This window comes from Ursus maritimus, unplaced genomic scaffold, assembly GCF_017311325.1.
Source record: "Ursus maritimus isolate PB19 unplaced genomic scaffold, ASM1731132v1 scaffold_13, whole genome shotgun sequence".
In the NCBI taxonomy this organism is placed as follows: Eukaryota; Metazoa; Chordata; class Mammalia; order Carnivora; family Ursidae; genus Ursus; species Ursus maritimus.
This window is the reverse complement of record NW_024423675.1, coordinates 57,648,674-57,792,852: the sequence shown is the minus strand read 5'-3', so window position 1 is coordinate 57,792,852 and position 144,179 is coordinate 57,648,674. Positions and strand designations below refer to the sequence as shown.

At 38.2% G+C, this 144,179-nt stretch overlaps 2 protein-coding genes, 1 non-coding gene and 1 pseudogene across 12 annotated transcripts in view; 3 read left to right on the top strand and 1 right to left on the bottom strand.

The window, feature by feature from the left end:
- IPCEF1 (interaction protein for cytohesin exchange factors 1) overlaps positions 1-43,310 on the top strand; it is a 175,333-nt gene extending 132,023 nt beyond the window's left edge. For all 10 annotated transcript variants that reach the window (XM_040627984.1, XM_040627978.1, XM_040627985.1 and 7 more), the window contains 4 exons: positions 414-502; positions 12,177-12,534; positions 29,205-29,398; positions 38,295-43,310. In XM_040627984.1, the coding sequence (XP_040483918.1) occupies positions 414-502; positions 12,177-12,534; positions 29,205-29,398; positions 38,295-38,501 (848 nt within the window). In that variant the 3' untranslated portion in view covers positions 38,502-43,310. The remainder of the gene's footprint in view (positions 1-413; positions 503-12,176; positions 12,535-29,204; positions 29,399-38,294) is intronic.
- LOC121102339 lies at positions 8,247-8,367 on the top strand (annotated as a pseudogene).
- Positions 18,915-19,018, top strand: LOC121102324. Its single transcript, XR_005834444.1, has one exon. It is a non-coding gene; the product is annotated as a U6 spliceosomal RNA (small nuclear RNA).
- A 40,956-nt stretch (positions 43,311-84,266) lies between the features above and the next one.
- On the bottom strand, positions 84,267-133,696 carry OPRM1 (opioid receptor mu 1). The gene is given in 7 exon segments (XM_008688566.2): positions 84,267-84,311; positions 87,068-87,588; positions 88,307-88,659; positions 133,020-133,446; positions 133,547-133,565; positions 133,567-133,662; positions 133,664-133,696. Coding segments are annotated over 7 exon segments (1,494 nt in total).
- Between the last annotated feature and the right edge of the window lie 10,483 nt (positions 133,697-144,179).

The following is a 144,179-nucleotide window of genomic DNA, read 5'->3' as shown; positions in this document are numbered from 1 at the left end:
TTGGCTCAGCCTGCACCCTAGACCTAGCTCTCATTACTCTGTGCTCACTGTGGATGGTTTACTTATCCTGCCATTTTCAGCTCCTTATGTCTCCTACGATCAAAATTAATCACTACTGATTTTATGATCCCTTAGCATATGACTCACACCTCTTTTGAGGAATTATTTTACTTTTCCTGAGCTATGGCTAGTCCCCTTCCAACATATTAGACCCTCATGGGGGCAGAGACCCTAATATGGCTCTTCTTTTTTTCCCCTCTTATGTAATCCCCTTGCACCAGGTAGCTCAGTAGATGAGTCCTTTCTGAATTGGATTGGAATTGCAGTAGCCAGATGGAGCAAAACCTCTGCTCATGCATTATGGAATGAGTGATGACAGTGTTGAAACATTAAGCATTTTCATTTTTGTATAGAATGCTACAGTGAGAGTGAACAGGAGGACCCTGAAATAGCTGCGGAGACACCACCCCCTCCATACTCCGCGGAGACTTTCTCTCCTTTGGTACGTACTGACCTCATTAGTCTATTGGTCATGATCAAGTGCACGGACGTCATTCCTTCCAGTGGCATAGAATCTACTTTGACCAATAAATTTTTAGAACGGGCTAAATTAAGGTACCTGCCAAGGAGCAAGTGCAGCTCTCAGATTTTGAGTCTTCTCCATAGCAACCCCCTGGTATGAAAAACTCGGTGTATTTGTGTGCGACCCGCCGATGTAGCACGCTGGCAGGAGTCACGGTAATGCAGAGGGCTTCTAGGTGATAGGCCAGTGCTTGCAGACATTTGTTTTATAATGTTTATGTATACCCTACTGGTCTTTAAAAAGAATTGAAAGTGCCTGTCCTGGGTGCCTGCATTCTAACAATGCAAAATGGGGGGGGGGAGAAGGGGAGGGGTAAAGGCAATAGATGAAGAGAAAGGTAGAGTCTGAAAGGTATTAGGAAGCCAGGAGTGGGGTTAGTGCATTCAATCTGCTCGTGGAATAATTCTTCCGTATATTCACTAGAGAGAAGTCCAAGTGTAAGTCTCAGCTTTGGAAGCATCCAGCGTAAGTTCAGTTTATTGATGGATGTTAAGACTGTGGCATGATTTAGATGCTCGTTGGCATTATAGTGATGGCCCCAGAAGGATTCCAAGCAAGGATCTTCGGGGAACCTTATTTATGGTTCTTCTACCTCCCATGTGTCAGGACTTACGTAGGTACTTTAAATATATAACCATTTACCTCCCCGCCCCCCAAATAACCCTGAAAAGTAGTAGTATTGAACCTGCATTTCACTGATTACTGAATGAGCTTCTCTTCATATTTATTGCCATTTGGATTTTCTGTTTTGTTTAGTGTCTGTTAAATCTTTAGCACATTTTTAGCTTTTTTACGATTATTATTTTGTATTTATAAAGTTTCTTTATTATCCTTTACATTAGCTCTTTGTCACTTAAAAGTAAGGCACATCTCCTTTTCTGTTTCATGGCTTTTACTTATTTAGACTGTTTCATATTTCTTTCTGTAGACAGTCGTTCTTGATATCAGACTGGCAGATGCATCCATTACTTCTGTTGTGGTTAGTGCCTTTGTTTCTGATTTTAAAAATGGTTTCCTCTTGCTAGGTCATGAGGAGGTAGATAAGGCTATCCTCATTTCATGATTTAGGAAACAGAAGTTCAGAGGTAGAATGGGCTGGCTACGCATGCCGTGAACAGGGAGCCTCAGAAGGGAACCGCAGTGTGTCTCACTCTACTGCATGTGTTCTTTCCACCCCACTACGGTACCTGTCCATCCGTGGACCCAAGTGACGAGAGGTTCTGATAGGTTACAGCAGCTCCTTCACCTACTGAACTTCTTTTGCCAGAATTTTCTATTTTGTGTGATGAAGTTTGCATCTTTGTCGTTTTGCCAGTTTCTGGGTTTAGGATATTAAATAGCATTTAAATGATGACTTCTACTGTTGTCACCTGCTGTCAATGGAGAATTGTGGTCCCTTTTCTAGTTTACTTGGCTAGCAACCAAGACCAGAAATAAATATTTGTTGACTGGGTATGTTTATCAAAATCTCTATGCAATAGGACTAGTCTATTAAATTAAGTAAGATACAAATAAAATTAAACTTTGAATATGGTAAAATTTAGACTGGTTTTTGAACTAGACTTACAATATAGCTGATCTTAATATATTCATAACTTGCCCTTAACGTAGTCTTTCTCCTCTTTTAAAATCAGTTTCTGAATTTAAAAAAGACTAAATAGATGTGCCTCGTTGGTTTAATAGAGAAACATGTATTTTTATTTAGTTTCTCTGTTTCTCTCTGTCTTTGTCTCTCTCTTCCCTTTCTATCTCTCTCTCTCTCTTTGTCTCTCTTTTCTTCTTCTCTGTCTGTCTTTCCCATTTTAACCTGTGACATAACAATGAATTCGTTGGTCCTCCGTCCTTCTTTTCCTGAAATTCTCTCTCCCTCCTACTGTCCCCCCCCCCGTGACTCTTATATGATTTATTTTGGTTCTAAAATACTGTGATTTTTAGTTTTATAGTGGCAACTAGTATCACAGATTACTAAGAGCATTGTCAGGCATCTAAAAACTGTACTTGAAAGTAAAAGCAACCAAATTGTCTTTTCAGATGAGGGATCATGGCTCAATTGCGTTATACAATGACAGTCTTACCTGACGTTAGAGTAGAAGCTCAGGGAATGCTTGTTTTAAAACAAACAAATGAAGGGATGCGTATGAGACCAGTAAGTTAGGTCACTGAACTAGGAGGATTCTTTAGAATTTTCTGAGTCATTAATCAAATGTTATTTTTTTGAAGTTCTAAGTTGAGCATTTTTCTGGAAGGCCATGAAGGCTAACTTTTTTTTTTTTTTTCTGAAGAAATATATTGGAAATAGATAAATGTTGAACAGTTAGGTTTTATTTTCCTTAGAAACAGAATATGTTCCTCCTGCTCACATATTTTGCAGGCAGATTTTGTTTGTGTTTCCTCTTGTTTCTGAAAAACAGACATGCAAGACACTTGGTTAAAATAACATTTAAGCTTTTTATTGAAACAGATGAAAATTGAAAAACTCATGCTTTTATCCAGAGAATGAATCAACTTAATGTTTTGGCTCAGTCTGGCATAGGCTAGCCACGACTGAGCTATAGAAGCCTAGGTGAAAAGTTTTTTTCTCCAAGTTCTTGCTTTTTTTTTTTTTTTTAAGATTGTATTTATTTATTTGACAGACAGAGAGAGACAGCCAGCGGGAGAGGGAACACAAGCAGGGGGAGTGGGAGAGGAAGAAGCAGGCTCCCAGCAGAGAAGCCTGATGTGGGGCTCGATCCCAGAACACTGGGATCACGCCCTGAGCCGAAGGCAGACGCTCATCGACTGCGCCACCCGGGCGCCCCTCTAAGTTCTTGCTTTAAAAAAATATATTTTGGGTAATGAACTTTCATTTTGGAATGATGATTCAAAAGTGTAAAATAATGCTATTCTGGAAAATTATCTCCCTAAAATTAGAATCTTGAATTAGAAATGTAATTCAATGTCCAGTCGTTCTAATCGCTGCAAACCGTAAGACGCCTGCCACAAACCAGTTTGGTGGCACCACCTTCCACAAGAGAATGAAGAACACTTCAGGGTCTTCTCTGAGTGAACAAGAGGTTTCTGTTTATGTTGCTGCTTCTTGAGAAGACTTCACAGGACGGAGAGTGGAAAAGACATCCATTGATTCACAGAGAAATTAGAAATGGGGGCCTTTTGACAAGCTTACTAAAAAGGCTTTAAATAGACGGGACCCTGTAGATTTCACTTGGGAAGGTTCTCTGTAGAAATCAGTATCCATGATTCCTTGAAACCCATAAAAGAGCAAAAAATTCACATTTCAAACTCAATAATAAGTTACAAAGTGATTTAAGAGCTTAACCATCATTAAAAATCGGTTACATGTGTTTTTTCTCTAGGTTTAATTACGAAAAAGCATTGTCTGGTAACTCAATCTATGTTTATAAGCTTATTCATTCATTTAACAAATTTTGTTGAGAACCACTTTTCTAAATATTTGGGACACATGAGTAAATAAAAAAGACAACAATTTATTTCTTCATGGAGTCAAACTTTTAGTTGAGGGAGACTGATAATAAATAATCAACAGACAAAGTCAATTATCTACCATGTAGTAGAAATAGAGTATGGGGAATATGGGGATACGAATATGGGGAGATGGGATTGTGGCTGTGAACAGAATGCAAGGAGAAGCCCGAGTGAGAGCTGAGCAAAACTCTTGAAAGGTGGTGTGAGAGACAGTCCAGTGGATGTTTGGGGAGGAGTTTTCTAAGCAAAGAGAACAGTTAGAGCCAAGATCTCCTTGGTGCATAGGTAGCAGTGCAAGGAGGTCGGTGTGGCTGAAGCAGGGTGAGTTAAGATGAGAATAGCAGGAAATGAGGTTGGAGGGTAGTGGTGGCCATACCATGCAGGGCCCCTGGGGCCCCTTAAGGACTTTGATATTTTGAGTTACTTAGGGAGCCTTTGGGAGTTTTGAGTAGAGGAGTGACATGATCAGTTTCCCTCTTAAAAGGACCACTCAGGCTACTGTGTGGGAGAGACCCTGGGAGGTGGGGGTTAAGATAGAAGCAAAGAAATCACAGGGAAGGTTGCAGTGATCTAGTGTGAGAGATGGTGGTGATGCAGGTCAGGGCATAATTGAAAAATGCAATGGGCAGATTTTTGGACTTGGTGAGAAGCTAGACCACCCAGTGGATTGATCAGATAAGAGAGAAACTGAGAGATAAATATTCATAACTCCAGCTTCAAACAGCTCCTGCAGATAATCTTAACATGATTGTCCTCATATTTTGATGCTTTTTAGAAGTACAATTCCTTTTATATCTAAATGATCAAAAAAATCATCTAAAGCAAACCAAAGGATCTGTAAATAAAAATAAACAAAGCCAACTGTGGCCCCTTGGTCAGTGGCAGAGGAGGAAGTAAAAAATGAAACACAGAAAAGGGTAAAATCAGTTTTAGAAATTCAAATTAATTTTGGTAGGACGAATCTCACACAGCCGTTTACTAAAGGTCACTTCTTTCAATACATGTACCATATACTAGAAATGCTCACAACTGAGATAGTTGTATGAAAAATTATCAGTGACTGCAAATACAAGCCAGATAAAGGTGGAAAGAAAATTCATCCTTGCAAGAGTTATTGCAAGCTCTATGGTTGAACATTTAACTGATTTCAAGACTTTTTCTTTTCTTTTTTGAAGACTTATTTATTTGAGAGAGGAAGAGAGAGAGAGAGAGAGAGGGAATGAGTGCCCTAGTTGGGGGAGGAGCAGGGGGAGAGGGAGAGAAGCAGACTCCCTGCTGAGCACAGAGGCCGATGCAGGGCACCATCTCACAACCCTGAGATCACAACCTGAGCCGAAATCAAGATTTGGCTGCTTAACCGACTGAGCCACCCAGGTGCGCCTGATTTCAAGATTTCTAAAATTAGCATTTACATCTTTGGCCCTTGTTTCAGCAGTTTATTTCAGACTCCTCCTCTGGCAGTGCATCACAAGGCATGGGGCTGCTCCCGACCCCTCATGCCTTCCGGTCCCACTGCCACTGCCCTAGTTGGGGTCTACAATGGCTCTTGCCCGGGTTATAGAAACAGCAGGTATTTTTCTTTCTCTGTCTCTAATATCTCTTTCTTAAAAAACACATCCAGATCAGTCTTCCCAAAGTCAGTTCTGACAGTATCGATTCACCTGCACAAGGCTTTCCAGTGACTCCACGGTGCTTATCAAATTAATTCCCGCCTTGTTGGTGTGGTTTGTAAGGTCCTTAGGGTTATTTCCAGCTGCCATTACAGTCTTGTTGCTGATTTCTCTTTTATCCACAGTCCAGTAAACTGCCTGCTGTTTCCCCAAAGCTTTCCAGACTTTCTTGCTCTGGTACTTGCATTGATAAAGTTTCTCCACTGGTAGGAACCACGTGCTCCCACTGCAGTTCTGCCATCTCCAGTTCAAATGTGACTTCCTCACTGAAGCTTCCCTGGTCCTCTAAATCAAGATAATCCTGCCCTCTTCTGAGCTCTTCGTGTTCCTATTTTTGTGGTGCGGGGGACAGAAACCTTTTTCATGTTGTTATCATTTGCCTTGTATTACAGATTTTTGTGTTTCTGGCTTATTTCCCTAATTATTAAATTCTTTTTTTTTAAAGAAAAGATTGATTTCTTTGAGAGAGAGAGAGCATGTGTGCAAGTAAGGGAAGAAGGAGAGAGAGACTCTCAAGCAGAATGCCCTCTGAGTTGGAGTCCATTGTGGGTCTCAATCCCACAACCCTGAGAGCATGATCTGAGCTGAAACCAAGAGTCAACCACTTAACCGACTGAGCCACCCAGGCGCCCCTCTAATTATGAAATTCTTAAAGTCAGAGGCAGTGTCCAATATCGTTTTCCTTACCCACAACATTTATGACTGTGCCTACCACAATTTGAAGTGAAATACATCTTTATTTAACGGACCGATAAATGGGCAAGTGGGTGATTGTAACTTCATCCATGTTCCCTGCCAATTTGTTGCTCTACTGTTATTTCGCCATGTGAATTAGAACATCACTACTTTACATTTGTCTAGTACTTTCACATGGCTTTGAGGAAGATGATTGCATTTGACTTTGACAAAAGTTCTGCATTTTTTACCAACGAGGAAGCCGAAGAGAAATAAATATAAATATCGCAAATATCCTTTGCAAGCTTAAGTTCACCGTTTACGAAGAATATTCTTTCATGTTATCCCACTTGCTCCTCTTGATAAATCAGAGTCAGGCAGGCAGCTAATACATTTTTTGTGCGTATCGACCATGTGCCAGGTTCTGTTGCAGATAAGGGAATGCCGAATTGAGATAGACAGTTTCTGTTCCCCAGAGCAGGCTGAGTTCTAAGTTGAGGAAGAGGCACAACACATTTGTAATTCAAACAAGTAGTCTCAAGTGCTGATAAATGCTGTGAAGAAGATGAACAGGGGTAGTGTGCTCGGGAGTGGCCGGGGTTGACGGTGGAGAGGATGTTCCTGAGACTGTCAGGGGAGAGCCTGCTGATACTTGAATTGACACCAAAATGCTCAGAAGGAAGCAGCCAGCTAGAAATCCACAGAGAGAACGTTTCTGGCGGAAGGAACGGGTGCTCAAGGGTTGGAGAGAAGGCCGCTGTGACTGGAAAGGAGAGGGAGGGGGAGGTGGAAGGAGAGGGACTGGCGGGGCAGATAGGGGTCCACGTAAGCCTTCTCAGCTATAATGAAGACTGTGGCTGCTTTTCTACTTGTGGTGGGCAGTTATTAGAGGATTTTCAGCAGGGAATATTGTGATCTATTTTATGTTTTAGAAATACTCTCAGGGAGCCTGGGTGGTTCAGTTGGTTAAGCATCTGCCGTCCGTTCAAGTCATGATCTCAGGGTCCTGTGATCGAGCCCCACATTGGGCTCCCTGCTCAGTGAATGGAGAGTCTGCTTCTCTCTCTCCTTTTGCCCCTCCCCCTCACTCGTGCTCACACTCTCTCTCTCAAATAAATAAAATTGTAAAAAAAAAAAGAAAAAAGAAGCACTCTAGTTATTCTTTGGAAGATGGGTTAGGATAGGGAGGGGTGGGTAATGGTGGCGGGAGGAAGTCAAAGGAATAGGACTTAGAGGTAAAGTGGCTTCTTCAAGGTCACTTGGATACAAGGGATTGCAGAGAGGAGCCCGTCCTCTGCCACCTCATTGCCCAAGGTCATACAGGAGGCCAGGGGCAGATGGGGGTGTGCTCTATAAGGTCTTTGGGTTTTTAGAGGAATGCTTCTACTAGCATGTGGTAGAAATACAGACAGTACTTCCTGGGTTTAGCAGCAATTGACTGGTTTGTTTTTATTAATGTGGTGAATAAAAGAGAGGAAAAGCCATACAGATACGTTCTTTTTATTTTTCTCATTTGGTTTTATTAGGTTTAGTCTTAAGTCATTCCTGTATTTTCTTTTTTTTAAATATACTTTGACTAATGTTGTTGAACATTTATATGCTGGCTCACTTCTTCTTAATGTTGGTGGCTATCTGAAACTTTTTCCCAAGTCAAATTTGTGTTTTCAAACAATTCAAAGAAAAAGCTAATCAACATTTGAACTAAGCTTCTTTGGTAAATAGAAATATCTTATGTAAGTGTTGAATCACCAAATTCTATACCTGAGACTAATATTACACTGTATGTTAACTAACAGGAATTTAAATTAAAAAATATGCATACAATGGAAAAAACCATACTCACTTTGGCAGCACATATAGGAAAACTGGAACGATACAGAGATGATTAGCATGGCCTCTGTGCAAAGATGACACACAAATCCGTGAAGAAAACGTGAAAAAGCAATATGGATTTTTAACTTAATCATATAGTCTCTTCATTGAAACTTAGATCTTGAGAATGTCTTTAAATTTTCTCATTAAAAAGTAAAATATTTAAAACCCAAATGTTCTGAAATGAATGAACCACCATGCAATTATTAACCTCTACTAGATAAAATAATAATTTTGTTGGAGATCAGGAGAACATTTTGTTGGAGTAGTGCGTTATCGTCAGTGACAGTCACTCCTAGATCCTGGGGTTGGGATAAATCATTTGTAGCAATTCCATAGAGAATTTCGCCGTGCTCCTCCATAAGAGACTGAACGACTCTGGGCTGTTTTTCTTCTAGGCTTTTGGATTGGCATTAATTTATTACCAACTATATATCAGGTGCAGATGTAAAAAAAATAGGCAAAAATAATTATTAAAAACAGCCTGTTCTCAAGTAGCTCACCAAAAAAAAAAAAAAAAGAACAAGTCTGTCAGCAGTCATACTATTAGTTGACAAATAAAATGACATTCCACCTAGTAGGATAGAAGGAAGCCTGGGAGCACCGTGCAGAGGTACCCATGCGGCCTTGAGCCCACTGAAGGCTTCCTGGAGGAGGCAGTCCTTGAACTGGTATTGAAAGATGGGCTTCAGTCTAGGAGAGACCGTCACTTCTCTCTACCTTCATTTGATTTGCAGGGAGAAGTTTTGTGAGTGTATTACACGGAGGTTCATAGAAGGCACTGAGCTAAGTGTTCTGTGTTCTGTGGATTTTGGTGGCTACACAGCGGTAGAAACAATGACCTGTGATTTAGCACTACAGTATCTATGAAGTGCATTTCCCTGTTCAGCCCTTCGTGATGGCGCTCCAGGATCGCTTGGACTCCTATTTTGCTAATCTCTCTTCTAATAAAAGCTCCCTCTGGCCTGATACACATCATCTTTTTTTCCCTCATTTTCTCTTTCCATCTCTCTAGTTCTTCCTTGTTTTTTCTTGCTCGCTCTTCTTTTTTCCATTTAAAAATCAAATTTCTAAGGGTGCCTGGTGGCTCAGTTGGTTAAGTCTGCCTTTGGCTCAGGTCATGATCCCAGGACACTGGGATGAGCCCCACATCAGACTCCCTGCTCAGCGGGGAACCTACTTTTCCCTCCGCCTCTGCCTGCCACTCCCCCTGCTTGTGCTCTCTCTCTCTGTCAGATAAATAAATAAAATCTGTAAAAAAAAATAAAAATCAAATTTCTAAATATTACACAGTGCAGTAGAGATGATGGATTGAAAACATGTGAATTGTGTTTGAGTAGTAAGTACCTCCAAAAGGAATATACTTCACAGAAATTTCTGATGCTCAATGAACATATCTTTCCTGGCCCATTAAACAGAGTTTTGGGGACCAGAAAGCTTATGGAAAATGCTACAGCAGCTATGTGCACAGGCTTTTGCTCAAATAGCCCATTTTGCTAATCAAATTACAGTAATATCAATAGGAACAACAGGAAAACCTTGCAGTTGGTCTCTTTTCAGAAAAGGAAGCTGGCCCCATCAAAGCCAAGTTTTACTAAAATAGCTCACAATGGGGGAACATGTCAAGACTGGGTCTGAATGGTATTTTTGTTAATATTTATTTCATAGATCATTCTAATGAGTAAACAAGTCTTGGCATTTATTTGGACAGCTTGGGGGCTGGGCATTATCTCCTTTAGATAACTAAGATTTTATTTAGTGAATTACAGATCCTTAATCTCTTAGTTGTTGAATGGTCTGAATGATTTGAGGCAACTGATTTGTAACTCACTGACACGTTCCTGAATGGAAAGTTTTCATGTCTGTACAGTATGTACAAACATATTATTAGTAAGATATATGATGAGCAAGTATCTTAACTGGATATTTTAATGTCATGCTTCTAAAAAGTGAATTTACTGGTTATTTGACAATGCATGTCTAGTATTCAGCAAATTGAGCATATGTTGGGTAAATACGGGCTTTTCCCATCAGAACTCAGAGTTTAGAACCTGCAAAATTCTTGGGAACATACTGGATGGAAACAAAATCAATCATTCTGAGTTAATTGCAATGATTCTGAGGTTGTGGGGAGAAAATCCTAGTTTGCTCTTTGGCGTCGTCCCACTAACAATTTCCTTCCTACTACTTCTTCGACTTTTGAATGCTTGAAATTGATGAAACTGAACCATAAAATGCCTTCTCTGTCTCATCTGCCATTGGAGATATAGGGTGACCCAGAGACACTCTTGTCTCTTTTGTCTAGATGTTTGGATTTTATTGACAAATAAAATTAAAAGTGAAGGATTAACATATAGTTGCCATTTTTTTTTTTTTGCTATGTAGGACATAAAAAAATACTTTAAAAAGACAAAAACTAACATCTATTATCACCATTTTCCAAAAGAAGGCATGTATTTTACCATCAAAATGAAACAAGGATAAAATCTCAGGATAAATGAAGTCCTTTCCAAGAGAGGGCGATTGGTGGTGTTGCATTGATGTTTTCTCCGTGGGCAGATGAACATTTTGCCAAGGACTCTTATTAATTCTTCCATTGTTTCTTAGGAACTGCTTTCAGAAGATCCTCTATCATCAAGCTGTTTCTCACAGTCTAGGAGCAATTGTTGGCTTCTCTTTATTGAGTTAAGAGCTTGCAAACGGATTCTTGTCTTTTTTTGGTGAAAGTTTATTGAAGGTTTTAAATTATTTAAGAACTAATGAGCTAACATGATTTCACCTGTGTAGTTACGAGCTATTGCTGTATGTGTGCTAAAGAATATGTAAATGATATTGGAAAACTGAAACGTATGTACTTTGTCCACATCCGTGGTCTCCACTCAGTTAATATTTTGCTTCCTGTCTGGCTTCAGCTTTTGTTTTCTTTCTCTTAATTACCTTTCTCAAAAGTTTTTGCTCAATCAGTGAGAACTCAGTGATCGATTACAATCTGCTTTTTGCTCAAAGTATCCTTCAGTATTTCAAAGAGTCCCCCAAAGAGACCTTTTACATTTCTAGAGAGCGTTGAAGGATAGGGTAAATCACATTAAGGAGACCTTTCAGATCCTAAAACAGAGAATTCAAAGTTATACAAATTGGTTTTGGGCAATGGCGTGATAGTTCTTGTTATATGAATATAAAGATACATTTTTCATTGGATTATTTTTTTAGAGTAGTTTAGATTTCTTTATATCTTTTTTAATAACACATTACAATACACAACTGAGCTCCGGGGCGTGTCATTTAAACCTGTGGATGTAGATCCCTAAGAAGTAGAATGGAATTTACATTTAAATGTAATCTTAACTTCATTCCTTGTGGCAACTAACGGAAGTACTGAATACAAACAGACCAATTCTCTCTCAGTGTATTTTATCAAGTCCTTTTAACAGTTTTATAATGAACTTTGCTGTGATCTGTTTAAGAATCTTCAAATTAAGTAATGAGGAAGCTTAAGAATTGTAATTTCCCCCATAGCAAATTGAACTCAAACAGAATAAAAAGGGGTTGTACTAATAATCCTCACATGAAGTATGAGAATTAAGGTCGTAGGCGAAGCCAATGCAGCTATTTCCCTATCACTGAGATATAAAGTTAAACATGGTGTCTTCAGCTGTTTGGGAAAAAAAGGGTTAAATGCAAGAACAAAAAGCAATTATTCTGAATTACAGTTGGTAAAACAAATGAAAAAAAAAAAGCGAACCCAAAGCTTGTGAATGGCTTTTAAAACGATTTGTTACTAATAATTTGTTTCTGAAACACTGGAGTACCTTTGTTGAAAATGGAAAATAGAGAATGCCAGTTTAATCGTGATTTATTTATTTTATTCTGTTTTGGTTTTATTTATGAAACAGGCTGCACAGCAGGCATCTTCCTCTTCACCCAAATCCTGTTCTTCCTCTTCCTCGGGAAGTACAATCAAGACACAGAGCAGTGTGGCCTCCTTATCTAGAGAGAGGCAGTCCTGGACTGACATGGTGCATAGTTCCGCCACTGCGGACGACGAGGGACAGTCTATAACTTTCGCCGTGCAGGTTCACTCACCTGCACCCTCAGAGGCAAACAGCTGCAGGGCTCTGGAAAACAGCCTTGCCACATCGGAAAGTGGATTTTTGAACTCTTTGTCTAGTGATGACACTTCTTCACTGACTAGCAACCTGGACCATCTTATTGTCCCAGACAAGCCCACTGGATCAAAGATGGCGGACAGAGGTAAACCAACAATTTGTTTACTCTTTCCTAAAGAATGAATATTTGCATGTGGATATAGAACTCTAGGTTTAATTTGTAAGAAGAATGTTGAATGTCATGAATGATGATTCAATAATTAAACAGTCAGGTGGGCTAAGCCTGAGGGCTGCTTCTGTAGAGTTTTTATGTGGAGGACTCCAGCTTCAAGGCCATTAATTACCCACCTAAGTGTCCCTGGCCACAGGCTTATAGTGATGAGACTTGTAATGTTCCACCAATCTGAGGAAAAGTTTGACTCCTTTTTGGTCCCATGTCTTATGCCCTGGAGCTCGTGGTGATTAGATCAAGATTTTGTAGGTTGATATCTTGTGGTTCCAAACAAATGGAGAGCAACCACCTTCCCTGGGCCACAACCACGGGAAAGGCCTAGATCCTCATTAGTTGGCTCCTGAAGCTGTCAGTGTGGTTAACAGGAAGATGGATGGTTTGCACGCACTTTGGAAGGCAGCACTAGAACTTTTTTTTTTTAAAGATTTTTTTATTTATTTATGTGACAGAGAGACAGCCAGCGAGAGAGGGAACACAGCAGGGGAGTGGGAGAGGAAGAAGCAGGCTCCCAGCCGAGGAGCCCGATGTGGGACTCGATCCCGAAACGCCAGGATCACGCCCTGAGCCAAAGGCAGACGCTTAACGACTGCGCTACCCAGGCGCCCCAGCACTAGAACTTTTAAACACGAAGGAGAGCACAGTGTCTGCTTTTGAAAAAAAACAACAAAATATTTTTAAGTCTTAGCAAAGGAAACAGTGAATGGAGTATAGAAACGTGAACTTTCTTAATAATCTGTGATAATTGGTCTTATCTTTTGTTCAGACAAACTTTTTTTAAGTATTAGTTTTCAGTCATGATGTGGCTTGGTGGATGGTCTGTACCTTATTTACTCGGGTATAAAAACAAGCCAACCTGATACAAGATCCTGAGCGACAAGACAATGCTGAGTTTGGTCTGTATTTTTTCAGGGTACTTTTGAAAGAAAGTTGACGGGGGCAGTTCTCATGATACCTTGCCAGAGTGGCCCGAAGACAGATGGCTGCTCTCCCCTCTCTCCGAGCCTGATAATCAGGGAAAGTTTATTTAAGGTCTCAAATTTTCAGATATACCCTATTAATTTAATATTTGGTGTCAGGGTTATTTGAGCCAAGGATCGTGACTATAGTCCAGTTGCGTGTGTGTGTGTACAGTATTTTGAAGTATGTAAATTTGAATGCTCAGGCTGGGAACTCACTCTCTAAGTCACCATGATTGTCATCACTCCCTATGGCCTTACCTGAAGATACTTCCCACGGTTGTGTTACCTGCCTGGCAACTGATGGCATTTTTGTTTAATACCCCTAATCTAGGCCAGTGGTCTACTTTACATTTAAAAAAGTAGACTGAAAAAAGTCATTGGCGAAATAACCTATGTCTAGAGGTGAAGGAAGTGGAATAGGGAGGAGAGTGGAAACAGCACCAGTGGGAATACAGGGGTCACAGGTGCGCTCTGACAGATGGAAAACCGGAGACAGGAGCCGGCCTTAGGTTTGAGACGTGCTGTCACGTAGAGGAAATATTGGGCGTAATCTGTGTCTCCTTGGAAGTGCAGAACTGATGCAGATGGTGAGGCTAGAAGCACAACCCAAAAGGAGGTGGTTTTAGATTCAGCATGAGAAACTTCTTGTAATGTTGAAAATGGTTCAAAATTGAATGGGCTTCTTGGAAAGTAATGCATTCCTTGTCACTGGAGGTGTTTCCTCATTCTGAGACAACCATTTTCATTGGGTATTAATTGCATATTGATTGTAATCTTTATTCTTTTTTTAAAAAAGTTTTTATTTATTTATTTTAGAGTGAGAGAGAGAGAGAGACACGAGCAGGGGGAGGGAGAGGGGCAGAGAGAGAGGGAGGACTCGATGCTGAGTGTGGAGCGAGACCTGGGGCTCCATCTCATCACCCCGAGATCGTGACCTGAGCCGAAACCGAAAAGTCAGACGCTCAACCAGCTGAGCCACTGAGACGCCCCACAATCTTTGTTCTTATGAAGACATACTGAAGAGAGCACTTAAGTATCTTGAGCTGGACGGCCTCTAACTTGATACTTGGAGGAGTCTTTCAGATACAGCGTTGTTTGAACTAAAGAAAATCATGAAAAGTACCACATCTATTCTTTTCCTGTGAAAAACTCTTAATCATTGGCCCATAAGTAGAACTAAAAAGTGTCATGTGCACACATACACACACATACACACACACCCCACCCCAGGATGAGGGGGGCTTTAAAAGCAAAACAGAGCATAAAATTCCATTTGCAATCTTTCCCGAGAGATGACCCTGCAGATTGAGATTTTCTTTAGGATGAATAAACTGCGAGTCATGGGAATACGTGTGTACCTCGTGTCCATGTCCAAGTGTCATTCTGGGGAGGCACGAGCTGCAGAGCTGGCTGGGGACCAGCATCTCTTTCAATCTAAGGGAGAACAAACCTAGTATTTAAAAATTTTAAGTTAAGTGCTGGGTGACCAACAAAATCTCTCTGCTTCTTCCAGCAGCTTGACATGAAGGTATTCCTCTCAGTAGAAAGGAAGAGAAAATAAAAGTCTTTTTCCCTCATTGATGTGTTGGCAGTTGCCATATGTTACAAAATTTTTGCTGATGATTTTCTCCTGCTGCTGAGGATTTGGTTAAATTCCCAGAAGAGTTAAACCACATAAAGTCATTGCTATGGAAACAGCAACCAGGTCTTTTCTTGCGTTTGAGATGATTTGCTGTTGAGTAATCAGACTGCATATTATACATTTTTTTTACATGTGTATGTTTGCGTGTTGGAGAGGAAGGTAGCTTTTCATTTCTCTGACTGCCAAAAATTATTTTTTAGCTGCCAATTAAAAAAAGAAAAGCTCTGACATTCCTGTGTCTGAAATATTGTTCAGGGTGTTTTTATGACAGGGATTGAAGTGTCAACATGGTCTAAGACAGGAGTTAGGATTTTAGGTTAAGTCCCAGTCTCAAGATGCATTTGCTAGAGAAAGAGGCTTTTCTCCTAGAAAAGATTCTTAAAGGTTAATAACTGAGTCCTGAAATAAGTAAGAAGCATGCGTTACAGCCTTCTTTTTATTTCGACGAGAGAAATGTTTTGCGGTTGTGCAATTAAAATTGTGCTTGCTAGAATTTTATACTGAATTTAAATAGCCTTTTAGACCTTTCTTCCCTGTGGTGTAAGCTAATAAAAAAATGCAGAGTGTTAATTGCATCCCATTGCCTTTCCACATTGGAAGTTACAGAGTTCCAGAGCTTTCCAGATTCTTCACTGAGTCTTTCCTCAAAGCACAGTGGGGAAAAAAGGTGATGGGGTTAGTGGAATATTCATTTCAGTTCAATTTTACCCTATATTGTTTCCTTCTGTGAGAGGTTATTTGGTCTGTTACTTATGCCTATGTGATGATAACTCCCATGTATGTCTCTATTTACATTATGCTGACAATGTGGAGACGATTTTATTTATGCTTACACCATGAACGGAGTGACCATACCCTGGATGCTAAAGAGCTGAATAACCACCAGTGACGCTAATACTCCATGTAAATAAATGGTCAAGGACAAGTCCAGTCAGAATCAATATGGGAACCATGTAGAAGAAAAAGAATTGTTAACGAAGAGCCAAGCATACTGGAAAATGCGTGACAGCTTAAGAATGTGACATAAATGAGCCGGATTTTAAGAGTTACAAAAATTGTAGGGGTGCCTGGGTGGCTCAGTCAGTTAAGTGTCGGCCTTCAGCTCAGGTCATGATCCCAGGGTCCTCGGATCAAGTCCCATGTCGGGTTGCTTGCTCAGTGGGGAGCCTGCTTCTCCCTCTGCCTGCTGCTCCCCCTGCTTGTTCTCACTCAATCTCTGTCTCTCTGACACATAAATAAAATCGTAAAAAAAAATTTACATAATCTGAGTGAAAATAGTATGGATGCTATATTATTTTAGCTAGCTAATTCAGATGCTGTTGTAGGAATTATTCAGCATGTCTCTTTAGGAAGCAAGAAGATAATAATAAAAAAAAAGTTAAATACTGAAGTCCATTCAATTTAATCTTATTTTTTTGAGTACCTAGCATGTACTCATGTACTCAGTCCTAACAGGAACACACTGATGAACAAGACACAACTTCTGGGCTAAAAAATGTTAAGATCTTTATGGGGAGGGTGGGAGGAATAAGACTCATTTAATGAAAGAAAGCAGAGTAAAGTAAGTGCCACACAAAGACAGAAGGTACTTGAGGGATTTAAAGGAGAGCAAGAACTCAAAGTACGGAAGATCACACCTAAGTAATCTGTGATCCTAGTGGGAAGATCTGCAGAGAGGGAAGCCATGGGAAGGAGGGATGGAAAAGAAATTTGGATAATGTTGAATTCTAGGCTAGTCATTAGTTTTATTTCAGTAGATAATGGATGACCGTTTCTCATCAGGGTGCTCATATAATCGATGATATACTTTTTTAAAATTATTGATCACAATTTATTTTAAAGTCATGAAAGGCCAGCAAGAGTCAGGCTGGACAAATACCTGAGATGCTATAGTTCAGAAAAATTATGTCGCTCTAGAATGTGGGGTTAGAAGCATATAAGGGGACAGAGGAAATCAGAAGAGTTAGGAAATTTTGTAATAGCTGGGGTGGCGGTGGAAAGAGGAAGCAAAGGAGAGACTGGGGGGATTCCATAGCATGCCTACCAAGGTGAGGACTGATCTTGGTCTTTGTACCTCTATTACTTAATTTAGTCTCTAGAAGATTTCCTAGTGATCCTATTTTTTGAACTATAATTTAAGAAGCGATCTCAAAATAGAAGTAAATATTTAGTGTTGGGAAAATCAGAATCTACAATTGTTGACCTCAATGGCATTGCTCTCAAGCATAGATGATCTACCGCCTTTTTTGTTTGCTCCATGCCCAGTGGTTAACGATCCCTAGAAGATGTTATGAAATAATGCTGATTAGATTACCTGCAAATTGGTGCAATATAACTAGTTCATTTTATTTATGATTATAAACATCTAAGTTATTTTTTAGTGAATATTCATTATGTGATGTGATTAAACAGATTCTTTCCCCAGTGACTTGTACTGCTACCTTTATGGTATCAAAATTCATATATATATATATATATATATTCATATATATATATATTCATATATATATATATATATAGGCTTATTTCTGCAATCTCTGTAGTCTTTCACTGATGTTTTATCTTCTATTTTGTCAGTACAGTAGTTAATTCTACTTTTATATCATGCTTTATTATTCTGTAGAGCATTACTCTCTTTGGCACTATCTTCAGGTAAATTTTTGGATTTGATTTTCAAGTTTAATTTTAAAAATCACATTTGGATTTTGATGAAAATTTTCTTGACTTTGTTTAGATTAATTTGGTGAGAACTGCTATCTTTAAAGCACTGAGTCATTTCATCTATGAACATAGTATATTTCTCCATCGCTGATGTGAAAATAGAAGGCTTTTTTTTTATCTTTGTCTTATACTAGTCACCCTACCTTATAGTTGGAAGTTGTTTTATTTCTAGATAAATTATCGTATCTTTATGATGACCATTTTAGCTTGTCCTCTCTAATATTTACGCTTCATTTCCTTTTCTTACTTGTGTGATCGCAATTTGCCTGAAGTTTTTTGCTTTTTTACTCTAAAAAATAGTCTTTGGCATTATTGGTTGCACATTATTTTTATTATACCGTTAATGAAATTCTGCTTTATCTTTTTTTAACTCTAGAAACTAGCAAAATCATTAAAGTTTTTTTTATTATGTTCAGTTAGCCAGCATATAGTACATCATTAGTTTTTGATGTAGTGGTCAACGATCCATTAGTTGTGTATAACACCCAGTGCTCATCACTACACGTGCCCTCCTGCTTTATCTTTATGAAATCTTTCATTTTACTTGGAATTATTTTGCTGGACCTTTGCTAGCTCCTTAAATTAATTGCCTCGTTGATTTACTTTCACATCTTTTTCCTAGTACATATGTGCGTGTTCTGCCTCTTGGACTAGAACTTGCAGTTTGTGTTACATAGTACTTTCATTGTTGGCCATTTGCAAGCCAGAAGTTTTAAGAGTAATTTAACTTTTTTTTTAATGATTTTTTATTATATTATGTTAGTCACCATACAGTACATCCCCGGTTTCCGATGTAAGCCTCGATGATTCATTAGTTGTGTATAACACCCAGTGCACCATGCAATACGTGCCCTCCTTACTACCCATCACCAGCCTATCCCATTCCCCCACCCCCCTAAGAGTAATTTAACTTTTAATTTCTTCTGTAACCAAACCTAGTTTTAAAAGAGTGCTTTTAAATTTCAAAGTGAGTGCTCACTTCAGCACACACAGTAAAATTGAAATGATACAGAGAAGATTAGCATAGTCCCTGTGCAGGGATGACACACAAATTCATGAAGTGTTCCGTATTTTTGTTCACTGGAATTAAAATAAGAACTTAAACACACACAATATTTAAAAATATTTCAAAGCGATTATGTTTTCAGCTGTCTGCATGGGATTCACAAAAGGCCAATGACAAAAGTCAATGACATAATTTAAGGAACTGTGATCTTCATAGAAAAAGATTGTAGGTTTCTTAATGACAATGGCTAAGGCAATCTCTCTTAGGGATATGGTTACACAAAACTGAAGGTGACTTCCCCTGATCTACAAGTCTTCTCGAGAACAGACTCCTACAGGATACACTATTTGCTCTGGGAAGATTCCTGTGTAGTTCTTTGAAATGCTTCTAACCTCATGGTCTCAGATTCATTTTTTTGTCTCTATAATTATATTCTTGGCCATATTTTAGTATTCTGGAGTTGTTTCTCTATTCATCAAGAGCAAGGAACTATGAAGATACCAGCACATATCTGAATTTGCAGCTAGAAAGGTCGATTTGAAGGTCAGTTTTCCAGGGAGACCCTTCTCATCAGGATAAGGTCTTAAGCCTTTGAGGTCTATTCCTGCACTGTCCTTTTGTTGTTAAGTTCTAATTTCTCTCCCTACAATGTTATGCTGTCCTAGTTAAAGCCAAAGCAAATAAGGTTCTCTCTTCCTCAAACTACACAACTATAGTAAGTAATAGATTGAAAAATAATTTTTTAGTAGACTTTTATCTTTCTTGAAGCAATTTTAAGTTCAGAGCAAAATCGAGCAGAAGGTACAGAGATTTCCCATCTGTCTCCATCCCTCTACATGCATAGTCTCCTCCATCAGCAGCATTCCCTCCACAGGAGTAGGATATTGTTACAACCGATGAACTTACACTGATACATCATTACCAGCCAAAGTTCGTAGTTTACATTAGGATTCCCTCTTGGTTGTGTATTCTGTGGGTTTGAGCAAATGCATAATGACATTTTTCCATAATTATGGTATCATATCAAGTATTTTCACAGCCATAAAAGTCCTCTGTACCCCACCTGTTCAGCCCGCCCTTCCCTTACCCCATTGGCAATCACTCACCTTTTTATTATCTTCATAGTTTTGCCTTTTCAGAATGTCATATAATGTAATTTGCAAACAAAGGCAGTTTTATTTCTTCCTTCCCAATCTGTATACCTTTTATTTCCTTTTTGTGTTGCATTAGCTAGGATTTTCAGTAGTGTTGAAAAGGAGTGGTGAGAGGGGACATCCTTGCCTTGTTACTGATCTTAGCCAAGCTTCAAGTTACTCACCCTTTATGAAGTTGGCTGTAGTTTTTGTAGATCTTTTGTATCAAGTTGAGAAAGTTCTATTTTTATTTACCGAGAGTTTTTTCCATAAATGGGTCATTATTTTTCAAGTGCTTTTTCTTTTCTTTTTTTTTTTTAAGATTTTATTTATTTATTTGACAGAGATAGAGACAGCCAGCGAGAGAGGGAACACAAGCAGGGGGAGTGGGAGAGGAAGAAGCAGGCTCATAGCGGAAGAGCTTGATGTGGGGCTCGATCCCATAATGCCGGGATCACACCCTGAGCCGAAGGCAGACGCTTAACCGCTGTGCCACCCAGGCGCCCCTCAAGTGCTTTTTCTGTAGCTATTGATAGGATCATATGATTTTTTTTCCTCTTCTTTAGTCTGTTGATGTGATGGATTACATTAATTAATTTTTGGATATTGAATCAGCCTCACATGCCTGGGCTAAATCCCACTTGCTTGTGGTATATCATTCTTCTTATACATTGTTCCATTCAATTTGCTAACATTTTGTTGAGGACTTTTATATCTATGCTCATGAGACATGTTGGTCTATAGTTTTCCTTTCTTGTAATGTATTTGGTTTGGTATTAGAGCAATTCCGGCCTCATAGAATGAGTGAGGAAGTGTTTCCTATGCTTCTGTCTTCTGTAGAGAATTGGTATAATTTCTTCCTTAAATATTTGGTAGAATTCACCAATGAATCCATGCGGGCATAGTGCTTTCTGTTTTGAAAGGTTATTAATGTTTGAACTTTTTAAATAGAGATAGGCCTATTCATATTATCTATTTCTTCTCATGTTAGTAATGACAGATTGTGTCTTTCAAGGAACTGGTCCATTTCAGCTAGGTTATCAAATTTGTGGGCATAGGGTTGTTCATAATATTTCTTCATTATCCTTTCGATGTCTATTGGAATCTATAGTGATGCCCCCTTTTTCATTTCTGGTGTTAGTAATTTGTGTCCTCTTTCTTTCTTAACTAGCTAAATAATATATATTTTTACTTTTGGCTTATCTAGATACTTGGAATTTAATAAGTATAATTTACTTATTGAGTTTTTAATAATCCAATTCCAAAATTTACTCATTGTGCTAATTTGATAGGATAGGTGAAGGGGATAAAAATGAGATCAAGAATTAACAGTTTGACCAAATAAATGTTTATCAAATATTTATTGAGAATCTACTATCTTCCTGGCACAACTGGCATTTGGAGATATGCGAGTGAATAATAACAGAGACAATAGCCCTCTTGCGTAGAATTTACAATTTGGTATATACGTCTATTATGGCAGGGTAGGGAGACACTTAGGTAAATATAAGAACAGGATGATTTCTGGTAGTGAATAAGTTCTATACAGGAAATAAGGTGGGAGTATATAATAATGGGGGATTGGAGGAAGGACCTTGATTTAGATGATTGGTTGGGGAGGACTTCCCTGAAAAGCTGATCTGAGAGCTACATGGCACAAAGCAACCTACATGTGAAAATAATAGCTGGCAAAGTGCCCCAGACAGAGAGAAAATAAAATGCAAGGGCTCTAGGACTAGCATAAGTTTTGCAGTTCAGGAAACGGAAAGAAATCCAGTGTGCTGGAATAGAGTGGGCAGGGGAAACACAAGGAGGGATTGGAGAAGTGGGTAGTAGCTGGCTTATGTGGCAACTATTGGGTCCTGTAAGGTGTTTGGATTTTGTTCTAAGTGCAACGGAATGATTTTGGAAGCTGGGGAGTGTTCTGATGTGCCTTATTGTTTAAGAAGATTACTTTGCTATATATGGAAAATGGGTATTAGGAAGCTGTAGCAGACCACGTATGTAGTTGTTGAGAGCAGTGAAATGTTGGTGGCCTGCACTAAGTTGATAGTGAAGTGGGGCAGGGAGCAGAAAAAAATGATCATTTGGGATATATCGTACATATAAAATGTAAGAGTATAAAAATCATAAAAGATTCTTGCTTATTTAGTCTATCTCTAGTCTCTAAAATACACTGCCTTAGCTCACAGCGAACATTCAAAGAGTATTTGATGGATGAATTGAGTAAATGAATGGATCAAATGCGCAAGGGAAAGAGAGGAATCAAGGATGCATTATACCTTTTCCAGCACACTCAGTCTCTTGTATTACTAAATATAATTGCGACTCTTAGGGATTTGTATCATTTCCTGGGAAAAGGTTTGCTGGTAGGGATTTAACGCCATAATTAAATACATAACTCTAAATATGTACACTGTGGATTTCCTATAAGGCAAAAAGAAGGATGTTATACAAGTAATGATAGATTACACCAGACTATAATCATTGAAGTAAGGAAAAGAGAGTGCCATCTTAAGAAGGTAAGAGCATTTTTCTACTCCAAACCTTCATTTTCTGCTTAGTGAAATTAAAATAGGTTAATGTCTTCCTTTCTCTTGCCCCACTGCCCCCCCATCCCTTTCCTCCTCTTGCATCTTCTGTTTTTATGTTTTGTGCTCATTTGCCTTTTTCATAGACTCGTATGGTCGATGGACTCAGCAGTTTATGGAGCCAAGGTTGACATATTTATCTACAGTACACTGGATTTGGATCCTTGAATTTAGGCAATTTTCCAGCTATTTTCCCCTTTTAAGTTCCCTTTCAACCTCTACCTTGCAAGTATATTTTAGAAAGAAAAAGAAACCCCAAGGAAATGCCTTTCTGTGTGAGCTTGCCAATGTTTTTTTTTGTTTTCTTAGGATGTGAACAGATATAGAAATTTTATGTCTACATTAAATATTTCACCTAATTATAGGTACTCTTATGATTGGATGAATGAATACATTTTAAGAACAAACGGAATATTCATTTTAAGAATGTAGAGCTGCTTATCAGATACTTGGACCATGGACTCAACCTAAGATTATTTTTAAAAATCACTGCCATAAGATGCAATATACTAAAAAAGAACAACAGTAAAGATTGCCCAATAGACTAGGCTTGTTCTTCTCAATAAAAGCAGTAATACGGTAGAAGAGTATTGAGTCACCTTACTTAATAGAAACATCAAATATCCAGGAGAAGAAAGATAAATGACTCTGGTGGAGAAGGTAAATCTAACACACACAAAAAATGAGGGAAATAAAAATGAAACTACTCTTATAAGTACAAGCACAAGTACTGACTTTATACTTGGAGGCTTTGTCTTGCTCAGTCTGATTTCTCTCTAATAGAATTTATTTTACCGGCTGTCTTTTTTGTTGTTGATGTTGTTGTTTTGTTTTGTTTTAATTCCTTCTTTCCCATCGAGTATTCTTCCAACATTCTATTCTCCATTTCTAAGCTCTTCTATCTTTGTTTTACACAGAGCCCAGACTACCATGACCATGACTCGGCTTCTGCTCCTAATTGGAACTAGATTATCCCCAGGTGCCCAGTTCAGATGCCGAGCAGGGAATCTGATTACCCAGCCTGTCTCCTAGGTTTCTGGCCAGCTTATGAATTTCCTGGTCGGGTGCCCTATGGCCTTGTGAGAACAGAGTTTGCAGTGTAAAACCTGGCCACCTCTGGGTGGGGATTATTCCCTTTGAAGACAGAACAGTGGGAGTAGGGATCTGAACCTTGGTCTGTCTGGTCCAAGTGGCTATCATCTCATTGACTGTGTATTGCCTGATTTGAAATCTTTCTTCATTGGGCTTTATTCAAAAGACAGTTCATCAAATATATTTATAGTATAGCATAGTGTTTAAGGTTGTGGGTTTTGAGTCACAACCTATGTCTGTCACCTTGTGGGTTTGGTCAAAGTTTTTAATATTTCAACAGTCTCCCTTCTATCAGGGCTAATAATACTTTTTTTCATAGGGTTGTTACAAAGATACTGAGGTCATGTTGGTACAGTAGTTAATATGGTACCTTTTACATACTAAAAACTCAATACATAAGACTGTCTCCATCAGCAGCAAGAGGAGGCAGTCTCTCAAGACTCTACCATGATAATGTTCTTGATCAGTAGTACTCTTACTGTTGAAATGGATTATCCAGATTTGTCTTAGTGACATAATTCAAATTTGTCTGTCAGTATGATTCTAAGTCTTTTGCTATGTTGGAGAGTTGTCAGAATCACTAATTAGAGGAAGCCTGTAAAAGTTTTTGAATCCCTTGGCATCAGGTGTTCTATTAAATAACATTTGCCAAGTCTCAATGGCTACACATAATGTCGAAATGACTATGTAGTTATCTTGTTGTGATAAGTGCCTTCCGTGGTCTTCCCTTTCTCAAACACTTTGAACGTCCCACATAAAGCAGGGAATACTGTTTTCTATGTAAATCTTTCCAAGTAGTCCATGTTTGGGAGCTAACCTTTTCTTCCTTGGGACATCATATAGACTTTTTCAGTCTCAAACAGGGTTCCTTTCAAATTCTGATATGAAATATGGCATGCGAATTTTCTTCGGCACTTATGTTCTAAATAGAAAATAAAAACCACATTCTAGAAAGCACAAGGAAACACCAAAAATAAGATAGTGGGGGAGGCAAAGTTGAAAGTACTGCATTTAAAGAGATAATCTGCATACGGTGTTCTCGACAGCCAAATTCTGGGCCTACGGGAGCATGCCTGCCCTGTCAGAGGCAGACAATAGGGTGGGTTACGTGGGAGGATGGCAAGGGAGCGGCACATTCATCTGGCATAATCTTGGAAAGGAGTGAACTTCCAACCATTAGTTAAAATGTTGTTTTGCCTCATTTGCTAAAGTCACCAAGAAAGATCCTATTAAAAAAAATTCAGTTTCTTTCTTGAGTCTAAATCTCTACATTACAATGACCTAAGTTTAGAGAACATTTGCTAGTCAGACCCCTGAGACATTCTGAGCTAGCCTAAGAGGTGTACAGGGTCACAGAGAAAGTAGGTGCTGCTTTCTGGATGGGTCCCTACTTCTTAATTGTAACTCCAGTCCCTTTCTCTTCAGTGAGTTGAAACTGGTGTTGCAAGACTAATCGGACAGGCTAGCCTTGCTACACAAAGCATGGTCCATGGGCCAGCAGTTCCAGCATCACCTAGGGCCTTGTTAATAACTTAGAAGCTCAGAGCCATCCCAGACTGGCTGAGTCAGATTCTGCATTTTAACAGGAGCCCTGGGTGGTTGTTCGCCTATTAAAGTTTGAGAAGACTGGTCTAGAAACGCATGGGCCTGCGCAATGTGGAATTGAACTTCTGTCCTAATTCCATCACTGATTTACATTTTGGAAAGATCACTTACTGTTTTTCAAGAATCTCCATTTTTTTTCTCCTCCATAAAATAAAAATAGTTTTCATCTTCCTTGGCAAAGCCTTTGGAGCTAGTTGAGGTAGTTTGTAAAGTGCCTTATGTGGTGGAGGGAGTGAAAGTCCTGTTATTTTATGCAAGAAGAGACTGAGATAGACTCTTGAGAGGAAGGCTAGCAATTGCATTGGAAACACTTGACTGTCAGACAGAATTCATTTCTTTTGCTGCAGAAGACAAGCGAGGCGGAAATGATGGACTTGGCTTCTCTTTCTAGCGCGAGACAGACTAGCGGTCTTTCCTGGCAATCTTTTTCCTTGCTCCTTCTACAATCTGGTAAAATACGATAAATAACCTAGTGCTTCCTAATATGATATTATAATGTAGAACAATATTTACATAAAAACATGAAAGGGAGATTTTAAAACATTACTTAATGCAGAAGCTCCATGAAGGCCCAGGGTTAACACACCAGCACTACCCCCTCTGGAAGGACTGGGAAGACTCTCACCTGGGCTCTGGGGTCAGATGTAAGTTGTATTTTGCTCTGTGCTTATGCCCTTTGGGTCTTTTGCTGTCCTATGAATTCTGTTTCTCATCTGCTTCCGTTATTATTGGGTGTTCATTTTATGGCCCCATGAAGACCTAAGCCCTAGGTGTTAGCAGCAGTAAGGACAATACAAAGCTCCGAGTTGGGTCATGGACATGGTTGGATCACAGGTACGTCCCCTGAGTATTTAGCAATATATTGTACATCTCACGGATTATGACACAAAAAAGCCAATAGGGGTATTTTCTTCACTCCTAACATCATCATTTATTATTTTATTGTCCTTATGTCTATGGGCAATTCTGGATTCTTGTTATTAGAGGTCAGATGTACATAGAGTCTTTCAGTTTCAGGTTTCCCCCAAGAAGGGATGGATGGTTAGAGGCAAGAACACAGCAAGAACATTTACCTTTCAGGTTCCCCCCATCTCCCCAACAGCTTTAACCTTATCTGAGCATACTTGCTCCTTCCCATTATCTCCAGTTTCTAAATAAATTCAAATAGAGAATGTTTTTTGAACATTATTTGGTCATATTTTAGGTGAATTCTGTGTTAACTTTCAGTAATCCCAACAGGTCCACTTTACCTGTGTGTTAATTTTAAAGTTCCACTATTTCTTGGGGGACTGGAAGATCAAGTTGCACATGAAACACATGCACACACATGCCCACACAGTACACATACATACCACACACACGCACTCCACACATGCATACCACATGCACTCACACCACACACACCACACCACATACACACATACATACCACACACACACACTCCACACATGCATACCACATGCACTCACACCACACACACCACACCACATACACACATACATACCACACACACACTCCACACATGCATACCACATGCACTCACACCACACACACCACACCACATACACACATACATACCACACACACCACACATGCACTACACACAGATACCACGTGCGCACACACACACACACATCCCCATATTCTCGTGATTAATGCCCCCAAATTTAAGTCAGGGAAAGGAATGTGTATGGGGGAGAAAGATAATTTCTGATATTTTTAACAGCTCCATTTTGCATTCTCACCAGTAATGTATAAGGGTTCCAATTTCTCCATGTCTTTGTCTCCACTTATTATTGTCTGTCTTTGTAATTTTAGCCATCCTGGTGGGTGCAAAGTAGTATTTCATTGTGGTTTTGATTTGTATTTATCTAATGACTAATGATGTTGAGCACCTTTTCATGTGCTTATTGAGAAAAACTCACTTTTGGTGTGTGTACACAGTTGGAGCCAAAAGTCTAATTGTGTTCAAATGCAGTTTTAAATATCTCCCCCTTTTTGGGGTCTGCTTTGGTAGGGGTTTACTGATTAATACTTTAAGTTAGTCGTAAAGTTAGTTCAACATCTTTGCCCTCTATTTTATGAAAAAATATTGGGAACACCTGTGCCAGCTTTCTGGCAGTAGATGAGGAAAATTTAATTATTGTTTAATGATTTCTGTTCTTACAAGTGTAAACTGTAAAGTAAGTCAAGTTTGCTTGATTTTGAAGCTCTTATATTAATATGGTATGAGGCCTCTTTGGTGAGGCCCCTTTTCTCAGTTCTTCTTAATGCCATATATTTTAGATGGCCCTCTATCAAGCTTATTCTCAGCATAAGACTTGAGACACATAAACACTAAAAAATACATGGTAGAAAAAGAAATCTCACTATGCATCTTTCTTAAAATTATTTTCAGGGAATGAAGGAATAAAGGACCAAAGCTCTTAGTGGGATATTAAAGTGATATCAAGAGATGAAGGTTTTTTCTTTGGGTAACCTATATCTTTTGGGATCCTTTCAGTTGTATGTGACTGAAAACTACACTGACAGTAGTTTGACAAAGGCAACATTTTGGCTCCCATTAGCTGCAAGGGCTCCAAAAGAATCACCAAGATCCATGTTTCAGCCATGTCCTGTAGATTGGCTCCATTCTTATGATTCTTGGGGTGATCCCTGAAAGCTTCTAGCTCGCATCATTACATGTTTAGAAAAAAAGAGAGATTGATTCCCTGATACCCCAACCAAAGTCTCAGAACTGAGTCTTCCTGACTCAGTTGGCCTGACCTGAGATACATGCTGATCCCTGAATCAATGAGTGTGGCCAGTATGGTGGAACAGCCATTAGCTTCGCCTAGTTCATGTGGTCCCCCCTGGATCCTATGTGATGTTACTTCACTGGAAGCATTTGGGCTGAGGCTAGAGGTTGTGGTTAAGAAGTGGGGGTGGAAGTATGTGGCAGCATGAAGAATGATCATTATTTGCTCAAAGCCACAAAGATCACATGGGGATTCCTTTTCTCAAAGGGTAGTTCTAAGAAGGACATTAAAAACTCATCAGGGGAAATGGTTCTCAAGCTTTAGGTTATATATTAGTTTGCTTAGGGTTTGCTTGCCCCACCACTGTGTTTTAGAAGCAGATAACTTGTTTCACAGGTTCACAGATGGAGAGGAATTTTGCCATAGGATGAATCATGCTCGGAGTCTCACCAATACCACATTTAGATGATATTTGGATTAGATTTTGGATTTAGAATTGATGTTGCAATGGGTTAAGACTCTTGGAGATGTTGGGATGGGGTGAATGCATTTTACATGTGAGAAGGATGTGAATTTGGAGGGAGTTAGATGATGGACTATTATGGGTTCAATTGTGTCCTTCCAAAATCCTCATGTTGAAATCCTAGTTCGGAAGTACCTTAGAATGTGACCTTATTAAAAATGAGGTTGTTGCAGATGTAATTAGTTAAGAGATGTCAGGAGAGGGATCCTCTAATCCAATACAACTGGTATTCTTACAAAAGAGGGAAATTTGGACACAAGGACACACACACAAGGAAGACACCCCATGAAGACTGGAGTTTTGCTGCCACAAGCCAAGGAACTACCAAAATCTGGGAGAGAGGCCTGGAACAGATGCTTCCCTAGTGCTTTCAAAGAGAACATGGCCCTGTCCTAACAAAGTACCATAAACTGAGTGGCTTCAACAACAAAAATTTATTGTCTCACAGTTCTGGAAGTCAGAAGTGTGAGATCAAGGGGTCAGCAGAGCCTTGTGTTAGGATCACAGCATCTGATGTTCTCACCTTGATTTTAACTGGGTTTATTGTAATTGCTTTTTTTTTTATTTTAATAGAAGAAACAAAATTGTCTGAAGATGATGAAATGGAGAAACTCTACAAATCGTTAGAACAAGCTAGTCTCTCTCCTCTTGGGGACCGTCGACCTTCAACCAAAAAGGAGTTGAGGAAGTCCTTTGTTAAGCGATGTAAGAATCCATCCATAAATGAGAAACTTCACAAAATCCGAACCTTGAATAGCACCTTGAAGGTAAAAAAAAATTCAGATTGTGGATGAACTCTGTGAACGGGGGGCAAGGCTGGTTCTGCAGAGAGATTCAGGCTCACCAGCGTGTTTGTATGGATGGAGGGGAGGGCAGTAAAAGCAAAGACAATCATCTGTAGGGTCAGATGACCTTTGACATCCTTAAAGCACTAGAACATTCACACAATAGCACCCATTTCACTTACCTACAACAGGCCTTGATTTTTACATTCACTTTGGTATAAAAGTTCAAATGCTAAACTCCCAGACCCTTTACCTACCACCATAAATGTAAATGGGGGCTTAAGATAGTCAGCTTGTGAGAATAAACAGTAATATTAAATAAGATCTTGGAATTTCACCTGATTCATTAAAGATAGTGCCAGTCTTCTCTTAACTACATCCAGAAGAAAATCTGTAGATTTCAGATAGAGCCAAGACTTCGTGATTCTCAGCCCTTGGCTCTGGAGCCAGGAAACACCATGAGAGATGGGCAATGGGAAATGTACAGTAGATAGGCCAGCAGATGTTTTCACAATGGGAATGGGGGACTGGGTACAAAATGTACTGAGGCTATTTTCAGCGCCTCCTGAACTAAAATGGTTCTTCAAAACAAAAGCATCTTGCTTTCACGTGTAGATTATAACATGAACAGGAGGAGGCCAGGATACTTTGTAAAATAGTCCCAAATTAGCAGAAGATTTATAGATTCTAAAAAGCCTTGATAGATTCTGCAGTTTAATTTTGATTTGTACATGTCCTTTTGCATCAAGAATTTGAGTCTCCTTCCAGGAAGAAATACCAGCAATCAAAGGACAAGGCTACAAAGAAATGGCCGAGTGACTCTTAGATGTCCTTGTTAGTCGGTAGAATAGCTAAGCACCCCAAAAGGCTGCAAAAATGAGGCTGAAAAAGAAAAGGCAGAGGAGTATTTTAATTACACAAAGAAAACCCAAATGTAGAGAAATTCTCCTTTATTTAATGATGAAAGACATTGTAGCACTCCTATCAAAGCCAAATATATTATATTCCACGATATGTATGAAGTTGATAAATACGTTTGGTCATTCTATGTAATATACCATAGTATGTTGGGATTTTACTATCTTATTTGGGATAACCAGTGTGAGTGAATACATTTTTCATTAGACAAATATTTTCTGAATCTTACTATGTCCCAGACTCTGTTCTTGGGCACTGGGAGCATTGAGTGCACCCCACCAGATGGTGGAAACAGAGAGGAAAACAGAATGCAGTGTGTTGAGAGGTGTGGCTGATACAAGTGTGGGTGCTTCGGTAGCCTGGGGGGGGGGGACGTGGCTGCCTATCTGAGGCCACTGGGGACAAAGTCATGGAGTTGATGACAACTGACCCATGAGTAAGAGATGAAGAATATCAGGGTGAGAAGGAAGGACTTTCATGGAGGAGGACCTGGCCTAGACAGATGTGTGTCAGGGGAGGATCCATTGCAGCCCATGTTGGGAGAAACAAGAAACAGGCTAAGGAAGGATTGTCAGTTCAGGCCATTTCTAGAAGGAGAAAGACTATGGTTTTAGCTTTCCACAGAATAGCGACTGAAAACTCTAGACTGTCACAGGACCATGCCCTGACCTGGCCACTGGGAGGCCAGGTTTGTACAAAGAATTTTGGTTCTCTGTGACCTCCTGCTCTCCGTGCACTGTGGCCATGGAATTTGTGAATTCAGCAGCCTTTTGCTTTTCTCTCCGTGTATTAGTTACCTATTGTGAGGTAACAGGATACCCCCAAAGTTAGCAACTACAAATAATGACCACTTGTTAGTTCACTTTTTCTGTGAGTCAGAAATCTCCCCATGTGGCTTGGTTGGGTGCTTGTCCAGGTGTCCCACATGCTGCAATCCTGGCATCCACTGGGGCCCCATTCATTCCTCCACCGGGAAGGTGAGCTTCCAGGCTCTGCCGTGTGCTGGTTGGCAGAATTAAGTTCCTTGCAGGTTGTTGGACTGAGGTTCCAGTTGTTCACCCAGTTCCTTGCCCTGTGGAAATACGGTAGCTTCTCCAATGGAAGCTGGCTTTCCTCAGGGTGAGTAAGAGAGCAACAGTAAGTGAGCAAGATGGATCAGACCTGTCTCAGCAGGGACACCACATTACAATGACAGTGTTCTATGCATGAGGAGCAAGACACTGGGTCAGCCCACGTTCAAGGAGGGGAATTCATAAGGGTGGGAATGCTGGGGAGCAGGGAGCATTGGGGGCTGTTGACCACACCCATCTGAAGATCTGTCAGATCTTCACAGCTGTCTCTGTGCATTCCCGGAAAGAAGCCCTTTCCACAGATCCCTTAAACCTCACAAGAGTGTAATGCTGGGGCTGGTGAAGCACAATTCATGTTAGAGGGTCCTGTGAACCTCATCACGAGGTAGGAAGACACACTGATGTGGAAACTGGCCTTCTTGGAGAGAAAAAAGCACATCACCCTATTCACTGGAGAAAGATAATTTGGCATGTTTGTTTATTCATGTCAAAAGGCTATAAGAATTATTTTAACTGTCTGTAATTGAATCAAATTTCATGATAATTATCTTTAAAATTCCGAGCAGTCAGGATAGTGGTTGCCTTTGAGGAGGAGACAAGAGATTCCTGGGAGGCGCCATAGTGTAGCTTCTGAGAGGCTGGGTAAGGGTCCCCTCTAACCTCAGTGCAGTTACACAGATGTGTCCATCTCATTGTAATTCATCAAGCACAAACCTTTTTATATGTGCCTTTTTGTCTACGTATATTATATTGCGATATAAATGTTTATTTAAAAAACTACTTCAAAACTGCAGTATGAACAAGGAAAGACAACATAGTTTCATGCAGAAACAATGACACTGTTTTAACAATAAGGTTTATATTCGTGATAGGCACATTTCATAAATAAAGAAAAATCCCTACACTGGGATTGTATTGGAACAAATTCTCTTTACGGAAATTCTTTTAGGGAGTTGAGCAAACCATCATGTCATACCCTAAATGTCGATCTTTAGGAATTTCTGGTAATTTGATATCCATTGACTTTTGGCTAAGCCTGTCTTTTTTTTTTTTAAATGAATAATTAGGTGCGCCCGGGTGGCTTAGTTGGTTAAGTGTTGACCTTTAGCTCAGATCATGATCCCAGGGTCCTGGCCTTGAGCCCCATATCGGGCTCCTTGCTCAGCAGGGAGCCTGCTTCTCCCTCTGCCTGCTGCTCCCCCTGCTTGGGCACCTCTCACAACTCTCTCTCTAATAAATAGGTACATTTTTTAAGAATAATAAAATGAATAAGTAATGGAGCCAACTGAAACTTGTTCTCAGGGTTATTCTGGTCTGTGTCAAAAGAGGAACGAGCCTCCTTCCCCAGCTTCTGTGGTAGAACACGTTTCCAATGCTTGCGTCGTGAGTCAAGTCATGTACTGACTGTTGGGAGTGAGAAAGGAAAGTAGAGCATTGTCTCTCTCATGGTATTTTCTGGAAGCCCTGCCAAACCCTGCCTACCAGAAGGCAAGGAGGCTGTTGTAAATGTAGTTCAAAGCATCTGGTGAGCCCGCTCTACCACAGGGGGAGGCAGGGCCAGCGCGCCGTGCTGCTGACTGGGGTGCCGTGCTGGGAAGCACTACAGAGCCTTCTGTTGTCTCATTAATTTCCTTCCTCTCTAGTCTTATCTACAGTTATTCCTTTTATCCATAAAAGAACTTAACACAAACTTGAGCTAGATGGTAAGAACTTTGAACTATTTAGAGCTGAAGACCATATGAGAAGTGTTAGCCCAAAGTTGAAGAGACCTTTTCCTAAAACCTTTGATCAGATTTATAGGGGCAGTTAACTCATTTTGCCTTAAGAAAATCAGTTCTTTAAATTTTGTTAATTTGCAAAGATCTTATTTAATTCTTTCAATAAAATTCTGAAGCAAATGTCAACAATTTTTTTGTGGAATAAGTTATAGTTTTTAATAATTTTTAAAAAATATTTTATTTATTTATTTGAGAGAGAGAGAGAGAGCGAGCAGAAAGCCAACTGGGGCGGGGGGAGTGGGGCAGAGGGAGAGGGAGAAACAGACTGCCCCCTGAGCAGGGAGTCCAATGCAGGGCTCCATCCGGGGACCCTGAGATCATGACTCAACTGAGCTACCCAGGTGCCCCTTTAATAATTTTTATTAAGTGTTTTATTTCCATTCCAGTACAGTTAACATACAGTGTTATATTAGTTTCACATGAATAATAAAGGCACTCGGCGCTTCCATACGTGACTCAGTACTCGTCATGATAAGCACACTCTTTATCCACATAACCTATTTCACCCCAGATGTCAAAATTTCTTAAGAACAAAGCAAAACTCCTTAAACAACTTCATATGAATAGCACTATGGTGATATCAAAGGATGAAAGCTTATTGTGAGGGGAAAGATTATTATTTGAAGTGCAGATGTTGAGAACTCAGAGGGAAGAAAGAAAATTCTCTTGGCCTTGCAAGATTTCTACAAGCAATCTTTCTAGTTACCCACTTACTTAACCAGTCTTCCCTCTGCTTCTGGTTCTTGGTCAACCTGCTTGTTATCACTCTTTGGTTACTTTCTCACTACACAATTTTTCTTTCCTTCCTGGAATCCAAATATATATTTTAACCTCCATCTATCATCACATTCTTGCTCTCTTAATTCAAAATCGTAAATCCTACCACTCAGATTATTATATAGGTAGTAAAAAAAAAAAGTAAAATAAGTAGGAAAAAAGAAAAGAAAATGTAATAAAATGCTTCAAGTAAAACACAAGTTAAAGCTAATTGTAAACAACAAATAATACATTTTTTTTGTGCCAGTGTTTGCGATCATCGAAGACCAGACCCCTCATTTGGGTAGAATAAATGCTACCAATTCTAGAATCCCTAAGACTGTATGCAAATATGTAGATATAAATATCTATCTATATATTTATATATAAACAAATATGACATATATAATAAATAATATGTATATAAAACACACATACATATAAACCTTTTTTTGTTTTGTTTACGGAAAGGATTTCTTCAGGCTTTAAATAGGGTTCATGATATAAAAGAGATTTAAAAACAAATGGATAGGGGCGCCTGGGTGGCACAGCGGTTAAGCGTCTGCCTTCGGCTCAGGGCGTGATCCCGGAGTTCTGGGATCGAGCCCCACGTCAGGCTCTTCCGCTATGAGCCTGCTTCTTCCTCTCCCACTCCCCCTGCTTGTGTTCCCTCTCTCGCTGGCTGTCTCTCTCTCTGTCGAATAAATAAATAAAATCTTTAAAAAAAAAAAAAAAACAAATGGATAATTATTCATTCACATTTTATTTCATATATTCATTTTTTCCAGCAAGTATTTAGTGAATGTCTAGCATGTGTGAATCATTCTTTTATGCACTTGGGGATAATAGCAGTGGGCATATCAGACAAAAATGCCTGCCGTTAAGAAGCTTACGTTTAGGTACAAGAAGAAATTAACTAACAACTAACTAACTAACTAAATACATTTCATAGTCTGCTAAGTGATGATAGATTTGATAGAGAATAGAAGGATGAGGAATGCTGATGGATTGATTTTTAATTAGAATAGGCATGAAAAGGCTCTTCGAAAGGTAGAACTTGAGTAAAATCTGGGAAAGGAAAGGGAGTGAGTCGAGGCTATCTGAGGCAGAATGTTACAGGTAGAAAGAACAAAAATGCAAGTGCCTTGGGGTGGGAATGTGCCTAGTAGGCTTAAGGAAGAGCAAGGAGGTCCTGTGGCTGGAGTGTTGCAGGAGAATGGGGCCTGGGGAGACCACAGTGGGTCAGAAGGGCAATGAGGGATTATAACTTATGGTGCCTTATTGTCATTGCTAATACTTTAGCTTCTACCCAGTGAGATAGGAAGCCTTGGAAGGTTCTGAACGGAAGTGTGCCGTAGTTTGACATAGTTTGAGGGTAGAACTCAGGATTGGCAGTGAGAGCAGGACGACTGCAGTATTTGGCCTGAGCTACTTTGGAAAGGTGGAGTTGTCATTAGATGCTTTGCAAAAGGCCATGATAGGAATAAGTTTCAGCGTGTATTGGAAGTTGGGGTGGGTGATCATGTAGAGAATAATAGGGCATGTAGAGAATAATAGGAGCTTAGTTTTGAAGATTTTATTTATTTATTTGAGAGAGAGAAAGAGAACACCAGAGCATGTGAGGGTGGGGCAGACAGGGTGGGAGAGGGAGAGAGAATCTGGAGCAGACCCTGCACTGAGCAGGGAACTCCATGTGGGGCTTGATCCGACAACCCTGAGATCATGACCTGAGCCAAAACCAAGAGTCGGGAGCTTAACTGACTGAACCACCCAGGTGCCCCAATAGGAGGTTAGTTTTTGGACATGTTATATTTGAGATGCTTAGTATGTGTCCAGGTGGAGCCGCTGAAGAGGAAGATTAGACAAACAAGTATGAAGTTCAGGGGAGAGATAAGGTTTGCAGGATACATTTGTGACCCTTTGTATATCGGGAGATTGGGAGACATGAGGTTACATGAGAGTAGCAAGAACACGGATATACATAGCGGAGAGAAGAGGCTAAAGGCTGGGTTCTGGAGCTCTCTAATGTTAAGAGATTGGGCCAGAACAAGGAATCAACAATGGAGATTAAGAATAAGTGGCTGTTTTAGGATGAGAAAAATCAAGCAAATGTGTCATAAAAATGACATGATGAAAGTGTTCCAGAAGGAGTAGGCAACAGTTTTAGGTGTTGTTGATAAGTAAGTTGCAGATAAATAGTTATTGGATTTAGCAACATGGAAGCCATTGATGGTCTTAACAAAAGGCAGTTTCGGTTGAATCCTGATGGGTGTGGGTCTATGAGAGAATGGGCATGGTGGCGGGGGGTGGGGAGGAGGGACACGGAGACAAGGAGAAAAGTGGAGCATTCCCTGGTGCAGAGATGTGGAGTTGAGAGAGAGCTTCAAAGATGGGAGAGGTGACAGCCCGTATAATGATCAAGAGGAGATTGGAAATTAAATTTTTCACAGGAAAGAAGGGAGAATTGCGGGAGTGAATTTCTTGAGTATGAGAGAGTGGGTGATAATGCACAGATGGAGAGATTGGCCTTTGCGGGGAGCACAGAGATTTCATCCAAAAGAACAGGAAGGAAGACGGGATATACTTGTGTTGATGAAGGTAGCAGGCAATAGGAACTTGGGCGAAGTGTTCTTCTGATAGTTTCCATTTCCTCAAAAAAAAAAAAAAAAAAAAAAAAAAAAAAAAAAAAAAAAGCAAGGTCCTCAGCTCTAAGGGAGGATGGGGAAGGAGGTTTGAGTAGAGATGAAAAGTTTTGAAATGGTAATTTGGGAGATTGGGAGAGAAAAGGGGTGGGAAGATATGATGACTGGATAGTAGTAGAAGCCACTTAATGGCAGTGGTCATGAATCTGAACTGCATCCAGTGAGCCTGGTCGTGAATTTTCAGCTACACACATGCTGGTCTGGGGATAGACTGAAAGACTGGTTCAATAATACAGATGTACTGAATGTCTCCCTGACACTTGGCGTCGTGTTAGGTGCAAGGAATGCAGGGACAAATAAAATGTTTTCTGTCACTTTCCTTAAGAAGCTTTAGAATAGGGTGCACGACAGATCTGTGAACATCGAAGGATAACATGGTACGTTCTAAGCATTCGAAGGCATGAGAGCATAAAAATCGCTTCTCAATCCAATTTAGGGGTTCCGAGGTTTTCTAGAGAACATGATGCCTGAAGTGGGTGTAGAATTACGAGGTAGAGTAAAATCCGGTAAAGAAAGATGGGCAAGTGTTCCATGGGAAAGCAACTCTAGGAGGTAGAGTTCCCCAGAAGAAAGAAATGGAAGGTCCTCCATGTGGCACAGTATCATGGAGCGTGAACTGATGTTATGTGGGGGAAAATGCACACCACCACTGTTCGAGCAGGAAGTGAGAAGGAAGTGGGGTCAGCAGGTGGAGCTCAAGTCCATAGAACCTCGGACATGAAGGGGAGCCATTACGAGGACTCGGCATATTAGGTGACGCCCTGCACTGCAGTGCAGAGGGCAGATTTAAAGTGAGGACTGGAGGCAGGGACACATCAAGTGTAATGAGCTGTACGTAGTACCCCAAGTTAGGATTACAGTCAGAGGGATGGAGCAAACAAGAATAGATTTGAGGTAAAATTGTCAGGACTGACCTTTTTTGAATGTAGAAGCTGTTACACCTCATTTTTAGCCCATTCCTTGACTACAGAACATTCCCCTAACCTAAGCCAGACATTTCAGAAATACGTGGCATTGGCTATGGAGGAGCAGGGCACACGAGTATGAATAGATTTGTTTGCTCTATTAGCATTATTGGGACACATACTGTTTTGATGGCAAGTTAGTAGTCTTTTCTTTGAATAAAAAGGTAGCCTATATATTTATTTGGTATATATTAATTAAATACATGTGTGTGAGTTATTTAAAAAGATAATGTAATAAAAATAAAAATATATTTTGTGTTATCTGATGTCTGAGGGAAAGTACTATGTCCCAATTTTGGTTAGCGGAGTTGGGTGGTCGATGAAATGACGATACAATTATGTTTCAGAAGGAATAAGGCTCACTCTGAAATAGAAATATTACTGAGGTGTGGAATAAGGATTGATCGGGGAGGAGCCAACAGGAAGATGCGTCTTTATGGCTAGTTCTTCCACCAGCCTTTGCATAGGATACTTCACTTCTTTTTGGCAAATACATGCAAATGGATATCCTGCCATAGCCCCTAGGCTTGGTTAGGGATTAGAATATTCATGTGTAAAAACACTTGGATAATTTTCTGATGAATGTATCTGGGTATTTGTAAAAGGGCTGAAGAGGGTTTATTAAAATTAAGATACTCACCATATCTCACCCCCTCCCCCCGCCCTTTTTTTTCCCCCCACGGGGCCAGTGTAAAGAACATGACCTGGCCATGATCAACCAGTTGCTGGATGATCCGAAGCTGACAGCCAGGAAATACAGGGAGTGGAAGGTGATGAACACCCTGCTGATCCAGGATATCTACCAGCAGCAGCGGGCCCCCACGTCTGCCCAGGAAGACACCCCCGAGGGACTCGAGAAACCACCTTCTTCTGCCCGTGTTGAAAATTCTATTTGAGAACAAGCCAGCATTCTCTCCCCTGGTAACTTACCCTAAGGGACTCTTTGGGAGGTTGCAGGGGCTTTCCTTCAAAGGAAAACTGAAACCAGTTCCTCAAGCATTGGCTCCTTCTCCAAAGATGCAGCTGAGGTGAAGACCCACTGGGACGGCAGCAGGACTCCTCGTCCTGGTTGGAGTGCTTTCATCGAGGCTGGAGGGATTGAGTCCAGTTGAACGAACATCGTGTTCCTACTCGGAGCTCTCGGTTACGCTAGGCTTTAAGTGGGATGTGAGAAGTCTATGTTCCTTGCTCTCAAGAGAACCATGGTGTTCTATGGGCAAAGGTCACATTTTACCAGGGAGAATTATTCATAGAGATGTTCTGTTTTCCAAAAGAAGAATGTACATATTCCCCCGGGTTGGGTAGTGGAATTCCTCAAATCATTTCTTGGAGTGGAGGAACATGTTTTACAGCAGAAACTGGAAGGGAACAAATGTGGTTTTGTGAAACCCAGATTTCTTGCCTTTGGTCTGGAATGGCTGTGCCTTTTCCACGAGCTGAGAAATGCTTCGTGGTGATTGGTGTGTGGGAGAGCCCAAGGGGGGAGGCAGATCCTATTGAACACCCTCTCAAAGGAGAGCTTGGTGTTTCCACACTTGACCCAGGGGTTGGGGGATCTGATTAAAGTTTTCTTTCCACAGAACAGCTAAAGAAATCTATCTCATTACGCGTAGAGACCTCCACTCCCTCCTCGCTTTTCTAAACCACTGCAGGAGATAGAAATATGTCCAGCAAGGAATGTTTGCTGCTTTTGTCCCTGGGAGTGGTGCCTACACGCAGTGTCAATTTACATCCCGTTTCCCCAGGATCAAGATTGACAAGCTAATTCTGGTGTCTGAATGGGTTTGATATCTTTACTCCAAAAAACCCAACAAAAACAACAAAAGAGTTACAATATGATTGTTTTATTTTTGTATGTTTGTGTCACTTTGTGTCCTATGTGAATAGCTATCTATAATATGTTTGTTATTTAAGTATATTTATAGAAGGTCAAATTACTAGTGTTTCAAAAGATGGTAAAGTAATTATATGTTTTGCTCAATATATAGTCTCCAAGTATATACATTTTGCTTGAGAAAATAGGAATACTGTTGATTCACTGGAGTTATTATGTTGCACTATAACGTATGAGGAATGCTCAGGATATCTTGTGGGATAAATGTGGAGGCATGCATTTATAATTGTTCATTTTCTAGCTTCTCTCTCTCTCTCTCTCTCTCTGCCTCTCTTTCTCAACCCAGAGAGCTCAGAATTCTTCACCAGAAAAGGAGTTAGGTTATTTCTTCTAGTAAATAAACTTTTTAAGCTTTATGCCATTTATGCCCACAACCCTAAACCAAATGAAACACAACTAACATAGTCTAAGGTCTAATAGAAATTTTGGGGTCTGCTGTTAAAGAGAACTCATTTTATTAGAGAAGTAATATGAAAACCATCCCTTATTAATCACCATGAGTATTTTTCATCCTACGAATAACCACAACCCACCAAAAACCCATTTTGCCCTTACCCCTAGCTTAAATTGTCAGCCCAACGCGGCCTTGCTTCAGAGAGTCATGTGTGGCTTGACATTCAAGTGGAAATAACCCTCTGAATTTTATTTGCAGACCAAATGGAAAGAGTCCTTGAAGGTTTCCCCCGAGCTTTACTCAGAAGTGTTAATACTTTGTAAACAAAAACAGTCTTAGTGTTAAGAAAACAGTGTTAGTGTTAAGAAAAAAAAAAAAAAAAAACAGGAAACGAGTCAGAGTACTAGAAGCTTCTGTAAAATAAGAGGGCATGTCAGGCAGTAGGGCCTAACCAACCTTTAGGGGCACCTGTTCCTAGTGGAATGTGTTGTGGGGAAGGACACAGGCTATACAGAAGCGGGGGGGGGGGGGGGGGGCTGTGAATTTACTGTTGGCCCTGGGGCTGGAGAGAAGTCCTCAGATGGGACCCCCGAAACTTCTGCTTTGAGAGGCCAGTACTTTCGTCTCCTTCCTCTGGGAATTACCATTGATTATTTCTACAATTAGCAGGTGATAGAGGGTTCATTGTTGAAGATTCACAATGTAGAGAAAATGTTGAGGGAAGGAGAAGTACTAAGGGAGGAGGTAATTGCTGGGCAAAGTTTTCTTCCACCTTCTTTGACCTGGCTTGAAGTACCAACCTAGAAACTTCTAAACAATCTTTTTAAATTGAGGTCCTCCAGAAGCTATTGGCCAGGGCTTGTGAATACACTTTAGTGCTTTGTTTCGGCATTTGACCATTTAGTGAGAATTCCTTTGGGGACACTCAAAGGCAGAATGGGTCCATGAGATTACCGAGTCAGACCTTTCAGTTATTTTTCAAAGTCGTCAGTCTAGAAGCTTTGGCTTCTGTGAACGCACTTACTCCGCAGAAGCTCCCCAGATGACAGACCAAACTGCCCAGTCTCGCACCCCCACTTCGAGACCAAGCTCGCCTGCTTCTCAGTGTTGGCCCCTCTGTAAACGCTTTCGCTCTGCATTACCTTGTGTTAGGAAGTAGGGGGTTGCCTCTGTGAGGTCCCAGCTTCAGCTGTGGCCACTGAGAGGAAGTGGGGGTCGGGGGGGGCAGTACGAAGTGACAGAGTGGGCGACACTTTCCATGACATGCCATTTAGGAATAACCCTGCCATTTGTCTGGTGCAAAGGATATTGGGAAGACTGGATTACTTCCAGTTTATTCCTGGGAATTGGGGCATCTCTGAAATGGATTTTGGGTAGTTTCATGGAGTCTAAGGGGTCACTCTTTTACCCACTCCTGTAGACATAGTGTCTGAGGGCTGTGGAATGACCTAGAATCACGGCGGCTCAGGAAGCAGAGGATCGGAGCAGAATCTGGTCCAACCCTGGAGCCCTGGCTGTGGGTTAGGATCCGGATGGAACGCCTCTTTGGGGCTGCAGGGAGGACGGCATCTCTCTGCGGTTAGTCTGTAGACCCAGACTAGTGCCTGATAAGACCCCTCCGTGGCTGGTACATTGCAGCACCTGCCGAACTGAGCGGTCCCACAGCCGACAGGCGTACCGCTATAGGATAATTTTGATAGTATAACACTGGCACTGTCTCAGTGCAGCAACACAGACCCAGGAAGAATCATGAAGGAAACTACTGCAAAGACTCCAGGAAGCCGAAGAAAAATTGTGTTTGGAGTCAGAGTTCAATGTGAAACCCAAGCCTTATATTTATGTAGCACTTTGTGGTTTGCAAACCTGTATGTTCAGGCTCCCCCTTCCCTCCCCAGTGGTCTTTGGGGGGATGATGGTGGATTATCATTCCTCCTTAATCACGGGGGAGGAAATAAGCCCCTCTCACCCCTCTCTCTCTTCTCTTTACCTCCTGCAGTCACCGTTGGGTCCCAGCCCTGTGACGTGCGGTGTGTGTGAACTGCACTGGACCGGGCACACGGCTGTGGGGGCTTTTGTGAAGTCAGCCACTGGAAACCCGAGGGGACCCCTTTTCCTTGAGCACAGGCTCCTCCTCAGGGCTGAAGGGCGACTGTCCCTCCTGAGGCCGGGGCTGCTGGGCTGACTGGATTGCGGTATGACCTAGTCACTCTGTGTCTCCTTTCCTTCCTTCTGGAAATTATACTGCTTGTTAGGTGCTGGGAGATCCTTGGGTTAAAGAGGTAGTTAAAGAAATGGAATTCATTTATTTTCTTTAAAAGAGTGCCAGGAGGGTGACTAGGAGTTAGGCCCTCCACCTTCCTCTCCCAATTCCTTCTCCTGTAATTACGGTAGCTTCCTCAGATAGGCTTGAAATGACAGACAATACCACAGAGCTGAAACAGATAAAAAGAAAACACACTTTTAAGTCTTTTGGGGAGAGGTACTAGACAAATTCCAGCCATATTTAGATTCATGGACACACACCTCTTTTAAGATACTCTCCTTGAAAGGTAATATTTTGGTATCCAGTCACACAGAAGATTTAAGTGAGTAATTTAGACATAGAGGATGCCTATCCAAAACAAGCCAATATAATAAAAATAACCAATAACTTCTGGTTAGTTTTAGTATACATCTCTTCTTCAGTCTAATAAAACATGATATTTGAGATTTCCCATTTTATTTTCCTTCCAATTTTTTGTGTGCTTACCTCACAAGAGAAATCGAGTCCTAGAAATGTCAGGTGACCGCCCTGCTAGGGTTTTGTAATGTGTAATTAAGGAAAGCCCCTGAAACTAGATTTTAATAACCATATGAAATGGGTGGGGGAGGAGGAATAATTCTAGTCTTCACAGGAAGCCGCCCCTTTCTGTGAGCAAGGTACTGAACAGCTCCACGGTTTTCTATGTTGTGAGGGAGAAAGCAATTTCCTTGCTTCCTCTGCACATTTTTCCTCTTTCCCATACTACCACAGACCACAGAAAACATGAGAAATGATTCTACATTTAAAAAAGTTCTTCCATATCTCTTCCTGTGAGACTTAACGGCTCTATATTGATATTTCTCTATGTTGAGTCCAAAGGGGAAGCATGCTCCGTGGAGACATTTAGCATCCCATAATAAACACCAGGATTTGTAATCACCATAGACTTTAATGTCCTTGCATGATGGGGATGTGACTTTTAGCACTGCATGGTGTTTGGGGCAAGATGACGATGTGGGAATGATCTCTTCGATTTCATTGTGCTTTCATTCTCTGTCACCTATCCTCTTTGAACTGGAAGAAGAGGCATGGCTCATTTCTTCTGCTTTGTTTTTCAGATTGACTTGTAAGATACAAATAAAAACAAGAGAAAATATATCTAGTAAAATGACATAGAAAAAAATGGAAATATACTACTGGTGTTCATTTTCTGCCCTGCTAAGTTGCTTCCTCCAAGAACAAACTCGCTGGGAAGGGTTTGATGGCTGGGCTTTCAGCTTCTACAAAGGTTCTGGTGCCCTCTGGTGGCCAGCATAAGAATAACGGATCTGGACTGGATGCTTTTTACTTTTTAAGTACAGCATTTAAATATGTTGGGAAGTCTATCTTGATAATAACTGTTGTGCTCTTCTGCAGTGGTCCTTAGCTTACAGGCTTGTTAGTAAAAAGATATACTTTTCAGAATTGTTGGCCCACAAAATTTGACTTGCACGTTACATACCCCTTATCAGTACGAGGCACCCACATTTTGTTTAGGGAATTTGAAAAATATGCAGACCATAAAAATTAAGACCTGTGGCACATATGTCCCTTAAAATGCATAAGCTGTTTCTGTGTGAAAAATGAACAGAGAAAATATTGAAATAGCATAACAAATCGCCTTTATTTTGGGTCACTGATGGGAGGAAATTAGCCTGCATTTGAACTTGATTCACAAATCCTTGATTGCTGTCTACACAAACAAATAAGGGGTTATTTTTTCTCTCTCTCTCCCAGTTATCACTTCACATGTTGAGCCCTACCCTTTTTTTCTCCATCCAGCCACCATCCATTATGTCCAGGCTCCCACACAGAAGCGGGAAAAATTATTCTAGGCCAAAGCGTTCAGCATAAGGCACAGGGACAGCATGTTTCTGATTTCTACGACAACCGTGTGTTAGTTTTCTATTGCTGCTGCAATGAATTACCACAAATGTAGCAACTTCAAAGAATGTGTTTTCTTGTAGCCCTGGAGGTCGGAAGTCTGACAATGGCTTTCTTGGGCTAAAATCAAAGTGTTGGCAGGATTATGCTCCTTCTGGAGGCTTCAGGGGAGAAATCATTCCCTTTCCTCTCCAGGTCACCTACATTCTTGGCTTCTTGGCTCCCTTCCTCCATCTTCAAAGCCCACAGCACTGTATCTCTGTGCACCCTTCTTTCTAGCCACACCTTCTTTCAAGGGCCCTGGTGATTACATTGGGCCCATGTGAGTATCCAGGACACTCTCCCTGTTTTTATGTCAGCTGATTAGCAACCTGATTTCAGTCTGCCACCCTAATTCCCCCTTGCCCTTAGTTCCCCTTTGTGGCATATACACAGTTTCCAGTGATTAGGATATAGGCATTGGTCTGCCTACCGCAAACCTCCATTTCAAATATCCTGTGTCATCCCCCGAACCATCGATTTCTCCCAGAAGCTCTAGGATTTCCAATTTTTTTTTTAAAGATTTTATTTATTTATTCAACAGAGATAGAGACAGCCAGCGAGAGAGGGAACACAAGCAGGGGGAGTGGGAGAGGAAGAAGCAGGCTCATAGCAGAGGAGCCTGATATGGGGCTCGATCCCGTAACGCCGGGATCACGCCCTGAGCTGAAGGCAGACGCTTAACCGCTGTGCCACTCAGGCGCCCCTAGGATTTCCAAGTTTTAACCATAAGCACGAAAGTTCTTTGTCATGCTCTGTGACTTGAATTTGACTTCATCAAAATATGTTCACTGTAAGAAAGGTAATTCCATCTGTCTGAGAAAATGAAGTCGTAGCTTTTAAAAGCACATGTACACAGGTGTGACAGGCACAGTGTTTTAATAATCAGATCAGGTTTTAATAACACCTGCATTTAAAGACAAAGCCTGACAAAGTCACTTTCAAGGATCAAGTATCACGAATCATTTTTTTAGGTTTGTGAGCTGTCCTGTGCCTGCCAGACTGATGGAGGGTGTGACCAGGGCACAGGATAAAGACACTCTTGTGAGTGCGGGTCGATGTTCCAATATCCTGATAAGCATAGAATTTTCAGATGTCTTGGCCTTTGGAAATCTGAACATTATATTCATCTTTTCTCTTAAACAAACAAAGAAACTTGTATTTACAGGTAATTCCGTGATGCTGATTAGTTTTTCTAGTCACATTTTTTAGGAAGTCGTAAGCACTCTACTAACACGGAAGTCTGCACTCAGTATGTCTTGCCGGTTCTGTCCAGAGCAGGAAGTGTAGGGAAGGGACAAAATTCCCAGGCCAACAGGGTGCCTGGATGTTTAGCTAGTTATTATCCAGTGCCAATGGCTATTGCCGTGGATACCGTGGATGCCTGCCCAGAACCCTTCACCTGGCTGGAGCTTTGATTCCCCAGTTGCTATGAGGTTTTGCAGCTAATGGCATCCCTCATTTCCAGAAAACTGTCCTCAGCTAAATGAGAGAGGCCAGGAGGTTCTGTTCCCCAACCCCAACCAGGGTGGCCGTGCCCAGTGATTAGTTGAGACCAGATGGTAGCGCTTAACAGTTATCAGCAAGGTAGTCAGCATTACTGTAATGGGCAGCAAGGTCAGAGTGATGGCCTGGGACTGGTGCTGGCTGTAAGGATCTTTGAAGATTGCTAGTAGAAAATGGTTTTCCTAGGGACAAGATATATGGGAAGCCAGCAATACACAGTACATATATTTTCAAGGGATACTGGATAAGGGTCTACCTTGTTGCTGATTCCCAGGAACCACCCCCAAATATTATGGCACTGTATTAGAGTAGGGTAGGGGCACATAAAGTCAAGGGATAAATGGCCCACCCATATCCTTTGGTTTCTGAATGTATAATTGGAATGGCAATACTTAGTGGCTGGAAGAACTCTCATGTTGGTTCTTTGACCAGTAATAGCTATTATACTAAGACAGGCCAGATAAAAGTCCATGAAGCTACCTCCTTTAGGAAAGATAGTAAATAAAAACCAATATCACATTAAGGGGAATGACAGAAACTCGTGCCACCCTAAAAGACTTTCAGAATACAAGAGTAGTGGTCCCAACTCATACCAGTTTACCAGTTTGACTCCTGACAAACGAAGGTGGATCATGACAAATTATAGTGGAGTCTTGAGAACTTAACCAAAATATAACCCCAATGATAGCTGCTGTGTTGGACATGGTATCTTTATTAGAACAGACCGTGTGCATTTATGGTTTTGCCCCAGGTCTATGTTAATTCTGCTTCTACGTGTCACAAAATAGAAGTTGAGGCATTTTCCTCCTTTATCTGACAGTGAACCATTTAAACAGGACAACACATTGATCCACTATATTGATAATATCATGTAATAAACAATGAGAATTTGATGAGCAAGAGGTGGCAAGTGCACTGGAGGCTTTGATTAGACACAAGAACCTCAGAGAGTGAGAGATAAACCCTACAAAGATTCAGGGGCCTGCCGAATATGTAAAAGATTTAAGGGTCCAATGGCCTGGGAAAAGCTAGGACAGCTCATTCAAAGTAGAGGACAAGTTACTGTATCTTGCATTTCTACCAGTAAGAAAGAAGCATTACGCTTGGTGGGCCTGTCCTGGTTTTTAAGGACTCAGCGGATCCCTTGGTAATAGAAATATATACAATACAGACAGGAAACTACTAATTGAACAGAACTTAAAGGGACATGAAAAAGAACTAGTCCACAATTGGGGTTGAGAGAAGGTCACACCTAGTTGATGGATTGCGGGACCACCAGGTGAGATGGGAGCAAGATGAGTAACAGGGCCTGTGGGACTGTAAAAATACAAGTTTGGCAGAAAGGGCCAGTGGTTGGAGGGGACAGATTGCTTTCTGAAACTACCGTTACACTGATACCAAAACCAGATAAAGTCAGGAGAAAAACAAACACACCAATGTCCCTCATAAATATAGATCTGAAAATCTTTAAAATAATAGAGTTCAGCAATGTACAAAAAGAAATATGTGCTGTGACCAAGTGGAATTTATTCTAGGGATGCAAGGCTGATTCGGTATTTACAATCTGTCAAGAAATCTACCATATGAACGCGCTAAAGAAGAATCACGTGATTATAGTAATTGATACAGAAAATTCACTTGACAAATTCAACACCTATTTATAATAAAACTTAAAAAAAAAAAAGAATAGATGGGAACTTCCTCAACTCGATAAAGCATATCTACCAAAGATCTATAGCTAACATTATACTTACTGGTGAAACACTGAATGCTTTTCCTCCAAGATTGGGAAAAAGACAAACATGCTCATTCTCGCCACTCGCATTCATCATAATACTGAAAGTTCTAGCCAGTGCAATAAGAGAAAGAAACAGAAGTCATACAGATCACAGAGGGGAAAAAAAAAATACAACTTTCCCTGTTTGCAGATGATATGATTGTCTATGTAGGAAGTCCCAAGGAATCTTAAAAAAAAAAAAAAAAAAAGCCAAAAATGCAAGTAGCAATGGAGGCTTGTAGACTGGGAATGCTTTGTCGTGCTGCAGCCCAGGAGCATGGGACATCAGACAAGAGGGCTGCAATTCTAGCCTTGTTGTCCGAAGTTCTGTGTGTCAGGGCTGCTAGGAATTCCATCATCCCCACCCCCATCAAAACTTCTGAGGGAATAAATAGAGAAGGAATTAATGGAAAGGGCTGGACTTTTAGCCATGATGGACCTGGGGAATATAGGCTGAAGCTTAGGGGTAGGGCTGACCGTTAGAATATTTATACTTACGGCTGGTAAAGGCTGGGACAAACCGGTGACTTCTGACGCTAATACATGCTGTGTGTAAGGCAGCGTGCTTTAAATACATATGTCTCTTGTGTGAGGTTGGTTTTATCCTTTTGATAAATGAGGAAACTACACTAAAGCTCAGAGTGGTAAATGCTTTGCCCCAAGTTGTGCATCCAGTAAGAGCTGAAAGTGGATTCGATTCCATTCCAGTTTGGCTTTGGCTCCATTACGGAGGCTCTGGGACTACGCAGGGGTCATTTGTTTGTTTTTGCTTCTACGGTGTCTAGTACTGGCCTATAATTGGAATGTAGCAAATAATGATTGATTTGATCACATTACAAGAGCATCTGAGTTGTTAGGGTGTGACAATGTGGAAGCGGTCTGCGGGAGGCTTGCAGAAAGGGGGAGCTCTCTCAAAAGGTAATCAATAGGGTGGTGAGTGTAAAGATGACGCCCCCTGTGGGTTGAGCTATTAAATCTGTGTTTCATCGTCTCAGAGCTTTCGGGGGCTGCATGAGATTCTTGGGAGGGACATCTGTAAGCAGGTCTTCATCAATAAATGGCTGAACTTTATATTATTTTAAGGTTGATGATGCAATAAATCATAGCTCTGGGAAGAGAGAGAGCGCTTGAAAGTTGGAGTTCTGAAAATCTTACTTCCTTTGGGGAGGATAAAAGCTGTGGTTCTTTTGTTGTGTTAATGACGGACTGTCAGTGTCTGTCTGCTTGATTCCTGCTCATGGAATAAATGCTGGTAATTGCTAATTGCTTCGAGAAGAATACTGACTCATCCGGAGAATGACTTGCATATCAATGTTTCAGGCCCCCTGTCAGCGCAGAGGGTATGCAAACAGGGGTATGTGTCACTCCTCAAGTCTGCACACGTGCTTCCTCTTCTTTCTGTGGGGTAGGCAGATTCAAGTGCGAGATACCATCACGGGGAAATTCAAAATGTGAGTAGTGGGATCTCATGCTCCTTGTTTCTGGCCATTTTGGTCTGCAGATCATGTCTTTCCTTTCATATACAGTGGAGAAAATGAAGACCATTTGATTACATTTCTAGCAAGCCAGACGGTAGGGGCTGATGTGAATGGCTACCCACACTTGCCTGGGTCTTTAAGAATCTTTCACCCTGATTGCTTCTCTGAAAGCATATTAGCCAGCTGCAGCCATAGTGACTCTTTTCCTTTCCTTAAGGACAATTCTATATTAAAAAGGGTGTCCCAGTGATCCCCATGTATGGGGCTCTTTCTGACATGCCAGTTACCAGATTGGAGGGAGTGATCATGGTCAGAGTGAACGGGAACATGGCCACTCAAAGGACACTATTATTGATTGCTGTCCCTTCTACTGTGGTTTTTTAACTATGTGTATTTTCTGGTTTGTGGTTTGCTGCAGGTTGAAAGAACATTTAAAGACAAGAGATTATAAGGGGAGAACTCAAGGAGTTTGAGATGCACCATAAAGGGGAACCATGCTTAAGTCCCCAGAGGACTGCTCCTGACCTTTCCAACATGTGGTGCACACCTGACCCTCTTCCCATCTTTTCTGCTGGATTCTGACACCTGTCAGCATAAAATGAGCAAACCTTTTAGAATCTCTAAAAGTAAGAAAGAGTTTTATTCGAGCTCAAGTTAGGACAGCTTCCCAGAAAACATGCTCCTTATAGGGAAGAAGATGCTCTGGAGAATGAACAGTATTTATAGGGATATATACTTTCTACAAAAGGTTTTAGATTATAGATTAGCATATAGGCAGGAATCACAAGTTTCATTGCAAAGGAATGCAGGAGTAGGAGCGTTGATTGACATCTCAAGGACAAGATAGTTTTTCTTGAGCCTACTCATGCCCAAAGCAGATGTACAATGCATGCATGGTGGCCTCTCATTCAGGCTCTTGGTTTGAACAAAGTCTATACACAGTCATGTTGACTTAAAAGAAATCTAAGCTGACTTTCCTTGTATATCAGGCCTTTAGAGAGTTTTCCTCTCATCATACCTGCTGTACAGGTGAGAGATCATCAGTCCCAGGACATCTGCCTTGGCTGTCTCCCCTCCCTGCCTTATCCCTTCTGCGTGTAAAGGCACACATGTGAGAATTACCTGGGGAACTTTTTAAAAGTCCTGATTTCCAGGCCCCACCGCCAGATACTTAACTGACGTAATTCAACTGGGGTGCATTGGCATTTTTTAAAACAACCAGGTAACTTAAGTAAATAACTGGGATGACAATCACTTCTCTATGAAGGCATTCTAAAATACTAACACTAAAAACCACGTACCTGTCATTTTTGGTTTTACTGAAAGCTAACTGTAAGTTGTCTACTTTAATCCTCATTTCAGTTATTAGTGATCTTGTAGCAGCAGAAACAGGCTCAGAGAGATTAACAATACACCAATGAACAGAGGAGCCGAGGGGTTGAACATGGACAGTGAGGCTCTAAAGTTAAGAATTATTTTTTTATAATTTTTATTTTGTTAGTTTAGTCAACATACAGTACATCCCAAGTTTTTGATGTAATGTTCGATGATTCATTACTTGTGTATAACACCCAGTGCACCATGCAGTATGTGCCCTCCTTAATACCCATCGCTGGCCTACCCCAATCCCCCACCCCCCTCCCCTCTGACGCCCTCAGTTTGTTTCCCAAAGTTAAGAATTTTATGACGTGCTACATGATTATGGATGTTGCTTTAATTTCTTGTTTTGTTTTGTTTTACTCTGGGATCTGAGCCCCATGAAGACGAAGACTGTGTCTTTCCATCTCTCTTTTTCTAGCACTTAGCATTGTTCCCGATAAAAATTCGCAAGAAGTGAATATACATGTTGTTCATGAATTCCAGGGCCCTTCAGCAGGGACATGAGCCTCAGCACTGACCTCTGGGTCTTCAGTGCTAAAAAGCAAAATTCAGGGGCGCCTGGGTGGCACAGCGGTTAAGCGCCTGCCTTCAGCTCAGGGCGTGATCCTGGCGTTATGGGATCGAGCCCCATATCAGGCTCTTCCGCTATGAGCCTGCTTCTTCCTCTCCCACTCCCCCTGCTTGTGTTCCCTCTCTCGCTGGCTGTCTCTATCTCTGTCGAATAAATAAATAAAATCTTTAAAAAAAAAAAATAAAAAGCAAAATTCAACTGAGTAAACGTCGTATTGGCTTTATTCAGCAATTCCTGAATCAGCTGTACTCAATGAGACATTTTACAGGCAGCAAGGAGCAGGAACAAGGAGGTGATATTAGGCAAGACTGCAGGCTGTTGAATTGGAGGTTCCTTTCCTTATAGGGGAGAGTAGGGGTCCATCAGGAAGGTTGCCTCAGAGTGCTGGCCAGGAGATTCCTGATTGGGCGAAGATTCCGTTTCTGGGAAAGCTGAAACTGTAATTAAGTTAAGGCTCCACTGGTGACACGTGGCTTAGCATAAACAACTCCATTTTGGGTCTGTTGCCTTGTTTTTAACCAGAGTCCTTCCTTTTCTTGTGTGCATCCCTCCTGTGAATCTCTTTCCTCCAACGTTCCTCATCATCCTACGTGCTGATCGTCATTTTATACTTTCTTCCTTCATCATTACCTACCTCATCTCACTTTTCCAGGCTACCTTGGCTGGAATGGTTTTTCTTTCTCTCATTCACATGGCACATAAACATGTATTATATTATATGACCGATGACTGAATCTGTACCATTCTCTGTTTTATGTGTAAAGACCATACACCTCCATTTGGATCTGTAAGATAATTTCAGTAAGAGTGTCAACAGACCAGAATCTTCTCTTTTGAATTTCTAATAACCCCCTCTACTCCAGGGATAGAGCACTTGCTGGTTAATTTCTATTTAACTTCCTCTGTCCAAATTATAGGAAAAAAATATTTCTTCCATTAGAAAAAAAATTACTGACATCAAGAACTGAGTATATAAAGGCTTATTTCTTTATTGAACCATAAAATAATTTGTTGATCTTGTATAAGTCATGCCAGGGAAAATAAGCATATTCAGAGATAACAGATACGTTTTTTAAAATAGTAAATATACTCCTGTCTATCCTTTCTTTTTATCAGTGTACATAGCTGTAATCTTCTCTTGACCATAACCTCACCTCTAACTTTATTTTTCTAATTATGGATTTTTCTTTATACTTCATTTGCATGTCACCTATAGGCTTGGGAATAATTTTAGAAAGAAGTAGTATAATGTGGAAGTTAAGAGCATAGTTTCGAACTAACTTACTACCTGGATTACATGGAGAATATAGTCTCTCAGTCTTGATATCTTCATTTGTAAAATGGGATGCTAGTAGTACTACCATGTAAGTATATTGTGCGATCAAACGCGACAATAATTGTAAAGCGCTTAGTAGAAAAACTGTAGGTAGTTTGGGCTTGAGGAATATTCACAGTATCCTTTTACATCTTCATTGCCAGTAACAGGATTATGAAGTAAGTGTTCTTCAAAGACACTTTACATTCCCAACTAGTGTAAGTGTGGGCAGCTAACTATACTCTGCTTGCTTCATCCATTTGCCTTTCCATGGCAAGTGAACAGGTTGGAATTCTTAAGTCTAGCTCCAGCCACGTCATATGGGTAGATCATGGAACATACCTGCTGGTTTCCATTGCATTCTCCATGTATTTGAATTTAAGGAGCTGTGAATTTTTGTCGTGCCTGCATTTCACGTTGTGGCTTGGTGACTGTTTACCAGGATGTGGGGCCAGTAAGAGAGGAGGGCTCAGAAAAGGGGCCAAGGAACTAAAAGTTTAGCTGGTACATGAAGTCCCTTAGTCAATGTAGAGAAGGAGTATAAGGTGAGCATAAGGGATATAGTGAGCTTAGAATGCAGAATCACTTGGCTATATCTAGTATTAGTTTCTACATTATTCCATGGAAATTTGATATCATTGTTTTACTGGAAGTGTCAAGGAGAGCTGAATATCATAAATTCCCATAGGGTTTTCCTCTCAATTCTTCTCTCCTATATCTTAGGCAGAGTATTGAATTTTATATTAAGCATATAGCTTCAGAACGGGGCTCTGGTGCAGTCAGGAATTCGAGGAGTGTGGGAGTGATAACAGGGGTGAAGGAGTAGCAGGCCAGGAAGACAGCACTAGTGACAGGTTGTGACACAGGTAGGATTGTGCACATGATCTTTTTTATATGGCTTCTTACTTTTTTTTTTTTATGATAGCCCCAAACCAACAAATTTATTCAGTCATCCATGTGACCAACTAGGCCTCCCTGAGATACGTCTTAGGCTTTCTGGATGGACAGAGCTGAATTATGTCTCTATAGGCCCTAAACACCCAAAAAATTATGGTTCATTACCTTCCCTATGCAAATCAAAATAGTGAAAATACTCAATATTGAAAAAAGAAAAGTCCCAAGAGGTTTTGAATTTTTCTATTATGATTACATTGGTGCTTCTTCAGGTAATACCTTCTATCAAATTCTTTCAATTTTCTTTCTAGCTTAGTGTTTTTAGTATATGTCTGTTTTGAATTTCGTCTAAGAAAGGGCTGGTCTAGTTTCAGTGGGAGATCCTGAACACCCTTGCCAGCATGGGCTGTGCTAGGAAAATTGTGAAAGGAGGCCCCCTACTGCTCATCATTGGGAGTTTCTGTCTCCCTGAGGCTGAGAGGCTCTAGAAGCCTGGATGAGAGACCCCGGTAGCTCAGAAAGCCTGGGCACTGTGGCTCGTTCAGTCTTTCTATGCTTACATGGAGCCTGTCACTAGGGACAGGATAAAATTGAAAAAAGAACTTAAGACCCCCCTCCCCGGATCTGGACAGAGATTAAGTCCATCAATATTCCTGAGGATGGGTACAGACTTAGTAAGGGAAGACATCTATTCTCACAGACTTCATGTTATTCTGGTCTAGTTTGCTTTTGCAAAAGACAGCTCCAAGTAATCCATGATACCCACAGTGAACCAAGCTTTGTCAGGATGCAGACGATAGATCTGACCTATAGAAATGGCCCAAGTCTCCGTTGGCCACCAGACTGCTCTGAAAGCCCCATGACTGCATAGGAAATTGGTGGGAAACAAAGAATAACTCTGAGATCTTCTCTTCAAACATGAAATCTAATTTAAATAGACAGTTCTTGTCATCTATTTTTGATAAGTGGGCTAACTACGATTCCTATTTCCTCTTCTTGAATAACGTTTTCTCTTTGACTCTTGTCCTAAAAATGCATACGAATTTTTAAATAAGCTGCTCAGTCAGCCAGTTTCTGGAAGAGAACTGTCTGTACTTTTGTAGGACTGTCTGATTGCTCCTGCAGTCTGGATCAGAAGTTGGAATGAAAGGAGTCTGAGTCATGGATGAAGATATTTTAATAAGTTGCCGTTTTGTGTGTGTTTTATTGTACATAATGTGGTTTCTGTATGTGTTCTGTGTCTAGCACTTTTATGCTAACTGTGTTCCCTGCCTCTGCCTGGGGGTTACAGGAAGGGGGAGTGAGAATGAAGGAGATAAGGTGGATCATTTGGGTACAACTCCAGTATAGAGCCATCGTATCTGCTCTCATTACCTTGATATCCGAGAGAACTATGCATCTTTCCTGTAGACATGAACTGGCTCAAAGAGGGTGACACTCTCCTGAGTCTCAAAACAAGCCTTGCACTGAATGTTGGTGCATTGGAAAGGAACACATTGCTGGCTGTGTTTACTCTAACATGTGGGGAGGCCTCTCCCCACCCCAACTTTAAGCATGAAACAACTTCTCTGCTTTGAGGTTCTAGGGAGAATAATCTATTGTTAGAACCTGGGTATAAACATAACTCTATTTTTAAGGTAGGTATCTGGGAATTTAGGTGGTTGGAGTTCGGCATGGATGCTGCTTCCTAGTGATCTTTTAAAAATACAAATCTAATCATCTGACTTTCCAGCATAAAGATCTCTGATGGCTCCCTGTTGTCCACTGAATAAAGTATACATTCCTTAAATAACACTCAAAGTTCTTTAAAACTTGGTTTCAGCCAAACATAAAGCTGCTTGCATTGTTCAGCTTTTAAACCCAATGCCCCAGTAACAGGTCCTTCTCAGCAGGCAATACTTCATATTAATCAAAATCTCTTTGGCCTTTTCTGTAGAAATCAACAAGCTGATTCTAAAATCTATATGGAAAAGTAAAGGGCCAAGAATAGCTAAGTCAATCTTGATGGCAAAGAACAAAGTTAGAGACCTTACGCTATTAGATAATCAAGACTCCTTGTAAAATTTCTGTATCTACAATATGTCTGTAGACCAATGGAATAGATTAAAGAGGAACAGACCCAGATATATAAGGTTACCTGAGTTACAGCATAGATATACTACAAGGCAGAGGGGATCCCATCTTTTTGATAAATGGTGGTCGGTTAGTTCAATGTCCATATGGAAAAGTCTTTTTAATTTCATACACATAAATAACTGTATATTATGAAAAGATAATGGACTGCAAAAGGTAAAAGATTCTAGAAAAAAACAAAGGATAATATCTTCTTCATTTTGTAGTCAGCAAAGATGTCTCAAACAGGATGTAGAAACTACTATCATTGATAGAGTGTATTACAGTCTAGAACTTTCATTCATCCAAATATGCCTCTGAAAGAGTAAAAGACCAATATGTAAAGTGGGAAAAGATACTTTCATGAATATATCCAATAAAAAACTTGTATCCACAGAATGTAAAGAACTACAAGTCATCAGAGAATGACATACAACCCAATAAGGAATAGGCAAAAAAACTTATAGATAAAGGCATTTCAAAAAAGAGAATTTGCAGATGTAAATGAGGATATGATGACATGCTCAACATAATTATTATCAAAGAAATGCAACTTAATCCCCTTATAAGATACTATCATATACCACCAAGATGGCTAAAATTGTTAAAAAATGACAAGATGAAATATTAGCAAGGATGTGTAGCACTGAAAGTCTCTCACACACTGCTAGAGGGAGGGTAATTTCATGAAGTCGATTTACAAAACCATTTGGTGTTATTAACTAAGCAGTTCCATCTTCAGGTATGTACCCAAAGAAATTGTTATATATATATGCACCAGAAAACAGAGACATATAAGCATTGTTTATGACAGCCTAAGGCTAGAAATTACCCAACTGTCCATTAATAGCAGAATGGATGAATAAATTGTGGTATTCACAAGGAGTATGAAGATTCTGAATGTCATGGGAAGGCATTAGACTTTAATAGTTAGGTGCTGGAACACCATTCAGAGGTTTTGAGCAGATGAACAAAACTGTGTTTCGGGAAGTTCATCTGGTAATGTTAGGCAGAGAAGACATGTATTGGGATTTGGATTTAGGTTTTTCTTTTCAAAAGGCTCACATTTATATCTTTTTAAAATATGCAATCTGCAGTTGTCCAATATTATTTTTAAAAAGTTTTTTCTTACCATGAAGTGTTTTCATGGGGAGACAACTTCCCCATTCAAAAAATCATACCTAACAACTTAAAGTATGCTCTAAAATTTACTGTATTGAATTTCTTGTTTCTTGGAAAGAATTTTGCTGCTTAAGATATCAAATTCATTTTTTGAAAAGTAGACTAGAAGTGAAGGTACCTACATTTATTTTCAACAATGGACTTTACAGCAGAGGATGTTTTTTTCTCTATACAGTTGGGTTGGCAATTCTAATTGAAGGAGTCATGGTTGTCAAGGTTTGGGGACATTTTAGTTTTAAAAATACAAACAACAATCATTTTAAAGTACTTATTCAATATAGAAAACCAGAAAGACTCCACCAAAAAAACTGCTAGAACTGATAAATGAAGTCGCAGGGTGTAAAATCGATGTACAGAAATCTGTTGCATTTCTATACAACAATAATGAATCAATAGAAAGAGAAATTAAGAAAATAATCCCATTTACAATTGCACCAAAAATAATAAGATACCTAGAAATAAACTTAGCCAAAGAGGTGAAAGACCTGTACTCTGAAAACCAAAAAACACTGATGAAAGAAACTGAAAATGATACAAAGAAATGGAAAGACATTCCATGTTCATGGACTGGAAAAACAAATATTGTTAAAACCTATACTACCCAAGCACTGTACAGCTTTAATGCAATCCCTATCAAAATACCAACAGCATTTTTCACAGAGCTAGAAAAAAACAATCCTGATATTTGTATGGGACCACAAAAGACTTCAAATAGCCAAAGCAACCTTGAAAAAGAAAAGCAAAGCTGGATGCATCACAATTCTGGACTTCAAGTTATATTACAAAACTGTAGTGATCAAGACAGTATGGTACTGGCATAAAAATAGACACATAGATAAATAGAACAAAATAAAAAACCCAGGAATGAACCCACAAATATATGGTCAATGAATATTTGACAAAGCAGGAAAAAATATCCAGTGGGAAAAAGACAATCTCTTCAATAAACTGGACAGCAACATGTAAGAAAAAGAAACTGGACCACTTTTTTACACCAAACACAAAAATAAATTCAAAATGGATTAAAGACCCAAATGTAAGCCTTGAAAACATAAAAATCCTAGGGGAGAACACAGGAAGCAACCTCTCTGACATCAGCCATAGCAATTTCTTGCTAGATATGTCTCCAGAGGCAAGGGAAACAGAAGCAAAAACAAACTATCAGGGGTTCATAAAAAAAAAAAAGCTTCTGCACAGTGAACTACAATGAGATAGCACCTCACACCTGTCAGAATGGCTATAATCAACCACATAAGAAACAACAGGTGTTGGTGAGGATGTGGAGAAAGGGGAACCCTCTTGTGCTGGTTAGAATGTAAATTGGTGCAGTCATTGTGGAAAACAGAATGGAATTTCCTCGAAAAGTTAAAAATAGGACTACCCTATGATGCAGCAATTGTGCTCCTAGGTATTTACTCAAAGATACAGAAACACTAATTCAAAGGGATACATGCACCCCAATGTTTATAGCAGCATTATCCACAATGGCCAAGATATGGAAAGAGCGCAAGTACCCATAGACTGATGAATGAATAAAGAAGAAGTGGTACACACACTGGAATTTTTTTTATTATTTTTTAAAGCTTTTTTTTATTGTAGTGAACATGAGGATGTGAAAAATGCATTGTCCCTCTGTTATGTAGGCACCTAGGTGTGCAATAATTGATCAACACCCCTGAAAGAAAGTGTGACTGGAGACAACAAAGCGTATAAAAAGAAATCCTACAGTTCTAAAAAAGTTTAAATATATACATATATATTTATATTTATACATTTATATTTCAGAATTCAAGTGACACAATGGAATATTATTCAGCCATAAAAAAGAATGAAATCCTACCATTTGCAATGACATGGATGGAGCTAGAGTGTGTTATACTAAGTGAAATAAGTCAGTCAGAGAAACACAAATACCATATGATTTCACTCATATGTGGAATTTAAGAAACAAAACAAACAAAAAACAAGCAAAGGGAAAAAAAAAACCATAGAGAGGCAAACCAAGAAACAGGCTCTTGACTATAGAGAACAAACTGATGGTTACCAGAGGGAAGGTGGGAGGGGGGTTGGGGGAAATAGGTGACTGGGATTAAGCAGAGCACTTGCTGTGATGAGCACCGGATGTTGTATGGAAATGTTGAATCACTATGTTGTACACCCGAAACTGATATTATACTGTATGTTAGCCAACTGGACTTTAAATAAAAACTTAAAAAAAATAAAGTACTTATCGAAGTCGTATGTTAGTCAATTCATGGGGTCCTTATCTACAGTATCATTCACTTGGAGAATATTCTTTTTTTTTTTTTAAAGATTTTTTATTTATTTGACAGAGAGAGAGACAGCCAGCGAGAGAGGGAACACAAGCAGGGGGAGTGGGAGAGGAAGAAGCAGGCTCCCAGCGGAAGAGCCTGACGTGGGGTTCGATCTCAGAACTCTGGGATCACGCCCTGAGGGGCGCCTGGGAGAATATTCTTTTTAAACAGGTAAGTTATGTGCAAATGAGAAAGACAAGAGGAAAATCTATATATCACTATCAGATTTTCTTTATTAGTCATATAGATCATTGTACATTACATGCAAAAATATCACAACATAGCCCCAAATGGTTATGTATTCTGGCACAACAAGACTAATACAGTCAAAAGTTTCTATTTTTATATACAACTATCTTCAACAGTTAAATAGGAATAAGGTAAAGATAATTTACTGATGTGCTCACTGTTTGATGTCAAGTCAACATTTTGGTTTGCACATGAGACCACTGTGATTTGGCAGTTCATTCTTTTGAAAGCTAAAGCTGACCATCCTCTCCGACCTGGAAATGTGCATAAAGTGCAAAATGATAGCTTCATCTTTACTTCAAGTGCAAATATTAATTTTTCTACAATTAAAAAGACATTATGATGAGACCAACCCATTAAGTAAAGCCAAAAAACAAACAAAAAACTAAAGACAAACTACCAGACCATCAACACAAAAACAATGTTGTGTATTTTTTAACATTCCTTGTTGGTGTTAGCACAATCAACAATATACAGTTGATCCTTGCACAAGGCAGGAGTTGGGGGCACTGACTACCCTGACCACATAGCTTAAAATCTGCATGAGACTTCTGACTCCCCAAAAGCTTAACTACTAATAGCCTAATGTTGACTGGAAGCTTTATGGCCACCATAGAACAGTCACTTAACACATATTTTGTATGTTATACATATTATGTACAATATTCTTACAATACGGGAAGCCAGAGGAAAAAAAATGTCATTAAAAAATCATAAGGAAGAGAAAATACATTTACAGGATTATACTGTATTTATCAAAAAGCCCCCACTTACAAGTGGACACATGTGGTTCAAATCCATGTTCCTCAAGGGTCAACTGTATTCATTTGTCTCTGTTTTCCTGGCAGGGCCATATAGGTGAAATACACTACCTAGGTAAATATTTTTGACTTATTGTGGTAAGGGCAGATATGGGGAAGTTCTTAAAAGTAAACAGGAAGCATGTTGTGCTCACCATTAAATCTATGGACTTCATACTGTTTTTCTAACGATGGGGTTATGTTATTTACTTGACTAGAAAATCTGTAAGACATGAACTACTCTAGACTTTTCTTTTCATGCTACCGGTTGGCGTTTGTATAATCAGCTCTTTGGGTATTTGCTGCATAGAAGCTGAATCCATGTGCAGAGCAGCAGATCTGTTTCTCTCCTTTCATCCCCAACACGTTCAAGGAAAAGGATCGATTCTGCTTTTCTCTCAGACCCCTGAGTGGGAGCCACGAGACCAAAATCAATACGTGCCGAGTTGATCGCTTACGTTAAGTTTGACTTCAAACTTAGAAAAAGGAAGCAATAATTCTGCTGCCATTTCTACTGCTGGGGAAAAAGTAGTTTGTGGATAGTGTGGGCATGAATCTGTTTAAAAATATTTGTACTAAGTCAACCACAGAGAATCTCATTTAATAAAACGTTTTAAAAATAATATTTTGATCTTTCCCATGGAAACATGGGTATCTTTTTAAACTAAGTGATTTCAGTTGCTTGAATTTCAAATATAATTAAAATCATGCAGCACACCGTCTCCTTTCTAATGGAAATTATCTTTGGAAAACAAAAATATGCCATTAATGTTACAAAAAATTTAATGACAAGTGACGGAGCACCTAATGCTTAGATTCACACTTAAAAAAAACAAACTCGTCTATTTGCTCTTCTTGATAGAACAGATTTTTGAATTTCTTTTTTTTAAAGTTCCACTTGTATTTTTTTTTCATTTAACAGAACAAAATAAAAGCAACCAGATCACTTGTTTTAAGTTTCCAAAATTATTATTAGTAGATGAAAAATTCAGAAAATGTATTGCCAAGAGAAGGATGTGTTCAGTGGAAACTGGCATTTGTTTTTTAAATTCCTATTAAATTAATGCGAGTTTATATGTTTATATTCATATAGTAGAAATTTTTATGGTGGGAGTATTAAATTATAAATTGTAGCATTGAATTTTATGGATTCAGGATTTATGACCATGCAAACTTTCAGTGAAATTACTGGTTTGGGTGGAGATAAGAGCATCATTTGAAATTCAAATTAAGATTTAAATAGAGAATGTATAGCTTAAAGCATTTTCTAATTTTTGTTTTATTTCAGGAGTATAAATATAAAAAAGCTTGCAAGTAATTTATTGATTCAGGGCCTTCCAAATAAGGAGCTAAGTTCTTGATACATTTTATTTCATCGATTGCTTTCTATTTTGATTACAATTACCATATAATATCCAAGGCTCCAATTTGCTATGTGTGTGTGTCCGTGATAGTTATTTTCAAATATACTATATAGTGCAAAGTACCTGATTGCTAACAGAAGCTTCAGCCAAGCTGACATTTCAAGAATCATAGAGTCCTCTGACCTTCAAGAGGCTGCAGGGCTATTCCCAGCCAGTTTGGAAGGTCACATGTTTGTTAAGCCATGAACTAAATAAATATGTTTGAGAATATGTATAGAACTTTTTTCAAAGTAATGTAGATGTTCTTATGACATGAAATACACATCTAAAAGTCTTATTGACATTTTAGCTTTTCCATTATGGATTTTCTCAAATAGTGGGCACTCAAACTCAAATTGTTTTTTTTGTATGTGGGAGTCTCCAACAGCATAAAATGTTGACAAGAGCTTCTTAGACTTCAAATTATTACAAAATACAGTGAGAGGTCAAAACTACTCTCTTTTAACATGACAGAGTCAAAATGACTTATTTTATAGATCCAATCTAATATTGACTTCCTGCTTTTTACAAAGACGTCTGTGCACCATGCAAAACCAGAGCCAGAGGAAAGACTTCCAGCTTTTACATCTACGCCAGAAGCAGCATGGCCACTACCCAGCAGTTACAGGGAATCAGTGGACTCCCCTATCCTGTCCCTCAGCCCTGCATGAAGTGTAGGGTGGCTTTTTCCCCATGATGTCTTTAACTGCTCAGGGTCCAGCTGTCTCTCGGTGAGAAACAACCAGCATAATCACTTCAATGGTCTTCAGGATTAATAAGAGAATGAACCATATTGATCTCTTAATTTCCTACTGGAAGCTTCGGCCTCGTTATGAGAAAATGATACTTTAAAAGAGATGTTCATATTTTTATGTGCATATCCATGCTTACGGGCCAAGCTACATCCTGGTGTAGGTAACTTCAATGGACTGTCTTAGATTTGACTGGAATTACATTGTTTTTAGATTTGACTGGAATTACATTGTAGTGAACCTTACCTACAATGAATGGATCACCAGCCACTATTAGGAATTGTATCGTACATTTGGTTTATGCATTTGGTTATGATAAGACTTAGTTCATTCTTAGAAATGGAAGGATTTCATAATAAAAGTGAAAAAGATTGTGTATTCAACATTAACTCCATCTCCCATCTCCGGTAAATGGATGAAATTTATTAAAACAAACAAAAATCATGGGGCAGTTTTTGATGTAAACACAAGTGTTTCTTCTTGTTATTTTTCTCCCCAGTCCATGCAGCAGTTATGTGATTGATTCATAGGCAGCAAGGGGATCCTAAGAACCACTTGCCAGGTTCTATGATTTGCAATATTGAATTTATAAATCTTGAAAATAACCTGAGGCTATTTGCACCTAATTTATATAGATGTAGTAGATAGTAGGGAAGGTACCTCGCTGGGTAGGAGGCCTATTGGTTTTCTCCATTCTCTTGAGAAATAAGGGCCAGGAATTTCCATTAGGCAAATGAGTTTTGAGTTAATACAGCAATGATCAGTAGCAGCTTCCCACAGAGTCAGAGCGGGTGAGCCTGGGGGCAGATGGGAACAAATTGTCTCACAGCCAAAGAGAGTAACAGGAAGGCCTTGTTATTTTTCTGTTTTTCGAATGGACTCCTGCAGAGGCAAGAGCAGGCAATAGGAAGCAGGCTTACTACCTGCAGAGATGCAGGAAAAGAATCAGCTGATAGGTTTCTTGTTCTGGTCAGGATATTAGAGATTGCATTCTGATTGGTTCTAAAGTCAAAATGATACAGAGAAGAGGGACATTATTTGATGAAATGGGGAATGTAGGTGGCCCAGCCTGATGTCAAGCCATGAGCAAATATATGTCTCAATTTTCTACTTTTTTCGGGCAATGATGACCTCCCACATTGGTCATTACAAAGGGAAATTCACTGAGTAGTGAAATTCGAGTAACCTGCATGTGTATGATAACAAATACCCCAGGACGAAGTCCAAAATTTTGAACAGCAGCAAAAAATAAACCACCAACAACAATGAATCCCCAAACCAACCAACTAACCAGGCAAACAACAAACAAAAGAACCTCAAGGAGTTGGCAAATAAGGAATAGGCATTCTGAAACACGTGACTGACCATTTTATCCTCATTTACTTTGTAAACGGGAACTCTTCTCTTTTGAAAGTCTCTGGTAGTCAGACTCTTTAGGCAATAATGCCCACTGATTTCAGAGCATGATACCTTGACCACGGCAGGAACAGTGTCAGATGTACTACTCTGAGAGGAAAACTGTAGAAATTAATACTGCATTTCAGTGTTACACTCCATAATGGAAATTACATGCAAATTGCATTGTCTCATTTTGGGAAAGCAAAAATTCTAATATGGCACACAAAAACCAGGGGCAACCACAGGTTAACCTCCGATTAGAGACCTTTTGAGTGCATAATAAAGACCATATGCCTGTAACTGGCCCTTCCCAACTCAGAACTGGGAATATCCCCGGGAGCCAAATCTATGCAGGCACTTGCAGACTCTGGTCTCTTCTGAGAGGCACCAGCTGATCTCTAGGCTTGGTTGCTTTGATGTCATAGCAGTATGGGGTGGTGACTTTATGGCTATGACCAGATGTGGAATGTGGAAAGTATCTCTGCATCCCAGAAGCCCATCTCTGAAGGAACCACAGAAAGGAGAGCCTATGAGACATACAAATGTTGCAAATATCATGTGGTGTTGGGACATTGCTTCCCTCCACCAAATGGGGAAAATAATTGTTGTTTTTCTTGGTGATTCATCTGCTTCCCCCTCCACTATGGGTGGTAAAACCTCATTCATCAGGTCACACAAATGTGATTTCCTCTGCCTTTTCTCTGGGAATCATGAATTCAAACAGTTTTACTGTGCTTATATTAACGAAGCTCACTCATGTTCAGTGTATGTGACTGCTCAGTTTTACCCAGGCTCTCAGAAACGTAGTGTCTGTTCCCTCCCTTTCTCTTCTCATATTGCCCTCTGTTGGAATCACTTCTTTTTTCATTTCCATCTGGCATTTTGTAACCCTGTGTATTCATTAAAAACTTTCTAGCTTTAGTGGGTAATGCTAATTGAATAAAACATTTATGTATGGGAAGGAAAACAACAGAAATTTCTTTTAAGAGAATTGGAAGGAAATATGATAACCTCTTCTCAAGATTTAGGTTCTTTCAAAAATCAGGTAGCAAAGTAAGAAGAAGGAAGTTGTAGATAATGTTAAAGTACATCTTTTCCTGGAGGATTTTTTTTTGTTGCTAAACATGCCTGTTACGGGACATATGACAATACTAAGATAATTTTCCTTGCTGTGTCCAAAAAGACCTCTGTGTTCTTTCTCTGAAACCATAAGACCAATATACATTTATTCTGTATAGGTAATGCAAACATTGCTAACAATGCGACACTATTAGTTGGAACTTAGCAATAAACTTTTTTTTTTTAGTTGCCCTAGTTTAGATTTCATGAATATAATTGTAGGGTGAGAAGCAAACTATGTGTGACTCATGAGATAGCTCGGAATGACAACAAATCATTGAGGTGTGCAATCATTGAGATGTATAGAGGCAAATTTAGTTCCTGCAAAAATTGTATCTCCCCTTGTGACGTATATTTAATATTACCATTCTTTCAAAATCAAAACTGAAGACACATCATCTGAAAAATCAAAGCATATCTATGCTTTCATTGAAACATTTGGGGCTGTTATGACTAATTTTAGGCAATTTTTATATGACATAGGACTGTTTTATGCTCTTTCTACAAGTATATAGAGGTTTTACTGAAACACAAAGCTATAAAACTTGCTTGCATTCAAGTGTGTTTCCTGTAGGTCCTGTTTCTTGTCTAATATATTCTAAAGAACGTTGCAACTTTGAATAGATCACTACCCGCTCTACAAAAATGCACACTTTTTAGAAACAAAAATCTTTGTATAAAAAGTAGTAATGCCAACCAGCTCCTCTGAGTGGTAGTGAAGCATGATGCCAAATAATTCTGATGGTAGAATGATAAAAATAAGTAAACATTTTTCTTCCTTCCTTACCCCTTATGGTTCCACTTGATTCTTAATTCATTTTTTCCAAATAAATAGTAAAACTTTTGCACTGTTTTAGGCCTGGTAGTACCATCTAGGAACATCTTAATCTATTATCATAGAGTTTTATTTTGTCTTCAAGCAGGTGGGGTACTTTTCTGGATGTGAATGGATCAGAGACTTACTAAGTTTCTGGAGGTTGGGAGAGAAGGAAGTAGCTCACCCCTTGTACCACATGAAATCACAGGGCTACTTTTTCTAGGTGTGGGGTCAAGGGCATGGGGACGTGAGAGTTGTAAGCACTGGTTTCTAGGTAGGTTGGCTAAGAAATGTAAACCTGAACCCCTCTCAAAGAGCAGAGGAAGCAGCAATTGTCCCAATCTCCTCTACAACTTTGTAAAGTTTAGGTGAATTTGAAATGCAGATTTTAATGGAATTCTCACTTCATACAAGGTTATAGAAAGTGCGAAGTGAGTTGAAAAAAGTATAGTTGCATTAAGTACGTGATGGAAAGAACCCCAGAAAAATTAATCTGTCTTTGAATATGTGCCCATCTTTTCATATATTTGAGTCAAGACATGCTTTCAAGGATTGATATATTCAATTTTAATTTTTTCTGAGCTTTTAAAATTCCTTTAAAATGTATATGCAGCTATTCAATGTTATTTGAAAAGCACCTTGTTATAGGATGCATTTTCAGTCCACCCTCAATTCACTGTTCATAATCCTAAAACCTCAGCGTCAATGGTCCTTATATTTGTAACTCAAGGGTCTAGGACACAATAATATTAGGTAAATTAAGTTGAACTTGACTTATCTGCTGCCTCCTTTAAAAAATGCCAAGGCATTACATGACAAGAGCTTGAATATTTGCCACGCACCATAGCACACTAAGGTTTTGCCATTTGGTTTTGCTTACTTTTGAACAGCTAGCAACGTACATACCTCCTTGTGGTTTTAGTTTGATCTCAGTGGTGAACAATGACTGGGTTGAAATTATTTCTATTTAAATTCAGCTGCCTGCTGGCTGGACGACACATAGCTAGACCCTTTAGTTGACTTGTCACTTTAGGCTCTAATGTTCCAATGGCAGTTGTCTTAAATATGATCTGGATGCTATATTCTGTCACTATGATCCTGAAGCATCTCCTACCAGGGAAAATACAGTGGGTAGGCCAAGGCACTGATGAACGTTTGTGTTTGTTCCCATCCTTTCCCTTCGCCGAAGTCATATGGCTCATGAAAAAAGAAGTATGTTGAAAATCCAGGCAAAAATCTTGATGCTTTTGCAATGGCAGTGAGGATTCCTGAAGACACCTATTTCCTATTCGTGGATATTTCTATGAAAAGGAGAGTATTTGTGGGTATAAATGCACAGCCATAGTAGGAGCCGGTATGTCTAGTAGAGAAGCTGAGAAGCTAAGGCTACTATGTCTTACCCTTAGTTTACATCTATAGTCTGCTTCACTGGAAGGCCAAACCAGAAGAAATCCTATCCATAAGGACGGGAAGGTGAAATGAGAAGGAAGAACAAAGCAGAACATTACATTTTCTTTACATGTAGATTTCATAAGGAACTGTAGCTCATCCGACTGAGTCAGGCCTGGCACTTCCCTATTTGCCATGGAACAGCAAGGCAGTTCTAGCAAATTTGTGACCATGGTTTTGAAAGAAAAATATTGAAAAACATATTTATTATTTACTTTAGAATATTTTAACTAAGAGCTGGTCATTAGGCAGAAATGATTGTTGAGAAACATCCTTATGAGCGGAAAGCAGTACTGCATCATCTCTTGAGAGAACGCATGTTATTACAGCCCATTAAAGGCAGGAATTTTCCTCCCCAGTGACTTACATGCAGTTATTTCACTCCCCTTTATTGTGTTTCATTTGGATTATCCTTTTACTTGTGGAAGCTCTCATAGTGTATATGTGCATATATGTACTTACACACAAATGCATTTATTTAACACCCTACAGCTTCTTAAGGCTCTGGTTTAAATTACTTTGATCAGAAAAAAAAAAGAAAAATAATGCATACCTATTCTGGGACATAATATTTGAGAAATAGAGATTTATTAGAGACAATGTAAGACTTCAAGATTCAAGATTCAAGGTAAAATATCATCTTGGCTTTTGTTTTCTTCTCATCCAGTGGATACATATGTTGGGTCCACATAATGACAGCCACCTGGATCCGAGACAGTAAATTTAGTTATTCTGATCCAAGATAGCTGTTTTCCTGAAACACTGCCTTTGGATGTCCGGTGCATATTTGTGTCTTACTATATTGAGGAACAGATACAAATTGTGATATTGAGTCTACTGGCAGCTTGTAGACTTAAAAATACTTTCATAAGGGAGGTTGGCACCCTGTTGTCTGCTATGTCTTCATGGTTAACTACAATGTACACGACTCATTTAATCAACACGGACAGAAGTTCAAAGTGTAGGGCTTTTTTGCACGGGCCATCTGACTTGACTGTCTACATCGATCAAATGAAATGGGTGATTGCCCAATCTCTACTATATTTTATACCAAGGAAAACCAGTCAAAGAGGAGAGTTGTCTTACAGAAATTGCTTAGAAGACTGACATTTTACAAAGGAAATCTTGACATTTAGCAAAGATCAAAAAGACCAACATATTGGTGATGACATTATATAAACACAATCTTCAGGAAAATATTCCTGGGTCATTGTTAGTATTTCATGTCCAAGTAAGTCCACAGGATTGAAAAGAAGATTAACCATTTTTATCTATGGTCATTTGAGTCTTTCTCTTTTCAGATTAAGCTTATTGGATCCATGTTTTTAAAAAGGCTTAAACTGTTCTGAAAATCGACAACAACAAAAAATCTGTCATTTTATAACATTGATTCAAAAGGCATAAGTGTGCTGAGAAGAGTTTAAAAAAAAAGATAAAATAATATGCAAAGGGAGCGTGCAGTATGGAGAAACTACTGAGAAATGAAGGTAAGTACATTTTAACGCTTGACTTCCTCCACAGATGAAGGACTGAGCTCATTGGTCCACTATTACCTTTTATGAATACTTACATTAAAGACGGGAATTGCACAGCTAAAACTAGGGAGCAAACCACTGAAAACCTAGGAATGGACAATCTCGCATGAAGACTCTCGGGAAGTACCTGCAATGCACGAGAATTGACCTTCCTGCAGCTGACACATTACTGCGTTCACATTAACTTTCATGTTAATTTCTTCCCTTGCAATGATGGAGCTAGGTAAGAGATGTTATTCTTTAAAAGAATACAAAACCAAGAAATGAAGGTGGAAATGATGTCTTAATCAGAAGATAATTTTAAGGTTAATATTAAAGGTAAAAAATAGAAGAAAGTATTCCTTACAGAAGACTAAATAAAGTCAGAGAAAGTATCCCTTACAGAAGACTAGATAAAGTCTTGGGCTTTCCACATGGGGCCCTTTGAACAGAGGTAGCACTTACTTGACATGTCACCATGCTGAATTTTACATTGATGGTTTTTCTTTGATGAGGTCATAAATATTCACTTGAAAACAAAACGTTACACACAGAAAGGCCATCTTCTATGATGATCTCAATTCACATACCACGGTGTGTTTTGGTCCCACTGGGCGTCTTCCTCATGATTATGTACACAAGCTGGACTCTCGAGTGTGGTATAGTCTTTCCTTCCCAGCACTTGACTTAGCAGAGACGTCCTTCACATGTGCAAAGTGGAGTGGCCACAGAGGATCAAGTTTTGATGACTCAGAAGCAGACCCTTTGCTAGGAAACTAGAGCCTCCCAAAGGTTCTTACAGTGACCTGTTTCCACATAGATGGTGGCTTCGGAGCTCAGTGAGGGTCTGAATGGCATGAGACCCACTTAGGGCAATGGAGCAGTTTCCGCTTCCAGATTTTCTAGCTGAAAGAAGAAAGAGCAAAGACAGTGAGCATTTCAAATTGGGCCGCAGTGCACATTTATCAGGCATCATCTGTGTGTCAGAACTGTCCTGAGGGCCCTCAGAGTACTTTCACCTGCAAACCTCAGAGCTTTTCCTAAATGTCAAGACATTAATTAATCTCTTGGTTCATTATGAATAATCTCTCAGATCATTATAAATATGCTTTCCATTTGTACGCACTAATGAATAAGAATTATACACTAGTCATCAAAGAGATATTTGATATTGGCATCCTTGAAAAAATACATTTTTAATCCAAATCCCTTATCCCCCTCTGCTCTTGACCTTCTTTCTCCTTCTTTCTCCTCAAATTATTCACGACTTGACAAGAATTTCAAAAGAAAAGCAGTGTCTCTCTTTGCAACACCGTTCAGGTTCTTTATTTCTAGATGAAGACATTTTTATTTTTCATCTAGTTTTCAAAATGAATGGATTTTTTTTTTCTGAAGCAAACGATTTGAAATACAGGAATTTTGCCACCCCCTCTTCTACTGTAAAGCTGATATATACCTTGAGCAATAACGTGACATTTGTTCACACACCTAAAAATGTGGCTTGATATTTTCAACTATGGGAGGAGACTTGTGGGAAAGAAACACGTTTCGTAATTAACAAATAATCATTGCCGTCATTTTTACTATAGTTTTTGGTGAAAAGGAAAGGAGGTTTTTATAGAGTCAGTGTAAAGGGATGCAAGGGCTTTTCCCTTAATTTTATTTTGGTAATTTTCACACTTCAGGAGAAGTGCAATAATGAGAATAGCATAAAGAACACTTGTGTACACTTTTCCCAGACTCACCTGCTATTAACATTTTATCCCATTTGTTTTATCATTTGCTTTCTATTCTTTTTTTCTCTCTTCTTCTACACACACACACACACACACACACACACACATTATCTCACAGAACTGTTTGATACTCAGTTGACTTTTTATCACTACATATTTCAATATATTTCCTGAGAATAAGGAATAGAAAGATCAGAAGCACCACTTTGGAGAGGCAGTCTACCATGGGCCCTGGGTTTCCTGCACATCCTTGCTGACTGTGCCAAACTGCAAGGCTTGACTGTTCTCTGGCCTGGAACAGTTTCTGCAGGTGCTCACATAGGCAATTCGGTGGGCCAAGGTGACCACAGCATTGATCACTGTGTGAAGTGCCTGTTCCTAGGGAGGTTGGTTTATCACTTGCCCCCAAAGGGGCTGAGACTTTAGCTCTGGGTTCCTTAACTGTGACACAACCCATTGTGTGTGCAGCCACCATCTGGTCCCATCATGCTGCCCTGTGGGATTTGGGGGCAGAAGAGGCGCTGCTGTGCTAAAGTTTCTGCAGTTGCTGTGCTGTGAGTACTAAACTGACTTCAGTCTACTTTTGGCACCTGAAGAATTGTGGCAAGACAACTTGCTTGCTTGCTCGGTCAACTCCTTTGGAATCTGGTTACTTCTCTCCACCTTCTAAGAGGTTCTTCCCAAACTGGCACCATGAGCAGTTTGTGAAGATAGACAATGACTTTTTTGGAAGAGAAAAGGCAAGTGCTCATGGACTGGGTTCGAGAATATGAAGAAACTCCTTGGGACCAGGTAGCAAATGTTCTGGCAAAAGTGGTACAGAAAGATGGAGTAAGTTGTCCACTCCTGTCCTCCCTGTTGATGAATGTGACTCAAGTCAATGGGTGGGGCTGAATGGTGAGGGATCAAGTCTAACCAATTGCCCAAATGGTGCCATGGTTGTTGCTTGGACTAGGAGGCTAAGAGAGCGCTCTGAGCCCCACCAGGGAGGAAAGCACAACTTCACCAGTTTTAAGTCAAGACTAGAATGAAGGTGGTGTGTGTGTGGGGGTGTAAACAGAAGGGGGAATGAACCACGAGAGACTATGGACTCTGGGAAACAAACTGAGCACTTCAGAGGGGAGGGGGGTGGGGGATTGGGATAGGCCAGTGATGGGTATTAAGGAGGGCACGTATTGCATGGAGCACTGGGTGTTATACACAAACAATGAATCATGGAACTTTACATCAAAAACTAATGATGTACTGTATGGTGACTAACATAACATAACAAAAATTAAAAAAATAAAAATAAAATAAAAGGAAAAAAAGGACTAGAAACAACTAGAGGGCAAACGCCCTCTACAGTGAGCATATTATAATGAATATTAAGATATAGACCCACAGTGAGAGGGAAAAGAGGGATATCCAGGAGTGCTTTGACCAACAGGCCGAGGGACTGTCAGACATGTGGCTGATGAAGGAGTAGGGAGCTCATGCTCTTAGTGAACAAAGCACTTATACCATCTTACAGGAGACCCCATACTTTAAGCCAGTGTTTAGATCATTTAACTGGGACAGAATCATGCCCCACAATGAGGTTTGCTATTGTGTATTTCTGTTTCAATGGTCACATTATGACCAAACCAGGGAGATTTTCTTGAGGCCAATAAAATCCCACGAAACCCTATGGAGAAAGCTACTCAAAGGCTGAGGCTACTCTAGACTCGTTCTATCCTGAACAGAATGATAGCCTGATTATGATCCCACATCCAGAGAATGACTGGTTCACTTTTAAGATTACCCCCCTCCCTGCATGGTGGAGAATTCGACCACTTTTTTTGGTGGAAGACCCTGTGCTGAAAGCTGGCTGACTTTGGGCATTAGATGCCCAGGATAAGGAGAGCACTCTCTAAAGCAGGCAGTCTCTGCTGTCTAAGACAAAGGCCAGGATGGGAACAGCCAATGTCCTCTAAACTGTCAGGCAATGGGATATGCCTCTTAACATGGGGGATCCCAAAGTACGGGCTGATGGGATAATCACCAAAGAAATGCAGTCCACATATAAGGCTACAATGGGCCCCAAGGGGGCAGTTAGTAGTTCATACAAAGAAAACTCTGTGTGCTCCTGTAGGACCAGATTCCTTTGTGGAGACCAATCTCCATTGATTGAGGAACTAGGAAGCCACGTGGCTGCCTTAGAGTAAGTTTCTCCCCCAGAACCTCTACTGCCTGACCCGCATTTCTGTATCATGACTTGAAAACCTTTAAGGATAAAGGATGAAGTAGGGTATTTTCATTTCCAGCAGGGATCAGAGGCCTCATACCCTTAGAAGGGCAGAATGGGGTGGGGGAGAAAGGTAAGAAGGGGGGAATATAAAGTTATTTACTTATGTATTTATTTATTTATTTGGATATCTGTACCTGAATGACTAACATGCTAGGTTCTCTTGAGAGGCGAGGACTACACATTCAATTAGCCAGATTTGAAACAGAATAAAATGGGAAAGGAAGTGACTGTTTGGACCCTCATTATGCACCACTTTTGTTGCTCCCAAGACTGAACGTGTAATTGGTATTGATAATTTACAGGCTTGTTCTGTGTAGGCTCATAATGTCCTGGTATGGGAGATGTTCCTGGTATGGTAGAGCCTCTTGTAGGTGGGTGATGAGGGAGATGCACGTACAACAGATCACACCTCCGCTTCAGTTCCCCTTCCATGGTCTATAAAAGAAACAATTTAGAATTCCAGGAGAAGAAAAGGAAATCATAGTTTAAATGTAATAGTACATATGACAAACACAGTATCTTAGTATAATAGTTCTGTGTGGCTAAAAAATCTAAGGCAATCTGGAGGCTCATGCAGGATAATTGCCAAGTGAATTCAGTTGTTGCTCCTACAATCTAGCTATTCCAGTAATTGTGACTATGACTGAAGCAATTGCCCATGATGGCGCCTGGTATGCTATCCTGTCTTTTTCTCAACTTCTTTAGCCCCTGGAAGATCCAGATCCTTCACCTGGCTGAGCCTCCAGAACACACTGTGCTGCAGTGGTCATACCTGAACTCTCAGGATATTTGCCACCAATAGGTAGGTTGACACACGGAACAAATCTCTTTTTTTGTTGGTGACATGGTCCTACTACATTGATGATATTATCGTGATAAGCCCTAATGAAGTTAGCAGATACGAACTCATATGAAGGCCCAGGAAAGCTTGTTAATTCTGATAAAATACAGGAACCAGCCACCCAAGTCAAAATTTTGGGAGCAATGTGGGCTACAACTCAAAAGTGGATCCTACAGACAGTAAAGAGATAAGAACTATGGCGCTCTACCACCAGAAAGGCCGTCTCACAGTTGCACCGTTTGTATGTGGAGAGAATGGGCCACAGGATATCTCTCTACTGGGCATGTTCGGAGGCTGCTGGTTAATTCTTCTTTGTCCCCTGCAATTTTTGGCAATGACACCATTCCTTGGATTGCATTCCCTTTGTTAGGCCCCCAGATAAAGAGGGCTGTCCAATGCTGTCTGACCTGAGGGATACGTGGATTCCTGTTTTTGTGTAGCAGTGTGAAAATCGTCCCCCGCCATCAGATTCCACACTGTAGAGATAGTCAGGAACCTATCCTTTAGCTACCATAGCCAATGAAATGTAACAAGCCATAAAAGATCAACAGATCAGGCTAAAATCTCTGATTGTAAATGGATCATTGTTGGGATTTAGGCTATATTCTTGTTGATGTGATTGAATTAATTTGCTGCGTTTGAATTAATATCAATAGTATGGTGGTACAATTCATGCATACTATAAGAAAGAAAGCTAAATGGTTATTGGTAATAAGACCTATTAGCCCTCTCTAGGACTTGTTCAGTTGAACATAGATCCTGGGGTGCATGGCTGAGGTTAATACTATAGATTGTCCTCATCCTGGGATGGGATTCTATGGATAATAAGTCTAATCAACTATTGATTGAAATAAATAGGACAGATTTGGTTCTAGCCCCCATCAGTATGTTTAATCCAAATTGCTATGGGGTGGCATATGAAAATTGAGTTCAGCCAAAAATATGTTGAGCTGACAGGTGAATTATTGGGAAAGACAGTCCTCCAAGCATCCCTACACATTGCTGACTGAACTGTATGACAAGGCCTATCTTCTGACTCTGAGTTCTTCCCATGGTCACATAGTCAAGAACCTTTGCTGCCTGACCTCAGGAGGACCACGGCACGACCATTTTGGAATTGCTTGCTCCTAGGACAGAGGATTGGTTTGCTTACCACTTGCTACAAAATGTGCTGAACCCCTAGCTCTGGGCTCCTCAGTTGGCTGCAATCCTCTGTGCGCATAGTGACAGTCTGGGCCCATTGCGTTGCACCATGGGACACAGGGATGGGGAACCAGGGCTCCCGTGCCGCTGCTCCTGCAGTCTGCAGTGCCATGAGTAGTACATTGTTTTCTCTGGTCCATTGAGTCACATGGTGTATTTTTGGTACCCATGGAGCAGTGCCAAACCTGCTTGCTTGCCGAGATACCTCCTTTAGAAACCTGTAACTCCCTGCCATTTCCTAAGTCTGAGCTTCTGTCCTGACGTGACCACGGCATCATTACACATTTCAGTAAATTTGACGTTTGACATCGATACACTATTTTAATCCACCTTCAGTTCTCCAACGTTGTCAACAGCTTTTGGAACTGTTATTTTTTTTCAGGAAATCAACTAGCAAATCCCCTTGGGCTATTTTTTAGCCTGTTTTGAACAATAAAGTTTTGAAAAGCTTTTAGATTCAAAGTGAAGTTTATTTGAGGCACCTTTAATCTCTAACCACACAATGACTGGAGTGTGTTTCCTACCCCTGAAGGGAATTTAAAAGATTTTTTTTTTTTTTAAACCAGTGTCATCATTCTATGGAAGGAAACGGAGGTCTTGAAAGGTGAAGGGACAGGCTTGAGTATTGGTTGAGGAAAGATAGATCAATATCCTTATTTTTGCTTTTTGCAGCCACTTTTTTCCACTTCTGTTTTCTCTTTCCTATTTGTGATGCCATCCAAAGTTGCAACTGAAGCCAGTAACAGAGTTGGGTACTTTTGAAGCTGATCAGAGTTTTAGCCAGCAATAGGCTTCAAAATTTCCTTACTACAGAATCATAAAAACAAAGCCACACAAAAAACTGAGAGCTGATGCCTAATAGACAAAACTCACCATTTACCTCAATGATACAGAATCCATCCCTTTTTTCTAAGCTCCTTTGTCTGAGTAGACATATTGGAATCTAGAGTATGACAAGGGGTCAAACTTCAGGAGAATTCAAGGAGAGGTGACGTAATCTGGTAGTTCAAAGGATACAGACTTTCTGTGCCATATGCTTCCTTCTACTCTTAATGTGTGTTTATTTTGTTCAATATAATAAGTCTTTTCTCTCACAAAAGGAAGCTTTCGTGGTTACTTTTGTTGTTCACTAGGAGAAGCTAGTCCCCAGAGTCTGAATGGGGTGATTAGTCAAACCCCACTTTGTTGGCAGTTAAAAGAGTCCAGAAATCTGCAGCCACTGGTGTGGGATGCGGAGCTCACATAGCTGGTTATCGTCAGCCTGGCACTGGAACCCAGGCTCCCTAGTTTCCAGTCTTGTGTTCTTTCACAAGAAAGATCATAATTATTCAACTTTTTTGGCATGCATCTCACTGTTGAGTATAGATGATTTTTAAAAGAAACCTATTTTCCTCAAAGATGTTTTATTCAAAACAGAAAAATGTGCCAATTATGAGACTTATTCTTAGTAATGTGTAGTTTAAATCAGTGAAAACACATCCCAAAGCTACATAGACATTTTCCCCCTTTAGGATTGTAGCCAGAAAGCGGCAAATTTCAAAACAGAGCAAAACAAAAGTGAAAACCCAAACAAAACACAACCTGTTCAATAACAAACAGAAACAAGTTTCAATCTCTTGTTTGTATTTAGGCCATGTATTTTAAATGAGTGAGACTAAGAGATCAATGATCAATTTCTGAATCCTGGTTAATAGCTGGGACAAGCGGATGTTGCCATTTATTTTAGTAAGACATTGGCTTTTGAAAATAATTGTGCGTAACTGGCACTTATGGTCTACAGTGGGCTTTGAAACTGCTTGGTGAAAACTTCATTCTGTGAGATGCTACCAGGCATCCTTTGAAACATTGGGTCTGTGTTCAGATATGTTTGAGAACTTCAGCTTAAAAAACAAAATGCAAACATATATGTAAAACTAAATGTGGCATACCCACGCGTGCACACACACACACACACACACACACACACACACACACACAGACTTTTCAAAGCCTTTACAATGTTAATATAGATTATCAGTCCCCATGACCAAAATATGATAAGCAGCATTTCTGAAAATTTGTTTAAAGAGTTATTTTCTCACGGACTGCATATTAATATTTCACTGTAGCAGTATGCTGTAAAATCTTATAGAAAGTCATTTGCTCTGATTCCTTAAACATCAAATCTTTACACCCGAATTCTGGCCACATTCCCTTTCATGGAGGCAAAATGCTGATGCTTGAACATGCAAGACCTCCAGCGACAAGGAAGTCCTTGTATTTCAAGGCTTAGAAAAGTTTTTCTTTGGTTGGATTACAATCCTTTTCCCTGTAGCTTCCACCTGTTGGCTTTAACTAGTGGAGTTGTACTGAAGAAGTCCAATTCCCTCTTCACATCCTTTCAAGTATATGAAGAGAACTATCTTGTCCTCTCTGAGTCTTCTATTTCTCAGGTAACTATGTGCAGTTACTTCAACCATTTGTCATATTGAAGAATTTTAACTTCTTTCACCTTCTTAGTTGCTCATCTCTGAACACATTCCAGTTTGCTTATTTCATTCCTGAAGAATGTGGTGTATTAAAGCGAACATGTCTTAGGCTGATAGGTCTTCTGTTGATATGATTATCTATCATTGCAATATTTGAGATCGCCTATACCGTATTGTTGATCCATGAAATAAAATCTATGACTTTTTTTTCCCATATCTGCTATCACTCACATTCTGTGTGTCTATAGGTGGATTTCTGGACTAAATTTTTTCTCTAGTGACTACTGTAGCGGTAGCTTTGCTTACTCGTCTACTATGTTTGTTCCCTTACCCTATCATTCAGGTTATTCAGCATTCCTCCATTGATTGGGACTCCTAAGATGGGACTCTTTCAAAGCTTATAAGCCTATCTCATTATACCATTATATTCAGATCATAACTCAACATACTATAGCATTATTAAAAACTGCAAGAGCTGGTCAAATCTCTTGCAAAAAACACTATTGATACTGTGTTTACTTGATTTCCCTGTCCTCTAAGAAATCAAGATTCTTAGAGAGCTTATCTTGCCTCCCAGAGGTTATTGCTTCTTTTCTAAATGCTTTCAAAATACATTTTAATAATTTGTTCTAGGTCCTAAAAATAATTAGTGCAAAGCTAAGTGTTCAGTGAGGTTTTTAGTTGCTGCAAAGTTGCCATTTAAACTGTGACTCTGTTTCCCCCCAACCCCCAGTTTTCCAGGAATGTCTCCCATTCTTCTTTGCTTCTGAGGTTATGATTTATGTTTCATAATTGTGTTTCATTTACAAGTTCTCTTAATGTTTCACAATATCCAGGAGACTTGACCTCATCCTGAGCCTCCCATTATCTTTTAACAATATCTTCACCCTTACTGGCCTTTAATTCTTTCTTAATAATGTTTGAGACTGAAGAACTTTTCTCAGAAAAAGAAGCTTTAAATAAAATAAAGATTGAAGAAGCGTGCTTTCCTCTTGTCTTCCATTAATACTGAGTCTTAATCTTTGCAATCTTAGTGCACAAGGAAGCTTTCTTTTGCGAAATTAGTGTGGTGTCTCTCAGGACACCTGGGGTCTAGCTCCTATTTTGGGGCAGTACTTTAAAGACATCACAACTAATTTCTTCATGAATTAAATGCGGTTGTCAGGTTAGATCAATGGTTCTCAACTCATTCTCCCCTCTCCCCGCTATACCCCTGCCACCCCACCCCAGGGGACATTTGGCAATGTCTAGAGACATTTTAGCTGGCACAACTAGGGGGGGGTGGGTACTGCTTGCATCTAATGGAAAGAGGACAGGCACGTTGCTAAACATTGCAATGCACATTCCCCCACAACAAGAATTAGCTGGCTCAAAATGTCACCAGTGCCAAGCTGAGAACCCTTGTCAAGAACAACCTTATGATTCCTTTTGGTACCATTATTTTATTCCTTTTAAATTTTCTTTACAAGAGCTGTAATTCAGTTTCTTGGGGAAAAGAGAAGACGGAGATGAAAAGTGTAAAGCCTCATTGAGTGGCTTGGAATAATAATGCTAGCCAGTTGCCTGGCAAAGTATGTGGACTAGGATACATCACATTGAAGTCTAAACTAAGTGCTAACTACTACAATTATCACCATTCTCACAGATGCAGCCAATGGAACTGGAGAGTTCCAGAAACTTAGCCAGGAGCATTCAGCTGGTCAGTGATAGACTCTGGATAAATAAATGCACCACCTAAACTTTCAGTATCTTATATTATATTTGCTATTCTTATCTAATTATAAAATGTCCCTTACCCGCTGAAATTTTTAAATAAATTTACATATACCAGAGTATGTATAATACATAATTACCTGACTTTTTCTTTAGTCATAAAAGTTCTCCTAAACTCTATTTGAAAAGATTCTCACTATCGTCTTTTATATTTAGGGAAAAAAATCACAAAATTTAAAAAGTACATATCTGGACTATACTCCTCATTTGTAGGATAAGGCAGTTTGGATTGGATGATCTCCAGTGTTATTTTTCCAGTTCCAATCCCCTAAGACCTGTGAATCTTTTGCATATGCTTGATAAATCCAATTGCATTAATGGGATTTAGGTGTTGATATTTACTTATATGTAGTCATTTGAGAGTCTGCTTGTCCCACTGCATTTCTGAAATAACCAGAAAAATTCTCAGTTGTTAAAGTACATAGTAGCCATACTGCAAGCCTCCATCTATCTGCAGCATGGTCAGGTTCTAGGAGTGACATGTATCTCTTCTATTTCCCAAGAGTATCTCCAAGAAAACATTTTTTAAGTTGATGTTTTGAATTTGAATGAATCCATGTACAATTTTGCTTGGGGATTTTTGATGATAAAGACAATTTGGCAACATGATAGAGAAGAAGAAAGAATGGTAAGAGTGAAATATTCTTGCTAAATTGGTAAATTATAGGATGGACTAAATAAGTAATCGTATTGTCAAATATATAGTGACCACATTCCCTTCTACATTCCCTATTCACTGCATTTTTTAAGGTTTTTTTTTTAAAAAATAATTTGGCTTTTCTTGAGTAAAATTTTCTTATTTCTCAATGGCATTTTCCATAGCCTTTACTTTTTTGCTTTTCTATCAGATGTCTTACAGGTAAATATCACAATAAGAAAAATCTATGCATTTGTTATGCCTTAAGGGACTTAGGCATACCATTCTGGGATTCTGGATCATCCCTATCTTTATCTCTTTTGACCTTTATGAAGATTTGATAACGTGGGTAGAAAAAAGGGGAAACAACTAGGTAGGGCTCAATAGATTTCCTAGATTTCTGGTATCCCTGGGATTCCTGGTATCTGTGTGGAAAACAAAATAGTAGGAAGAATGTGGCTGATTTCAAACACGAAATGTACTCTTTTTCTCTCTCTCCCTCCCTTTCTTCCCTTCTTCCTTCCTTCTTTCCTTATAAATACAATGCTGTATAGACAAATGACATTAATTATTTTTCTCTGTATTCATTCGTGGACTGAGAGAGCCATTAGTTTAAATCACGACGAAACTTTCAGCTTATATTTATTTAAGATTTGATAATTATAGGGAGCTAATTTATCAGGTTAGTTATTTATTTGCATGTGTTCCTAGTAAGTTCAGTTGTTACGGAAAGAAAAAGTAGTTCATCTTCTTTGATTCACAAGCAATAAAGCCATAAATATTAAATTATATTTAAACTCACCTCCCACCCAGGTATGGTTAGTAAAATAATATTTATGGGTATTCACTCCTTCAGCATACATCACTGGTAATGCAGAAGATCAAACTCATATGACATCTTGAGAGCTGCCATTATAATCTTCTGGATATGTATCATGAAAACCATTCATGTTTTGAAAAAGTACCATTACAATTATTTAGCATTCAAAATAAATCCTGTTAGTAGCCTCCTCTTATCCACTTTCTACTCATTTCAATGCCAGGAAATCCATTATATAAGTAAGAAATTCCTTAGTGTAAAGGGAGAAGGACAACAAAAGTTGTGACCCCTTGATTTCCATGGAAATAATAATTAGAAAAGAAAAATTAAGACATGTTTTATTCTAGAAACTTGCAGTTCTTATAATGTAATCCCCAAAATAATTTTGTCATTTGTAAAATTGTCACAATTTGCAAATATTTATTGCAAACTACCAAAAGATACAACAATCAGAATGACATTCCAAAGTTAATGACTGGTTTGTGATAGGTCATCTTCATTCAGTTTGTTGGTGTGAAGAAAAAAAATGCAAAAGCAAAAAAATACTATGTAACCGCATTTCAAATTCATAGAGGTAGAAGGAAGAATAAATGTGTTGTAGAAAGTTAAGAAAGCAAAATTTCCACCTTTCATATTTAGCTCCCAAGCTATAAATATAGATAACAACTAAAGATTGACATGGTTCAAAACACTAAATTTTCCATGATAAATGATTATGAAATAGCAATTCATCACTTGAGGTCAGCCAAATAAGTAACATCTCATTTAAATTTAGTTTTTTAAAGATAAATATGTTGCTGTGTTTTATCAGTTTGTTACATCAATTGAAACAACAAGCCCAGGAAAATGCTGCAGTAATTATATTAGTTAATCTAATCTTTAAAACTTAACCTCCCTGAAAGATGAGAGTATTCATTCAGGAAGAACGCTAGCTAATTCATGCATCAAGGTTCACTGTATGGTTCTGATATACAGAATAATCTTCTGGTTCAACCGTCTTATGCACGAGTTGAGAAAACTGAGATAGCATAAGATGAAGGGATTTATTCCATCACAAGTTGGACAGGCAAAGCATGACCACTGGAACATTCACCTGAATCCCCGTCCTGGTCTCCTCTGGCACCACCGCCCACCAAGCTGCCTTCTCTAGCAGGATAAAAGTGATTTATGAAAATACTAAGTGATCCTCTCTGACATGAATGAAAAATTCTAACTTGTGGAAAAGCAAATGGTATCATTCAGTGAGAATCAATACGACCTTTATGATGGCAAAAGATTTTAGTTCAAATAATTTGAACTCATATAATGATAACCGAAATCCTCATTGTTAAATTTCTAATTCCCCAAGCTATTCATTAATCTATTTGGTTGTTTATCTTTATACACAGACACACAGATAGCTATGAATATATCTAAACAAGCCTACATAAAGACCTTATGGCATTTGAATCGCTAGTATGTAAATACTACAATTTAGTTCTGAGAAGAATGACAACCAGACTGGTGGAGCAGTAGGGCACATAGATTAAAATAAAATTCAACTGCATTCATTCCTCAGTTCTTTTCGTAACTATAACTTCGGGCAGGCGAATTCTGTACACATTGGTTTCCTCAACTGTAGAGATAATGATCCATCCCTCATAGGACTAAACAAGAGATACTGGACACAAACTGGTCCAGTCAGTGTTATTTCTAACAGTCTTAAAGCCAAATATTTTCTGCGAATAAACATATTTTCAATTAAACAATATTTTCTCCTCCCGGATTATGGCCAAGTTATAGAAACATGACATTCTTATTTATTAAAGATATTATTCGTTTTAAATCTAAATACATTCTTGCGCTACACATACGTAAAGAGGCGTACCAAAATCATGCGCATGCGCCCAGACATGCATGCGCACACACACTCGTAACTGGATCCATTTTCTTTTTAAATCCCATAATGGAAAGAATAGCCATTTGGTTTTATTCACAAAATATGCACTAATGTGGTCAAGCTCTGTAATTTTGTGAGCTATTCTCATTTGGGCCTTTTGTGACGGAATTGAAATGCTTTTCCTTCTCGAATTATCTCTCCACAGATGTTTTATAAAAAAAAATCAAGGTCTAGTTTTTGAGAGTGATGTGGTTGATTAAAAAAACTAGGCTTCTGCTTTTAGTTTAGCTGGGGATAATATAGCTTTGTAGTTAATACGATTGCGAAGCATCTCCTGATTTCTTGACATGCTACCTGGATTAAAATGTTAGGAAAATGCTTTAAAAATGGTAACCGGAGGGCTTAGGGCTGGGCTTGTCATATTAATGAGAAGAAGTTGGCAGGAAGTACCATAATATTAGCTTTATCAATGTTATATCACTATATCCTATAAGACTCACTGATAGAAAGTGAAGTCTTTGTCCAATTATAGCTACATTATTTTGCTAAACACAAGACTCATTTGGTGAAAAAATTCTTACTAATCAGCTTGACTAAAATGGTAGCCAGGTTAGACAGAACAGTAACTTTAATAGCATTTGGATAAAGTTACAATTTAAATCAGTTTTCAGTTTCATGTTTTATTCAAAATGCAGATACTTGGACCCTACCTTGACCTTGACTCAGTGAACCAGAATTTCTTAGAAGAGTTTCTCAGAACTTATACTCATAATAAGGTTTGAGAATCTCTGGCTGAGACCACGTAATAATATTTGAGCACAAAGTGGCATTGTGTAGGAAAGCAGACAAAAGCTTTGGATTAATATTAGAAGCCCAGATGTTTGTCTGGGTTCTGCCGTTTACTGGTGGTTTTATCTTTATAATCATTGAGCCTCCCTGAGCATTTAGTTTTTCATGTTTACCCATCAGGGCTGTTGTAGGAAGCCAAGGTGATAGTGCCCACAAAAGCACTTTTTAATCTGTATGCTGTGATACAAATGTAAGATAGCATTATTATGATGGTTATGGTTAATACAAACTCTTAAATAATAATCCAACTGGTCTAATAGAGTTGTTTCTTTTCCCATATAAACATTAAAGGACATAGTCCAGATATCACAACAGAAAATGCATTATGGAATGCAATCAGGGTGGGAAACCAAGCAGTGAAGGCAGGTTGGCGTGGCCAGCATCTCAGGTCTGAGCTGATCTGAACTGATCTGCACAAATGGGGAAGTGCTGTGAAGCAAGGTAAAGTCCAGTCACAATGGTTGTGTGGTACACATACAGAGAAATTAAATTGCACAGAGAGCAGATGGAAAATGAATGTCTATGCCTAAGTCTACTTAATAAAAATCTAGAAGCCATAAAGACAATGTGCTGAACATAAATCAAGCATGGAGTCCTGCACCTGGAGCAGGAGGCTGAGCCCTGGAACGCACAAAAGGACATGAGGACATCTTTTATTTTTATTTTTTTATACATAGCCAAGGCAAGACCCCTTTAGGACACTGAATCCAGCTCTTGGTCGGCTCATCAATAGCACTTGTGAAAAATAAAATTAAAAGACAAGCACAAATGTAACAATTTTTTCTTCGGAAAGTAGAAATTTTGATCAGACGATTAGAGAAAAGAAAATGAAGAAACCCTCCTGTGAATATTTTCCAGTTACTGAAGGGTGAGCCTGGAATAACATCAGAGTGTCATGTAAGCATTGAGGTTGTCAATCAGTTGCCTAGGAAAGGGGTCATTCTTACCGCCCTCCATATCTTCTGAAATATCATGAGCCTTCTGATCATTCATTCATTCAACAGATATTTTTGGAGTACTTTTTAAATGTGTCAGACACTGTTTTAGGTAGCTGCTGGAGGAAGAAGAAGGAGCAAGGCAAATTTGGTTCATGCCCTCAGGAAGTTATGCCTGTCCAGGGCAGCATGGGCCTACTGTAGATAGTTGGCCAAAGGGGCCACAAAGATTTCCCTCCCTATATCCACACCCCTTTGCCATGTAACTGTAGCTCCTACCATCAAGAGGTAAGGTCTGTTTGCCACCTCTTGAACCTAGGACTTGGGACCACCATGAGGTCAGCGGGGGCTAACGTGCTGGAAGATGAGGACCCATTGGAGCTTGACACTCTTGCAGGGCTCATCCCAGATCAGCTAGCTGACGTCAGTTCTGCCAGCTGCCGCCGCCCCTTGCGTGCACCCGGCTAAGACCGGAAGAACATTCTAGCCCAGCCCCACTAAAACTACTGATCCACAGAAGCACGAACTACATAAATGGTTGCTTTAAGCCACTATGTATTGGACTGATTTGTTATGTAGCAAAAGCTGACCGAGTAGCCCTTAACTATGTAAATATGATGCAAAGTTTATTTGGGACACAGAATTTTCTCATACGGCTTATCAAATTACCTTGATAACTGCCAACTCTTCATTTTGCGCTGTAGGGACATGGTCTCAGTGTACAGTTGTCAGAATACAGACACCCTGGGAAGGTTTGATATTGGATCTCTGATCTGCAGAATATGAAGTTGACTAATGCGCTTGAAACATGACATATAGAGTAAAATCTATGTCTTGGAGAAAATACAAATACGTAGGTGGGACATAAACATGTACGACAGCACCAACTCCAAACAAGCAGTCAAAAAGTTCATGCAAATCCAATTAGCTTTGCTTCGCAACATAATGGCTCCTGGCGTCAAAACAAAAACACAAACGAACAAACAAAAAACCCCAAAACCTGTCTGACAGATTCTGAATTTGTCTGACTAACCAACTATGTTCTATAGACACGGCCATAAAGTCTCCGATTTTTCCTTCAAATAATTTCATTATTTTAATATATTATTGAAACTATCACCAAAGGCTTATGCATGGTTCCAGATGTCTGTGTGTAACCGCCTCGATTCTAACAATGACACATCAGTGGAGATGAGTGAAACAGATCTTGGATTTATCTTAATTTTCAAACGTGTCTTTTCCTCTTTTCCTGGCAGCCGCTCTTCTCTGTCCAGCCCTCCCAGCTGGGCATTTTGGGAAAGCAGCCAATTCCAGGGCTAATGTGTTTCTGCTGTTATCTGACACTGATGTTGCTTCATAGAGGCTGCAATGAAGATAAGCCCTAATTGGATGTATTTCTAAAGCAAACCTTTTAGTTACTTAGAACAGAGCTTCCTCAATTAGCTTCCTTTCTCCTCTCTCTGGCTATGCAGGAACCACACTAATGTGAAAATGCTGGGTCTGGACGGGAGTCAAGAGCAGGGTCGGGGCAACTGAAGGACAATCAGACGGAACTCAGGAGAAGCTCTCTGCCAGGCAGGTTGGGAGCTGTGTTTTCAGGAGAGCAGGTGAGGGAAGGGCACTGGGAGAAGCAGACGTGACAAGAGGCCCTGGGGAAGTGGCCCAGCGTAAGGCTACCCACAGCCCCACCCCAGCACGCCTGCAAGAGAGGGAAGGTGGGGCAGGTCCCGACAGAGCAAGAATCAATACCTTACAGCGTGCTCCATCCCTGGGCGCCAACGGAGGTACTTTGTTCCAAGGCAAAATGTGTTAACCTTGGTTTAGGATTGAGAGTTTTAAATTGCATTCTGCAATATATTATCCTCAGGTCAGGGAAAATCTATCTGAATCCCTACCCTCTTTAAGTTACCCACAAGCTTTTGGTAGCAGCTGAGAGGGAGAGCTGGGTCGTAGAGGAAGCAGGTTTAGAGTTCTTGATGTGGAAAAAACATAGCGAAAAGAAGCAGAGGAGAAAAAGATTTCTGTCTTTTACTCAGTCTGAAATGGAATTAGAAGTGACACAAAGTAAATTAGTAATTTCTCCTTGGTTGGTAGTGGGTCGGCCATCATTACCTTCTACGGCCTAGAGGGCCCAAGTCCCAGCGTTCCTTTTAGCATTATTTAATATCAGAGGTGTGAGCATTAGCGCCCCCTATGGCAGACCACGTGGGCCTCCTTAAGCTAGGCCTGTGGTCAGTAGGAAAGGGTGAGCCTGGGTGGGTCTGGGCTGGGGCTGGTAGTGGTGGTGGGGGAGACAGAGTGGGGCCTGGGGAAAAGAAAATGAAGAGGAAGCAGCCGCTCTGTACTGTAAGGCTTTCCGTCTGCCTCCTCAATTAGACTTCCTCGTCTTTTTTATGGAGGCATCTGTTCTCACAGTCCTGGCTTCCGACCAGGTTCTGACTCAAGGATTTACTTCACTGGAAGTTCGAATTTCAGTTCTGTGTTATAAAATTATGGAGGCTGCGATTTTTGGATGCTGACCCTATTATTTGAAAATTTACTTGTTTAAATTAATATTAAGAGTTAAGTGGTATGTTTGATTTACCTTCTAGGTCAGATTCCAAATTTTGCACATGTGGCTTATCAAGGTCATGTTAACTTAGAGACAAATTTTTCTCTTTTCTGATTCTCATGCGATTCTAGTACTGTGTATAAATCTTGACTCGTCCATGCAGGCTGCCCTCTGTACTCTGCGCTTAGCAATCTATCTTCCAAAAAATAGTCACTCCTCACCATATTAACTCTGACTGGTATAATGACTGTTAAAAAAGTAAGGTAGTTCTAATAAGTAATATGTTTGATGTTTCCTCTAGAGTTCAGGTATAAAAATTGACAAAGCAATGGCTGAACAAGTTAGGGCTGGCTGTTTTTCTTTCTTTCTTTCTTTCTTTCTTTCTTTCTTTCTTTCTTTCTTTCTTTCTCTCTCTCTCTCTCTCTCTTTCTTTCTTTCTTTCTTTCTTTCTTTCTTTCTTTCTTTCTTTCTTTTCTCTTTTCTCCTTTGCTGTGGCACTGATTTGCTGGGAACATCTGGCACCCATCACCACAGTGAGTGAAGTGATGACCCTTTCTCTTTAACTACAGAACCAGAACAGGGTTGACTTTTGAGAAGCGGCAGGCATATTGGAATGATATGCATGAAACATAAACACTGGGGGAAATGAGAAGAATTCTAGAACAGCATCACTTCCACAATGTGCTAACATCATTAATTTTGCATAGAAGCAACAGCTGTGAAGATACTGACTTTTAGCAGCTTTATGGATTTCTAGTTGGTGTATCTCTGTAGCTAAATAAATACATACAAATACATAGAGCTGTTTATATAATATACACCATAATTTGCTCTTCTCCTCCCTCAGTCCTCATGGGGGGGAACCTCCATCCCTTAGTTACTGATTCACTTCTAATGGATTAGAAATTTGGATTAGTACAAACTCTATAATTTTTATGTAATCCCCAGTAAGTGTACCCGATTCTAGAAGCTGCATACCTGATGGTTAGTCCTATCCACTGTATTGGCCGTGGAGGGGTGGTCTCTAGTGTTCTGACGGATTCTAGTGGAGTTTTGTTGCTCAATGGTGGAGGAAGTTGGGATACAGAACTCTCTGAAGCATCGTTTGAAGTTTTCATCCAGAAATGCATAAAGGACTGGGTTCAGGCAGCTGTTTGTGTAACCCAGAGCAATGCAGAAGTGCCAGGAAACGGTCTGGAATGTAGTTTCTGGGATCGTAATCAAGGCTTTAATAATGACATAAATGTGAATGGGGGTCCAGCAGACAATGAACACAGCCACCACCACCAGCACCATCCTGGTGATTCTTCGCAGATTCCTGTCCTTTTCTTTGGAGCCGGAGAGCATACGGACACTCTTGAGGCGTAAGATCATCAGTCCATAACACACCGTAATGATGAGGACGGGCATGATGAAGGCAAAGATGAAAACACAGATTTTCAGCAGATTTTCCCAGTACCAGGTTGGGTGAGAGAATGTGAGTGTACAATCTATGGAACCTGGAAAACAATAATTATAAGGAAGAATTAGCAGCAACATCTAATTATAGCTTTGACCAGAACTAACTTAAAGCCATTAAGAGAAGCCAATAAGGGAAGATTTAAAGAAATTGAGGGAGAAACAGCTCTCTGTTGATTTTCAGGGAGAGTTATTTTTAGATTTTTTCCCCCCTAAATATCTCATTTTTTGTCCATTTTGGTCACAGTCGGCTTTCATTCAGTCAACAATTGTGGAATCTTTCACTGTGAGCTAGATCCTCTATGGAGTATATGTTGACATAAAAAATACAATACCTGTCCAAAGTCTATAGGCGGTCCTAGCTAATGGATATTTTCATTCCACTTTTTGATGCGTGGTTGACCATTCTCATACGAGGACTAGAAAAATAAATTTGTCATGTTGGCAGCCACTTGAAATTTTTAAACAACTTAATGTTTTTTGGGGTTTAAGTTCTAATCACTCTTGTAGGAGCTATATTCTTATTTTCCCGTCATTTTGATGAAGTCAATGCAGAGAAACCAGGAAACAATAGATTATATTCTCTTTAAAATGTTTAGTGTGCTTAAAACTTGCGGGAAAATTCCCATTACAAAGCATTCAAAGGCATTTTGCTAGAAAAAAATCACCAAAATTACAATTTGACTAAGAAGTTGGACCACTCATGACTTCACCAGCATGTCAATCTATAAACCCTTCGTCCCTCAGGCCTGCACTTACCATGCCTGTACTTTGTTGTTGCCATGAACATTACAGGCAAACCAATGGCCGAAGAGAGGATCCAGTTGCAGACATTGACAATTTTGGCATTGCGGGGAGTACGGAAATCCAGGGCCTTGACGGGATGGCAGACTGCGATGTAGCGATCGACACTCATGGTACAGAGGGTAAAGATGCTGGTGAACATATTATAGTAATCTATGGAGATTACAATCTTGCAGAGGATGGTTCCAAATGGCCATGTGCCCATTAGGTAATTGACACTCTGGAAGGGGAGGGTACTGGTTGCTAAGGCATCTGCTAGAGCGAGGTTGAAAATGTAGATGTTGGTGGCAGTCTTCATTTTGGTGTATCTAGAAGGTGAAGGAGGAGTGGTGGCAAAGTCAGAAAAAGACCAGTGTGAAATATATATAAGATTCCAATAATAAAAAATACTACAAGGGTTAGTGGAAAGCACTTAAGATTAGATATGGAAGAACTCTTTTCTGATACTAGATTGGCTATTCATAATCATGTGTCTGTGAGCTAAATAGTTTCTCTACCTGCCAGTTTTACAGTCTGTAAGATGGCCATAATAGCAGCTGCCATACTGATTTATTAAGTCTTTTTTTAATGTGCCAGACACTGTGATAGATGTAATAGACACAGGGAGTGCTCAGTCATATATCCAAGTCCACTGATATTCATGAAATGAATATAAAATGAACAATAATTAACTTTAACTCTAAATATGTAAAAAAAATTTCAGATGTATATAGTTAATAATATGGAAAGTGTAATCATGCAAAAATGTGTATGTATATATATTAATGTAATAGTGCAAGTATGTTTATATGTATGTATAAACATATCCGTGTACACACACACACACGCACACACACACACACACACACGCTATTATGGTGGCACAAAGAAGGAATGAAGGGGTAAGATAAGGGAAGAAGAATGGTATCCTGGAATTGCAAATGTGCAAGTTTAATCTCATATTGGTAAGAGTAGCGTATTCTAGATAGAATACCTAAATAAAGGCATAGAGTTGAAATGGTATGATGTGTGTGTTTTGGCACTGCCAAAAGGTAAAATGGCACCAGAGAATGACAGTAAATCTGATTGGGTAGGACTACGGAGGCCAGTTCATGGAGGGATTTGTATGCCCTGGTAAGAAGGATGAACTTTATCCAATCCATGATGAGGCAGCTAAGTCTGTTTGTTTTGTTTTTATTTTTTAATAGCTTTATCGAGGCATAATTGACATACAATAAATGGCATATAATTAAAGTGTACAATTTGATAAGTTTTGACATATGTACACACTTGCAAAACAACCATCTTAATCAAGATCAGGAATTGGCAAACTGCAGCCTGCGGACTTGGTTGGGCTGCTGTCTGGTTGGTTGGAACACACTCACATTCATTTAATTACTTCTTATCGATAGCTGTTTTGATGATGCAGTGGCAGAGTTGAGTAGCTGTGATAGAGACCATATGGCCTGCAATGCCTAAAATATTTACTTTCTTGCCCTTTACAGCAAAAAATGCCAACTCTTGATCAAGATAATGAACGTGTCCATCACCCTCAGAGTTCCTGGTGCAGCTCCTTAATCTTTCATCCTCCCTTCCCTGCCTTGACCCCTGGCCCTAGGCAATCACTGGTCTTGATCTGCTCTCTGTCATTATAGGTTAGTGTTCATATTCTAGAATTGTATGTAAATAGAATCATTCAGTAGTATTCTTTCTGTTTAGCTTCTTTCACTCTGCATAATATTTTGAGATTCATCCACATCTTGTTGCATGTATCAATAATGCATTCTTTTTTCTTACTAAGTATGGATATTATTATTATTATTACTGAGTATGGATATGGATATCATTGTGTGGATATGCCAGACTTGTTTATCCATTCATCTGTGAATGGGAATTGAGTTGCAGCTTGTTTTTGGATACTGAAAGTTGGCTGTTATGAACATTAATTAAGTCTTTGCATGAAAATATGTTTTTCTTTCCTTTGTGTGAGTATCTGGGAGTATTGTATGTTTTCAAAGCCACAGAAATTAGAACTTAGAAGTGATGAGCAGGTGGACAAGTGATGACAAGTGGACAACACTAATAAATTACATATGATGGTAGAAGAATATCTTGCTAATGTATTGTCCACTTGTCAGATGTATTTGGCATTCCACATTACCTTAATGTTAGGAACAGTATTCAATTTCATTCTGGAAAACCATTCCTTTTTAGGCTGTAGGCTTTGTAGTGGGCTCTGTTACTAGTTCAAGGTATCAAAATGTAAAGTGTAAAGTGATTGGGGCCATGATGAATGTTGAGGGATGGTCTCATGTTTCAACCAGAGCCAATAAGATTTGGGGGAGACTTCTGGAGAAAGGGTAAACTATTTTTAGATAATTTAACTGGAGAGAATGTAAGGTTGTTGGAAAAGCCTGTCTGAAAGTGCATCCAATACAGAGGATGTGGATTTGAGAGAGCAAGAGAGGAATATCTACCTGAAGCCTTGGACTTTTTGTTTACAGGGTGCAATCAATTCACTTTAAACTTTAGCCTGTGTTTTTCAGTTACATGAAATTAAGAAGCTACTCATTTAGCAAAAGATGGCTGTTGGTTGGGGGCAATATTATTATGGACTCATTTTTTAGGGCCTTAATTCAGTATTCAAGAAAGTTTGCTTGGTTTCAATAAGCACCAGGAAGCTGCAGTTATAATGGAGAATTTTATGAACTCTCTCAGGGTCAACAGACTCCAATTGTTTATTTGAACTCTAAAATTCTGATACCCCATCTTGTCTGTCAAAATCACAGAAGTTGCATTAATGCCTGAAAGTCAGATCTGGGGTTTTTTTAATTGCTTTTGAAGTTTTATTTCTTTAAAAGATTTAAAAAGGAAAAGGTAGATAAATCCATTTAACTTGAGGAGGTAAACCAATTTGATGTTAGTGAAGACTCTAATTGTGGCAAACGAAAAAAAGTGATTCAGACAAGATCCTCCAAAGTCCAACAACAGACAAATAAAAGCAAAATTAAAACTATGACTTTAAGGATTTTAGAATAACTGACCTGGATGCTCAAGAAGTTTAAAAAATTTTGATATTTATAAAAATAAATTTCTCCCACAAAGAAGGAAAAAAACCCAACTCTTATTTGCTACACCAGTGATAATAGACCTGCATGATACAAAAGCATGTTCAACTCATTAGTCACTTTCCCACCCAGCTGACCTTACATTTCACATCTTATCTTTAAGAGCGTATTATGTTAAATAATCAGGTTCTTTACTGTCAGTTTTATGACTCAGAATACCTCTAACCTTTTCTTTGGGCTCATCGTGGCACTAGATATTTATTGATGTATGTTTATTTCAGTTAAAAAAATTTTTCTCCCCCAGAACGAGATATTTGTGAAACAAAATTAGGTTAGGGTCCTACATGACAAGAGGAAAATTGATTATCTACAAAAGCTGTTTCAACTGGTATTTTACAGGAACAAAGCTGTTTGACTTTTCTCAATTTATCCAAAGATCCTTTCTCTAAAGATAGCCAGTGTTCTTACCCCAATTACTCACACTTTGAGTCACGGCAGCATATAAAAGAGGGTTTAGCAATTTCCTAAATGTGTGTAAGAGAATTATACAAGACCAAAGGTTTGAGAATTCCAGTCGCCTCCAGCGTAATCTATGGGACAGTCTGATCAGAAAAGGGGTCATGCAGTCCAGCAAACACGAGTTTTTCATTCTGTTCTGTTCTGATGCAGTGGTATGAATGTTGCCTCAGAAAAGTTACACGAACAATCGGAGTCACACTATAAGTTATAGGAGTATACAAAGCAGTGTTAGCAAACATGACAAAGAGGTGAGTTAAAGGAAGGATCGTCCTTGTGCTCAGTTTACCTGAGTGGACCTAAGTAGAGCCCCTAGATATTAACATACAAGCCTCTTTCCATCCTTTGTACCTATTCCTTCTTACTGTTCCATGAATGAGTTTGGTGACAAAATGGGCAAGTGACATGGAGGGATATATGACATGTCCTTGGAATGTCTCTCCTGGACTCACAGGGCCTTTCTGACCTTGGCTGGTTTTACTGTGCCCACTGAATGGGGGCTTTTCCTCGAGGTAGAGGCTCAAGCTATTTTTTAAAAAAGTTATTCCCATTGAAATTTTCCTAGTATGTATTTTAAAAAACCTGTTCCAGGTGATTGAGTAGCTTATTTGCTATATAAATCCAAATATATTACCATGCAATTATTATTTTTGAAAAATTATATTCTCAGGACCTTCAGCGTTTGACCCATTTTAGGGAGCTTCCAGATGCTGTGTTGGGGAAGAGACATTATGAAACCCATTTAACTGGTAGCTCAAATATTCTCCCAGGTTTCATATATGCTTTTTATTTGTAAATGCCCTTCTTCTCTTTGTGGTTATAAAAAAATTCTTATTTATTTTCAGACCCATTCTTGGTGTCATTTTTGCAATTATTACTACTTGCCAAAACATCATTGATTTTGACCAACATATGTTGAATGAAGTCATACTGAATAAATTACTTGTGTATACCCAATGGGCTTTGCAATCCTTTTGTTATTGTTTTATTTTGAGTTAATTTTTGTATTGTGATGGCCTTGTCTCTGGCCAGCAAAATAATGACCAAGGAAGCTTGAAAAGAGGAAGAACATATTCTAGAATCCAGCTTGTCAGTTTTGTACCATGTCACCCCCTACACATTGCTCCACTAATTTCTCTAGGAATTCACTACAGCGCCAATTGGGATGTGCAGAAGACTTTCACCTCTTTTTGGACTAATTTTCTGCTCTTTCATGTTTTTACCAAATGGAGTTTTTCTCTCTTTTTTCCTGTTTGCTAATCCCAGTGAAGTAGAAAGTTATCTGATCCAGTAAGGATTCAATGAGCCCTTTCCAGCACTGTGCTTGGAAAGATACTTTTCTTCCACCTGCCCTGGCTTTTATGTCTATACAACCTCACATAAAGAAATCCATGCTTTCAATAGAGAAAATAAAGTATTAATTAGGTGAGCAAAGTGGTTATATGACTACCTACTTAAATTCCTCATTTATTGTCCATTTCATTCTGATATTTCAGGCAAGCATGTGTGTGTGTGTGTGTGTGTGAGAGAGAGAGAAAGAGAGAGAGAGAGAGAGAGAGAGAGATTGAGATCTAAAATAAGAACCAAAGCCAAAGCCTATGATAATACTCTCATTAACATAGAGAGACCATATACTAATTTGTTATTTTCTGTTATGTTCTCCACTAGTTTAGGGAAAGAGGGAACAGGCGATTTCTCATTTTGCTATAAAATGTTTTAAAATATTTCACTTATATTTATTTCAAAGTCGCTTTATGTGGTCAATGACCAAATTTCTAATAAGCTTATGCTAAAAAAAGGAGAGAGTAGTAACCTCAGACCTCTGAGTCCTGTGGACAAGAAAGACTATTGCCTGCTAGTTTGGCTCAAAAAAGAAGACAGAGAGAGGCTTATAGGAAATTAAACAAAGAGACACCTCCTTCCAGAGGTTAATTGGCTCTTTCCATCTCTGTGTCACCAGAATGTGATGACCATCAGGGACTTTTTGGTTGAGTGTTACTTTCTCTTTATCTACACCTTCTTCATTTTTCATTCTCTCCCATCTCCCATTAAAGACAATTCATGAGAAAAATATCTCTCAAACAGAGCAAGGGAAAAATCTGCTTTCTTGAAATAGATTGAATGGATTAACCTTTTAAATAGAAAATGTGAAATGAATAAGTGATTATATTTTTGCATTTGTGGCTTGGAAAAAATCAAAGTAAAATCCGTGTTTCCTCTTCATAATTGTGTAGAATCCTAAGAACATTAAAATCGAATACATTTCTACCGTATCAACTCTACTGCTGATCTCATCATTTCATTCTCTGTTGCCTATTCTTTGCCTACTTTCATCTTTATTTCTCTTATTTTATTGTATGCATTTTTGTAAGGTTCTTCAAGTTCTCCTTTTGGAAATGGAACTGAGGTGGAGGATGGAGTGAGAACATGGCTACATGCCCATACACCACTCCTCTGGTCAGAGGAAAAAGTGAGAGACTTCCATTATGGCCAAGAGACTTTGCTTAATCATTTTTTTTTTTGAATTGTGCTTTTTGGAAGTGCTTATTTCCTGCTTTATTTCATTTCTGAAAATTTTACTTCAGAACATGAATAGCATTTATTTCATCAGAAGTTTATATGGAAAAAATTATGTTTTGCCTACTGATGCCAAATTCTGTGATAAATAATATTTAGTATCATAGAAAAATATTACTATGCTAAATCCTCTGATGTATTTAACCATTATAACTGGTTGAAATATTCTTGTCTTTAGCTTTAGATTTTTGTTTGCAGGAAAATCTTGCAAATAGACGAACTGACTTACAAAACAGCATGAGAACATTTACCTCAGAGCTAGAGCTTTTGGTTCATAAATAACAATGTTTTGCTTTTATTTTAAAGAACTGGTTTTTAGAACTTAGAAATATCTTAGATTTCAAATTTGGAAACTCTAGGAGAAAAAGAGATGTCTTCTATTTTAGAATCTGTAAGTTTTGTACTTAAAAAGTAATCAAATGTACATTACCATTAATTTCAAATAATGGTATGTCCCCAGGTACTTGATTAATAATGAAGGAACAACAATAACAAAAAAGAACACGACTTCAAAATATGATAAAACAATTCTATCAACATCAGTATTAGAACATTGCTTTCTGAAGAAACTCAAGCATATGCTACAGATTATAAATTTTTAGAAGACATGCTCTGCCTGTAAAATTATTAGCTATTATACTTAATACAACAAATATAAGGCTTCATTTATACTTTTGGTGATGATGTGCATATAATCACTCACTATCAGTGAAATATGAAAGATATCACAAATAGGAAAGTTAAAAGAAATAAAAATAGAGAAAATGTCTCCATTCAGCACAGAACTCAGCAGAAGATGGGCACCAATAAATGCTTGTTGAATGGAATTAAATATAGAATGAAGGATTTAGGTTATTTTATTTTATTGTGGTAAGATAAGCCAAACGTTTTTTAGGGAACCAGCAGTTTTTAAAGTAAAAATCAAGAGGGAGTATTCCTTTTTTTCTATCAATTCTTTGTCAAATTAAAAAGAACTTTGGTCAAAAAGGTCATGTAATGATAATTAGGTACTGAAAGGGGCTTTCCAAACCATGTTGTTTGATCACCTGGTTTTATGGTAAAAGGGCCCAAAGAATGGAGAGATGTACAAATGTTTGAGATTGTTTCCCTTCTTCTTTAGGCTTCACCTGAAAGTACAATGTGCCTTCTGTACTGTAATGTGGGCCATGTACATTTCTGGGAGTGTGTTGCTGATAACATTGCAAAGTAGTTTGCCCCAGAAATACTCCGCCTTCTATCTAGCTAAAACATGGTAGGTATGCAAAGCTTTTTAATCTTCTTCTCAAAAATGGTCATGCTGGAACATCTTGGAAATCTTGAGACATTTTATCGTTATATTGAATGTTGCAACAGAATCAGAGTTTATATTTATTTATTTATTTTTTCATTTATTTATTTATTTAATTTATTTTAGTATGTTCAATTAGCCAACATATAGTACATCATTAGTTTTTGATGTAGTGTTCAACAATTCATTAGTTTTTTTTTTTTTTAAAAGAATAGCTGAGTAGATATTCTTTGCTTTACTTTCTCACAATCCTTTATCAGTTCTACATAGTTGATCCGCAACCTCTCTCTCAAGGGCTCTGACTACCTTTCCAACTCTCTTTTGAATACCTGCGCCTGCTATTGGCTTCTCAAATGCAATATTTCCCCACATGTAGTTATTCTTTCTTACTCCTTAATCACCACTACCACCACCATCACACAATCAACAACCACAAAATAATCAGTAACATCATTTAAAAAGATGTAACATATGGAGAATTGAGGTGATTAGGAAGAAGGATCAACAAGACTTAATTACTTTAAAGAAATAAGGAATAAAGGAGGACGGGTATAATATGAATCCCAAATTCTAGTATGGAAGAATGGAGAGGGTGGTAATACCATTATCTAACAGGGAAGGAATACAGGGAAAGGAGATTTGGTATTGATAGTTTGATTTTGAGCTTATTATGTTGTGGGACAAGGAAAAATGATTATATTTGAATGTCAGCTAGAGCAATTCATTTATAAGTCATCAGCCTCTGGATGGTAATTCCAATCATGCAAGAGGATGAGATCACCTTGTGGCAAGATGCAAAATGTGAACAGTGTTAAGCCAGAGAAGGACAACATTTCAGAAAAGGACAGAGAAGGAAGGAGGTAAAGGGAAAGGAGAGGATATGAATGTGTTACACAGGATGCATCAGAGTGTGAGTGGGAAGGAAATGAGGTTTAAAATGTCAGAGCCAGAATGTGGGCACAAGTCCTTTAATCACCAGACATACTTTTTTTGTAAGTGGGGGGTTTGACTTTTATAAATATCCAATCAAAATAGTTCTTTCTTATCATGACTGTATTTGATTATATAGTATAAAATGCAATTACTCAGGAATAATAAAACTCTTGATAACTGTTTGAAATAGAGTTTATCAGATTCTTTATTTTGAAAGCATGAATTTGTAGCAGTCCTACAGTCATTAGCACGTTTATATGTGAAATTGCATATTTCATACGTCCTAACATATTGGATCACATCTTACTTATTTGATAAATGCTTTTCTGATAAATCTTATAGCTCATATAAGAAATTTTATATGTATTTCCCTAAATTTGACAATTTATAATTTTGTACAATGCCACTATCAATCTATAAGGGAAAGAAGTTTTTCCAAAGAATCAATAAAAATAAATAAATTTTGATTGGCTATGTTAGAGGAAAATTAAATTAGTTTTCTTCTTTTCCATAGGAAAATGATAATGCAAAATGGTATCAAATAATAAGGCATTCAAAAACTATACAGCCTAAAATTTAGGAAAGTTTTACAAAAGTATGGCAGGGAATTAACTAATAAAAATAGTATTATTATGGATTTTGTGATGTTTGTGGTATTTATCAGCTTTTAAAAATTTGTATTTTTAATGATTTTTCAACCTAATTATTTGCTTTAATTTCTAATTAATTTCAACTCAATCCAATTTAGTTCAATTAATTTAAATTTAATTTCTAAATTAATTTTTAATTTAATTTTAAAAAATCAGTGTCTTAAAGTTCCAAAGCATATGAGCTGTGAGCTCTGCCTCACATATTCTGAGGCCATCCCTGCCTACGTCTCAACTTCCACTCACAGGGTACTTCCTGAGATTCAATCCCGTGATCTCTCTGGTTTCTGCCCTGGGCTTTCTACCACACAAGTTAACTGGAAGGCTCATTTATTGAGTCCGGCAGGGGTGCCTCTGGATGGCACAGTAGTTGTCAATTTAAATAATCTCCTACATCCCATTCTTGGATCTCCTCCATATAATGCAAAACCATCTCATTTCCTCTCTCTGCCTTGCTCTGCCCTGTCACCATTTTACTTCACCATCACTATCCGATGGTACCATGGGATGCTCTATGAGGCATCTTATTCCAGAATTCTAACCAGGAGTGAGGTCAAATCTCTTACTGTTTTGGGTTCACAGATTTGTGATTTATATCCTCCTAAAGGGTTGGCCCCTGGAGTAAGGTAGCGAGGTACGTAAGTGATAAAGGCAGGACCCCAAATAAAGAGTTGACCTCCCTGTTCTCTTTTTCCTATCCTTCAAATGGACTTGCTCTAGCCCAGAAAGTTCTCTCTCCTCTTTGTGTTGCAGGAAAATTGCAATTTTTGCTAGCTTTCTGTCCTAACCTATGGTTTATTATATAAACTCTATTCTCCCAGTCCTTTAGGCTGAGCTTTCCATAATCAAGCCCAAACTTTTAGAATTCATTCAAAACATTTGTATTTTTTGTCTACCTAGTCTTGCATTTTAAAGCTAGGGCTTTCAAAACTCTATAATGGAACTTACAGTCAAGACCTTATTTTTTCCATCCACTCTGGGTTCTTTCATAGCCTCCTCTTTTTTGGGAAAATAAAGCTCAGCCCCATAGTTTGGTTTTAAACAAAAAAGAGCTGCAGGATTAAAAAGGAATTATTGAAAGGGAATATATGCATTAGATAGTATTTTAGTTTATTGTTTTGCCAAATGCCTATTAGATATCTGGTGAAGAAATGAAATAGGTAGTTGGAGTCTGAAGTCTAGGAGAGAAGACACACAGGAACTGTGAATTTGGGAGAGGTTAACATTTGTATAGTATATAAGCCTGGGGCCATGGAAGACCACTTGAGAAAAAAGTCTTCACAGGGGAGAGAAAATGGCTCAGGTTAAAGCTCTGATAAAGATGGAGAACTAAGGAATAGCCAGGATTTAAAGAAGAAACCCAGAGCTAGGGTGAAAGAAACCAAGAAAGGAAAACTGTTATGGAGTCTGTAGTGGTCAAATTCACCGAATACTGCAGAGATTAAGTAAAATGAGGACAGAGGTATGTTAGTTGGTTTTAGCAAAATACACATTATAAATGGTCTTGACAAGTACCATGGAGTGGTGGGGCTGGAAGATATGTAGATAAGAGCTAAAAATCTCCGCCCCCCAAAAGAGTTAAAAAGCAAATGGGGAGCGAGTTGGGAGGAGGATGTAGAATGCTTTTGCGATATTGTGCTATGCAGAATACAGGGAGTGTGATTTCAAGAAAGGATTTTTTAAAAAACTTAATCTGATGTACCAGAAAACGTGCGTGTAGTATGGAATCATGTAGTGATGAAAATTTGATGAATCGGGGAAGTAAGGGATACTCATGGGAGCAATGTCCTTGAGAAACTGAAAGGAAATAGGATTCACAGCACACATGAATGTCGGGTCCCTTCTTGATTATTACTAGCAGCAAGACTAAAAGTAGGGAGACAGATACAGAAAAGGTCTGCAGACTCATTGAAGACTTTTTTGCATGCTTATATTTTCCCCATGAAATCCTTCTCTTGGCCTCATTTTCCATTTTGTGGTTTCCATTTCTGTTTTTTGTTTCATCAAGCTTCTAGGGAAAAAAATCCATGTTCACTGTCTTCACTTCTACTGTGTAGGCATGCAATAAATATTCGTTAAATGAATGAATGAAGTAAAAGTCTGGGGCATCAATGAACAAAGTTGATGGAGCAAGAGAGGGGAGCAAGATGGGAGATCTGGCAGAGAAGAGAGCAGGAAAGTAAATTCATCAAAGAAACATTTGCTTGGCAGTGGTGGGCACTCACTTGAGATTTGTAGTTTGCAAAACAAGTGGTTAGAATGATGGATGGGAACACTCAGTTTTGAGGGAGTACCAGATTCAGGGTCTGAATTAGAAGGTATGAGTCTGAAAGGAGTAGGGATCCCTAAAGGGGAGATTTTGGAGTTGTTGATGAATCACGGTAGGGTGTGACTATGGAAGATGAGGTTAAAATCAAGCTAGAATAAAATATCACCAGTAAGCCCAATTCAAACACCATCCTTCACAATGCCTCTTGTCCTTCCCATGGTGTGATCTAGACTCTTCCCATAATGACTACTACTGTGATGCTGTTTCTACTACTACTATGTACTCCTCTTGTCCTCACTCTTTCTCTTGTTTTTCTGCTTCCTTCTCTTTCTCTTCCTCTTCCTCCTCCTTTCTTCTTTCTCCTGCTTTTCCTCCTCCAGTTAATCTGGTTTGCATGCAGTTGTGCATTTCTGCTATCTTCCGTGGCACATGTCTTTCTTTCAAAATAGTTATTACATCAAACTTGTCTTTTTTTTCTCTTCAGTCTTTAAATTCATTCAAATTCCTCTATGGTAACACAAGTTATACACAAGTCCCAGATAAAACTAAAGACCGTTGAATTCCCAACTCCAGTATCAAATGGCTGTCTTTTTCCCAAGCGCATACACACACAGTCTTACAGTTTTGGTCTATTACACAGCTTTTACAATAATTATATGCATAAACATATAAACAAAACTCTTAGAAAATGTGCAGTGCTGTATTATTTCCTTAACTCAAGAAGTACCATGCTGTCTGCAGCATTTTTGAGTTTCTTTAGTTTTTCAATCAGCAATATGATTTTGAAGACTCTCCATTTTAATACCTGAGACCTAATTCATTCTTTTTAACTGCTCTCTAGCAGTATTTTATATATCCTCATTTTACATATCCTTTTAGTTGATTGGCATTTGTGTTGTTGACTTCTTCAATATTGACAAGACCGCATGGATTTCGTGTCTGTCCCTCATGGTCATGTGCAAGTCTTCCTCTGGGCCGGCAATGCTGGGCCATGGATGATGCGTGTTTTCTGTTTAGAGAGATCTCCATAATCATGTGGAAAGAGGGCTGTACTCCCACCTGTAACATGACAGTTTCTGGTTCCTACACTTTCCCCATATTTTGTGTTAAAAAACAGTCTTATGAGTGATATATACTATATCATTATCATTTTAGTTATGACTTTACTGATTATTCTAGAGGTTGAAAATAATTCATGTATTTCTCAGTGAGTTGTATTGCCTATTCCATTAATATGTTTTCATTTTTTGCCCATTTTTGTTGGGTTATCTTTTTCATATTGATTTCTTAGAGGTTAAAAATATATATTGCAAATATTTCCTCGCAGACTACTGCTCTTTATTTTATGTTATTTGTGTGTGTGGTTTTTTTGGTCCCTTAGAAGGATCAAATTTTAATTTACCTTATGGGGTGTGTGTGTGTGTGTGTGTGTGTTTGTGTGTGTGTGTGCGTGTGCACATTTTTCACAAAGGCCTCTTTTATTCTATTTCAGAAACTATTAAAATTTGTCTCTAAAATTTCCTTTTAATAATTTAAGAAACTTTTTGAATGCATTTTTAAATTAAAAAATGATGCACGCTTAATGTAAAAATAAATCAAATAATACAAGAAAGTGTGAAGAATAGAATAAAAAATAAACTGAAATTCTAGCCCCTGAAGAGAGGGGATTTCGCCGTTTTGGCCAATATCCTTCCAAACATCTCATACGCAAGAAGAATAACGTTTATTAATATTGGCTACATGCCTGTTATGGAATAAGTTATTTACAAAATTGATGGGACAGGCACTTTATCATTCCCATTTTACAGATGAGCAAACTAAGGCTCAGGAATCAGCAGTCTCACCCAAGTTTGTAAAGCCAGTGAGTGACAGAACTGGGATGACCCCTGGTCTGTTCACTGCTCTGGTTCCCTCCCCCAAAAAACAAAAAGTTCCCGAGTCAGGGTCTGAGTCTTAGTACTCTTCCACCAAGCTCATAGTAGGCACTCAAAAGTGCTTATTTTATTTGGTTACTTAAAAAATACCCTTAACCTTTTTCAAAGAAACCCCTGCACATAATTTCATCCTGGTGATGAAAGATGTCAGTTTCTCATATTGTGTCTCATTCCTGAATGTGATCAATTTTAGTACTTGAAACGGATTATTTTGGTGCTTACTTCAACATCTGTAAATAACATGCTTATAGTGTACGTAGAGGGTGTAACCTCTAAAGTATCTAGTTTGGTTTGTCATTCAAAGTGGGTTTTGCTCACCTTGTAAATGCTTCTCCATTCATCTTTTTCTTTACTCCCACGGTGTTGATGAGGACTGATTTTATTCCCTTACATCATATTATTTTCTCCTCTCTTTTTTTGCAATTTTACCTCTATCTTTTATGTTTTTGAGCCTCATTAAAATGTGAGAATTTCTTTTTAAAAATTTATTGTGCTTGGCATTCAGAGAACCCTTCCAGTTTAAAGTCTTATCACTTTCTTTAGTCCTGGGAAATTTGGGGCTCTTCTTCAGATACTGCCTCTCTGCCATTCCCTCTGTTCTCTGCTTCTAATAGAGTCATCTGAGCTATTTTGTCTTCCCTTTTGTACCTTATTTGCTTTTCCACTCTCTACTCCTATCCCATTTACTATTCTTCCAGCTCACTGATACACTCTTAGCCTCCCTTCATTCTGTTTTTCAGGTCACCCATAGAGTCTTGAATGCTAAAAATTATGGCCATTATTCTCAGGATTTCAAATTTATTTCTATATTTCACAGACACTTAAGTGTCAGCTATTGCTCTGAGTGTTTTACAAACACTAAATAAATAGGTAGGTATTATGATTATCTCCATTATACAGATGCAAAAACTAAGACAAACAGTGGCTAAATAAATTGCCTTCAGGGCTTCTGACTAGAAATTGCTGGGGCCAGGATTGAGCCCAGGTTGTTTGGGACCTTCATTGCCATCCTTTTTTATTAATAACCATTTCTTATTTCCTAATTGCTTCTTCTTGTTTCACGGGCACAATACTCTTTTTCCTCCTCCTGAAGATACTAAATATATCTTAAAGTCCTTGTGTGATTGCTTTTTCATTGTTTCTTCAAGTGTCAATTCTTTTGCTTGTTGTATTCCCCCCCAGACATCATCTCTTTTATGGCATAGTCATTCTATTAACAACATGATGACTATTGATTTTGAGATGATCCTTGAAATTAATATTCCTTGGCAGACTGTTCACACCTGTGCTGTGCAGCCTGACTGGGAGCAGAGGTTAGAATCTGCTCCTGAGCCTCGTCCACCATAGTTTTCTATAAGAAATGATGGCGGGGTGGGCTTGAGTAGACATAGTCCATTGGTGGCCACCTTCTAATTTTTAGAGCATTTCTGGTCTCTCAGGTACAGCCTAGTATGTCTGCCCCAAACACTGCATCAGTTTTAAAATGGAGAATGTTGCTTCTGTCTCGTCTGTAGACTGGAAAACACACAAAGGTCAACTAACATGGCTGCCAGCTCTGTGGAAATCCAGTCTGTTATGAAATTCCCTGTGCTGTGTCCTCCACAACCCGAGGCTTAGATTGTCTGTTCTCTGTTCCAGATATTCGTTCATGGTTCAGTTTGTCTTATGTAAAAGAATCTTTTTTCTTCTGAATTCATATTTCATGAGTAGAGTCATCAATGACTCTAGCATTCAATCTCATCTGCTGCATCATTCACTCCTTTCAAAAGGAGGAAGAGTGACATACCTAGTTTACATGTTTAGGGTGACGAGTTGGAACAGGGTAAAGAATATGTATACCTTTAACCCTTCTCCTGTCTCTTTTTGAGACTCCGATGCTCAAAGGAAACACAGGTTATATCCAACTACTTCACGTTCTATATTTTAAAGGGGCTGATTTCCAAATGAGGAGGTCACCGGTGGTCCAGGACTATGAATAGGTGGATGAGTGTATTTCATTCTGGATTTAGAATTAGGAAACAGTTAATACTGCATATCTAAGTCACACCTACCAGCAAAGTATTCATCCTAATAAAGCTGTTTTTTTTTCTCCATTTCATCTCATCTCTCAGTTGGTTCAAACACTGACAAGGAAAGTAGGTGTGGCATTTAATAGACTCCTATAAACACCCACATTACTTACCAAGAATTTCTCTATAATTTTCATAAATTTACATGTGTCTGCTCATTGATTTATTTTTCTAATTTATGCTATTTAAAAAATAATTTCTGGGGTGTCTGGCTGGCTCAGTCGGAAGAGCGTGTGACTCTTGATCTCCAGGTCATGAGTTCGAGCCCCATGTTGGGTGTAGAGATTATTTAAATAAATAAAACTTAAAAAATAATTTCTAAAAGTTGTTCTAGAGTTTGGAGGCTGTGAGTGGAGTGCTGTGCTTGTTTTCAGTCGATCTGAAAATGAAACATTGTATGGTATTTACTCTCAACAAGTCCTTGAGTATTCAATAAAGGCAAATCTTGTACTATTAATGAATCTGAGAATAAATTTCAACTTTTTGCATGCTTGCATATGAAATCTTAGTGCCGTGCAACCTATGTGGTGATTATATTGGAATTAGCTGTTTTGTCTTTTGGTCTGTAAGCTTCTGGAGTATAGGGACCACACTCAATCTCCACTCTACTGTCTGCTTGCCCAAGCAACATAATGAATTCTCCTGACTCAAATACCTGCATCTATATATCTCTTTAAATACGACATTCCTGTTCATCTCGTATTCTTAAGGAATCCTCTCTACCTTAATAGAAACAAATCATACCTTCTCGTCTGATGTCATCTTATCACTCACATTGATCCCCATTATCTCTCCTCTATCACCAGAGGAGAGCAGGGGATGGCATGTAATGGTAGAGGGAGGTAGAGGAATATGAGGGGAAAAGCCCCTGCCAGCTTTCAGGGAGCTAGCCTAGTTTCTAACAGCCTGGCTGTGGTATTTTTCTGTGGAACATAATTCTATAGAATATTAACATCATAGGAGAACTCTTCTTGGCCGTGATGCAACAAGACGAAACCAAGTTGACTCTATAACTATGTCTGAACAGAGATAAAACCCAAATCACCCACAACCATAAAAATGCCAAACATCTCCCCTCTCCTGGTTAATATTAAGTGACCGCTGCTTCTTCTTCAATGATGACTCCAGCCCTACTTTGTTTTTTCTGTGTCCTAGATAAAAAAAATCATTGACAGTCATACATCAGATTACTCTTGCTTTGAGACAACACCCTGTCCAGATAGACCTCTGCTTCCTTGAATCCCATCTTAAATCACTAAACAGGAACTAAAATTCCTGTGGTGTACTGTCTCTTTGTGCCAGGCATTGCTATACAGTAGTCCCCCTTATCCGTGTGGACTACATTCCCAAGGATGCCTGAAATTATGGATACACAGGATCAAACCCTGTGTATACTATGTTCTTTCTTATACATCTATACCTATGATAAAACTAATTCCTAAATTAGGTACAATAAGATAAGAGGCTAACCACAATAACTAATAATAAAATAGAGAATTTATATCTATTTCTCTATTATAAAATAGAGAAATTATATCAATATACTGTAATAAAAGTTATGTGAATGTGGTCTCTGTTTCCACCAAAATGTCTTATTGTACTGTGCTCAGCCTTCTTGTGATGATGTGAGATGATAAAATGCCCATGTGATGAGATGATGTGAGGGGAATGAAGATAGACGTTGTGACACAGCATTAGTCTATTGACCTTCAGATGCTAGTTTTAGAAGAAGGGTCATTTTCCTTGAGAGGACTGGTAACTGCAGGTCTGGAAAGCAAAGCCGCAGGTAAGGGGGCACGGCTATAAGCAGTTTACTTGGATTTTCTTGCTCAGTCTTCCTAACAGACTTATGGATTGCATATTGTCACTTCTTTTTGTAGAGGAATAAACTGGGGTTCACGGAAGTTAAATGGCTTGCTCAGGAATAACAGCGGCAGAGGCAGAATTTAAATCCACATCTCTTATGCTTTACACTCTTCACTATTACATGGCACTGCTACAACACAAACCATGCAATATAAGCTGTCTATATAACAAATACTAATTTTTAAAAAGTGCACTGAGGTTTACAAACACTTCTACATACATTGTGTAGACTAATGCTCACAAAAGTCTTATTGGTAGCTGAAGCAACTATGGTTATTGTCCCCATTTTAAAGGGAACAGAGGTTTGGAGCAGCATCCAGAACAAACGTGTAGCATTATACATTTGAAATACCAAGGTATTTTGTTGCTATGCGAACAAAATACCTGTATAATTTAGATGTTTTGCATGTGGTTGTGTGTGTGTGTGTGTGTCCTGTGGAAAGAACTATTAACCAGTGTTTAACAACAGCACAGCATGTTGGAGAGAATTGTGTATCAAGATACTGTGTAGTGAGTTGAAATAGAAATGTTCTCATTGCTCCTGAGTTTTGCAACAGAGAGATCTAATTAAGATACACGAAGACTCAATTTCAAATTCCATTTGTCAAAACTGTTGATGGGCATTCCCTGTCTACCTCTTCTAATGTGTCATAGAACCTGCTGTTATCTAAATATTTTGGCATTCAATTAATTCCTGCAAAAATAGCTGTCCGAAATCTTTCAGGACCGAATGAAGGAGAAATAAAGGTAATACAATTAGTTTCTCTCTAGATCTTCACTTATGTAAAGTAGTCTATTTATGAAGACTGTTTTCCATCCAAGAATTATACATTCTTTATCACTTAATGACCTGGGATGCTGGTCATGGGGATGATCAGCTCATGATCATGATCTCAACTTATATTTTGGGTAAAGAGCCCTCTAATGAATATCTTATTCCTTTTTAAGATCATCTATTACTTTAAAAAAACTTTTGTCCCCTTTTATTTTCATATTATTGTGTTCTTCTTCATTATAAGATTGTATACCATTATAAAAAACATGAAGAATATAAAAGTGAAATACCAAACATCATAAGCTTAACATGTAGAGACAAACTCTTGTAACATTTTATTATATTTAATAGTTTAATTTTGTGATCAAAGTTATACACTTCACATTTCCTTTAGCTTAATATAAAAACTATAGGGGACTTTTTGTTATGAAATAGAACATCCGAAGAATTATAGGCATGTCTTTAATTTTCATAAGAAACATTTATATTTTTTTTACAAAAATATTATTTATTTATTTATTTTTGTATGTTATATGTATTTTTTTATTTCAAGCTTTTATTTAAATTCCAGTTTGTTAACATATAGTGTAATATTAGTTTCAGAAGTAGAATTTTGAGATTCATCACTTACGTACAACACTCAGTGCTCATTACAACAACAGACCTCTTTAATACCCAACACCCATTTAACCAATCCTCCACCCACCTCCCCTCCAGCAAGCTTCAGTTCGTTCTCTATAGTCAAGAGTCTATTTTATGGTTTGCCTCTTTTTTTCCCTTCCTCTATGTTCATCAGTTTCATTTCTTAAATTCCACATACGAGTGAAGTCATATAGTATTTGCCTTTCTCTGACTGACTTATTTTGCTTGGCATAATACACTTTAGTTCTATCCATGTCATTCATTGCAAGTGGCAAGATTTCATTCTTTTCGATGGCTAAATAATGCTCCATTTTGTGTGTGTGTGTGTGTGTGTGTGTGTGTGTGTGTGTGTGTGTGTATCCCACATCTTCTTTATTCACTCATCAGTAGATGGACATTTGAGCTCTTTCCGTAATTGGTTATTGTTGATAATGCTGCTATAAACATTGGGGTGCATGTGTCTCTTTTTTCTTGTATCCTTTGGGTAAATACTTAGTAGTGCAATTGCTGGATAGTAGGGTAATTCTATTTTTAACTTTTCGAGGAACCTCCATACTGTTTTCTACAGTGGCTGCACCAGTTTGCATTCTCACCAACACTGCAAGAGGGTTCCCCTTTCTCTGCATCCTAGCCAACGTCTGTTGTTCATTTTAGCCATTCTGACAGGTGTGAGGTGCTATCTCATTGTAGTTTTGATTTGTATGTCCCTGATGATGAGTGATGTTGAGCATTTTTTCATATGTCTGTTAGCTATCTGTATGTCTTCTTTGGAAAAATGTCTTTTAATGTCTTCTGCCCATTTCTTCACTGGATTATTTGGTTTTTGGGTGTTAAGTATGATCAGTTCTTTATGGCTTTTGTATACTAACCTTTTATCAGATATATCATTTGCAAATATCTTCTCCCATTCTGAAGCTTGCCTTTTAGTTTTGTTGATTGTCTCCTTCACTGTGCTGAGGCTTTTTATCTTGACGAAATCCCAACAGTTTATTTTTGCTTTTGTTTTCCTTGCTTCCAGTCTCATATCTAGTAAGAAGTTGCTATAGCCAATGTCGAAGAGGTTACTGCCTGTGTTCTCCTCTAGGATTTTGATGGTTTCCTGTCTAACATTTAGGTCTTTCATCCATTTTGAATTTATTGTTGTGTATGGTATTAGAAAGTCAGCCCGTTCCATTCTTTCATATGTTGCTGTTCAGTTTTTTCAACACCGTTTGTTGGAGAAACAGTCTTTTTTTCATTAAATATTCTTTCCTGCTTTGTCAATGAGTAGTTGACCATATTGGGTTTTCTATTCTGTTCCACTGATCTATCTGTCTGTTTCTGTTCCAGTACCATAAGGTTTTGATCACTACAGCTTTGTAATGTAACTTGAAGTCTGGAATTGTGATGCCTTCAGCTTTGCTTCCCCCCTCCTCCAAGATTTCTTTGGCTATTTGGGGTCTTTTGTGGTTCCATACAAATTTTAGAATTGTTTGTTTTAGCTTTGTGAAAAATGCTTTGGTATTTTGATAAGGATTGCATTAAGTGTGTAGATTGCTTTGGGTAGTATAGACATTTTAACAATACTTGTTCTTCCAGTTCATGAGCATGGGATGCCTTTCCATTTCTTTGTGTCCTCTTCGACTTCTTTCATAAGTGTTCTATAGTTTTCAGAGTACAGATCTTTTACGTCTTTGGTTAGGTTTATTCCTAGGTATCTTATGGTTTTGGGTGCAATTTTACATGGGACTGATTCCTTGATATCTCTTTCTGCTGCTTCATTATTGCTGTATAGAAATGCCACAGATTTCTGTACATTGGTTTTGTATCCTGCTATTTTACTGAATTCATGTATCAGTTCTAGCAATTTTTTGATGGAGTCCTTTGAGTTTTCAACATAGAGTACCATGTCATCGGTGAAGAGTTGAAGTTTGACTTCTTCCTTGCTGATTTGGATGCCTTTTATTTATTTGTGTTGTCTGACTGCTGAGGCTAGGACTTCCAGTACTATGTTAAATAACAATGGTGAGAATGGGCATCCCTGTCTTTTTCTTGACCGTAGAGCTCAGTTTTTCCCCATTGAGAATGATATTAGCTGTATGTCTTTCATATATGTCTTTTATGATATTGAGGTATGTTCCCTCTGTCCCTACTTTGTTGAGGCTTTTTATCAAGAATGGATGCTGTAGTTTGTCAAATGCCTTTTCTGCAGCTATTGAAAGGATCATATTGTTCTTACTATATTTTCATAATTACTTTTTTTTTACCATAAAATCCTCTAAGTGTCAATACTAAGTCAAACATACATTTATTTAACACCTTTTAATTTTTGTGGTAAGCAATGGTTTTGTGGTAAGCAATGGTTATCAACTGAGACATGACCCTCCTGCTTTGAAGGGATCCTTAGTTCTGGTAAGAGATGAGAACTGATTGATTTCAAAATAGTATGTTAGATATTATGGCAAGGTAGGGGTGATGTGGCAATGTTGAGAGGAGAACCTAATCTTCATTTAGTGTCAGGAAAGCTGCAATTATTCAAAATGTGTTTTATTACCTGGGAATTTCCATGAAAATATCAAATTTGCTTCTTGGAGTCATATGCCTGGTCCATGCTGTGGAGGATTGTGTCTCTGATGGTGGTAGGAAGAGAGTAGTAAAGGGATGGCCCCAAATAAGCCAATCTACTATCTGTTTTCTAGAAATAAAAGTAAATCTTGTTCTTCCAATTATTCTATCATGTATCTGTTTTCCAGAAATGCTGTTAAATACATTTAAATTGGCAAATTTTACTATTCACTTTACTGATAGTAATTATCAAAATTTTATTGCCAGTTTATTTTCTGCTGTGTGAACTAGGACTTCTTTTTCTTGACCTAAGCTTCATATTTTTAAATGTCTGTGAAATGGTTAGTCCATTGTGTGGATTCATCAGTAAGATGAATCTGGATTTCTTAGCCATACGTTATCTTATAATTTATTTCTTTCCATTTTCTGGGGAAGAACCCCACTCTCATTTTCCCTTGTTATTATGGGTATTGTCACCTCATCTTTCTTCTCCTGGAGAGGTGTAGTCCATTGCCTTTTCAGGGGGAGAAACATCTCACCACTGGTAATTCTCCTAAGGTTTGTCAGTTTTTGGTCTATCATGTTTATGCAAGAAGCAGAATTCCATTTACTCATAATCTCTTGGGATATTTCATATTACCCAATCTGTTTTCTTTTTTTCTTTTTTTTATAATTTTTATTTTGTTATATTAGTGACCATACAGTACATCCCCAGTTTTTGATGCAATGTTCCGTGATTCATTACTTGCATATAACACCCAGTGCACCATGCAATATGTGCCCTCCTTAATACCCATCACCAGCCTATCCCAATCCTCCACCCTTCTCCCCTCTGAAGCCCTCAGTTTGTTTCCCAGAGTCCACAGTCTCTACCCAATCTGTTTTCAAGGCATGGCATGTGGAATGAACTGGAGTAGAATGTATGGAAAGAATTTGGCATAGGAGTTGAAAAGGCTAGGTTTCCATATTTTTCATAAATGGCCCCATAAGCCATTTGAGAAGAAAAAAAAAGTGTCACAGGTAAGAGCCACAAGTGAGAAGGGAAGATTTCTATTGACTCTATTTAGGCTCTCTGAAGTAACACCAAGATGCCTTGCTACTTTTATCTGGAGTAATTCCAGCTAACTTGCCTCTAGCCTGTCCATCTGATGTTTTGCTCACCAGGAAGATAAGGGCATGAAATAGGATGCTTTTCTTTGAATATTTAATTAGGTGACTCCTGAATAAAGGCCTATCTTTCCTTGCAGAAATTCTTCTCAGATTCTTTTAGAATTAATTCTTCCAGATTCAGTTTTTCTCATTCACTAATATCTCCTTATGGCCCTTATCCCATTTGGACTCCTTGGGACAGTGAGTTGGAAGAAGGAAAACGCAGACTCTATGGACTTGGGTTCTCTACTTGAATGTGGAAAACAACCCTGGGATATATATTTGCTTCTAAATTAAACAATAGAATTTTAGAATAGAATTTTAATTTTAGGAATTCTAAGTTTATTTCAATCATTAACTCTCAGAGAAGTGATAATACAAAAGTTATTATTTTCACAAACCAGATAGGGGGCACTTAAACTCAGAGGGTTAAAATTAATCTAGCATTAATATAACAGTGTAATCAATTCAATATACTGAAATATTTCAGCAACCCTATGTCCTATGACCATTTCTTACTCTTTTGGCTTCAGGATAAAAGAGTGAAAAAAATATACAGTCAAATCCTCAAGAAGCTTACATTTTCCAAATTGGAAATTTCCTCTTTCCAGAAATGTACGAAGGGATCACTGATGTAAATAGAAATATAAAAATGGCATGGTGTTTGGCTAGATAACAGATTCAAAAGCCAAACTTGATCTATAGCTGTCAGCACTGAGTCTGGCATACAAACTGTCCCCTGATCAGTGTGTTGATATGAATTATTGGCATCCATTTGTCACAGCATAAAAACATGCTATTGGGGATCTGTCCAAATTAGACAGTAGCTATGGATCACAACTGAATTTTTGTAATTGAAAGTTTCACAAATAATGGTTTCTATTAATTAGAACTAATCAGTCTACCTTTCAGCTGAAAGGTAGACCCAATTAGACAGATCCAGTTGGTCCAAAGGCATACGTCCACTTCAAAGTGTCACAGTCCAATATTAAGGAGAAACTCCGGATTTAGACCCTGTAAGGACACGAGTTTTCTCTTTGCTTCATTTACATGTCAGTGGGGGCACAGCCTAGCAACAAAGGGAAAATCATGAACAGGTTGTCAGTTAAGGAATGTTCTTGGAGGTATGATGTAGATGATAAGATAAAAATCTAATCAGCCCTGATGAAGCCTCCATAACTGGCTTGAAATCTTGCCTTGATGGAATTAAACATAACAGTTTTGAAAGTTAAATTTCAGGGTCATGTATATCTTGATTCAAATATTAGTTCTATCCTTTAGTAACTGGACAAACTTGGGCTTCTTACTTATGTTTTCTGAGTTCTATTTTTCTCTTCTGTAAAACTCGGAATATAATTAACACCTTTTTTAGGTGGTTCATGTAATGATGAAAATTTTTAAAGAATGGTGTATTTAAGGATTGCTAATATGGAATCTAATGTGTAGTAACTTTCAACAAATGTTAGCTACAAGGATGGATATGTTTCTGCTGGGTTTCAAATTTATTGAGGCCGATACTATTCTCTAACAAGACACTGGTAAATGTTCATAAAAGTGTTATTTTTATTTTGCTTGTACCAACAGTATTTGTAGCATGTTTCTCATGTATGCTAAGGTTGCATCCTGACCTATGATTATTCTAAAAAACGCAGCTATAATCTTTGACCAATTATCTCTCCCCAGAATATTTTGGTTCATTAAATGCCTGACCTCATGTATGTTAGCTAGAGTGCTGACCAGTATGTTTTACATATCAGCTTAACTTCAAACAACTGTGTGAACAAAACATCTCAGTTACACCAAAGCATGGTTTCTATCACTGTACTAGAATTAAACTTTTTGGTGGAGCAGAAGCCATATAATTTTATATAAAATATATTTTAAAAGGCAATTAAAGCAAGGGTGTGTAGATGACATGTTAATTCATTTGTTCATGGATTATTTTGAGTTTCTAAATTGTTGAGAAAATAATGCTCTTGTGGAAATGATCATTGGTGTGGTTCATGTGTTTTAATATATATGTTGTGGCATTGATTCATGTAGTAATGTCTTTCATGGAAATGTGACATATTTATTTTTATGCAGGAAGTATCTCCTTTGTTCAGAGAAATAATCCTTTTCAAAGGATGGCATCAATTTTTCCTTTTAAACTTATATCCTAAATTCCACCAAAAGGATAGTAATTTTAGATAATAGAAATTTGCTGTCTGACTTCCAGGTTGAGCTTTCTGCTGCCTGTGTTCATGTTACAAGGTATTCAGAGGACTGGTCAGGGTTACAGTACAGTGACTGTAATGAATCTCCTAAAGCAATGATTCTTGGGGTTTTTCTTCCTCTGTATCCTATTCATTTAGGACTCTACTATTCCATTGCAATATCTGTATTATTTGTAAAATGTTTACAATAACTGCTTTGAGAAATACTTGTAAGTTATGGCTGATAGGATTCTCTTTCATTGTTTTCTTAAATTAACCGGGGACCTGTCCACTCACTTTTCTCTATCTTGTCTCTGAGACATAAATAATGCCTTTAAAAATTTTGGAAAAGTGAATAAACACTTAAATCAGGAGTTAACCCATTGCTGGGCTTGGTAATAGAGAAAGAACTATACTAACTGATTGTTAAAAAGCTTGGGAATAGTGTTTGCCTGATAGTGTGGTTGAAAAATATAGGTTAGTGGTTATAGTTCTATCCTTGGCATTTATCAACTGATGAAATGGTTTGATTTTCTTCTCCACTAGACTGTACTTTTAGGGACAGAGAGGACTATATCAATTTTCTCACTGATATATCTAGAGTCCCTGGGAGAGTGCTTTGTACGTGGTTAGTATCCAACAAGCGTAGCAAATAAACCCATGAGCCTCACTTTCATCCTCTTTAGTATTAGTCCAGTTAACAATTTTTTTCCCTGTCTATGGTCACAAAAATTTTATGAAATTCAAATTAGTCAATATAATGAAAAAATTAGGGTCCTTTAAAATTGTAAGGTATAATATTTTTTATTTAGATATATGTTTTATTTATTTTACAAAGAAGTTAAATAAGCTTTCTTTTGTTTTAGAAGGAAAGACTGTGGGATCTCAATTTATGCTGCCTGATTTTAACAGGACCTCTTATTTGGGTGGCCTTGGTTCACCAGCATCATCAGAAGCACATTCATACTTAATTTTATTCAACTCATGTGGTTGCCTTTTCATAGGCAATGGGGGCTGGATAAGTATGAAATTATAATGTCTATAGTAATTTCCCTTGTTCTTGGCAGGCACAATCAGGTTCTGATGTTCAGGTTATACTGCTGGCAGCATTTTTTAATTAACATTTAATACGCCCCCTCAAAATGCTCAATCTCTCATTGGCACTGAACCCACTGTTTCCGTGGAAAAATGCTCAGAGATAAAGAAGGCCTTTCCTTTCATTGATCTCCTTGTTTCCCACAGTTTTTATACTTGGAATAGTCTTAATTCTCAGGGACACTAAGTTCCATGGATGTTATTTTTCTACAGCGTGGTTGCTTATTTATACAATTCATTACCCTTAGGACATTTACAGACATGGCTTTGCAAGTTCTGAAAAAATCCATTAGGTAGGTGTTAGGAATAGACAGACACACAGACTCACTGTATCATCATTACTGCATCCATCATGAAGAGCTCCACCTTTTTGACCAATTTTACTGTGATTAGTGAGTCAGACTCATAAAAGAAGCTAGGACTCTCTTCCCAGAGATGGAATTTTAAATGCCTACATTTCCAAAGCTAGTGTTTGAGAACACCGTTATTATAAGTTATTTCTTCTAATTCAAATAAACAACGCTGATGGCTAAAAAGGAGTTTCATCACATGCAATCAGCATTTTGACTTAAATTCTGCTTTAGATGCTTTGACTGTAATATCAATTTAAATGTGAAACATTTAAGTAACAAATAGCTATTTGCTCCCTAAAACAATTGGTTTGCAAATTTTTATATGTATTTTATATGTATAAAAAGGCTTATCAATAAGGAACCAAGTAAACTGCACTTCTCTGTTTTTAGAATTCTCTTAGAATCATCATGGTGGTCAACAAGATGATCTTGGAATGATCCAGTGTTGGGAAGAAGTTGACTTGAATGAAGGGAAGAATGACAATAGTGACACCCATGCAATGCCCTGCTTTGCCTCTGCAGAAATTGTGATTCCAAACGATAAACTGTATTTCAAAATATTATAATGGGTAATATATTTGACTTATGAGAAAACAAAGCACTGGCTGAGTGTTCAGATCCCACATGCTCATGGTGTGAGCCTAGTGGGAAGGAAGATGAATTCCCAGTAGGAGGGGAACAAATTATAAAAGCAAGGAGTTTTGTTATTCATATATCACTTTCACATATCTCGTGTAATTTGGACCTAAAATCCATGTGAGATTGATTATGGTTATTATTTCTTTAGTAAAGATTAACTAATGAGATTTAGGGAGATTGAGTGACAATGTTAACTAGCAAGAGGCAGAGATTCAAACACAGTTCTTCTCATTCCAGGTTCAGCACTCTGTCCACTCCACCATATGCCTATTATGAAGAGAGCCAATTGGTCAATTTTTGGGAAATTTTGGAAACATCCTGAGCTTTAGCTTTTCTGAGAAGTAATTTAATTTACTACTTACTCTATAAACAGCTTCTTAAAGTTCAGAGAAGACATATGTATAAACCTCTTAAACCTTGACAAACAAGCTTCAGTTTTCTCATCCATAAAATGAATGGTGTTTGTGCCTCTTAATCTCGGCTGAACATTAAAAGGCCTTCCTGCCTATGTCCAAAACTGCCCCCAGAAATTCTGATTTAATTAACCTTAAACTTGGTTGGAGATGGGCTTCCATTTTTTTTTTTTTAAGACTTCCCAGGTGATTCTGATGTGCAAACCAAGATTGAGCACCACTGGAATGCATGATCTGGGAGGTCTCTTTCTATGTGTCTGAGCATATTGCAAGGATTTATTCAATAGTTCCGATGTTCCAAGAGCTAATTGGAATGAAACTAAAATTTTATTATTTATTTTAACCTCTCTGGGTTCCTTGATAGAATATAGATCTAATTCTCACATATGTGATTCTGGGATCTACAGAATTGCTTAGCTGGACTGTCTATCACCCAGTTAAATCTCTCCTCAACTTTGCTCCCCTTGCAAACTTATACCCAGTGGCTATCTGGCTGAGCTAAAGAATTCCTGTACATGCCAGAAAGTTTTCTCTGAGCACAACTCTTCAAAGTAGCAGCCATTTGGAGACAGATAGAGACTGAGTTAAAGAGGTGGAGCCAGGCAGAAAAGAGATTTCAGTGAATCCTTAGAAAATCAATGAGTAAAACCATGGACAAGAAACTACGGGATTACAAACACCACAGAATGCGTCAGCCTAACTGGTTCTCCTTTTAATCCAGCTAGCCAGTCTGAATACTAAAACACAAGGGATAATATTTTTCAAAGCAAACTTTGAGAACTGCAGAAAAAGATTTTTTTTTTTAAATGAGCAAGTTACATAAATTGCAAAGAAAAAAAAAATCCAAGCAATGAGCTTTTGTGCTTGAAAGGGCATAATGAGAGGTTGAATGAAATGAAGCTGCCAGTCACCATCTGGGTGCATGGAGGTGGGTGCAGAGTGGCTGCTGTGCAGGCATAGGTGTCTTTGAGGGCAGATTTTGTATTTGCTAAGAAGTTAATATGAATTTGCAGATGACAGTTTCAATTTTTCCTGAAAGCTTCAAATAGTTGAAGATGAAAATACTGTGAGAAAGCCTAGAAAATTGCATCGATTTAAGATAACCATAAAGCATGTCCAATTGAGGGAAACTTTTCAGCAATGCTATTTTCTAAGCACTTATTCCCTAATCACTGGCTAAAGGTGGTAATGAATATTGCCGATTATCTGGGGGAGAAGAGCTCAAGATAGTGGCATAGGAGGATCTTGAACTCACCTTCTCTCACAAACACAACAAACCCACAGCTATATATGGAGCAATTCCTTCTGAAAAGGACCTGGAAGCTAGCTGAACAGTGTCTTCACGACAAAAGTTAAAAAGGCCACATCAAGATGGGTAGGAGAGGCAGACATGGTCTTGCAAGAAACCCCAACCCCACATGTGGAGAGATTTCTTTTTTTTCTTTTCTTTTTTTAAAAAAAGTATTTTATTTATTTATTTTGTCAGAGAATGTGTGAGCACATAAGCAGAGGGAGGAGCGGACAGAGGAAGAGGGAGAAGCAGACTCCCTGCTGAGCAGGAAGCCCAATGTGTCACTCCATCCCAGCACCCTGGGATCATGACCTGAGCTTAAGGCAGTCACTTAACTGACTGAGCCACCCAGGCACCCCAAGGAGGGATTTCATAATACAGAGCTTGTCCCTCAGGAGTGAGGGGTTTTTGTCCCATATCAGGCACCTCCACCCTTGGGAACTGCACCAGACAGATTAGCTCTGAAAGAGTTTGGCCTTAAAAGCGACCAGGGCTTGCTTAAACCATAGGGTATAGGGACAGAAGTCCACTCTAAAAGGGCTCAGCACAGATCCACTCACACGGGGGCCCAGTACAAAAGCAATAATCTGAAAGATGACTAAACCATATGAGAAGACTTGTTAATTAACCTTAAAGCACCTTCCACAGGCAAGAACATTCTGGGACTCTGTCTGGGGATGGAAGTGCTGGCAGGTGCCGCTTTTGCATTCACCTTCTGCGTTATTGGTGCTGGGGCTCGTGGGTACCATTTATCACACCTGCCTTCTGGCCCGTTAGCTCCAGGGGCAGTGCCCCATCCCCTCACACCACAGCCATAGTTGTTGAGTGCCCTGCCCTCATGCACCACAGCTGGGCAGTGAAGTACCTCACATTGCACCTTGGCAGTGGGCTGCCCTGCCCCAGTCCCCATGTGTCACAACCACAGCCTGCTGCTCCACAGATGATGGGTATGCACAACCCACATAGGGAAGGCCCCTTGAGTGCCTGGCTCTGGTGGCCAGCAAGGATTGTGTTTCTGTGCCTTATGGGTCTAAAATAATCAGAGAGACAGTCCTTGACAGGCTACCATCTCTAAGGTAATGCGTAAACAGCAGACTGACACATATCCTCAGTCTCCATGAGAAAAAAGCCTACTTTTTTGTCCTGGAGCTTCAGCCTCAGGGGCAGGCTTCAGATTTGTCATACGTCCATATGCTATAGAGGTGTTCCCAGGGAGTGTGGGCAGGGAGATACCATATTAGAGCCCTCCCTTGGCTTTACCACAGCTCATTGATGCATTCCAGAAATAAGTTTATACACATGACTAAAGCCACATTTTTCAAAAATGTTGCTGACGGACACCTCCAGATCTCCTGGTCTAGAAGTCAATAGGATTTATGATCACAGACTCAAAAGATATATATAGATATAGATATAGATATAGATATAGATATAGATATATAGAGTTATATATAGAGTTATATATAGATATATATAGATATATAGAGATATATATAGATATATATAGATATATATATAGATATATATATAGATATATATAGATATATATATAGATATATAGAGATATAGATATATATAGATAGATATATAGAGATATAGATATATATAGATAGATAGATATAGATAGATATAGATATAGATATATAGATAGATTTAGATAGATATGATATATATATAGATAGATATAGATATATAGATAGATTTAGATAGATATATCTATATCTATCTAAATCTATATCTCTATATCTATCTAAATCTATCTATATATCATATCTATCTAAATCTATCTATATCTATCTATATATAGATATATATGTATATCTTTAAAGTTGCTGTCTGATCTGATGATCCATTAACCTGAAATTAGGCACTGTCTGAGATCCATCCCTTTGGAACACTGACAGACTTGGCACAATGTCAATAACTGGGACAGATCAAAAACAAATCAGACTACTTAGATATTCAAAGAGGTCTGAGAAATAACCAAAACCTAGGGCAAAGTTGAATGATAAGTTTCATCCCCTATACAAGGCCACTGTTTCAAGACTGGAAGGCAGCATTTATTCATCTAATAAGTAGAAACAGAATTGAGCAAAATGAGGACACAGAAGAATATGTTCCGAATGAAACAATAAGACAAAAGCTTAGAAAAATACCTTAATGAAATAAAGATAGATTATCTACCTGATAAAAAGTTCAAAGTAATGGTCATAAAAATGTTCATTGAACTCAGGAGAAGAATGGATGAACACAGTGAAAACTTAAACAAAGAGATAGAAAACATAACAAGGTACCAAACAAAAGTCATAGAGCTGAAGAATACTATTGCTGAATTGAAAAATAAACTGGAGCAGTGCAACAGCAGACTAGATGAAAAAGAAGAATGGATCAGCAACCTGGAAGATCACGCAATCAGAGGAATGAAAGAAAACAGAATTAAACAAAGTGAAAATAGTTTAAAGGACCCATGGGACAATATCAAGATAAATAATATCTGCATACAGAGGTCCCAGATGGAGAAGAGAGAGAAAGAGGTAGAAAAGCTTTTTAAAGAAATAGTGGCTGAACAGTTCTCTCGTGAAGGAAATAGACACTGAGGTCCAGGAAGCAAAGAGAGTTTCAAATAAGATGAACCCAAAGAGATCACACTAAGACACATTATAATTATAAGGGCAAACATTAAATACAAAGAGATATAACAGCTTCAAGGGAAAAACAACTTGTTACATACAAGGGAACCCCCATAAGACTATCAGTTAATTTTTCAGTAGAAACCTTGCAGTCCAGAAGAGAGTGGCATGATATATTCAAAGTGCTGATGAGAAAAAGCTTCCAACCAAGAATATTCTACCCAGCAAGGTTATCATTCAGAACTGAAGGAGATATAAAGAGTTTTCCAGATAAACAAAAACTAAAGAAGTTTATCAACACTAGACTGACCTTGCAAGAAATGTCAAAGATATTTTTTTAAGCTGAAAAGAAAATGCACTAATTAGTAACAAGAAAACATATGAAAGTAAAAATCTCACTGGTAAATGCAAATATATAGTAAAGGTAGTGGATTAACCACTTACAATGCTAACATGAAAGTTAATAGAAAAAAGTAGTAAAATTAACTATTACTATAATAATTAATTAAGGGATATGCAAAATAAAAGATGAAAAATATAGTATTAAAAACAGAACACATGGGGGAGAGAGTAAAAATATAGAATTTTTAGAATACGCTCAGACTTAAGATGCTATTAACCTGAAATAGACTGTTAAATATATAGGATGTAATACGTGAACCACAAAGCAAAAACCTATAGTAGATACACCAAAAAAGTGAGAAAGAAATATAAACATAACATTAGAGAAACTCACCAGATCACAAGGGAAGCAAACAAGTAAAGAAGAAACAGAGAAGAACTACAGAACAACCAGAAAACAATCAACTAAATGGCAAAAGTGTGTGCCTATTGATAATTATTCTAAATGTAAATAGACTAAATTTTCCAATCCAAAGACATAGAGTGGCTGAATGGGTAAGAAAAACAAGACTGATGGATTAGGTTGCCTATAAGAGACTCCCTTCAGATCAAAGTACACACTAAGACTGAAAGTGAAGGGATGGAAAAAGATGACCCATGAAAATGGGGTCAGAGAAAGTTGGTGTAGCTATACTTATACCAGGAAAAATAGACTTTCAAAAAAGACTATAATAAAAGACAAAGTAAGACATTACATAATGATAAAGAGGTCAATCCAACAAGAGGATACAACAGTTGTAAATATTTATGCACTCAGCATAGGAGCTTCTACATATATAAAGCAAATATTAACAGACAAAAGGGAGAGCATGGCAACAATACAATAATAGTAAGTGACCTTACTTCACTTACATCAGTGAATAGATCATTCAGACAGAAATCAGTAAGAAAACATTACTTTTAAATGACCCATTAGACTAGATGGATTTATTAAATACATACAGGACCTTCCATTGAAAAGCAAATGAAACATTCTTGAAGATAGATCATATATTAAGCAACAAAACAGTCTCAATAAGTTAAAAATGATGAAATCATTATCAAGTATCTTTTCTGACTACAATGGTATGACTAGAAATAATTTACAGGAAGAAAACTGGAAACATGGATGAGACTGGAGGAGATAATGCTAAGCGAAATAAGTCAAGCAGAGAAAAACAATTATCATATGGTTTCTCTCATCTATGGAACATAAGAAGTAGGAAGATCGGTAGGAGAAGAAAGGGATAAAGAAAGGGGGGGTATCAGAAGGGGGAATGAAACATGAGAGACTATGGACTCTGAGAAACAAACTGAGGGCCTCAGAGGGGAGGGGGGTGGGGAATGGGATAGACTGGTGATGGGTAGTAAGGAGGGCACGTACTGCATGGTGCACTGGGTGTTATACGCAACTAATGAATCATGGAACTTTACATCAAAAACCAGGGATGTACTGTATGGTGACTAATATAATATAATAAAAAATATTATTATAAAAAAAAGAAAACAGGAAAAATCAAATATGTGGATATTAAATAATGTGCTACTGTACAACCAATGGGTCAGCAAAGAAATCAAAGGAGAAAAAAATACCTGGAGACAAATGAAAATGGAAATACAACCAAAATCTATGGGATGAAGCAAAAGCAATTTTAAAAGGGAAGTTTATAATAGTACAGTCCTATTCCAAGAAACAAGAAAAACTCAAATAAACAATTTAACCTTACACCCATAGAACTAGAAAGAAAAAGAACAAACAAAGGCCAAAGGTTGTGGAAGGAAAGAAATAGCAGAGAAAACATGGAAATCAATAAAATAGGGCCTAAAAAGACAATAGAAAAGTTCAATGAAGGCAAGGGCTGGTTCTTTGAAAAGATAAACAAAATTGACAAACATTTAGCCAGATTCACTAAGAAAAGGATAGATAATAGATAGATGATAGATAGATTGATAGAGTGATAGAGGATAGATAGATAGATGATAGATAGATAGAATTAGAAAATAAAAAGAGAAGTTACAACTCATACCACAGAAATACAAATTATCATAAAAGAGGACTCTTTTTTTTTTAAGATTTTATTTATTCATTTGACCGAGATAGAGACAGCCAGCAAGAGATGGAACACAAGCAGGGGGAGTGGGAGAGGAAGAAGCAGGCTTCCAGTGGAGGAGCCTGATGTGGGGCTCGATCCCAGAATGCTGGGATCACGCCCTGAGCTGAAGGCAGACGCTTAATGACTGAGCCACCTAGGTGCCCCATAAAAGAGGACTCTGAACAATTTTAGCCAATACATTCCACAACCTAGAAGAAATAGATGAATTCCTAAAAACATGCAACCTACCAAAACTGACTAATGATGAAATAGAAAATCTGAACAGAGTGATTACTAGCAAGGAGATCAAACCATTAATCAAAATCTCCCAACAAACAAAAGTCCAGACCAAAGTCTTCACTGGCGAATTCTACCAAACATTCAAAGAATATTTAATACTTATCCTTCTTTTCCAAAAAACTGAAGAGAAGGGAATGCTTCCAAACTTATTTTATGCGGCCAGCATTACCCTGATACCAAAACCAGACAATAAAATCATAGAAAAAGAAAATTGCAGGCCAATATTCCTGATGAACATATGCAAAAATTCTCAACAAATTATTAGCAAGCTGAATTTAACAACACTTTAAAAGGATTGTGCACCATGATCAAGGGGGATCTATTTTAGGAATGCAGAAATTGTTCAACATCTACAAATAATCAGTGTGATACACATACCACATTAACAAAATGAAGGATAAAAATCATGTGACCATTTCAATAGATGCAGAAAAAACACCTGACAAATTTCAACACCCATTTATGATAAAAACTCTCAACAAAGTGGATATAGAGAGAATGTACTTCAATATAATAAAGGCCATAAATGATAAGCCCAAAGCTAACATAATACTCAATAGTGAAAAACTGAAAGGTTTCTCTAAGATAAGTATTAAGAAAAGGGTGCCCATTCTTGTCATTTTATTCAACATAGTATTGGAAGTCCTAGCCACAGCAATTAGGCAACAAAAAAGAAATTTAAAAAATCCAAATTGGAAAGGAAGAAGTAAAACTGTCACTATTTGCAGATGACATGACACTAAATATATAAAACCCTAAAAGCTCCACCAAAAAACCGTTAGAATTAATAACTGAATTCAGTAAAGTTGCATGATACAGTATCAATATACAGAAATCTGCTGCTCTTCTATACATGAATAACAAACAATCAGAAAGAGAAATTAAGAAAACAATTCCATATACGATTGCATCTAAAACAATAAAATTCTTAGGAATAAATTTAACTAAGGAGATAAAAGGTCTCTGTACTCTGAAAACTACAAGATATTGATGAAAGAAATCAGAGGACACAAACAAATGGAAAGGTACCCCATGTTCATGGATTGGAGGTATTAATATTGTTAAAATGTCAATATTACCAAAAGCCATCTATAAATTCAATGCAGTCCCTATCAAGATCCCAAAGGCATTTTTATAGATGTACAAAAAACACTTCTAAAATTTGTATGACACCACAAAAGACCCTGAATAGCCAAAGGAATCTTGAGAAAGAACAAAACAGGCGATATCACATTTTCTGATTTCAAGCTATATTATAAAGCCATCATCATCAAAACAGTATGGAGCTGACATAAAAACAGACAAATAGACCAATAAAACAGAATCAAGAGCCCAGAAATAAACCCAAACATATATGGTCAACTAATATTTGACAAAGGAGCCAAGAATAGTCAATGGTGAAAAGACGGTCTCTTCAATAAATGGTGCTGTAATAATTGTATGTTGACATGTAAAAGAATGAAACTGGACCCATATCTTACACCACTCTCAAAAATTAACTCAAAATAGACTTAAGACTTGTATGTAAGACCAGAACCATGAAACGCCTAGAAGACAACATAGGAACAAGTTTCCTTGACATTGGTCTTGGTAATGATTTTTTGGATATGACACAAAAAGCACAGGCAACAAAATCAAAAATAAACAAATGGGATCACATCAAACTAAGAAACCTTCTGCACAACAAATAAACCATCAACAAAGTGAAAAGATGACCTATGGAGTGGGAAAAGTATTTGCAAGCCACATATATGATAAAATGTTAATAGTCAAAGTATATAAGAGAACTCGTATAACTCAATAACAAGAAAACAAATAACCTGATTAAAAAATGGGTGCAGGACCTGAATAGACATTTTTCCAAAGAATATATACAAATGCGCCAACAGGTACATGGAAAAATGTTCAATATAATTAGTCATCAGGGAAATGCAAATTAAAACCACAATGAGATACCACTTCATACCTGTTAGAATGACCATTATCAAAAAAGTCAAGAAATAACAAATGCTGGCATGGTTACAGAGAAAAGGGACCCTTATGCATCATGTATATTTTTAAATTAGCTGTGCCAACCTAGGTATCTAGTGACAGAATGATGGTTGATTCATATGGGAATCCATTTTGTTTTCAAGCTATTCCCTTTGATTATGATAAATGATAATAAAAACATAAAACTTGTCTTCATGTTATGAGATTGTCTTTATATTTAATATGGAACATACTTTCTGATTTTTCTTCAGCCATGTTTTTAAAATATCTCCTTGGAAAACATTTGCATATGCAGTCAATCCTCATTATTAATGGATTCTGTATTTGCAAACAACCTTACATGCTAAACTTTATTTTAACCCTAAAAATCTATACTTATGAGCTTTGTGGTCATTTGCAGATCTGTACAGAGTGACAAAAAATTTTGGGTTGCTCTGATGGGCAAGTTCTCAGCTGAGGTCAAAGCAACACTTTGCCTTCCCATTTCAGCTCTCAGACTATAAACGTCTCCTTTATGAGGCCTATATAGTGACACATTTTTTAAAATTATTTTTTAAAATTTAAATGGAATTAATTAACATATAGTGTATTATTACTTTCAGAGGTAGAGTTCAGTGATTCGTCAGTTGCATATAACACCCAGTTATCATTACATCACATGTCCACCTTAATGCCCATCACCCAGTTGCCCCATCCCCCCCACCTCCCCTCAGCAACCCTCAGTTTGTTTCCTATAAAAAGTCTCATGGTTTTTCTCCCACTCTGATTTTCTTATTTTATTTTCCCCTCCCTTCCCCTATGATCGTTTGTTTTGTTTCTTAAATTCCACATATGCATGAAATCGTATGACAATTATCTTTCTCTGATTGACTTATTTCACTTAGCATAATATCCTCTAGTTCCATCCATGTCATTGCAAATGTTAAGATTTCATCCTTTTTGATGGCTGAATAATATTCCATTGTATATATAAGACATCTTTATCCATTCATCGTCAATGGACATCTGGGCTCTTTCCATAGCTATTGTGGACATTGCTTCTATAAACATTGGGGTGCAGGTGCCCCTTCAGATCATTATGTCTGTATCCTTTGGCTAAATGCCTAGCAGTGCAATTGCTGGGTCATAGGATAGCTCTTTTTTTTACTTTTTGAAGAATCTCCATACTGTTTTCCAGAGTGACTCTACCAGCGTGCATTCCCACTAGCAGCGTAACACGTCTTCAAAGGCAAGGGAATCAAAAGCAAAAATGAACTGTTGGGACTTCATCAAGATAACATGCTTTTGCACAGCAAAGGAAACAGTTGACAAAACCAAAAGACAACCTACTGAATGGGAGAAATATTTGCAAATGTCTTATCAGATAAAGGGCTAGTATCCAAAATCTATAAAGAACTTATCAAACTCAAGACATGAAGAACAAATAATCCAGTTGTGAAATGGGCAGAAAACATAAACAGACATTTCTTCAAAAAAGACATACAAATGGCCAACGGAGATGTGAAAAAATGCTAAACATCACTTGGCATCAGGGAAATACAAATCGAAACCACAATGAGATACCATCACACACCAATCAGAATGACTAAAATTAACAAGTCAGGAAATGACAGATGTTGGCGAGGATGTGGAGAAAGGGGAACCCCCTTATTTAGAGACACATTTTAGCATTTTTGTGTTTTTTGTTGGTGATCTCAGTGTTTAAAAATGGACCTCAAACAGAGTGCTGAAGGCTGTCAGGTGTTTCTAAGTACAAGATGGTAGTGATGTGTTTAGTGGAGAAAGTAGGTATCTTAGATTAGCTTCATGCAGGCATTAGTCATAATACTGTTGACCATACATTCAATGCTAATGAATCAACAATATACATTAACTAGATGCCTTTAAACAGAACCACAAATAAATAAAATGCCCAGATTTTTCACAGTCAGAGCCTTTATCATGGGTTAAGCTGCAGGGAACTTGGTTGTAGAAATACTATGGGGTAGGCTGCAAAGAGACATGGATTTAAGTTGAGACTTGAAGAATAAGAAGCATTTTATTAGAAAAAAGTAGATGATAGGGGAAAATAGAAAAAGTAAAGAAAAACCTATAGAAAAAATTAATAGGTACTGTATTTGGAGTCAGTGAATGTGTCAGGTTAGTTTAATTTATTTATTTTTAATAAGATTTATGTATTTATTTTAGAGAGGGCGAGAGAGCACACCAGTGGGAGGGGCAGAAGGAGAGGGAGAGGGAATCTCAAGCAGACTCCACACTTAGCAAGGAGCCTGATGCGGGGCTGGATCCGATGACCCTGAGATCATGACCTGAACCCAAACCAAGAGTTGGTAATTTAACTGACTGGGTCACTTAGGTGCCCCTGGTGTAATTTATTTATACATTAATTTAAATTATAAAGGACAATTTTTAGTGTGATTGCCATTTGAATCACTTTAAGACATCTACTTATATGTAACTAATAAGATAACACGTGATTGAATTAATAAAAAACATACAACAGTACTTGACAATATTCTTGCCTGGGCAGAAGCTTATATCCAGAACAGAATAATGTCTCTCTCATTCAAACCCATCCAGGTTTCCATCATGTGTCAAAGCCCTATCCACTGTACTTTAGAATGCAACATCTAGAATATAATTAATTTCTGAAAGCAAATATTAAAGCAATCTTTACATGAATTAAAAAGAGAATGAGAAAGAGGGAGGGGAAAAGGGAGATAGAGGGTGTTAGAGGGGGAGAGAGAGAAAGACTGAGAAGAGAGGGGAAGATAAGTGAGGAGAGGAGAGAGGTGTCAGGGTTTAAGCTGAATCTGAGAGGTCTGAGTTCAGGCAAAATCCTGTGTGTGATCTTTGAGGCTTAACCATAGGCAATTACAAAGGTTTACCTGGCGGGGTCATGGGGAGAAGCTACCCTCCTCACAACAGACTCGGTACATAATCTGGAGGGAGTTGTGATCTAGGACTCATGCCTCTCCTCCACCTCAACAACCATGCTCTTAGATGTCTAAGTATTGCTAGTCCAACAGCCTCCATTTGGAGCCTCCTTATTGAGGAGCTCTTCACAAGGCTATTTCCGGGTGTCTCAGCTGTGACCTCCATATCAGGAGTTCTTGAAGAAAGTCCTCTCCTCTTTGACTCCATACTTTCCTATTCCTAGTCCTTCTTCTCTCCCTCTCCCTGGCCCCCAGGTCCATAAAACATGTTTGTTTGGGGCTCCCTGTACAGCAAGATGACAATGCTCTTTCCCCCTCTGCCACATCTATACTCATACATGTCACCTGGTGCTTTTCTGTGGGGAAAAATGGAACACTGGGGAGCTGACACCTTTTTCCTGTCTCAGGCCTTGCTTATACTTTCACAATAAGTGAATAAAGTCTTGACTGTGGTTTTCAGTTTGGCTCATTGTATTAACTGACCACCGCAAAACTTGCAGCTCGGCTTTTTCTCTCTGACAGAATCCATTTGAGCTTATATAGAATTCAAGGGGGTGAGATGGAATTGAAACCAAGGTTATTTGATTTGGTCGATCATTATTTTTTTCTCTAAATAGTATAGCTACAAAAATTATGGAGAAACAGTCCTTGAAGTTGCCATAGGAATTCTTAGTACTGGAAGGGACTCCAAGATTTTTAGTTTAATTCTCACATTTTACAGATGAGGAGAATGAGGCATAGAACAATTTGAAGTTGAGCCACAATTGACACTTGGGGTTCTGAGCTAAAGCAAAAATTTTTTTCCACGTGACCTTTCCATTCTAAATGTCTATCTTGGTTCAAGCACCCTCAGCCTGAAGAATTGGCGGGGAAAGAAAGAAAGTGGCCTGAAGCAGGAACAGATGGTTAAGGGAAAGGAGATGCTAGAACAAACTCATTATATGATGTTTCTTGCATATGACATTTCTTGTACCTGTAGTTTCAGTTCACTTTGAGGATCCTGAAATTTTCTTGAGCCTAGTTATTATAAGAACTCTTATAGTTACTATACAACTTGGAATCAGTGGAGAAGGGAGTGGTAGTTTTTGTCTTCTGATAATTTGTTAGACAGCACAGGAGGCTTTATTTCTTTTACATATCAGAGAACCTACTGCCACCATCACCTTGAGCTCAAGAAGTAATCTGAACGCTATACAAGACTGTTGTCTACTCCCTGTCCATAAAGCAAAAAATGTACTAAAATAAATAGTTTCCTGAATCCTGAGGCAGGAAAACAAATAAAAGAAAAATCTTCACTCATGAACTCTCTTCATTGTTCTTATTTGGGTTACTTATTCAAATTTTTCTTAAGAAATTTTAATTATTAAGAAAAACTTATATTCTATGAATATGTAAAGCCCTGTTTATTAGTTGGATTTTACTGTGCCAACATGCTGTAGCCAATTATAAAATAACAGGAAGCTTCTTATATATATATATTATTTTTTGTAATATAATTTATAAATTACACATTATGTCTATATAATCATGTATTATTATGTAATACATTTTGTATATATATTAAATTGTATATATTATGTATATATGTTATATTATGTATATAATTATGTATATATTATATAATGTATATAAATAATGGATATTACGTATAATATATAATATATATTACTTGAAGTATATATAATTATTATAATTATATATAATTTTTAAAGGTGAAGAATCTCCTATTACTCTATATACATTTCTTTATGTTGGAAGTATTTTATAAAATATAAGATAGCTCATTCTTTCAAGAAAGAGCGGAGAGAAGGAAAAAAACTCAGTGATAACGCTATGCGAATGACAGACACAGCTTACAATAGAGGAAATGAAAAACAACTTTTGCTTTTGGGACACTCTGAAGAAGACTGTTCTGACAGAATTAACACCTGTATGGGAAATAGCAGTTAAAGTTGAAATTGTAATAGATGATACTAGAAGCTCTCCAATGTTAAGTGAAAGGAATATAATTAAATTCTTATGTTTTCATGTAAACCATTATGTCAAGGACAGCTTTTATTTCGTAGGATTATTTCCCCTTTAAATCCATTGTTTAACTGGGTATTTTATAGTTTTAAAAAAACAAAGTGAGCTTTATTAGTATTTGAGCTTTCTAAATAAATAACTCTTTTTTATTTTATAAAAATTACTAATGATCACATTCAGGGACATATGCATTGAAATTAATTCATATGTATATATGTATTTGTAGAAGTAATATATATTGTATTTATATATGTATTTATATATGTTGTATTTGTAAATACAACATATATAACCTTAGATGAAATATTGTTATTCCTTATTTCCCCAGCAACTTACATATGAAGTAAAAAAGCTTGTACTTCTGTTCCAATCAGGCATGACTGATCACTTTGTAGTTTAAACCTGAATCAAATATTTAGTGTATAGAACAAGTGTTTTAAAATGAGAAATACTTTTTAGTGAAAGAAAAATGATAATAAAATCTTGCATATATTTAAATGCTCTGCTCTAATAACTAGTCATATTGAGAATTCATCTAGTTGAATTAAGAAATAATCTGAAAAATGAAGGCAATATCATTTGGCACTCTTCATTGGAAGTTTAGTGGGAAGGATGGTTTACACAGCTCATAAAGATCTAACAGTTTCCAACCCTCTACTTTTTTAAAACAGTGTGTGCATAGGCCATTATTATGGACAAATCTTTTTGAAAAAAAATCTCACAAAATAAATCCACGTGGGACAATATCAGTTTTTATATTTATGGTTAATTCTATGCTTGGGTCAAGTGTTCTCAGAAAGTGAAACATTCCTGGTGGCTATAACTTTGTGTACTATTTTGGTTAATTTAAAAAAAAAATACGTTCTTTTTCTTTTAAAGATTTGATTTTTAAGTAACCTCTACATTTAACCTGGGGCTTGAACTCGCAACCCCCAGATTAAGAGATGTGTGCTCCACTGACTGAGCCAGTCAGGTGGCCCTAGAAAACATTTTTGACAATAATAAAGTATCATCACATTTTAAATAATCGCTACATTTTATAATATTTTATCTCTAATTCTTTAGAATCAGTGGTAATTTTTATATTATTATCTTACAAGTAATTTTTTCTTTAAAACCAAAAAAGTTTGCATGTGGTGAATAGTTATAACATTTTTATCATTTAACATCTAGATTTTAAATCTTTAGATCATACGATGGTATCTCTTTTCCTCTCTTATGATCCTCAGAATAGCACTGCGTAAGATTCCTACTTAAGTTATACTGTTTAATAATGTTATTGATGAAGGCATGATGATGATGCAGTTGAGACACAGAGCAGAAAAGTATTCATCATGGCATCTGTATTACCAGTTACTTTTGTTGTTGTTTTGGTTGCTATAGTCATCTAAGACTCATAATTCATTTGATGTATTAAAATGTTCTAATATCACCTTAATCTGAGTAGAAGACTGTAACTTGACCATTAACTGCACTTGACCATTCAAAAGCATTGGTTGAATTTTAAATAATAGCAGGAAGTGAGCATTTCATCTCAATAATTTAATGGGTGTAACATTATAGTCATCTTTTTAACAGGGGCAATAATATCTCTGAACTATCATTTGTAGTGAAAACATCATTGCCTGGAGACAGTCCAGTTAAATATTCTAAGCTAAATAAACATATTTTCTTCAATCCCCAAATGCTTTCTTCATCACTTCATTGGTCACTAAACTGTCCATTTTTCTGTTTTGCAGTCATATTCCCAGAGGTTTACCTGACTATGGCATTAAACACCCAACTTGCGATAGGTGGATGTTTGGGGTGACCTTTCAAATCATACTGCATTTTGTTCAAACTTTCAGTACAGAGAAGTAAAGCATAGTATCATGTTCTCACTAAGATACAATGTCACTATCCTCCAAGTCATCAAGAGGTCAGAGGTAATGCCTTTAAAATAAACTCAATGAACCAGCAATCTCTTAAACACTGAAATAACACAAATCTTCTTATTTCACAGCCAGTTGCTAAGCTTTATTGGCTCTCTCTTTGTAGAAAAGAATAAGCTAGAGGGGAGAAAAATAAGGAAGGAAAACAACAAAAGAAGCAATAAAAGGGAATAAAGGATTATGTTCAGACAGCAGGATTTCTAGACACTTCGGTAATTTCTCTTCATCATTTATTCTCCAGGATTCCAGACATAAATTTGGGGTACTTTATTATTTCCACATTATTACAGCTAATTAAATCTACTCTGTCAATATTTTAGTTGAGTTAACTCAAATCATGATTTGCCACTCCAATAACAAGAAAATTATATTGGCTAAGATAGATACTATATTGAACTAATACAGTGTTATTGAACTAATGAACTATCTGTCCTTGAAGAAATCATTAGTATTTTCTGTGCCTCAGTTTATGCATCTGGCATAGATAAACCCTAGGTTCCCTTCTAGCCTTATCAGCTTATGATTCTATGAATTTTCTTAGGACAAATGAGAAACGTATTTTCTCTTCATAAGGCAGGCCTTTAATTATGATTTTTATTATCATAACTATAAGTGAGACTCGGTTTTTATCTTTGATATGAGCCTTTGTATTAGATTATACGCAGTAAATGTTTTAAAAAATAAATTCTTCCATTGATTTCCTTCCTGCATTTTCCCTTCTGTTGTTAGCCTTCTTCTCAATAGATGGTGCTCTTTTCTCAGAGACACTACTTGTCTTATTCCTCATCAAAATATTAGAGAAATTAGTTTTATTCTTTAACAATCATTAATTAAGGAAATCAGACATACAAGAAATAATTGATTACAAGCAACTCACATACCTTGATCATGAAAGCATAATAGGAAAAATGATTGTTAAATGATTAAGGAACTCCATGAAAACCTGCAGTACTTGCTGAGTAGATGAAGTAAATATTGTAACTAAGTATGAAAATGCCATGTCCACTACATACATATAACCTCTAGTAGGAAGAAAATCCCAAATTAGAAACCATTTTGAAGTGTTAAAATATTTATCTACTTTAACAAAAATGAGTATATAGCATTCCATTATTAGCATGTAGGACTTGAATATGCACACCAATACTAACACAGTCTACATTAATGTCAATTAATATTGAAAGCTTGCACACTCTTTGCCAAGTAAACGTGGAGCACTAGGTATACAGAAAATGGGCCACAAACACTTTTGAAATAATTTCACTGATAAAGACACTTTTTCCTCCCAGAGCAACCACTGTAACTTACTGTATACTAGTTTATAACCCAGAATTAATGCTACTTTTGGTCACTTCTATTTGGTTCCCACTTTCAGAGGATTTGGAAAACAGTCATGCCCTGCATTTCTCCTGAATCACACTACCTGTTCCCAATTCAGTTTGTGACTCCCCTAGCAGATCTGGCAGCTGCCAACTGCAAAATGGTCTAGGCAACACAAATGTCACGTTTGTTACTACAAAGCAACACTATTTACTGTAGAGAGACACCAGAAAAACTTTCTCACTGAGTGTGGCCTCAGGATGGAAGGAACGGTGGGGTAAGGACAAGTGTGACAAGAAATTGGGGGGGGGGTGGCTGTGGTGCAGCAAAGTACAGGGAAACCAGCAGGGATAGGAAAGTTGCCAAGGTTCATGTCTGAAAAGAACTGAGAAGGACATTGGCCCCCTCATCAGGAAACCTAACTAGAATTCCTCTTCCATTATTCACAAATTACTGTTTCCACAGCTCCTGTGGAAGGGACTGTGGGATTCTGTGCCCAAGAGCCCTCTTGGCTCAGTGTAAGTGAGCTCTAAGACAGAGCATATCCTTTTTTTTCCTCCCAGATCTTTACATCTTCTACCAAGGCAACTTCTCTGTTTCTGAAATTTTTGATTCTTTCTTTAACAGTGGAGGGGGAAAATAGAAAAGTGGATTTTTGCACTCACAATAACCACTCTATTCACTGTCGCCCCCTTATTCTCCCTTGTTTACCTCCCTTCTCTCATCCTCCCGCCAAACACTGCCTGGGAGGGTCAGGTGTCCCTTTATACCCCTATTAGCTGCTGAAGTCTCCGTCGGAGCCCTGGCGCCTTCCTTACCTGACAATGACATACATGACCAGGAAGTTTCCGAAGAGACCCACCACGCACACGATGGAGTAGAGGGCCATGATGGTGATGGCCGTGATCATGGAAGGACTGCCGGTCGGAGGGCACGAGCTGTCGCTCCCGCCCAGCTCGGTGCGGTTCGGACCGCATGGGTCGGACAGGTTGCCATCTAGGTGGGAGAAGTTGACCCAGGAACCGGGGCTAGGTGCTGGGGAGCAACTTGAAGAGTGCGTATAGGGATCAGTGCAATTGCTGGCGTTGGTATGGACGGTGCTGCTGTCCATGGTGCTGACGGCTGGCTGGGACCTAGCTATGAGGTAACCCCGAGCACCCAGACTTTTTCAGGTTCCACGCGTCTCAGCCGCTTCCTCTCGCCGCTGCCACAGTTCCTGCTTTTTCTTACAGAGACCAACCCTGGTTCAGCCAGAGAGGAGCGTCAGGTAGAAGGGGAGAGCTGGGCATCTGACATTATCCACTGCTTGTAGACCCCTTCCGCCTTAGTAGTAGAGACACATCCTCAGCCCCACACCGCTGTGGGGAGGGGAGCGAGGGCTATGCGGGATCCGGAGGCTGGAGGGGAGGGAGGAGAGAGAAGGGGTGGATTTTGCGCAAAGCGATGCAACGAGTTGGTCTGTCTCCCCATTCGGCACTCGTCCGTGCAAACACATCTAAGGAGGGGCAGAAAGGGGAAGGGAGTTGGAAGGAAGGGGCGGGGGAGACAGAGTTAGTTCTCGGCAGCACTAAAGCATAAGAAAGGGGGCTGACATCAGTCTATTTTCCCAGCTCCGTTTTCTCTGTATAATATGAAAGGAAAGACATTGGCCTGGTGCAACCCGGACAATCCTTACACCCCAACGCTCCTCCAGCCCTCCAGTCTGCTGAAATCATTCGGGACAGGGTACACAAACTCCTTTTCTTTAGTCTTTCTTGCCTCCGTCCTGCAAGTCCACACAAAAGTAACGGTGTTTTTTACATCACTAAATGAGATGTCAACCCTTCAAACCTGTCTGAAACAAAAGTGGTCCTTTCTCTGAAAAAGAAGTGAGAAACAAACTTTTGTGTAGGAAACCTATTCCTTTCACTCCATATTCCCCTAATTTCTCTTAAAGTAGAAGTTCTAGTTACATCTGATTTCTATCCTGGTGGCGACTAGGCACAAGAACTTGTTACAGCAATCAGGGGGTTGTGGCATCCAGGAAAGCCAAAGAAGTATAATGGTGATCCTCCACATCTTAAATCTCAAAGATCCGTTTAGAATTATTTATTATCCCTTTCATTGCCAGACTTCCTACATGGACATGTGCTTCTCAGGAGAAAGTTGTCAAAATCAAACATTTGCATTATTTCAGTCTGTTTTCTAGTGTAGAGATTCCAGGAGGAATTTCATAAACATAGGAACTGGAGTGGCCCACACAAGGTTGAGGAATATTGATACATTTTAAAATTTGATATCTAACTGCCAAGACCCCAAATACTTCTATTTTAGAGATAAATTTGTAAATCAACTGTGGGTAAGATGTTTTTGTTGTTGTTTATTTGTTTGTTTTTTGGCAAATTAACACTAATTCTGAAGTAAATCTTGTAACTCTATGTGTGTATTTGTGTATGTTTATATCTTCTAAAAATAAGCATTGGTATTAGGTATCCCCAATTCGTTGTAGAAAGCAACACTCTTGGGGAACAGGGAGAGGAGTGGGTTAGGGAGCTTGCAAAAAACATTTAATTCCAGTATTATTTTACCATTATCTTGAAAACAGATAACTCATAGGTAAACTCCATTAATCATAGGTTACTTTGCCAATGTTCAGTATTATTTTTATCCTTTTACACCAAAGGGTATAATTTCAGCAATAAAAGTTCATAGAGATCTCCTAAGGACTAGTAAAAATACCTTGCCACGTATTCTCATGTGAACTAGTTTATCAATTCACACACATTGAGCTGAAATCTGCCTGGCATTAGTCTCTTGAGGACACATAGAACCAGTTTAAGCTTACTTCGTGTGAAAGACAAACACAATGTAATAAGCCCTGGCCTTGGGCTTGAATCATTTTGTGAATTTTGGTTTTATAACTTTCTAGCTGTGTGAGTTTGAATATGTTACTTTATCTCACTGAGTGACAGTTTTCTTATCAGTAAAAAAAAGGTTAATAATACCTCATAGGTCTGCTAGCAGGATTAAATGAAATATACAATAGTAGTTATTTAATAAATGATAGCTTATTATTACTCTTTCATATATTTGAAAATAACTAAGTAGCCTCTTCTAAAGTTAAATATTAGCTTCTTTTGGCTGTTCTTATAAAAGGTAGTTTTGGTTTTTTTCAGTAGCCTTTCCTTTTTTCTATTCACCTTGCAGTTTGTATGTCTATTCTATTTTTTTTTTTTTTTGTATGTCTGTTCTTAAGGTACAGCTCCAAAGCTAGAAACAGTACCCTAAGTTTGGCTTGACCAATAAAAACAGCAAGATTATAAACTTTTCTTTCTACCAATATAGGTATTGGAAGGTCCCATTAACATTTTTTTTTTTGATGTCACATTGCTTTCTTGACACCCTTGAGGTTTAGTATTGACAACATTCTCTAAACATGGTCCAAATGAGTTCAATAAATATTTATTAAAGATCTACTTTGGTCAGGTGTTGGAGTTTTAAAAGATAGATACAATTGTTTTTGAACACAGGAGCTGACTTCTTATACCTTGTAAGTTATGTTTTTGTTCTCCTATAAATTTGTAGTTGTTTAGAGAGTTCTGAGTACAACAAACATTTTTAATTTTTAAATTACATCTTGTTAGATCTAGTTCATGATTCACATCTAACAAAATCTTTTGGAATTGTGATTCTGTCATCTTTTGTATGCCTGCTTCTGACTTTATATATTTTATTTACCCTCCCAGCTTTATATACTGTAAAATATGATTCCTGAGGGCAGGCCTGTTCGTTACGTAGTATTTAATACATAGTGGACTCTTTCCTTCTCTATGTATTAAATATATAGTATATGTATATATATAATATGTTAATTTAATTGAAATATAATTAGCATATGTTTTATAAATGTTATGGACTGAATGCTTGTGTCCCTCCAAAATTCAGATGTTAAAATCCTAACACCCAATGTGGTGGTATTAGGAGATAGGGTCTTTGAGAAGCAATTAGGTCATGAGAGTGGAGGCTTCGGAAATGGGACTATTGCCTTTATAAAAGAAACTCCAGAAAATTCTCTAGCTCTCTTTTCACCATGTGAAGGTACAACCCAAAAGAGCAGTTTGGCTGTCTGCAGCCTGGAAGAACACCCTTATCAGAACCTGACCATGCTGGCACCCTTAATTTGGAATTCCAGCTTCCAGAACAGTGAGAAATAAATTTCTCTTGCTTTTAAACCACTCGGTTTATGGTATTTTTGTTATAGCAGCCCAAACTGAGTAAGACAATAATATCTTTTAAAATAATCTGGCACTGGAGGAGATAATGCTAAGTGAAATAAGTCAAGCAGAGAAAGACAATTATATGGTTTCACTCATCTATGGAACATAAGAAGTAGGAAGATCGGTAGGAGAAGAAAGGGATAAAGAAAGGGGGGGTAATCAGAAGGGGGAATGAAGCATGAGAGACTATGGACTCTGAGAAACAAACTGAGGGCTTCAGAGGGGAGAGGGGTGGGGGAATGGGAGAGGCTGGTGATGGGTAATAAGGAGGGCACATATCGCATGGTGGACTGGGTGTTATACGCAACTAATGAATCATGGAACTTTACATCAAAAACCAGGGATGTACTGTATGGTGACTAACATAATATAATAAAAATATTATTATAAAAAATAAAATAAAATAATCTGGGTGAGTTTTAAATGGTACAACTTGAAAACAAAACACTTTTATGAGTATAATAACATTTGTCCTTTTAAATTCAGGATATTCTGTCAACTAGCCAGAACTTAAATGAACAGACATATGGACTGGCCATGGGACTTTTCTCTTAGAATTACTGTCACAGAGTACAAATTCCCGTTGTCTTTCTCTAGAAACATCATTTGTTTTTCATTCTATTTTGTAAATGTATAATTATTCTATGGAGTAGGTATTTGAACTCTGGGCTTCAACTACATATGTTTAACTGAAATTTGATATTTTCCTTTTCTATTATTCTTTCACAAGTTTCATTAAGGAAATTATTATGTCTATTTTGAATGCAGGATTTTCTGGACATCAATGCAAGTCTTTCCTTAAATTATAGTAACATCTACATCTCAGTATCTCCTATCTATTCAATATAAAATTTGAGAAAATGCAGGACAAACTTAATTTCTCTTTCAAATATTGTAGGACAGCCTTGAGAAACCCAGGAAAAAGCTGTTATAGAAATAAAAAATTGCTATCACTTAATAGATAGTACAAAATTTCAGCTTCCATTATATCTTAGTTGCCTATTGGGTGTTCTCTTTTTCTCCTAATTGTATGTTTCTACCAGAGGGGTCTTAAGTCTGCTGTGAAATCTCAGGTCTCCTGTAAAAGGAGGTGAAATGTAAATATGTAAGTCAATTTATTACATGCCTAATTATTTTATATAACATGGATTCTAACCATATAATCTTTAATTTCCTTAAGCCTTGGTGTGTTATCTGTATAATAGGAATGTTTGCTTTTTTGTTAGTATTTCTTGATTAGATTAGGTTTTTTTATTTGAAGAAAAACGGATCTATCAGTCAAGATTTAACATTGATATCAAACCCCTGTCATAAAACATTTTTCATACAAAAATTTGCTTCAAAGCAATGCGTTTAGTAATAGAATGGATTCTAGACAAGGTTAAAAGCTATATGTTTCAAAATATATTAGCTTTAGTTATTCATATAATTGCCATTATCCCACACATATTTTAATAGCTTAGTCCTGATTTTTTGGAGACTGACTGTTAACGGAACCCAAGATTAACAGCTATTAATGAAGAATACAGACATAAATACAATGCATAAAACTATTACAGTGGATTGAAGTTCAAGAAAAAAGGCAATATCTAAGGTTTCATTAGAAGACACTTTATGTGTTTATTGACTGATATTTTCTATGCTATCTGACATCTAAATGTGTGTAACTAAAGAGAATTTAAATGCATTATGATGCAATATTATCCTTGATCTCTGTATTGTTGCATAAACATTCAGTAAAATGGAACAGGTTTGTTTATTTATATGGTAAAAATAAAACAAAAAAGAAAAAATAATTTCACAACTACCTCAACTTGATAAACCTAAGAGAGAGATGTCTGGGATAGAGTGGACAAAAATCCCGGACTTTATTTATTTAAAACATTAAAAAGTTATTTATTTATTGAATTGTAATTGACGTGCACTGTTATATTAGTTTTAGGTGTACCACATAGTGACCCACATTTTGAGGGGGTTGGATAATTCTTTATTAGGGTTGTGGGGAGTGCTTTCCTGTAAACTTTTTTAAATTGAAATATAGTTGACACACAATGCTGCAGTAGTTTGAGGTGTGCAACATAGGGATTCAACAACTCTGTATCTGTGCTCACAAGTGTAGCTACCACCTGTCACCACACAACACTATTACAGTACCATTGACTATAAACCTTATGTTGTACCTTTCATCCCCATGACTCATTTACTTTATAACTGGAAGCCTGTACCTCCTACTCCCTTACACCAATTTTGCCTGTCCCCCCTCCTCCCTCTGGCAACCAGCAGTTTGTTTGTTCATTTGTTTTGTTTTTCAGGTTCCTCATATAAGTGAAATCATGCAGTATTTGTCTATCTCCAACTTTTTTCATGTAGCATAAGACCCTCTAGGTCCACCCACCTTGTCACTAATGACAAGGTTTCATTCTTTTTTACTGGGTAATGTTCCATTATGTGAAAGTATTTATCCTTCACCTTTTGGATTTTTATATCTTGTTGTATGTGGCTTGAAGATTAGCAAGACGAATTATAGGAAATATTACAGTGTATTTAATAGCACAAAACTGACCTTAAAGGGCCTGATTCCTTTAAGGACCTGAAGATGTTATCTATGAGTCCAACTCTGTTAACTCTCTTGAATAATTCATAAAAGCAGCTAGTTGAAGTGAGTCATAGACCTAAATATCTTTCTTAAAATCTGGATCCTCATTTCTGTTTGAGTCTTTCTCTTCGATTTCCAGTTACGGAGGACTGCCATTATTCTATTAATATAGTCTTTTATCACTTTATAGTTAGACAAAACGCTGTCAGATTTTTTGGTCTCAAGGCTCTACGCATTTAAAAATTATTGATGATTCACAGAAACTTTTGTTTATGTAGGTAATTCTTTATCACAATTTATAACATTAAAAATTCAGACAAAAAATTTCAAAGTATTTACCAATTCATTCAAAATAACAACAGTAAACTTACTATAGGTAAACATTTTTTTTAGCAGAAAAAAAATCACTATATTTTCCAAAGTAAGAAAATATTTAGTGAGAAGAGTGACATTGTTTTACCTTATGGGTTTATTTTTAATATCTGGTTTAGAAAAAGACATTTGGATTCTCATATCTGTTTCTTCATGCAATCAGTTGCAATATGTTGTTTGGTTGAAGGATATGAAGAAAATATAGCCTTACACAAATATGTGGTTAGAAAGGGGAATGGTATTTCAGTGGCCTTTCCTGATAATTGTGGTTATTTTTCTTTGATACTAAACCCAAACTTAACAAGTGCAGGTTACTTAAAGGTTAGTTGGAATGTGGAAATTGAAGTAGTGATTTTTTTTCATGTGTTCTGTTACATTAAAATCCATTGATTTATCTTCCATTTTGAATGAATCTGCTGTACAGATTCACATAACTGGATCATTTGGAAAATGTTGGTTTACTGGATTATGTCAATTTTCCAAATGCTGTAACAGTTCACTATATAATATAAAAAAAATCACGTTTGTTAATGTCACCACTGGTATTATAGGAAATTTCTTCAGATGTTGGGATGTTGTCAAGCTGCAATAGAAGACAAATGTTTCTAATTTCCAATTTTACTTGAAAGACTGGATTTTATCATTGGTAAGAAATATCTTCAGTTTTCCTTGAAGTGACAGGCTCATTTCCTTCATTTTTAGGAAAGTATTTGCCAAACATTCAACTCTGAATACATGCAGTTTATATTTCAGTCATATTTTAAGTCTAATAGTGGTCCATGGAAAAGTTCAGTTCACCCCCCATCACAGAAATGCTTTTCCTGGAGATGGCCATCCTACTGTGGTAAGCAGCAGAAGCACTTTTTGTGCACTTCCCGTTTCATCATTCAGAACATCAGAAAGACATGTACTCAAGGGTCAAGATTTAATAAAATTAATTATTTTTACTGATCTGTCAATGACATTTTAAAAGTGAAACTTTTTTTTTCTTTTCTGTGAATGTGTGTTTCTGAAAAATACTGTGACACAGTTTTGTGTCACTGCCTTGATTCCTACTAAGGTGCTAGCAGTTTCAACCCATCATTTCTTTGGTACTATTGATGCAAATTTCAACACAGTGAAAAAGCTGTATAACTTTCTAGGGTTATTATGGAAACAGTTTTGACCTCATGGATCCCTTGAAGGAGTCTTAGAGACCCCCAGGAATCCCTAGACCACACGTTCAGAACCACTGGTTTAGACTTTTATAAATATTTCCTGGTTTCTGCTTTTGTTTCCTATCAATCTACTGGACATCTGTGTCAGTGCCATATAAATCTTCTTAAAATCATTCCTTGAGCAAATCATTCCTTTGTACCATAGCCTTTAACGATTCACCGAAACCAACTTTATTAACCTGTATTCTTATCTATACACTACTCTATATTTCCTCTTTCTTAATTCATTTCCCCATCTTTCCCGTCCTTGAAATTCCATGCTCCACAGATCACATAGAAAGTGATGGTGGCAGCCTTTTCCTAGAGTGTTAATTTTGCATTCAAACCATTTCACATCTGCCTTTGTACAAAAGACTCTTTTACTTTGTGTTAATAAAATCAAGCCATTCCATTCTCATTAAAATGGCACTTTATTCATGTTTATATCTCTAACCCAAGCCCTGCCCTTAATATTTCCTCTCTTTTCTCACAGCCTCATTTACTCCTCCACACTTAAAAATCTGGCCTTCATTTCCAAGGACATTAGGGACTTTCATAATGCTAACCTCCTGGCATTTTCAGTCTTACAGGATTTCTCTTCCTGATCCTCCTTAGTGTCTCTCCTCAACTCTATTTCTTGATTATCCTATCACTCTGATCATACCTTTTCATTTATTTTATTTTATTTTATTTTTTAATTTATTTTAAATTCAATTAGCCAACACATAGTACATCACTAGTTTCAGATGTGGTGTTCAACAATTCATCAGTTGCATACAGCACCCAGTGCTCATCACATCACATCCTTTTTGTTTATTTTAATTGTTCCTTCCTCCTTTACTTGCTCCTTAAATATTGATGTTTTTCAGCATTCCCTCTACTAACCTTCTCAACATGCTTTTCCAAAGTAATATCAAACCACTCTTGATTTTAACCTATATGCTGATGGACTGAATCAATTTATATCTCCAGCTCTGTCTTTATCTAAATTCAGATTCTAATGTTTGGTAGACATTTCCACTTGAACAACTCATGGGTACCGGAAATGCCACATGTCCAAAGTATTTTCACCATCCAATCCAAACATACTTCTCTTGATGGTGTCACCATCCCCTGAGTCTCCCAACTGAGAAACCTGGCAGCCATCCTAGCATTTCTAGATGGGCAGCATGTGGTGGTTAGGAGTGTGAACCCTAGTGCCCCATTCATTGGTAAAATCCCATTTTAACTGCAAACAAGCCATGCGACTATGATCAGCATACTTAATCTACTGATAGCCAGTGTTTTCATCTGCAAAATTGAGTTCCCATTATGGCTTTTATGGGTATTGTTTCAGTTGTTGTTAATAAGAGCACTTACAAGAGTCTTTGCACATGTAAACATGCTATAAATATTTGTTAAATAAATACATAGACTGCTCCCACTATTTTTTTTATCCCCTTATTCAGTTTCTGTGATTGCTGATTCTACCTGTTAAATTTCCTCTCATTATTGCTATCAGTCTTCTAATTCAGGCTTTTATTACTTCTATAGAGTTAAATAGTAAATTCTTAACTGTTCTCTCTTTCTCTCTATGCCTTACACAGCGTTGCCAAAAGGAGATGTTAAAAGTGGAAACCTGACTGTGCTGCTACTGATCTTGTTTGTTGGCTTCCCAGTGTTGATAAGATAAAGTTGAATTTCCTATTATATACAGTCCTTCAGGATAAGCCCTTTTAGCTTCATCTCTGGGGTACTCACAGTTTGCAATTCGCTCCCTGTGAATACTGAACAACTTATAGTTCCTTGTACTTGCCATACTCTTTCTTGTCTCTGTATTTTCATCATTGTCTTCTCTGGAACACAGGAAGTGTTTAGTAAGTATTTGTTGACTGACTGTAAGGCACTGTTTTGACCCCATTTGACCATGTGGACTGGCACATTGATGGAATACCACAAATCTTCAGTAAACATCCTGTAACACTGATTAGGAGGAAAGTGGTGAAGACCCAATGGTTAGATGCATTCTAGACATATGGAGCAGAGTGTCTCAGAACTTAATGCATTTGTGCCCAACTGATCGGTCAATTCCCCCTTAAGCACCTTTAGTAAAACAAAGTAAAATTGTCTAAATGCAATATTTTTATATTAACATTAAGGCACTGTGTTTTTGAGATAGGGTTTAAAGAGATATAAACTGTCACAGAGCTTTTGATGGGATTAAACTACCATAGATTTTTCTTTAATTTCTTTTTTCTTATTGTTTTTAATATAAAGTTAAGACAAACTTCTATGATAACTCCACCATTAAGTAACACTTGGATTCTTTGTGGTTGTAATTTCTTTTTTTTTTTTTTTGAGATTTTATTTATTTATTCGACAGAGATAGAGACAGCCAGCGAGAGATGGAACACAAGCAGGGGGAGTGGGAGAGGAAGAAGCAGGCTTATAGCGGAGGAGCCTGACGTGGGGCTCGATCCCATAACGCCGGGATCACGCTCTGAGCCGAAGGCAGACGCTTAACCGCTGTGCCACCCAGGCGCCCCTGTGGTTGTAATTTCTGACCATTACCTTGGATTACATATTCTAGCCTTCACCTGTGTCCACTTGCAGGTTCAGAGAGATGTTAATATAATTTTTCCTTATTTTTTTTGTCTTTTCTGTGATCCCTTTTCCACAGGAACAATGAAAGCAATGCATATATTTTTAAACTGTTTTTAATTCTGGTTGTTTCTGATCTTCATATAATTTTCCTCCCTTTCCATGAATAGATTGCACAAAATTTGAGGTAAGACAATGTCTATCACCCAAACATCTTGTCCAATCTCCCTGTACGTCCCAAGTCCTACAAGGAAAATATCCCAGAATTTTCTTTACTAAAAACAAATTTGTGAGGGGAAAGCTGAGTACATATCTCTGATTAACACTATTTTCCTTTGATTTTTAGCTTATAATTTTACTTTTCACTGCACTACTCTTGAAAGATTCCAGGCAGTCAGTAAGATTTTTGATTCAGGCAAACTAACACTTCCAAGCTCATACTTGATAACACACTCTTATTAAAATTTTTAATTCTTAAAGGAAACAGGCATAGTCCTATTTTGAATTTTTATAATTTTTTTCAGCATAAATGAAAATTTCTAAAATCCTAATGTCCCCATAGTACCTGTCAACTTATTTCCTTAAACAAGTTTAAAGAACCTCAAGAGCAAAACCCAGGATTTACACTCCCTTGTATATATGTTAATATATCTTCTTAAGTGTAAACCCATACCTGGATAGCACGAGGAAACTCTGAGAAGGGTACAATATGTCAGGTATACTCTGAATGTTTAAAGGAACATTTCTGAATATAAATATAAATGGGAATTTGTCTCTTCAAACTTTCCCTGATAGGAGCCTTCAGAATTATCAATGATAGTCCATCTCATTTGGATAGAAAATCTCACCTGGAACTGTGCTTCTTTATAATTATTAATGTGTCCTTTGGAATAGCTGCAAATGTTAGAGTCTTCTTTCTTTGAGGTTAAGATTGATTTTCTAACATAATAAAAATGTCATTTAGAGCCAAGTTCACGT